Source organism: Erinaceus europaeus, chromosome 2, assembly GCF_950295315.1.
Source record: "Erinaceus europaeus chromosome 2, mEriEur2.1, whole genome shotgun sequence".
NCBI classification, from domain to species: domain Eukaryota; kingdom Metazoa; phylum Chordata; class Mammalia; order Eulipotyphla; family Erinaceidae; genus Erinaceus; species Erinaceus europaeus.
Window position 1 is genome coordinate 169,263,156 of NC_080163.1, and position 144,179 is coordinate 169,407,334.

Genomic DNA, 144,179 nt, shown 5'->3' on the forward strand with positions numbered 1-144,179 from the left:
CCACTGTGCAGGCCTCAGAATCCCTGAGACACCCACCGAAGGGCAGATGGGGTCTTTGAAACCAGCACCCCACAGGGACTGGGCTACTCGCTTCACATGGGAGTTTTGCTCTTTTGTTCTTTGCTTTCTTTCTCTCACTCTCTGTCTTTTTAAATATTGTCTTTATTTATTGGATAGAGACAGCCATAAATCGAGGGGGAAGAGGGTGACAGAGGGAGAGAGACAGAGCAGCCTTGCAGCCCTGCTTCACCTCTCATGAAGCTTTCCCCCTGCAGGTGGGGACTGGGGGCTTGAACCCGGGTCCTTGTAACATGTATGCACTCAACCAGGTACACCACTACCCTTCTCTCTTTCTCCTTTCCTCCCTTCCCTCCTTTTTCTTTCTTTTTTTTTATTTAAGAAAGGATAAATTAACAAAACCATAGGGTAGGAGGGGTGCAATTCCACACAATTCCCACCACCCAGTCTCCATATCCCACCCCCTGATAGCTTTCCCATCTTTGTTTTTTAAATTAAAATAAATTATTTTTTCTTGGCTCTAGAGTTATCGCTGGGCTCAGTGCCTGCACTAGGAGTCCACTGCTCCGGGAGGCCACTTTTCCCATTTTGTTGCCCTTGCTATTGTTGTTGTTGCTATTGCTGTTGTTGGATAGGACAGAGAGAAATGGAGAGAGGAGGGGAAGACAGGGAGGGGGAGAAAAAGACAGACACCTGCAGACCTGCTTCACCAACTGTGAAGCGACTCCCCTGCAGGTGGGGAGCCGGGAGCTCGAACCGGGATCCTCATGCCGGTCCTTGTGCTTTGCACCATGTGTGCTTAACCCATTGTGCTACTGCCCCACTCTGTTTAAATTTTTTAAAAATTATCTTTATTTATTGAACAGAGACAGCCAGAAATTGAGAGGAAAGGAGGTGACAGAGAGGGAGAGACAGACACTGGAGCGGGGGTAGATAGCATAATGGTTCTGCAAAGAGACTCTCATGCCTGGGCCTCCAAAGTCCCAGGTTCAATCCCATGCACCACCATAAACCAGAGCTGAGCAGTGCTCTGGTTAAAAAAAAGAGACACCTGCAGCTCTCCATCACTCACAAAGCTTTCCCCTTCAAGGTGGGGACTAGGGGCTCGAACCCGGGTCCTTATGCATTGTAACAGGCGCACCACCACCCAGCCCCCTTTATTTTTAGAAGATTTTATAAAAAAAAAAGAAGACTGGCTAAAGAAGTTATGGGATATATATTCAGAGGAATACTACTCGGCAATCAAAAAGATGATATTGTGTCTTTCAGGACAAAATGGATAGAACTGGAGATGATTTTGTTTCTAGATATAAATAAAGGCACTAAAGTCAACTCTCAGATGGTTTCACTCATGTGGAATATAGAGAACTGAAACATATGAACTTGAAAAAACAAAACAGAATCAAGCAAAGTGTAAGACTTGTGAGAACTCTAGTGGTCATCTTTGGGTAGTGAAGTGGTTGGGATTCAGGACTCTGGTGGTGGGTGTGACACAGCACTATACACTGGAATTTTACAATCTAATCATAAAATTTAAAAACACAAGAATCAGATAAAATGAAATAAAAAGTGAAGAAAGAGGACTGGAGATGTATTCCATCAGGCAGGACAAGAACCTTGCCACGCACGTGGTCCACATTCAAGTTCTAGTACCATAGTGAGGGACCACAGCACCAGAGCAAGTTTCAGAGAGTGGTCTTTCTTTCTTTCCCTCTTTCTTGCTTTCTCTTTCTTTATTCCTTGCTTCCTTTCTCCCACACTCCCTCTCTCTACCTCTCTCTTCCCTCTTTCTCTATTGTTATTGCTATTGTTGATGTTGGTAAAGTCAGAGAAAGATCCAGAGAAGAGGGGGAGACAGAGATGGAAGAGAAAGAAAGACACCTGTAGACCTAATTCACGACCTGTCAAGTGAACCCCCTGCAGGTGAGGAGCCAGGTGCTGGAACCTGGAGCCTTATGCCAGTCCTTGCGCTTCCTCCCTTGTGTGCTTAACCCGCTGCACCACCACCCAGGTCCCTCATTCTTCCTTTCTTTCATCTTTATTTGTTGGATAGAAATAGCCAGAAATTGAAAGGGGGAGATACAGAGGGAGAGAGACAGAGCGACACCTGCAGCCCTGCTTCACCACTGGTGATGCTTGTCCCCCACCCCTGCAGATGGGGCCTGGTGGCTTGACCCCAGGTCCTTGCACATTGTAACATGTGCCACCATCTGGCCCCAGCAGTGGTGTTTCAGTCTATCACTATATGAATGGGCAACGTCAGCCAGCATGAGGAGACACGCTAGAAACCTGAGGTCCTCCCCACACTGCCAAACAAAAGGTGAGGAAGAGGAAACTAAAATTCTTGGAGCAGCAAAACTTCCTGAAATGGGGACGAGGAACATTACCATTCAAACCAGGAGGTGCAGGAAGTTGTGGGAATTGAGCTGATGAAAAGGACTGTTGAAGAGGTCAGGCAACAGCACTGAGGCCTCCACCAGGAGGAAACAGTGCACAGCAGGAACATGTAAGGAGGCTGAACAGTCAGTCTTTAAGGCTTAGTTTATCAGATCAAAGCAGAAGGAAAACTCAGAAACTTCAAAGATGGTGTCCCAAAGAAGAAGCTGTTGAATAAAACACTTGAAGATCACCTGAAACTTAAATAAAAAAAAAAAACAAAAACAAACAGGGCACTGAGTCTATTCTGCAACACAGCCTGTAGTGAACATGGACATCCACATTAAAAGAGGTCTGAACAGCAGAAGCAGCAACAGGCGGGTGAAAAAACTCGCCAGCCAGGGAAGAGACCAGGGGGTGCTCCGTGAATGTCCTGGAGACAAGCAAGAGGACCGAGTTTAACTGAATTTGGAGTTGTTCCTATATGTGATTTGAAAGGGTCACCTGTCCCCTAGTTAATCCACACTTGGGTACATTAAGCATGAGTGTGACAGACACTCTTCCAAGACTTCATGCAAAGTCTCCGTACAGGTCCAGAGGTATGGTGTTCACATGAATCTTCACTGAGACTGGCCACCCAGCTGCTGAGTGAGTCAACCCTGGGGGCTTTTTGGAAGTTATTTATTGTTCCTCATTATCACTGTCCTTCACCCTTGGTTTTAATCAAGTATCAAAGAAACTAGATTTATTAACACTAGAATGTGTACAATGAGAGGAAATGCTATGTAACTAAAAAGACTACTAATCACATTCTAGAAACAATTTTATTTTTCATTATCTACTGCAATTCACGTCTAGACCATCCCCCAACAGCACTGTTGTTTTATCTGATGTCTGCACACTGCCTTCTATATAGTGTCTACAAGGATATGTGGGCTGACTTGTTACTGTTTACCTGTTTGCTTTAGATTTAAAGATTCTTTTAACTTCATTATCTCAACATCATTTTTGTTGTTGTTGTTGTTGTTGTTATTATTGTTTGTTTTTTTCATCACCAGGGTTATTGCTGGGGATTGGTGCCTGCACAAGGAATACATCATACTTTACATATTAATTTGCTTTTGTTGCTTAAGATAGAGTCTATAATAAATTTCCAAACCTACAAAATTATGCTACTACATTATTTTGATAATTGAATACAAAATTCTACCATTTTTAGATTTTCTTTTTCCACCAGGGTTATCATTTGGGGCTTGGTGCTTCCACAATGAATCCACTGACCCTAGTGACCATTCATTTTTCCTTCCTTTTTTTTTTGGTTTTTGTTTCCTTCATATTTGACAGGACAGAAAGAAACTGACAGGGGTTGGGGAGAAAGAAGGAGAGAGACAGAGACATGCCTGCATCCTGGCTTCACTGCTCATGAAGCTTCTCCCTGCAGATGGAGGCCAAGGGCTTGAACCTGGGTCCTTGCACATATCAATATGTGCACTCAACTGGGAGTGCCACTGCCTGAACACAGATGATTCAAGTTTTTAAAGGTTTTTATTAGTGACTTAATACTGATTTACAAAATTATGAGACAACAGAAGTACAATTCCATTCCTTTTCTGCCCCTTCACTGGGAACTGCAGTGGTTCTCCCAAGGTTAAAGATATGAGTTGACTTATTCCTTCTGTAAATAGTTATCTTCAAGTCACCTTCCCATAACATTTCTCCTCCCTCTGGGAGTATGGACCAGAATTCCTTTTGGGGCGCAGAAGGTAAGAATTCTGCCTTCTGTAACTGCTTCTCCTCTAAACATGGGAGTTGGCATGTTGATCCATACACCCAACCCATTTGTGTCTTTCCTTTGTGTCTTTCCTCAGTTTTTTAAAAAAATATATATACATATGTATGTATATATACATATATATTTTAAAAATTTATTATCTTAATTTATTGGACAGAGACATCCAGACATTGAGAGGAAAGGGAAGTTAGAGAGGAAGACAGAGAGACACTTGCAGCCCTGCTTCACCTTTTGCAAAGCTATCCCCCTGAAACTGGGGGTTAGGAGCCTCAACCCGGGTCCTTCAGCATTGTAACATGTGTGCTCAAACAGGTGTGCTACCACCCAGCTCCAGATACACTTATTTCTAACACAGACACACACACACACACACACACACACACACACACACACACCAGACTGAACCTGCGTTTTTATGCATCTATGTTCTGTGCTCTGCTTATGAGTTATCTTCCTGGAACTTAAAAATTTTTCTTTCAGCTTTTATTTATTGAGTAATGAGAAATTATAGGAGACAGAGCGAGAACCAGACATCACTCTGGTACATGTGCTGCCAGGGATTGAATTTAGGACCTCATGCTTGAGAGTCCAATGCCTTATCCACTGCACCACCTCCCAGTCCATAGAACTTAACATTTTTAAACCATTTCTTATTTGTCTATTTTTCTCTGAAGTACCAGGATCTGTGTAATGAATTTTGGAGCAAAGGCCCAGTGATTTCCTTGGGACAAGTTTTTTAAAGTATATTCTTATTCAAAGAGTCTATGTATTTTCTTTTTTTTTACAACTCTTTATTAATATTTTACTTCTTTGTTTAATAGATACAGAAAAATCAATATGGAAAGAGATATTGAGAGAGAACAGGAGATAGCAATAGAGATAGAGATAGATAGATAGATAGATAGATAGATAGAGATAGATAGATCTCCTTCCCTGCTTCACCACTTGTAAAGCTTTTTCCCACAGGTGGAGACTGGAGTCCTGACCAGGGGTCCTTGCAGATGTCATGTCTGCGCTCAACCAGGGATGCTACTGCCCGGCTCCCAAGCCCATGTGATTTTTTTCAGTTTAACAATCATTTGAGAAATTTTTCTCCTGAAAGTGTGCATCAATTTGCAACCAACTCAGCAATGCTGGTAAGAATGTCACTTCCTCAGCCTCACTGACACTGAATAGAATCACCGATTTCAAAAACTAACTAACCTGTGAGTCAAACAGTAATAAGTTGTAATTTTGTATAATGGACAGGCCAGAGCACCATTCACTCCAGGACAGGACATGCTGCGGTGGGTAGGAAGCTAAGTCGTCAAGCACACGCTATGCTGTGCTCCAACTCATCTGTGAACCTTCAGGTCCTACCAGTATGTTACACATCTGACTGACTGATCCAATGAGCCTCAGAATACAGGTGGCTTTACACTACTGAGAAAATATTAATAAGCCTATGAATCCCTACTTGGCACATAGCAGTCACCAGAGTTTTGATGTACCTTTCTAAGTCAGAATCTACAGAAAGTCTAAGAGGTGAGTGCAATCAACTTCAGTGTCAGCAAGAGCAGCTCTGCCAATTACATAAACACGATCTATAATTAGCTAGTGGTCACATTTCTTCGGTGTCTGATTAGTTAAAAACATATCTCTAGCTGCAAATTCAACTGTAAATTGGAATGATAGTGATAATAGCTGTATCACAAGATTAAAGTCAGGACCACCTTACTGATTGGACAGTGGCAATCATAACAAAAACCATACTTTAATTTTAGTTAAAGACAAAAGGCCAGGCCAGGTGGTGGTTCACCAGGTTAATAGCACATAGTACAAAGTGCAAGGACCTGTGCTAGGATCCCAGTTCAAGCCCCTGGCTCTCCTCCTGCAGAGGGGTTGCTTCACAAGCAGCAAAGCAGGTCTGCAGGTGTCTATCTTTCTCTCCTTCTCTCTATCTGCCCCTCCTCTCTCTCAATTTCTCTCTGCCCTGCCTAATAAAATAGAAAAAATGCCTGCAGGAGTAGTAGATTCCTGGTGCAGGCACTGAGCCCCAGAAATAACACTGGAGGCAAAAAAAAGAGGAAGAGCCAAATGAAACACAAGTGCAAATAGTATATAAATACAATTATTATTCATCTCCAGGCATGAGTTTTAATCATTTTAAATTCAGACATTTTGTATTTTTAAATTGAGCACTCATTATAAAAATAGCATGTAAGCATACCCATATCCATACCCATATGCAAGGAAGACCTTAAAACTAGAAAATAGAGGCTAGGCAGTAGCAGTGCAGTGGGTTAAGCACACATGGCATGAAACACAAGGACCTGCATAAGGATCCAAAAAAGTTCAAGCCCCTGGCTCCCCACCTCTAGGGGAGTCGCTTCACAGGCAGTGAAGCAGGTCTGCAGGTGTCATACTTTCTCTCCCCCTCTATGTCTTCTGCTTCTCTCTCGACTTCTCTCTGCCCTGTCCAGCAGCAACAACAACAGCAATGGCAACAATAAAAATAAAACAACAATGGCATCAACAAAGGCAGCAAAAATGTGGGGAATGGTCTCCAGAAGCAGTAGATTCGCAGTGCAGGCACAGATATATATATATATATATATCAGGGTTATTGAAATAGACAACTTTAGGATGAAATAGATAACTTTAGGATGAAATAGACAACTTTAGGATGCAGGAAAGATGAAAGATTTGGAGCAATCCAAAGAAGTCCTTGTGGGCAGTGAAAGAAATCTTGTTGTGTAAGCTCTCTAGAAAGAGTGTATCCCATTCATACAGGCACAAGGAAGCCTCTCAAAACCAGACTCACAGTAACACCTGAGGCATCATTCCTTTATTAATTATCTGAGTGCTGAAGACAAGGCAGTTTAAGTCACAAGCAGCAGATACAGAGACTCCGGTTTCCTAAATAACTCGTAGGTGAAATCACTGGGGTTCACGGGGGGGGGGGGTTAGAAGAGGTGAGTTCTATGGACTGCAAAGACTAGAGACAAACAAAACAGTGAAATAACCTCAGAGGTCAAACTCATGCAGTTGAATGAGAAGATAACTGTATCTGTGCTGTTGGATTTAAAATGTCTTCTCTCTGAAAGAAAGGCAAGGATACTAGGCATTGATTTTTTTTTAATTGTTTAACACTGCCCTCCAGCGGCAGCTCCTCTCTTAGCACTGGGGGGGAAAAAGTCCTAAATTGAACAACCTCACTCTTGGCCAATAGCCAAACAGCCAACAACCCCAATACCACAAATATTTTGGTTTTCCGTAAGGTACATCTTATAGGTCTATGGATTTTTGTGCATATGTGTATGTAACCTATAAGGCACAAGATAACCAAATCCAATAGCCCCAAATTCTAGAATTATTTTGGTTTTCTTGCCATGGAAAATTTACATACATCTTTGTGTGTGTGTGTGTGTGTGTGTGTGTGTGTGTGTGTAAAAGTCATTTTATTAAAACATGTCATACATTTAACAAATAAGGATGGATTTTTTTTCCCTCCAGGGTTATTGCTGGGCTCGGTGCCTGCACCATGAATCCACAGCTCCTGGAGGCCATTTTTTTCCCTTTTTGTTGCCCTAGTTGTTGCAGCCTCGTTTCGGTCATTATTGCCATTGTTGACGTTGCTTTGTTGTTGGATAGGACAGAGAGAAATGGAGAGAGGAGGGGAAGACACAGAGAGAGGGGAGAGAAAGATAGACACCTGCAGACCTGCTTCACCGCCCGTGAACCGACTCCCCTGTAGGTCGGGAGCCGGGGACTCGAACCGGGATCCTTACGCCGGTCCCTGCGCTTTGCGCCATGTGCACTTAACCCACTGCGCCACTGCCGGACTCCCAAGGATGGATTTTTTTAGAACAAAACTTTAGGTTACAAAGGGATAGAGCATTGGCAAACTGAAAGCTACCAATGCATCAGCAGACCCTGGTCTACTTACTGTGTCTTTGGTGCACATGCTTGATCTCAGCAAGACCTACTGACATCTATGGGGCCCCAGGGGGAAAACTAGCAGATGTGTTCTACTAATGAAAGCTAACAGCTGCTGAATCAGGCAGAATATCCCCAACAAGGAGAGTGGACCAGCAAGAGGATCCCCAAGGAGCAACTGACCATCAATAGAAGCCTAGAAGGCAGGATAGCAGTTGAAAATCATTGACTCCTGACCCAGCAAACTATGGAGGCTTTCAACTTTTTCTGGGTGTTTTCTGCTCTTAGTGAATTTGCACAATAAAGCCATCTCCAGACTGTACACAATTTAAACGGATATCACATATTTAGACAATTACAAGGTATTGAGAGACATATCTACACCATTGACCACTATATTTACATCTGTTTATAATATTTAAAGACCATTTGATGAATGTGTGTATGTGTGTGTATAAGTACCTAACTTACCTATAACCTTAGCCCGATAGATCAAAATCGATTGGCCCTGTCAGTATCTAAGATACTGTTATTAGCAGACAGCCTTAAACAGCAGAAAGCATAGTGAGGTCAAGTATATTATGGTAAATCCCAACCACTGGAATTTCAAAGAAAAACAAGCTCAGCTCAATCAACACTACCTGAGCCACCAGGCCACTATGTGCTGCTGCTGACTTGTTACCGTGAATTGTCTCCAGACACCAAGTCGGGGATGTCAACATCCCATCTCCTCTTATGGTGAGGTCTTTCCTCACACATGAGACCACCTAGTTCCATTTCAAGGGCACGTTTTCTAACAAAGTTACAGAGTAGACATAGGCTGGGGCCTAGGATGCTGGGCACAGGTGTACATGTCCCCCTAAGTAAGGGGCAATTACATGCCTCAGACAAGAGTCCTTCATAGTCCTTCCCGATTAGACTCAGACCTCACAAGCCTGGAATTCTAGTGGAAGGGTCTAAAGAAGGCATCACACGTACTCGAGGGTTCTTATTCATTAAATGTTTTGTCCTGATTCCCATCTTTCTGACTTTCAGTCACCAAGTTCCAGGTGCTACTGTCTTACCCTCCTGACTTTCCTGGGCAGACAACCTCACCAACATGACCCAGAATACAGCTCTCCAGAACCCTGCCCCACCAGGGAAACATAAATACAGACTAGGGGTATGGATCAACCTGCCAATATCTATGTCCAGTGGAGAAGCAATTACAGATGCCAGAACTCCCACCTTCTGCACCCCATAATGATCTTTGGTCCAGACTCCCAGAGGGATTTATGGGAGCGGAAGTGAACCAGAGGGCTCTGTACCACTATTCCACCAGGATCCAAACTTTTTGTCACCAGGAAGCTTGTTTTTATAGCATCAATGAAAGGGAAGCGAATTGAAAAACACCAGAGGAAGCTTTGCACAGTTTCACTTATCTGAGAAGGGTGGCGGAGAAAGACTCCTGGAAGTAGTAATAGATGCCAGGGGGTGAACTGGAAAGGGGGTAAAGGCAGGACCACTATAAAAACTTGGGACAGGGGTACACACACCCACACCCACACCCACACACACACACACACACAGATTAGTTATAGAATCAGCCTATATTGGTGATCTTGGGAGAACTTTTCTCTCAGATAAGTGAAACTGTGCATAGCTTCCTCTGGTGTTTTGCACATTAGCTTCCCTCTCATTGAAGCTATAAAAACAATATTCCTGGTGACAAACACTCCCAACATCACCCAGGTGAAATGGAGGAGTGAGGACACTGATTTCTGGTGGTGAGAACCGTGTGGAACTGTACCCTTTTACCTTACAGTTTTGTGAATGAATATTAACTCTCTAATGGCAAACGCTAGAAGAAGAACTCTCTAATAAAAAAAAGTAAAAATAAATTTAAAAGTAAATAAGAAAGAGATGAGAACTGTCTGGCAGTTAGTATGTTGAAGTGTTATTAAATGAGGTAAAAGCTAGAATAGGGGTAGGAAAGACCCTTCAGGACCAGCAAGATGGCTGAGCCAGACAGTTGTCCACTTTGCACTGTGCACCACCTGGGCTCAGGCCTGGGCCTCACCACACTGTAGAAGACGGCAGGCAGTGCTGAGAGCTTTCCTCTCTCTCTGTCCTTATCTGGGAAAAAAAAAAAAAACAGCTTTGGCGGAGTGAAACCCTAGGCATGAAAAAATAGAGATATTATGAAAGAAAGGAAGGAAAGAAGGAAGAAAGGAAAGAAACAAAGAAAGGAAGAAGGAAGGAAGGAAGGAAGGAAGGGAGGGAGGGAGCAAAGTACTTCCTTGAGTACCTTTGTATCCACAGGCCAACAACCTAGTTGGTGGAGGCAACAATTTCCTACACAGAGTTCATCCTAATATTTAGTTGTATTGATACCTCTTCAATATAACACATTTAGTTATCATATGAAGTCTGATTTTATAAAAATGTAAATGCATTTCTTCATTTTTGCTGCAGGGGTTTTCTACGGTGGTTGCTGTCTGTGTGATACATTTAATGCTCCCAGCGGCCAGCTTTCCTTTCATTGTTTGTTACTCATTATCTTTTTATGACAGAGACAGAGAGAAATAGGCTGAGAGAGGGCGAGATAGAAGGTACAGGGAAGGAGAAACAGAGCTCTCACTGCAGGCCTGAGAGTGAGGCAGCTTCCACTGGGGAGGACACGGGACGAGGCCTGCCAGCTGCCTGCCTGCTGTGTGTGTCTGTGCGTCTGTCTGTGTGTATCTCACACCCGGGCGGTCACCCACCACAGTGCACAAACTGCCCTTGGTGTGTGCAAACAGAGGGCTCAGTGGAAAGACCAGGCCCTAGGTGGTGGCTCAGCTGGAAGAGTGCACGTGTTACTACCACAGTGCAGCTGCGGTTCAAGTCCTGGGTCCGTGTGTGTGTGTGTGTGTGAGAGAGAGAGAGAGAGAGAGAGAGAGATATTTATGAGCTGATGAGCAGTGCTCCAAGGGTCTCTCCCCTTTGTCTTCTCTCCCTGTCTCTGTGTCACCATCAAAAGAAAAATGGAAAAAAAAAAGAAAGAGAATAAAAAAAATAAAAAGGTCTCCAGGAAAGGTGGAGTCCGGCAGGCAATGAGCCTCAGCGATAACTGTGGTATGGAAAGAGCAGGAAGAAAAGGCCACTTCATGCTAAACATCTAATGAAATTAAAGCTGTGCTGTGTTCACCTTGCTATTGCCTACCATGTGCTATTTTTTAATTAATTGATTCATTTTTTAATTTTACAAAATAGCCTGTCGACAGGGCTTTGAATTTACACCATTCCCAGCACTAGAGCTCTGACTCCTCAGTCTCCCCACTGCAAGCCACCTCAGTTCCCCTAAGGTTGTAGACATGGGCCAACCTCCATCTCTACAGGCTTTTTTTTTTCATTATCTTACAGGGGGCTTCATGGTTCACAGTTCATTCACTGACACACAGGCACAATCCCACCTGCCCTCCCTGTAAGCTATGGAGATTCCTGGGTCCCCGGTCCTCAGAAAGCAGAGGAGAAGCTCCTGTAAGCTACAAGGGGAGGCAGTGACATGGCCTTGTGGCTGAGGTTTCAGGACCCCACCACCTAGCACATCTGCACTCAGCTACCCTGCTACTCTGCTACCCTGGAGGGCAGCAGCTCCTGCAGGACCCGGGGTGCAGTGGCCCAACCCCAGGTCCCTGCACATCTTTTCAGGGCAGCAGTGCAAGAGCAGGAGGCCGAGGCTCAGTGAGAGCAGGGACAGAGTCCCCCTGGATATGCCACAGGGGTGAGGAGGAGGGGGGCTGTGAGTCTCAGTAGGAACAGGAAGGGGACAGAGCAGGGCCCGGCAAGGCCACTTTACTCAGGTGGCCTGGACTATGTCCTCCTGGTCATGGTCACAGGGAAGACTGAGGGGCTGCAGCAGCTAAAGCAAATCTCCCTGGACCTTTTAGAGGTGGTTTTCCAACGAGTCACTGGGAGATGGAAGCAGATGAAAAAAACCAGGGGCACCTGACTGTGCTTTACCCATTTCCCAGCAGCACGGGGGAAACCCATGATGTGTGCTTCAATTGCTCTTGTTCTTAATCTTTTTCTTAAGGACACAAAACATCTGTCTCATATTTCATGACTTGAGTGAGGAAAGCACTGTTCAAGCATCACATCGTATTTTCTTTCAAATAGTTTACAGGATACTAAGGAAAAGGTAAGAAAGAAAGAGAAGTCTGAGGAACCCCAGCCTGGTCAAGCACTCAGATGATGCAGCAGGGCAGTGAGAACAGGCTTCTCCCCACCTCTCCCCACACAAGCAGACACAGACACAAACACACCTGTCTGGGGCTCAGCACCCTGATTGTTCTGACCAGTGACTCTCTCACTGATGTTAATCTGTATGTTTCTTGTCTGTGATCAGATGGAGTGCATCTTACCAGAGCTGTTTAAGAAAGAAGTGCTGGAGGGGTGGAGGAGAGGGGCGCACCTGACTCAGAGCACTAGTTACAAGCTGCTGGGTTCAAGACACTGGTCCCCCTGAAGAGGAAGAGCTTCACAAGCAGGTGAAGCAGTGCAGCAGGTGTCTCTCCTTCTCCTTCTCTATCTCTCCATCTGCTCATTCACTCTCACTTTCTCTGTCCCTGTCCAGTGAACTATAATAAAATGATTATTAAAAAGAAAATGAAAAAGAGTGGAAGTCACCTAGATTTCCATCATCAGATGACTTGACTGAATAAGGAGTCATGGGATAGATGTTCCATGAAATACTACTCTGCAATCAAAAACAACAAAATGGATGGAACTGAAGTGATTATACTTACCAAAATAAGTGAAGATATGAAACACAACTACCAGATGGTTTCACTCATATGTGGAATCTGGAGATATGATTCACTGAACTTGTAAAAAAAAATCCAAACAAAACAGAAGCAAGGAAAATGTGAGACTTGTGAGAACTCTGGTGGTTGTCTTTGGGAGAGAGGGGATACAGAACTCTGGTGGTGTGAAACTGTACAATGTGATCACAATATTGTAACAAAATTAATAGCAAATTAAAAAGAAAATGAAAGACCTAATAATAAAAAAAAAGAGAAAAGATATAGCAAAAAGCTAAGGCATCTATTCTAGGCTAATTCAAGTCCTCTAGTGGTTACTCGGATGTGTATCTTTATACTAGAGTTGAAGGACATCATAGAATATGTGCAACTTGAACCTGAACTGGAATTGGTGTATTGCACCAAAGTAAAAGACTGGGGTGGGTGGAGGGGAGAATACAGGTCCAAAAAGGATAACAGAGGACCTAATGGGGGTTGTACTGTTATATGGAAAACTGGAAAATGTTATGCATGTACAAACTATTGCATTTACTGTAGAGTGTAAAACATTAATTCCCCAATAAAGAAATTTAGATAAATAATAAATAAACTAAAGAAAGGAATATCTACAACTCATTTGCTACTGGATTGTTTATTTTTAAAATGGGTTTATGGAGATAACAATGCCATTATGTACACACACACACACACACACACTACTTATGCTCCTGGAAATAGTGTGTCTCTGACAGCACCCATGTGAATATCTGGCTGTGATATTTACTGTTTAGAATTATATAATGATATAACTACTGTGTGAAATGGGACAAGGCTTGTGACATTTCTATTATTTCTAGTAAAAGCCTGAAAGTCTACAGTCATCTCAAAAGAAAACTATTTTAATAATGAAGAGTGGTGGTGTAACATGCTTCAGGGAGTCAGTCATGCTGTCAGCTGGTCAGTTATGACACTGACCTTTGACCGATGACATCACAGCCCAGGGGCCTTGGCTACAGCGGAATCTTCAGTCTTGAAGACTGAGCTGACAGTGCAAGCAGTTCTGTGTCCAGCTCTCTCTTTAGCATCAAGGAGTGAAGAATAGAGGATGTCTGAGTCTACCAGAAAGTCTTCGCGGCTTTCAGGGTGTCTGGGCTGTCTGTCCTGCTTCAGGTAGAGTCTGTTCACATGCCCTGTGTGACCGGCAGAGCAGGAGGAGGGCAGTCCCAGGATGTGCTCTGTGTCATTCCCACTTACAGAATCCTCAGCTTCAGCCCTGGTCTCATGAGATTCCCTCCTGCTGATGCCAGAGAGCAGACTTGACCTGCTAGGATCAGAGTCCTGTGGGCTTACTCAGGGCACAGCCACAAATAGCTTTGTACTTCCTTGAGTTGAGAAACATTTGGATGTTTGATTTATTATTTGATGATTGTGGGATTCCTGCCTCCCTCACCCCCAAAGTGAAGACTGACTTAAAGAAGATTAGAGTCAGTTTTCAATAATTCTGTTATCTAAGTGTGTATGTTAATGTGAGACCACAATGGAATGACCTCTTCACACTCTTGGAGTCCATGCAATCTGACCTCTGTAGGTCCCATGTATATCTGTTTAAAATTATTTTTATGACATAGGAAGAGAGAAGGAGAAGATAAGAGAAATGAAGCAAAGAGGAAAGAAAAGGGGGAGAGGAATGGGTGAAGAAAGCAGCAGAGTCACAGAGGCAAAAACTGCAGATGATACTTGGGGTTGATGATTTTCCCACAACACTCTAGACACTGTGCTGCCTTTAGGCCTTGGCCCTGAGCTGGTTCTTTGAAACATTTCTCATCCTCTCTCCTTTGATCTCTAGCATCCCCTTACTTTTTTTTTTAATTCTTATATTGGGGGTCAGTGATAATTCACTACAGTGCAGATTGTTGACACAGGTAAGATTTCTCATCTCCCCATGAGCGGGATCTGCAGAACACTTTCACCCCTCACTCAGCTCCTTCCCCAGCACCAAGCACCAGGACCCCAACCCTCACTTCCCCTCACTCCCTCTTAGTGTCTCCTTTCTCCCAGGTCCAGTGACTCTGCTGCTTCCTTGTCCCCTGACACTAACGTGACAGTCCCTGTGTCCTGTCCTTCAAGCTGCCCTCCATCTCCACTGGCTCTGAGTGACCTCAACTCTCATAGGAGCTCTTTGTAGCTCAGGACTCCTGAGTGGGGGTGCTGAGTCCTTCTGGGGGACTGAGATTCCTCTGTAATGCTGTGAGTGCTGGCATCAGCATGAGCCCCTGTGTCCTGAATGCCTGCTGACAAGCTGCCCTGTGGGTCTGCTGTGTTGCAGGACTTCTTTGGAGGAGAGTGGCCCGCAAGAGGAGAACATCCCAGTGATGCCTCGTGGCTGCATACTGCTCTTTGGCCCTGCCAAATTCCAGAAGGGGCGGAAGTGGCAGAAAAGACAAATGATCTTATATTCCAACATGCTGCTCATCTCCAACACGAAGTGCGTACCTGCTCCCCCTGCTCCTTACCCCACAGCTGCTGCTTCTCTGCTGCCCTGAGGACAGAAGAGGTGGTTTTTCTGCAAGGTTTCTGTCCAGCACTGGGAAGGCAGCAGAGGGGAAGAAGGGAGACTGGGCATGGCCCCAAGTTCTGGGGAAAGGCAGCCAGGGTGGAGAAGCTGAAGGAGGGATGCAGAGTCAGAGGCCAGCAGGGACCCAGCCTGGAGGACCCACCACTGGCCTGCTCTTCCAACTGGGCACGAGGGAGACAGGACAAGCTACAGCCAGACATGCTTCCCGGGACTCACAGACACTAACACTGAATTTCTGCAAAGTGTTTCCATTCACAGCCTGCACCTGGTGACGGGGACCTGGGAATGAGGGAATGAGTAATTCATTAACTGAATTTATTTTGTGTGACACATGGAAATGAATTCAGTCAGTGGACAACACTGTTGAGCAAAGTCCTCTTCAAATTTCTTTGAAAGTACCTGAGAAACAAGAGAAGGATATGGGGAAGGGAACAGAGATGAGAGACACCCAGTGACAGCTCCCACTATGCAGTTCCCTTTGCTCATGCACAAGGTCCTTTTCATGGCACATGAGCCTCTGCCTGGCTTTATGATGGGCACAGCATTTAGGCAGCTTTTTACGTTTGGCCAGACTTTAAGTGAAATGTTATGAATAAAACACTAAGAAAGCAAGTTTGAAATAACAACTTTTTATCTTTTAAACTAATATTATTGTAGGTTTACGGTTTTGTACAGTTCTTGACACAAAGGTAATCTTGACATTGCACCTTGATAGGTATCTGCAAAACACTCTCTTCACTGACTTTGGTCCTTTCCCATCATGCTCCAGACTCCACAATCATCCCCTGTCCCCCACACCCAACCTAGCCCTCTCCCTGCCCTCCCTCCCTAGAGTCCTTTCCTTTGGCTCAATACACCAAACCAGTCCATGTTCTGTTATGTGTTTCTCCTTTCTGTTGTTGAACCTTATGTTCTGCCTACAAGTGAGATCATCTCTACTCATCCTTCCCCTTTTAGCTTATCTCACATGATTCCTTTACGTTTCTAGGCTGCACTCATTTCAGGACCAGTCTTCCTCCAGTGGCAGAGTATGTTGACCCAGCCTCCCTTTGGAGAGTGGGGCAGTCCCTACCATTGCTGTCCCACATTGAGGGCAAGGTCCTGTAGAGGCCCACAAGAGGTTTATGGTGTTGCTCCTGATGGAGATGACCAGTGACAGTGCAGACAGGTCTCTGTCAGAGGTCTAGGCCCATCGTGTCTATGTGGGAATCCCAGGATTTCCTGACTTGGGCCCCAGATGATGGGGTGGCCTGGTGGTGACCGAGAGCCATCATTGAAGTCTGCTGGTCTCTTGCCCTTATTCAGTTTTTGTTGTCCTTACTTTGTCTGACAAGTTTAGCCTTAGTGTGATCGAGGAAGTGAAATAGGAAGTGGGTGAAGAGGTATCTAGGTCTAAGTATAAACTATTTGATTCAATATTTTATGGTGTCTTTACTTTTCTTTCTACTTGCTTGCTGCACTTAATGACTCATTGTAAACATGTGCACGCTTTCTTTGAGGTAAATATTTTCCCTCTAACTTATGGAAACGTATGCAAAGCCCTTAGAAACTGAGACTGGGTGGCTGGCTGGTGGCACACCTGGTTCAGTGTGCATACTTATTACCATGCCCAAGGTTCTAGGTTCAATCCCCACTCCTCATCTGCAGGGGAAGCTTCATAAGCAGTTAGCAGGGCTGCAGATTCATTCCTCTCTTCAACTCAGTTTCCCACCCTCTCATTTCTCTCGGTCCTCTCAAAAACAAACACACAGAAACTGGGGAATGATCAGTAACAACAGTGGATTCATCAGGCAGCCACTGTGATAACCCCAGTGGCTATTAAAACGAAGTGACATGGAAAATACATCTTAACTCTTTCAGTCTCATAGAAAATATATTTAACTGAACTTATAATGCATGACTTATTTCATTAGTATCCTCAAGCACAGCTCCACCTGTGGGTCTATTAGCCGAAAGTGCGCTGACCCCCTCAAAAACATCTGTGTGCTGTCAACTGCGGTTTGTGTGAATTTTATGCATTCTAACTTTCTTTCTCCTCTTGGATTTCAGATCAGCTGAGAGGATGGAGCAATGGTATAAGGAGCTTTGTAGGTATGCCATTAGTTCACATATTTCAAATCATTTCTTAAGAATATTCTGTTTATTTTATCAATGAGAAAGGAAGAGAGAGAGAGAGACAGAGAGAGAGACAGAGAGAAAGAACCAGGTATCAGTCTGGTACATGTGCTTCTGGGGATTGAACTCAGGACCTCATGCTTGAGAGTCTAATACTTTATCCATTGTGCCATCTCCCAGACCATGGTACTTCAAATCTTCAAGTTTTCAGAATGCAGAGTCCTAGCAGTCAGTGCTTCTCCCTCTTGTCCCCCTTCTCTCCATGCTGTGATGGGAGCTAACATCACCCCGGACCATGTATTAAACTGCCGTGTCTTAAGGGCAGGTTTGTCTGTGGGGTGGTTCTCAAAGCAAATGAATCTGCCAGCCCCACAAGCCAGGGAGGTTCTGGCCCGGACTCCAGGCAGAAAAGCTGTAAGGACGGGATCTGAAGCCCTGGTCTCAGTGACCTGACAAAATAGGTTTTTTTTTTCTTTTCCTGGTATCTGTCCATTCTCCAAAAATACATTTGCATATAGTTTCTCTCATTAGATCTTGCATATATCTTTAAAAAGTTGTTATCTTGAAAAAGTAGTAGAAAATACTGAAGTAATCAGCCAAAACATAAGTTGATTATGTTGTTTTCAAGAGACAGCTTTTCTATTCACATGGAGGTTTTCCCCAGTTGACTGTTGCGTATACAGAATTGTCTGTGTCGTTTCCAGTAGATTATTAACCCCTGGACAGGGTGACACTTTTAAGTGAAGAGAAAATATTGACCCCAGTTTTCTTTATTCAACTGGAAAAAGCAAGAAAGGGTGTGGAGTGAGAGAGTGGTGCACCTGGTAGAGTGCACGTCACCATGCAAGAGGACCTGGGTTCAAGTCCCTGGGTCCTACTTGCAGCAGGGGAGCTTCCTGTGAGGTGAAGCAGTACTGCAGGTGTCTGTCTAGTCCTCTGCCCCTTTCTCCCCCTTGTTTCCTCTATGAAATAAAATGAAAAAAGAAGACGACGATGGCAGCCAGGAGCAGTGGAGTCATGATGCAGCCACCAAGCCCTGGTGGCAATATAGTTCTTTGTGTATCATTTGATTTCTGGAATTGCAGTGCTGTATCCAAGACATTTATAATGAAGAACAAAGATTTTTTTTTTTTTTAGTCTCCAAGGTTATAGCTGGGACTAAGTACCAGCATTAAAATTCTACTGCTCCTGGAATTGGTATTTTTTTCTCCATTTTACTGGATAGGACAGACAGAAATTGAGAGTGGGGAGGAGAGAGACAACCGCAGACCTTCTTTGTTGCTAGTGAAGCAATCCACCTACAACTAGGGAGTCAGTGCCTTGAACCCGAGTCCTTGCGCTGGTCCTTGTGTTTAATACTACATGTGCTGAACCAGGTGTGCCACTGCCTGGCCCTCCAAAGACATTCTCTTGCCTACATTTTCACTAGTGACTGAATAATGGTTAATAAGCTCACATAAATATAGGGGTATATTTCCATGCTCACCCCACTCCAAAGCTTTGTGTCTCCCATAACAAATAACTCCATAGTTCTCATAAACATTGAGATAATTTGACACTTAAATTTGGGGGGTAGAATGAATGTGATTATGCTTAGTGAAGTGAGGAGGTGAAAGCTATTAGGTGGCTTCACACATTTATAGAATATAGAGAAATGAGTCATGTGAACTTGAGCATAGAAACTTTGAGTATCTGTCTCAAATGTGTTGATTGACTTCTCTCACTGAGTTAGGATCCTTAGTCATTATGAGCTCAGGTAGTTCTTCTTCCCTGTTTTCTGTATTGTTCTCATAAGATCTGCTTACAGATATATTAGACCCTTTGATAATGCATGCAGGTTCCTTGGGCACTGTGTGCTCTTTGTTCAATTCTCTATCGCCTTTATGGTGGAATGATTTATACTGATCTATTATAAAACCAATTCCTCCTTCCACTCTTGTCTCCACTAGCAACTTAGTGTGTCAAGAATATGCCTTCCACGCACCTGTTTGAGTTCACAGATTATAATGTGTAAGGACCTGGGTACCAGCCCTCTTCCCCACCTGCAGGGTAAAAGCTTTGTGAGTGGTGAAGCAGAGAGGCAATTCTCCCTCTCTTCCCCCCCTCTCCTCCCCCTCTCTTTTACCCCATACCTCTCTTATTTCTGGATGTCTCTAATAAACTAAATTAAATTAAATAAAATTAAATTAAATAAAGAATAAGCCTTTCCAGCTGGGCAGTTAACACAGTGGGTTGAACACACAAGTCCTCATCTACAGTGACCCAGAGGGGAGACATCACAAGCCTGGAAGCAGTCATGAAGGTGTCTCTCTCTGTCTCTCCTCTCTCTCTCAGTCCCCCTCCTCTCTCAATTTCTCTCTGTCCTATCAAATAAAATAGAAAGGAAAAATGGCCACTGGCAGTGGTGCCTGCCAAAGCTCCAGTAATAATGCTGGTGGGACTAAATAAGGACTGAATATATGTGACTTTCAGATATTTTTTAAGCTACTAAATGATTGGTTTTAAATTACTTCAATTTCTTCGCTAATTTTTATCCATCATGAACATATTTCTGTTTATATCATGTCAATAGGTGGAGTAGAAGTTTGTGGTTTTTTTCTTTTTTCTTTTGCATAATTTGGGCATCTGCATCATGTCAGGGTTGGCCTTCACTCTGCAGCATTGATGACACTTTCCTGCTTCTTCATATACCAGGCAATGCTTCTCATCACGTTGGGGGAATTGTGGGTTTTTTCTTTCCAATAATTTGATTAGATAGTTGACATTTTTTTAACAGTTTTTAAATTTTTAAAAATATTTATTTATTCCTTTTGTTGCTCTTGTTATATGTCTGTAGTTATGATTGATGTTGTCATCGTAATTGGATAGGACAGAGAGAAATGGGGAGAGGAGGGAAAGACAGAGAGGGGGAAAGAAAGATAGACACCTGCAGACCTGCTTCACTGCTTGTGAAGTGACTCCTCTCCAGGTGGGAGACCGAGACTTGAGTCGGGATCCTTACACCAGTCCTTGTGCTTTGTGCCATGTGTACTTAACCTGCGACGCTAAGGCCAGACTCCCAAGATAGTTGACACTTCAAATTACAAATTACTCACTCAATTGGGAGTTACCTGTGTGTATATCCTGAGACTAGAGAGCAAGCAGGAAGAAATCCACATATCCTTGTCAACACACTTCTGAACATGCACTGAAAACCCAAGGAATCACTAAACTCTAGTGTCGACTCTAAACCACAGTCACCCCCAGGGTTCAAGTCGCTTTGGTGCTGGACATAGGGCTCTCTCTCTCTCTCTGGGGAAACAGAGCAGCTGGGAAATGTGTTCTTCCAGAGCTCACTCCCAAGGTTTATTGTAACCCTGACTTCTTTCTCTTCCAGGACTCTGAGGAAGATGATCAGGGACCTGTGAGTTTCAGAATGGAAGAAACCACAGAGCCACCTGCAGGTGAGTGCCAGGGCAATCTGAGAAGAGGCTGATTGGAGTGAGACATTAACTGCAAAGACTCAGAGTAAATGGTTTCCAGCTTCGCTTCAATACCTTCTGACAGGGAAAAGCGCAGGCAACAGGCCTCCGTGCATTCAGTAGACAGCTCACTGCCTCTGTAACAGGCTCTAGGGGCAGTCCTTGCTTCTCTACTTCTTTCTCTGTGGCAGATTGGGCTGCTCTGTAGAGCTCTTCCTCATGAATTCATGAGGAATTCCTCATGAATTCATGAGGAATTCATGGCATTCCAGGCACAGGAATGTATAAGAGCATCTTCCTCTTTATTTTGTCAACACTTTTCTTGGGCACATGTGAGTGCCAGGTCTCCTGTCAGATTCAGGGATACAGAGACACAGAGACACAGCCTTCTTAGCAAAGAAGGTCCAGGAGAAGGTCCGTGTGTCATATTCTACATGACGTGAGTCTCTTCATGGTCAGCCTGGACCTAGACTGAGGTTTCTCTCCATCTAGATGGCAAACATCTGCAGGAGCATGAAATGGGCCAAATGCCGGCCACTGAGGAGTTTCCACTTGAAGTCGATGACTCCGCCAGCCTGCCATGTGGAGACCATCAGGGGAGAGGGGACACCCTGGGTTCCTGTAAATGCCTTCCTTAAACAAGCTCATGACCCTGAAAACCAATCCCATGGGGGGACACAGGATTGGCAGGAACCCAGTAGCCCCCAGAAACCATGCACGTCTCCCTGAAAAAACACAGCTCCCTTGCCATGCTGTGGGCACACTATGTGGTCATGATGGGCTCATCTCGGCACCTCAGCCTGAACCTATGCTTGGATTTCTCTCCTCACAGACTGTGACTACCACCGTGAAAATGGAATGGCACCACCGCCCGTGACTGAGGACCTGTCACAGGAACAGGAAGACTCCAGCTCGGCTTCCAGCCACCAGGAGTCCTTCCTTTTGGAGCAGCTACTAGAGAAGACCCCAGGTCAGCTCCTACTCAAGCCCAGGTCCCCAGTTCAGGTCAGCAGGGGAGAGGGGAACTGCACCCTTTTCTGCAAGTGCCACCTCTCTGGCCATCTATCCCCTCCTGAAAACAAGCTCAGGACACTGAAAACCAAACTCCCTGGGGAAATGGGACCAGAATATACACCAGAATTAACAATGACCAGCATGATACTTCCAGTGTCAAGTTTACAGAAACCTCTTAAGTTCTCAATTAAAAAGCCAACTCCAGTTCCACAACTTCAAACTCAGTAAAAATTAGGGAGTCCTGTTCTCCTGTCTCAACTCTCATTAAACATTTTCCTGCTGACATGCAGGACTCGTCTCCTAGATTTAAGCCTGGGTTTGCTCTCCCCATCAGTCCCTCTGCAATGGTGTCAGTGAGGTAGTGGACCCTTGGCCCCTTGGTTCTCTGAGTCCTTCATCCTCTCACTGCCTCTGCTCTGCTGCCTGGGGTGCCTCCTTTGTCCATTGCTAAACCCACTGCTATGTTCACAGGACTCTGTGCTGGAGGTGACTCTACCTGGACCCTGGGCAGCTCTGTTGGCAGAGGCCACCAGAAGAGCATCTTGGTGGCTGTGGACCAGAGGGGTAACACTGTCACCGCCCTCCATGATGTGGAAAGCATCTGGCAGAGCTCCGTGTCCACCGGTCTGCACGGGGCCCTCTCATGGCTGCCTCTGCTGGACCTCACCGCCTCTGAGCCCAGGGTTGACTATCTGATGGGCTATGGGGACAGGGCCACCCACAAGGTGTCACTCTACAACTATGCCCTGGGCAACCCCATCATCCCCGTGAACCTGGCAGTGGAGGATATCAGGGACTGTGTCCATCTGGTCCACCAGAAGGAGGAGGCTACCCGCACTCCGTTCTCCTGCCTCATGGCCGTGCTGTGCACCCACAACCATACAGAGCTTAACGAGGAGGAGAGCGAGGAGTGAGGCCCTCCATCCTGGTCCCTGTTCTGCTAGAGGTAGGCGCCTTCTTCCTTACTGATGCCAGTGGTACAAAGGTGACCAGGCTCCTGGACACTGCTCATCTACACCATGATTCTGGGTGTGCCTAGGCCATGTGAGATTAGTCTAGCAACCAGTCTGTGTGAGACGCATGGTGTTCTGGTTGTTTAAAACAGGACAAGAGAATCACATCCCAACAATGGCAGGACTTCATTCTTCTGTCAGCACAGTCTGGGTGGAGGCTGCAGAAATTTGCTGTATTGTGTTAAAAGGAAAGGTTTCTACTCTGTGCTGACTAGGTTTTAATATATTTAACTCTTTTGTTAATGGTTCAATTTACCTAATGGCTAGAGACAGTAATTAAAATGGGCGGGAGAGACAGAGAAGGAGAGAAGGAGAGACACCTACAGCTCTGCTTTCCAGCTCCTGAAGCTTTCCTTTTCGGCAGGTGGGTACAGGCATATTCACCCAGGACCTTACTCACTGTGGCATGTGTGCTCACCAGGTGTGCACCACACAGCCCCTTGATGCATTTATCTCCTTGGAGAAATTTTCTCCTGGGATAATACATTTCTTCAGGAATCAAGAAGAAACTACTATCTGAGAATGTGACTTATCTAAGACAGCTCTCTGTGTTTCATTTCAGGCATGACAGTAAGACAGCCTCCTAATTTCAAGCTGGGAGAGTGACACCTACAGAAAGGCGCAGTGATGGACCATCTCAGACCTCTCTGTGCGGGGTCCAGGTAGCTCCCTGTCTACACCGTGCTCAGCTGCTAAGGAGCTCAGGGCTCCTCTCAGCACCTTGCTGGGGGCTCCCCTGGCAGGTCTGCAATCAGTGACGCCACCTGGGTGTCTGCTGGAATGCCTACAGCCAGCCTTCCCCTTCCTAGAACTGACCCTTTCTTTTTCCTAGTAGTATGATATACAATATACAATTGAGAACAATTATATTCTAATACTTTGCAGGATTTTGAATTGTTCCTCAGTCCTGCCATCTATGTGTAAACTTCCTGGTGGAAGACATGAAGCCCTCTGACTAAGACAGTTCTTTTAAACTTTTTGTCTAGTGGGTGGTAAGGAGCAAAATCAAACCACCATCCACTGCAAGGAAGCAAAAGATCTTTATTCACGAACTCGAGTTCGGGCCAAGTGGCAGTTAGTAACAGCCTACCAGCTCGACCCCGAACAGGGCTCAAACCACACAATTTATAGGAATTCAAAATACACTCAGGGAGGGGGAACACACCATCTTAACAATCTATATCCAATTACATCATATGGAAAGCGCGGAATCCAATTATTTCAAACCAAGCAAAAAGCTGGATCCATTCAAAGCAAAGCGCGGGCAAATTTTAAACCTTGCAAAACCACACAACCAATGGGACTTAACCAGGGTCTAGGTCCCCACGTTCCCCTACCATGTGGCCATACCATCTGGAGACCAGTATACCTCTAATCTGTGCAAAGGTCCTCATAAGGCTAGCCCTCATGCAGAACTCTGCAAAAACACCCGATGGCCTCCACTGATTAGTCCTGTTTTTCAAAGGGAAAAGGGCAAGAGACTTTTCACTCCACTCAGCAAACAACTTAACTTCTAAGAGAAAAGTGGAACTTAAAACTTAAGACCTAAAACTAAAATGGGAACTTAAAATCTACTTAGATGCATCTCAGAGAGGGGTTTTTTATTGTAACCGCTTGTTACCGCCTGTCACATTCCCCACTAGTCTTAGCTGACAATCAAATCCTTGATTTTCCGGATCATAGAGACCAGAGTAATAATTGGTTTCAGAGGTCCGATAGGGTTCTAGGTACATGGTAGCACTTGCAACTGGATAGTAAAAAATGCACCGGGGTCCTTCCTGGTAAATATCAATCGGACACCCCACACCCTTCCCTTTACCCAAAGGTCAGTCTCATACCAAGTCTTAACTTTTACCTCCACAGGGTTACACTCCCATGTAGAGCTGCAGATGGGGGTGGTCGGATAGCTCGCCCTTGAGAATATTATGTGATTGTCATTGTTCATCTCAGAGGATATAGTCAAACATTCTCCCCACTGGCCACAAAAGAAGTGGGATTCTCCCTGGCATTTGGTGTCCTGAACCCATTCCTCTTTGGGGCAGACATAGAAGGGTAGCTTCTGAAGGCAGGTCTCTCAGTCAATGGTGTCACACTCTCCATTATTCATAATTCCCCATTGACTGGTCCAGTTCCTCCCTTTCCAGACAAGGGGCCATTTCTGCGCGTCCCAGTCTGCTCCAAACAGGTCACATAGGTCAAAAGTGAGTATCGGTTGTCCTGCAGTCGGCTGGAAGGCCACCACCTTTCCATTCTCATTCACCACCTTCCATACATACAGAGAGGACACTTGAGAACTCTAGCCAAAGCAAAGCAGGAGCACCAGGACTAGCCCGAGACCAGTCGGATCTTCATTTGGTCCGCAGTAGACACAGCTTGCCATCCTCTCCGGCCGTCTGCCTCTGGGGGGTCCACAGCAAACTTGTCCAAGCGTGTGTGGTGAATCCAACGTCACTTCCCAGCGACCTTTGCAGTGGTTGGTGTGCTTAGGACCACGGTGCACGGTCCTTCCCACCGGGCCTCAAGATGATCAGGATGCAACTTCTCCACCAACACGGAATCACCAGGCTCGAACAAGGGGGGCCGATCCGGTCCCGGCCTTCCTCCCTCTGGGTTCCAGGCTTCACGTTCCGGATGGCGAGGCTGGCCTTTCTTTGCTCCACCTGCAAAGCCTGTAGGGACTCTAGGAAATTACCTCGTGCCACCTCGGCCAATTTCTCGGCCCCTACCCTGGGCACAAGAGTAGGCAATTTGTCATACACAATTTCAAATGGGGTAAATCCAGAAACATATGGGGTATTTATACTTTTTAACAATGCAAAGGTTAAAAGGGAAACCCAGTTCCCGCCAGCCTCTATTTTTAATTTTGTTAAACTTTCCTTAAGTGTCCTATTCATCGTTTCTACTTGCCCTGAGCTCTGGGGGCGATAAATGCAATGCAGTTTCCATTTAATTTGCCAAGTTTCAGCCAATTGTTGGGTGACCTTGGCGATGAATGCCGGGCCACTGTCCGACCCCAGAGAATAAGGAAGTCCAAACCTTGGAATAATTTCAAAGACCAATTGCTTTACTACTACCTGGGAAGTCTCTTTCCTAGTGGGGAAGGCTTCAGCCCATCCTGAAAAAGTGTCTACCATGACTAAGAGATACTTAGAGCCTCCTGGAGCCGCAGGCATCTCAGTGAAGTCCAATTCCCAGTGCTCTCCGGGTTCCTCCCCTCGCCACCGGGTTCCAGATCCCTTAACCTGGACAGGGCTGGCATTGACCCTGGCGCATGTGGCACAGTGGCTTGCCACACTTCAGGAGATCCTATGTAAACCTACCATCAAATAAAATTTATTGATTAATTCAGCCAGTTTGTCTCCCCCGGTATGAGTGCTTCCATGTGCCAGCGTTACCACCTGTGTTCCCAATTGTTGGGGAAGCAGAATCCTCTCTTCAGGGAGGATGATCTATCCATCTTCACTCGGTTTTCCTCTGAGCCTTTTACCCAATTCTTCCTCTTGTCCTGAATATCCTGGTTTCTATTCTTTTAGTATCTCCTCTGGAGAGGACACCACTAGCTGAGCATGGGTCCCCACTAGTCTTTGGGCTGCCTCCCGAGCGGTTTTATCAGCAAACTGATTACCCCGCGCAACATCAGAGTCATCTTTTTTTGGTGCCCTTTGCAGTGAATCACAGCAACCTTCTCCGGTCCCCATATAGCCACCAGCAGGGCTAATATTTCTTGAGCATGCTTGATAGCTTTTCCCCCTGCAGTCAACAATCCCCTTTCTTGATATAGTGTCCTATGAACATGAACAGTGGCAAAGGCATACCTGCTGTCAGTGTACACATTTATCTTCTTCCCTGCTCCCCATTTGAGTGCTTTTGTGAGAGCTATCAGCTCTGCCTTTTGTGCTGAAGTCCCTTGTGGCAACGATGCAGCCCACAGGACCTTCTGGTTTGTGACTATGGCAGCCCCTGCATACCGTACACCGTCCTGTGCATCCAGCAGTGGAACCTCCGTCAGATCAGCTCTCAGCGAGGTCAGGGTTTCCAGGATCTCTCCACGGTCATGGGTGACTTCCTCCTCCGGGTTGGGGAGCAGGGTGGCAGGATTCAAAGCCTCAGTCTGCTTAAAAGTGGTACAGGGCGGATCCAGTAACAGCACCTGGTAATGGGTGACCTGAGAGTTAGTCATCCACCAGCCGGGGGGGAGAGTGAAGTAGGCTGGCCAGATTGTGGGTAGTTACAATCTCCAGAGTTTGTCCAAAAGTCAATTTAGTAGTCTTTTTCATCAGTAGGGCAGCGGCTGCTCTCCCGCTTCCGAGAGTTTTTCCCTGGGCTCCCAGGGGTTGAGGGAGCCCCGACCCTCCTAATCTAGGACCAGGAGGGGTGCTTCTTCTTCTCTGCTAGGCCCCTTCCCTTTTTCTCTGCTCTGGGCACTTATCCTTCCAGTGTCCTTCTTTCTTACAAAATGCACACTGATCTTTTCCTAGGAACTTGGCCCTTCCTGGTTTCCTTGTTAGTCCCCAACCTTTTTCTCCTCCTGTTTCCCTTGCCGACAGGACCCGGGTCATCTTCTTATGTAGTTACACCGTGGCCTTCGCCGGATCCTCCCTATTTTCAAAAACCTTCTGGGATATTGCCAATAATTCAGAGAGAGATGTCCCTTGAAAACCCTCTAACTTCTGCAGCTTCTTTCTAATATCTGTGGCGGATTCGGCTACGAAGTGGAGGATGACAGCCTGCACATTCTGGGTGGCTTTAGGATCTATGGGGGTCCAGGTTCGATACACCTGGTAAAGCCTCTCTAGGAAAGCAGTTGGGCTCTCATTCGCACCCTGTATACACTCGGTCACCTTAGACAAATTAGTAGGCTTTCGGCCTGCGGCCCGAATGCCTCTCAATACAGTCTGGCGGTACCTAGCAAGGGCTTCAGATCCGGCGCTTGTGTTGGGGTCCCACTTGGGGCGGGTCTGGGGGAACACCTCCTCCACCATGTCCTGGTTTGTAGGTGGTTCTCCTCGGTGGTCCCGGACCTGTTCCTTTCCCTCCTGCTTAATTCTTTCCCTTTCCTCCATGGTGAACAAAGTATTTAACAGCTGCTGACAATCGACCCAAGTGGGTTGATGAGTATAAAAGACGGACTCCAGCAGGGTAGCCACTCCCTCTGGATCCGCTGAAAAAGGAGGATTCTGGTTCTTCCAGTTACACAAGTCAGAGGTGGTGAAAGGGACACACACCCTCAGCAGCCTACCCCTGGCATCCGACTCCCCTGCCTCCCTTAAAGGAAAAGTTCCCGCTGGTGCTGTCCATAGGTCATTCCCGCTCTGGTGTGGGGCGGACTTAAGAGACGCGACGGGACCCCAGATGTAGAATCTGGCTCAGGAGCAGTGGCCCTAAGGGAACCAGAATATGGAGTGGGATTTCCATTCCTCCATCTTCTCAGTCTTGGGGGAGTTTCAGGGAGAACAGGACAGGTGGGTCTCCTAAGAGTCCCATTTCTCCTGTCCCCCCGGGCCATGTACACTCCTGGCTTGCTTTTCTCATTGGGGTTCCTCTGACATTCCTGTAAATACTTAGGCTGGTCATGGATAATACCCATCCAGACTTTGATATACGGCATCTGATCCGGGTGCCCAGGGTCCCCGAAAATCACATCTTGCACGGCCGCACATGTTTCTCAATCCAGGCTTCCTTCCTCTGGCCAACCTACTCCAAAGGTGGGCCATTCTCTTGCACGAAATTTCCTCAATGTGAAGGCATCTACCTGAACCCTGAATCCAGAGGCCCTTCTGGAGAAATCTGTGAAATTTTTAATCAGATATTCCAAAGGGGTGAAGTGAGCTGGTTTTGGACAGCCTGTCCCATTTCCTTGTCAAAATGGAAAAGTAAGAAAACAAACAAGGTAACACTGAACACGGCAGTCACGCCAAGGACCACCTTCACCCTTCCACTCACACGCTGGCCAGCACACAAAATGCTCTCATACGTTCTTTCACTCTCGGGAGTCGGGCGGTAGCACAGTGGGTTAAGCACAGGTGGTGCAAAGCGCAATGACCGGCATAAGGATCTGGGTTCCAGCCCCCGGCTCCCCACCAGCAGGGGAGTCGCTTCACAGGCGGTGAAGCAGGTCTGCAGGTGTCTATCTTTCTTTCCCCCCTCTGTCTTCTCCTCCTCTCTCAATTTCTCTCTGTCCTATCCAATAACAACCACATCAATAACAACAACAATAATAACCACAACAACAATAAAAAAGACAACAAGGACAACAAAAGGGAAAATAATAAAATTTAAAAAAAAGAAGTCACAGGTCAAAACTGGCATCCTGGGATAATGAAGGGCACTTTCCTAATTGTCCTTTCTCTCTTCTCATCATCTCCTGCTTCCCTCTCAATTTCTGTCTCTACCCAGGAAATAGATATATAAATAAAATATTAAAAATAAACATTTCCCTAAAGAAGACATTTAAAATTAAATATGGGTTTCTCTGTGTGTGTCTCTGCATCTCTTTGAAAAATACTATTAATTAAAAAAGTAAATTGAGAAATTTAAATAAATAAAATTTCCTCACACATAATCTCAGCAAAAAAAATGAAGAGAAAGCATGCTTTTCAGGGATTTTAAACACCTGCACACTGTCTCTGAAACGCGGAGGTGGAAATGAACATAAAAGGAAAGGAAATTTTCCATCATTTTCTGAAGCTGTCTCTAGATCTGATTTATCTGAGGCAACTCCCATTTTAAATACAGTGCTGTCAATAGAGCTTATGGTAATATTCCCAATGGATGTGACCAATGGTGTTAGAGAGAGGGAACTCCTAGAGGTCTTGCCCCACAACATCTGTGGGGGAGTCTTATGATCCTATGGATAGGACCCTAGGTGATAAGAGTGGCTTGAAACTGGCTAAAGAGACCATCATTGAGTGAGCCAGTCTCCTGCCCTTATCCAGATTTTGGAGTCCCTTCTTTATCAGACAAGCTTAGACTTTCTCCCAGTTATTAAAGTGTTGAGTGGCTTTTCTAGCCAGTATTAGGTTTGTGAGATCTGTCCTCAAGCTAAGAAGGAAATAGAGCTAGGATTTTAATAGAATTTTAGCATCCCTTTTTTCAGCATTTACTTATTTGATGATTCTAATAAAGGTTGTCATGAGGACAATAATTGTCCTTGAAAAAATACAGTATTTTACTGTCTCTATATAGATACATTTATTTACTTATTTATTATTTATTTATTTTACTAGAGCACTCATTAGCTCTGGTTTTTGTGGTATGGAGGATTGAACCTGGGACTTCGGGACCTCAGGCATGGGAGTCTCCCTGCATAACCATTATGTTATCTATCCTGGCCCTGATACTTTTATAATTGACACTTGTACTTCATGATTTGTTTCACAAAAATAATCAAATCTTTTTTTACCCCAATATCATGTTATTGAAGAAACATTGTTTACAGGGTTGTTAATTATGGGCCCCAGATCACATCAAATTGATGGGGTTTACAGTAATATTTATACCCCTTTCCCATATTAGGAAGCTACTCTCTTCCCTCATCCAGCTGTCTTTCCCTTTTCCAGACATGACATCGTCTCCCCAGACAATAATTAGGATCCACCTGCATATCAGATTTCAAGCTCATGCAAAACAAAAACAAAAACAAAAACAAAAAAACACTAGTATAACTACAGGGCCTTTGAAATATAATTAAAATATGCCTATTAGCTATCTACAAAATGGAGGACCCATCAACACTTCATCTGCACTATTACAGCCTTTAGGTCTATGATTGTTCAACAATTTGTTTGGCTTTGTATATTAACTCACTCTTTTCAGCCACCGGGTTCCAGATGCTAGCAGGATGTGACCAGACTTCTCTGGACAGACAACCCCACCAATGTGACTTGGAGCTCCTCTTCCCCAGAGCCCTTCCCCACTAGGGAAAGAGAGAGACAGGCTGGGAGTATGGATCAGCATCCATGTTCAGCAGGGAAGCAATTAGAGAAGCCAGAACTTCCAGTGGACTTCTGCATCCCACAATGATCTTGGATCCATACTCCCAGAGGGTTAAAGAATAGGAAAGCTATCAGGGGAGGGGATGGTATACGGAGGTCTGGTAGTGGTAAATGTGCAAAGCTGTACCTCTTTTATCCTATGGTTTAGTCAATGTTCCTTTTTATAAATATAAAATTTAAAAAAATAACACCAACAAAGGCAGCAAAAATGGGGAAAATGGCCTCCAGGAGCAGTGGATTTGTAGTGCAGGCACCAAGCCTCAGATATAACCCTGGATATATATATATATATTTCCAGCTGGGATAAATAGACAATTTTAGGATCCAGGAAAGATTTGGAAGCAATCCAAAGAAGTCCTTGTGGGCAGTGAAAGAAATCTTGTTGTGTATTCTCTCTAAAAAGAGTGTATCTCATTCATACAGTCACAAGGAAGCCTCTCAAAACCAGACTCACAGTAACACCTGAGGCAGCATTCCTCTATTAATTATCTGAGTGCTGAAGACAAGGCAGTTCAAGTCAGAAAGCAGCAGATACAGAGACTCGGGTTTCCTAAATAACCTGTAGGTGAAATCACTGGGGCTCATGGGGGGATTTCTTAGATCATCTGAGTTCTATGGACTACAAAGACTAGAGACAAAGAAAAGAGTTAAATACCCTCCCCGGGGAAACCCAGGCAGTTGAATGAGAAGATAACTGTCTCTGTACTGTTGGCAAAATGTCTTCTCTCTGAAATAAAGCCAAGGGTACTAGGCTCTGATTTTTTTTAATTGTCAAACACTACCCTCCAGCGGTAGCTCGTCTCTTAGCAGTGGAGAAAAAAATCCTAAACTTGGAGCAACTCTGGTCTCGTCTTTAACCCCAACCCAACAGCCCCAAGTTCTACAATTATTTTAATTTTTCTGAAGGTGGAAAATTTACACAGATATTATAGTTATCTGTGAGGTTTGTGCATGTGTGTATGTAACTTATAAGGCATAAGATACTTCATTCTGCTTCTGAGATATCTGGGGCAAATAATGAGAATTAAGGATGCCATAAATCAATCAAATAAGATTGCAACTACATCTCAATTTTTTTTAGGTTAAATGATATTTTTTATTTAAAATAATTAAGATCATCTAAGGAGATTTCTATGGATTCATTAATCTGACTCTTAATACATCTATAAAGTCAGAAATAGATCACTGCTTTTTCATTTAATCATTATTATTTTTAAAATTCTTGAATGGGGGAGATGGGATAATAGTTATAAAAAAGACTGACATGCTGAGGATTCAAGGTCTCAGGTAAACTTCCTTAGCACCTCCATAAGCCAGAGCCAAGGAGTCTTTCTCTTCATAGCTCTGACCCATCTTGGACAGAGCTAGAAGGAATTATCTTAAGTAAGCTAAGTCAGAAAGATAAAGATGAGTATGTATGGGATGATCCCACTCATCAACAGAAGTTAACTAAGAAGATCTGAAAGGGAAACTAAAAGCAGGACCTGACCAAATTGTAAGTAGGGCACCTGGTGAGGGGTAGACATGCAGCTTCCTGGGACAGTGGGGGGTGGGAGTGGGTGGGAGGGATGGGTCACAGTCTTTTGGTGGTGGGAATGGTGTTTATGTACACTCCTAGCAAAATGTAGACATATAAATCAGTAGTTAATTAATATGAGAGGGGGAAAATCAATTGTATGTCTCAAAGTTTTTCAAAACACAAACTGAATCTTTTTAATATACAGGCTGTGTATTTGATACACGGACTCTCTCAAAAGCCTAGACCAAGTAGATTAGAAGCATCCAATAGCACAGCTATATACAAGATACTGGATACTGTACAGCAAACCATAAAAAAAGGACTTTTCAAAGTTAACCCAATTACCAAATAATGTGATGATAGCATTAACTATCGATTGTCTTTTTGAACCCTAAGACAGCAGGAACCTCACATCTCCACTATAGAGCCTCTACTTCCCCCAGTCCTGGAACCCTTGGATAGGGCCCACTTTCCCGTATGCCTCTCCCAATCCATACCAAATAATATTGCATCTGCCGATCACAACCTAACCAATGCAACGATTGCCACCTTAACATGCTTCACCTCAGACTGTGTCCAGAGACTTCACGTGTGGAATGACAACCCTTCAGCTTCAGTACTCGGGTGAGACCTTTCCTTTTATAGTACACTCTAATTTAATCTCAGGTGGTTCACTTTCTAACAAAGTCCCATAACCTAGATATACACCAGTTTCTGTGAGAGAGAGCTTATGTTCACACGTATCCATAAACTACTGCAAAATATATACCTGAAAGCAGAAGTACACTAGAGTTTGCGGTGAGTACCTCCCTAACACTTCCTCTCCACTGTTCCAAGCTTTGGGTCCATGATTGCTCAACAATTTGTTTGGCTTCATATGTTAACTCTCTTTTCAATCACCAGGTTCCAGATGCCACCAGGATGCTGGCCAGGCTTCCCTGGATTGAAGACCCCACCAATGTGTCCTGGAGCTCAGCTTCCCCAGAGACACACCCTACTAGGGAAAGAGAGAGACAGTCTGGGTGTATGGACCAACCAGTCAACGCCCATGTTCAGCGGGGAAGCAATTACAGAAGCCAGACCTTCTACCTTCTGCAACCCTCAATGACCCTGGGTCCATGCTCCCAGAGAGATAGAGATTGGGAAAGCTATCAGGGAAGGGAATGGGTTATGGAGATTGGGTGGTGGGAATTGTGTGGAGTTGTACCCCTCCTACCCTATGGTTTTGTTAATTAATCCTTTCTTAAATAAAAAAAAGAAAAGAAAAAGACTGACATGCTGAGGATTCAAGGTTTCAGGTTCATTTCCTTAGCACCTCCATAAGCCAGAGCCAAGGAGTCTTTCTCTTCATAGCTCTACCCCCCACTCACTAAAATAAAATTAATAAATAAGTAAAATCACACTGCCAAATCCCCAGTATCAGAAACAGCAGTTGTTGGTGAGGGTATGAAATAAAAAAGGATCCTTGTACACTGTGCGGAGACATGTAAACTGGTCCAGGCTCTAGATAAAGCAAATGGAAGTTCCTCAAAGTATCAAAAATGAAAGGCAGGGTGGTGGCACAGCCAGTTGAGAGCACACATTACAGTGCACAAGGACCCAGGTTCAAGCCCCTGGCCACAACCTGCAGGGAGCAAGCTTCACATGTGGTGAAACAGAGCTGAGGGTGTCTTTCTGTCTCTCTCCCTCTCTACCTCTCCCACCCCTCTCAATTTTTCTGTCTCTATCCAGTAATAAAGATAATAAAAACTTTTAAAAATAAAAAATGTATATGGTTCTGGATAGCATATTCATTTTGATGATGTTAATTCTTTCAATTCTTTTTCTATTTCCTTGAATATTGACCCATAATTCCCAGTATACAAATCTTTCACTTCTTTTTTTAGGTTTATTCCTACATATTTTATTGTTTTCATTGCTACAGTAAAAGGGATTGATTTCTGGATTTCTTCTTCTGTTAATTCAGTGTTTCCATATAGGTATGCCACTGACTTATATATGTTAATTTTGTAGCCTGACACCTTAGTATATTGCTTGATAATTTCCAAGAGCTTACTGCTGGATTCTTTAAGCTTTTCTATGCATACTATCATATCATCTGCAAACAGTGAGAGTTGACTTCTCTTCCACCATGCTAGCTGTGAGCTTGCCATAAGTTGCCTTTATTATATTATCACTTCAATCTTTCAAGAAAAATCTTACTATCACAAGAGAAGACAACTGAGAGGCTTTATCCACACTGAGAGGTGACAGTCCTTACCTTTCAGAACATGACACATCTGGATGCAGCACTGCAAACACCTTAGTTCACTACAATGCCCAGGTGTCTAGGGGTAGACTTCCACCATGAAAAAGCATCCAGGAGGAAGATCCCCCCTAGAAGTAGCCTTTGACAAAAGCTTCTGTTCTGTCTCTAAGAAAACTCTAGAGGCAAGCTTAGAGGAATAGTTTATTTATTTATTTATTTATTTATTTATTTATTCCTTTTGTTGCCCTTTTTTTGTAGTTACTATTTTCATGGTTGTTGGATAGGACAAAGAGAAGTGGAGAGAGGAGGGGAAGACGGAGAGAAGGAGAGAAAGATAGACAACTGCAGACCTGCTTCACTGCCTGTGAAGCTACTCCACTACAGGTGGGGAGCCTGGGGCTTGACCAGGGTTCCTTACACTGGTCCTTGTGTTTTGTGCCACCTGTGCTTAACCCACTTTGCTAATGCCCAACTCCCAGGGGGATATTTTTAACAAGAAATGATCCAGATGTACTTTATCTTAGTAGTATCATTACCGACAAAGAAGTGACACAGTAAAACACTCCACATGTTCGAGTTACTTTATAACACCAGCTAGATGGATAGAGGGTTATTAAGCAAAGAAGTTAGGTTCTGTAGATAAAATAACTTTCAGACAAAGAAAGGCATTCTTATTATACTACAATGTGGCACTAATATGTAAAGAGGTTAATCCATGTGAAATACATTAAACCTGAACACACAGGGTAGGCTTGAGTAGGGTTTGGTGGTAATAGCAGCACAAACTTTCTAGTTCTTGTCCAGTTGTTTCCAGGAGTAAGGACACATTAAGATGCTGATGCAGATACTTAGTTTCACCATACTGCCTTTTTAACTCATGAAGACTGACCCCAATGACAGTAAGCTTATAAGGAAATTCTCACAAGTCAAGTTCTAGCTTAGTATGCAAAATAATAAATATCTGGTTTCTCATGGACTTTCTTAAATAAAGGAGCTTAAAATGGTTAGAGGAATATGATGTTTTAGCACTTTAGATCCCTATAGTTATTCCTACAACACATAAACTCAGTTTCTGATTAATAAATATATTTTTAATTTATTTAACAAAAGAGAACCAGTGCATTGATCTGATTGATATGGTGTTAGAATCAAATTTAGGACCTCATGCTTACAAGTCCTGCACTCTACCACTGCACAACACCCAGCCCACTAAACAAAATCAGACTGTTTTTAAAGTTAAACACTAGAGTGTTTCATTTTAAGTTTTTTAAGTTTAAACACTAGAGTGTTTCAGGATCCCTGAGGTGGATCAAGTCAATGTATCTGTTCTCTTAGAATATGAGCCTAAGGGAATCGGGCGTTAGCACAGCCAGTTATGCACAAGTGGCACAAAGCGCAAGAACCACCTTAATGATCCCTGGAGTCTCTTCACAAGTGGTAAAACAGGTCTGCAGGCTTTTCTTTCCCCTTCTCTGTCTTCCCCTCCTCTCTCCATTTCTCTCTGTCCTATCTAACAACAAACAACATCAATATCTACAACAATAAAACAAAAAGGGCAAAAAAATAAATATATATATATATATATATATATTTTTTTTTTTTAAAAGAATATGAGCGCAGGGAGTCGGGCGGTGGCGCAGTGGGTTAAGCTCATGTGGCAAAAAGCGCAGGGACCAGCGTAAGGATCCCGGTTCGAGCCCCCAGCTCCCCACCTGCAGGGGAGTCACTTCAGAGGCGGTGAAGCTGGTCTGCAGGGGTCTGTCTTTCTCTCCTCCTCTCTGTGTTCCCCTCCTCTCTCCATTTCTCTCTGTCCTATCCAACAACAAAGCAACGTCAACAATGGCAATAATACCACAATGAGGCTGCAACAACTAGGGCAACAAAAAGGGGAAAAAATGGTCTCCAGGAGCAGTGGATTCATGGTGCAGGCACCGAGCCCAGCAATAACCCTGGAGGAAGAAAAAAAAAAAGAATGTGAGCGTAAAATACCAGCAGAGAGAGCACCCTGTGCATCAGGGTAGTCAGTTGGCAATCCTTAGTGCTTGCGAGGTGCTAGTATTTCCTGACACCACTCCCTATTCCTCTGCACCAAAAATGCCATTGTGATTACTAAATGATTAGACTTCACATCTTATTTCTACTCTATGCAATTTAGATCACAGTTAAATTAAATGCACTGAAGACTGATGAAGGAAAACTCTACTTACATGTTTAAACTATCAGGCAGAGCTGAGCAATGTTTCTAAATAAGACCCAAGAAAAGTTATCAGTGAGCTTACAGGAAATTCTAATTCTCCTCTATTTTTCTCTATGACTGAATAGGGAGCTGCTACATGCTATAAAGCAAACTGTTGGAAGGAATTGTCTTTTTTATTTTTTAGTTAGTATCTATTTATTTACTGGATGTTGCTGAGGAGTTATTCTGATGCAGTCTCCGCCCCCAGGTTTTACTACGCCCCGCGAAATCCTAGCAGTGCCCCCTTCAACCAATCCTGGTGGTGTCAACCAGGGGTGACACCACCCAGCCCTGGTATTCTTTTGTTTTTCCATTAGGGAAGAACTGGAGATTGTATCAGAAATGTCAAGTAAACATCTTCCACATGCCATACTGGTCCAAAATCCCCCGTAAAACTTGGCAAAGCAGCATCAAGCAAATCATTTAGTCTGAAGTCTAACAACTCTCTGATTATGGAAAACCTGAGTTCACAACATTGTCACAATATGACACAACTCAAGTGTTCCATATGTGACTGTAAATGGGGTGAAAACTACAAGCTGTCTAATATATGTCACAAATTGAGCCTAAATGGTTTTATTTTATTTTTATTGTATTTTTTAAATTTTTTTTTGCTGCCATGATTATCAGTGGGGCTCCCTGCCAACACTACGAATCCATGGCTCCTGGCAACCATTTTTCTTATTTGACATGACAGAGAGAAATTGAAAGAGAAGGGTATATAGAAAGGGAGAGAGAAAGACATCTTCATCGCTCATGAAGCTTCCTCCCTCCAGGTAAGGAGTGGGGGCTTGAACCAGATTCTTACGCATGGTGATACATGTGCTTAACCCAGTGCTCCTTGGCCTGGCCTCTATTTTTAATTTTTTTAAAGCAATTTACTTTTTCCAGCCAGGATTATCACTGGGGCTTGCTGCATGGACTATGAACCCACCAATCCCTGAGGCCATTTTTTTTCTTTTTTTTTCCTTGTATTTTATAGGACAGAGAGAAGCTGAGAGGAGGTGGATAGAGAGAGGGAGAGTGCTGGGGAGACAGAAGAATGGTTCTGCAAAAAGCCTTTCAAGGCTGAGGCTCTTCATTCTATCTCTTTGACTAAAAAATAATTCAGAAAACTATGATTTTACCATTTAGCTTTCGTGGATGGAGGCCTACCGACCAGTTTGGAGAAGCAAATACATCAACAGCAAGCTGGGTATTTTGAAAGGAGGCGCTGCTGGTCTGCTTCTATATGCTCTGTGCAGCTCCACCTGCAGGTCAGTATCTGAAGAGAGAACATCACATCACCCAGGCAAAGAGTTGCAAGAAGGTGTCAGGTGCCGGCACTGCTAGTTACAGAGAACCATTAGCTCTACAAGATTTGATTTCAATTTGTTTAAAGCCCCCTCGTGGCTACCTCTACAGAATATTATTTAATTTAGTTTTGTTTGCTTGTTTGTTGTTGTTGTTGCTTTGTACACTACTGTTAAAATTCAGCGGCTCTAGCTTGCCAGGCTAGTTCATGGGCGGGTAACAGAGACAACCAGAGACATACGGCTGGGCAGGGAAGCTGTATTTCTGTATTCAGGTACAACGATTCATAAACTAAACCAAACTAATCACCAAACAGAACTCTGCTGTCTCTTTACCCCCGCGGCGGCGCCAAGCACTCTCGACTCTGGAACCCTGTTGGGGTCCCTAGGGGCAGGGCCAAGGGGGCTGCGAAACTAACAGGACTGATTCAATTTTCTTGGCGGGGGAGAGCTAGAACAAACCAATGTAAAGCATACAACAGTACAGAACACTGATCAGCCCTGTCTTGCCGTGATATTGGAAATTAAACCTGGGGCCTCATGTGTCTTAGGACTGAAAGTTTGGAGCTTTAATTCTAGTACCATCTACCCAGCCCAACACTCTCTACTCTTTTGAATTTACCTTCTGAATATTTCTCAAATAAATCCTGATATGGCAGGCATTTACACCGCAGCCTCTGTTTAGATGCTTAAAAGCTCTAGGTTCAACATTCAGTGACCTGATAACAGCTCTAAACCCATCCACACTGAGGTGTAAAGATACAACTCACCATCCACAGCCACTACTATATGTATCATTTCATTTAAAAAAAAACACACCTACCATGATGCCAACCTAACTTCCCTGGGCAGACAACCCACCAATATGTCCTGGAGCCCCACCTCCCCAGAACCCTACCCCACTGGGGAAAGAGAGAGACAGGCTCGGAGTATGGACAGACCTGCCAATGCCCATGTTTAGAAGGGAAACAATTACAGAAGCCAGACCTCCCACCTTCTGCACCTCCTAATGGCCCTGGGTCCATACTTCCAGAGGAATAAAGAATAGGAAAGCTTTCAATAGAGGGGGTAGGATGGAGAAATCTGGTGGTGGGAATTGTGTGTGAAATTGTACCCTTCTTATCCTATGGACTTGTCCTTCATAATTAAATTGATTTAAAAAGAAGAAAAATACACATCACATTGATACTCACGGCTACAACATCGTTCTTATCTTACACATCTTCCAATGGCCTCAGACTCCCTGAATTACAGTCCATGTGAAAACACTGGTTTTCAGTTTTAAGCACTTACTTAAGGAGAAAGACACCAGCAAAGCACCACTCATCTCTCACAGAAGCAGTGCTGGCACACAATCCAAGACCTTGCATGTCCAAGTTCAGTGTCACACAGGCAAGCCTGGGGCTCCTCCTGCTAAGCCACTGCCCAGGCACAAGGACAACCCCACCCAAACCCCCTTTCAGCTGGACCCCTTCACACTGCCCTGGGGATGTCAGTTGTTTCTTTTCACACCCTCCAGTTTCACATTGTGCTGCCTCTGCATCTGCTGCCTACGACTCTCAAAGACAGTTCTCGCCCAACTGCCCAAATCCACCTCAGTCCTCAACCATCCAGCTCAGTGCTCCTGCCACCAAAAAGGAACCCGATGCCAGCAGCTTTTTTCCTCAAGGACTAAGCTTTCTGCTTTCCACAACACCTCAGTGCCCATCTGCCACGTGGCCGAGCGGCTTCCTCCCCCAGCAGACTAAGACCCTGCCTTCCTGGGGTCACATCTGGGAAAACACCAGTCCCCAGAGGTTTCCGGCAGGTTCACTGGCCTTGCTGGTCTGTCACAGGCAGGATACTTAGGAGACAGCATTTCAAGCGGTGGGCTCTCCCGGGCAGGAGAAGCCTGTCTGCCTGTCTGAAGCCTCTTCTCTGGGCTCGCATCTCCCAGCACTGCGCTGGCCTGACTATGGATACACTTCTGTCCTGGGCCCTGCCGATGTGGTCACTGTGGGCTGTGGATGGAGAGAAAGGTTGTCACCAGGTGAGGATGAGCAAGAGTCGGGTGTGTGACCCCCACGAAGGGCAGTGGGTACTCTGCTCCGGGCCCAAGGGGCAGGTCAGGGGCAGGAGCTGCAGTCCACCATCACCCCCACAGGGAGAAGGCCCAGCTCCACCCAGTGCCCTGCATTTTATTAAGTGAGATCTTCCTGCATAGTAGGAATAATGACATTTTAGTGCAAAGTCTCCAGGATTTTCTCTAAAGGGATTTATTTCTTTATTGTCACCAGGATTACCACCAGGACTTGCTGTCAGCATGAATGATGAATCAATGGCTGCTAGTGGTCTTAAAAAAAAAGCAATCAAATATTTATTTATTTTCCCGTTGTTGCTCTACTAGTGGTCATTTTAATTTTAGTTTGGATCTATATAGAGAGAAATTGAAAAAGGTAGGATGAAACCTCAACAAAATGAACATAATAAAAAAGTGGTCAGGATACACGAGTAGGTGACTCTCTAAAGAAGAGATACACATGGACCACAGACACAAGGGGAAATGCTCCAGTTCACTCATCATCAGAGACATGCAAATCAAAACCATTTTGAGATTCCACCACATACCTGTGAGAACGGACTCCATCAGTCAAACAAGAGAAGATAACTAACTATTGGAGAGGATGTGGAGAGGGGAAGTTTACTGCACTGCCGGTGGGATGCAAAGGGGTAAACCCAGTCTGGAGAACACGATGGAGACTCCTTAAACAAATAAAAATGGAAATGCCACATGACCCAGCAATTCCACTCCTAGGCATATACTCAAAAGATATAAAAGCACTGACTCAGGGATGTGAGCCCCCGTGTTCATAGTGGTTTTAGTCACAATTGCAAAGACCTGGAAACAACCAAAATGCCTTTTACAGATGCCTAGATAAAAAGAGAGTATAGGAGGGGGAGAGGAAGATGGCAGACTGAGAAGTCACTAACAGCGAGCGCTCGGATCGCATCGTCGGCAACGGTAGGATTTTCTGCCTTTAGCAGGCCAGTTAATAAGGGGTGACACCAAAAAGTGAGTACAATTTAATTTGGGTTAAGAATTAGAGTAAAGGTGACACAGACTAGCAGGGTTCCAGAATTCCCAGGGCGCCGGGCAAGGCGAGTGCGCCGGGCATTGTCCTCCGCCCGCCCAGGAAGGCGGCTCCTCCGCCGGTTGCAGAGCGCGGCGGGCAGAGGACCCGGAGAGAGCACTTTAGCTCGGGGGCTTTCCCTTGGGAGTCTCCAGGGTCCACCGCGACCCTGAGGGCGGATCCAAAGACTTCTTGAGTATAGCTCTCATTGGATCAAAGGACTTGGAGCTAGTTTTCATTTTTGAGAAATCCTTTAAAAAAGTCTGGAGGGGGGGGTTTCCCGGAAGATGGCCGACTGAGAAGCGGCTAGCCTTTGAGCTCTGGACACATCTCGTGTAAACAATAGGATTTTCTGCCTTTAGCAGGCCAGCCAATAAGGGGCCATAGCAGTAACACCAAGGAGGTGTCTATAACTTAATTTGGGTTAAGAATTAGAATAGGGGAAAAAAATTCTTTTTTCTTCCTTTTAATTTTCAAGCATACATCCTTCCCGCCCCCCCCACCCCCCATAAGCAGTGCCTGGGACCAGCTACTAGCAGGATACCCCATACCACCAAACAGGTTTTTTTTTTTTTAACTCACTGATACACATTTGGGAAGTCCCTCGCACTGGTCTTTAATTACAACCCTTCTTCTTATCTTCTCCCTTTTCTCTCTCTTATCTCTCTCTATCTCTTTTTTAAATTTTTTTATCTTGTCATACACTTCTTTCTTCTTTGCCTTTCTGAATTTGTGAATTACTTTGGGGAAGAAATCTGACCCAGAGTGGACTCTCTATGTGTGTATCTCTGCTCTACTTCCCTTTACACTCTTGTTACCCCTAGAATATACACTGGATAGTAGATTTGCATAACTGTCTATTCTTGCTATCCTCTCTTTCTTTTCTCTTTCTTCACTGGGATTTGGTTACTATTTTTTCACGGACTGGAGAAATTTTTTGGCTAACTGGTAATGATTAAACTCCTTCAATACTTACCTCAGTTGCTACTGTAATTCCTGAGGTTGGTGAGTGCAATTGTCATAAAGGTATTTAGTACAGTGTTACTTGTGCTCAAAACACAATAACTGAGGAACAACAGAGCATTAAAAAAAAAGAGGGAGAAACACATAAATAAAAAAATGGGTAGATTAAAAACAAATAAAACTGCTACCCCAATGAATGAAGACAAGAGCCCAGAAGAAACCACTAATCAGTCAGAAGTAACCATAGATAAGAAAAGTATGCAAGCAATAATAAACTTATTAATCACAGAAATGAAAACAACATTGGAGGAAAGGAATGGCAGTATTAAGGAAACAACAGTTGAGACCCCCAAGGAAAATACTGATTATCTTGAGACAATTAGAGAACTGAAAGCTGAAATAGCTGTAATGAAGAAAGAAGCTGAGGCAAGGGAAAGCAGACTAACAGAAGCAGAAAACAGAATTAGTCAGACAGAGGATGAGTTAGAGAAAACTAAGAAAGAGGTGAAAGAGCTTAAAAAGAGATTGAGAGACACTGAAAACAACAACAGAGACATATGGGATGATCTCAAAAGAAGTAACATTCGTATAATTGGCCTGCCAGAGGAAGAAAGAGAGGAAGGGGAAGCAAACATTCTAGAGTAAATAATACAAGAAAATTTCCCAGACCTGAATAACAGAAAGGATATCAAGGTGCAAGAGGCCCAGAGAGTACCAAACAGAATCAACCCAGACCTGAAAACACCAAGACACATCATAGTCACAATGAGAAGAAGTAAGGATAAAGAAAGGATCCTAAAGGCTGCAAGAGAGAAACAAAAAGTCACATACAGGGGAAATGCCATAAGACTTTCTGCAGATTTCTCAACTCAAACTCTAAAAGCCAGAAGGGAGTGGCAAGATATCTATCGAGCCCTGAATGAAAAAGGGTTTCAACCAAGGATAATATATCCTGCTAGACTTTCATTCAAGCTAGATGGAGGGATCAAAACCTTCTTAGATAAACAACAGTTAAAGGAGGCAACTATCACCAAGCTGTCCCTGAAAGAGGCACTAAAAGACCTCTTATAAACAAGAACATCACTATAATACTTGTAATATATCAGAGTAAACAAAATGTTTTTTAGAACAATGGCACTACAATACATTAAATCCATAATATCAATAAATGTCAATGGCTTAAACTCACCCATCAAAAGGCACAGGGTGGGGGGATGGATCAGAAAACATAACCCAACCATATGCTGCTTGCAAGAATCCCATCTGTCACAACAAGATAAACACAGACTTAAAGTGAAAGGATGGAAAACTATCATACAGGCTAACGGTCCACAAAAAAGGGCAGGAACAGCCATTCTCATCTCAGACACAATAGATTTTAAATTAAATAAAGTAATAAAAGATAGGCAAGGACATTACATAATGATTAGAGGATCAATCAGCCAAGAAGACTTAACAATTATTAACATCTATGCACCCAATGAGGGACCATCTAAATACATTAAACACCTATTGAAAGAATTTCAAAAATACATCAATAGTAATACAATAATAGTGGGAGACTTCAATACCCCACTCTCACACTTAGACAGATCAACAAAGCAGAGAACCAATAAAGATACAAGAGAATTGAATGAAGAGATTGACAGACTAGACCTCTTGGACATTTTCAGACTCCTCCACCCCAAAAAACTGGAATACACCTTCTTTTCAAATTCACACAACACATACTCAAGGATAGACCACATGTTAGGCCACAAAGACAGCATCAATAAATTCAAGAGCATTGAAATCATCCCAAGTATCTTCTCAGACCACAGTGGAGTAAAACTAACTTTTAACAACAAACGGAAAATTATTAAAAGACATAGAATTTGGAAACTAAACAACATGCTCCTTAAGAACCACTGGGTCAGAGACTCACTCAAACAGGAAATTCAAATGTTCCTGGAAACTAATGAAAATGAAGACACAACCTATCAAAATATTTGGGACACAGCGAAAGCAGTACTGAGAGGGAAACTTATAGGCATACAATCACATATTAAACACCAAGAAGCCCAAATGAATGACCTTACTACACACCTCAAGGACTTAGAGGAAGAGGAACAAAGGAACCCTAAAGCAACCAGAAGGACAGAAATCACTAAAGTTAGAGCAGAAATAAACAACATCGAAAATAAAAGAACCATACAAAAGATCAATGAAGCCAAATGTTGGTTCTTTGAAAGATTAAACAAAATTGACAAACCCCTAGCCAGACTCACCAAACAAAAAAGAGAGAAGACTCAAATTAATAGAATTGTAAACGATGCAGGAGATATCACAACTGACACCACAGAAATCCAGAGAATTCTGCGAAACTTCTATAAAGAACTATATGCCACCAAGCTAGAGAATCTGGAAGAAATGGAACAATTCCTAGAAACCTATGCACTTCCAAAACTGAACCAAGAAGAACTACAAAATCTAAATGCACCAATCACAGACAAAGAAATTGAAACCGTTATTAAGAATCTCCCCAACAACAAAAGTCCTGGACCAGATGGCTTCACAAATGAATTCTACAAAACTTTCAGGAAACAGTTAATACCCATACTTCTTAAGCTATTCCATAAGATTGAAGAAACAGGAATACTCCCTTCCACCTTTTATGAAGCTAACATCACCCTGATACCAAAAGCTGATAGGGACAGAACAAAAAAGGAAAACTACAGACCAATATCTCTGATGAACATAGATGTCAAAATATTAAACAAGATCTTGGCCAACTGGATACAGCAACACATCAAAAAGATTGTTCATCATGACCAAGTGGGATTCATCCCAGGAATGCAAGGCTGGTTCAAAATCCGTAAATCAATCAATGTCATTCATCACATCAATAAAAGCAAAGCCAAAAACCACATGATTATCTCAATAGATGCAGAGAAAGCCTTTGACAAAATCCAACACCCATTCATGCTCAAAACTCTACAGAAAATGGGAATAGATGGGAAATTCCTCAAGATAGTGGAGTCTATATATAGCAAACCTACAGCCAACATCATACTCAATGGACAGAAGCTGAAAGCATTCCCCCTCAGATCGGGGACTAGACAGGGCTGTCCACTGTCACCGTTACTCTTCAACATAGTATTGGAAGTTCTTGCCATAGCAATCAGGCAAGAGAAAGAAATCAAAGGGATACAGATTGGAAGGGAACAAGTCAAGCTCTCACTATTTGCAGATGATATGATAGTATACATAGAAAGACCTAAAGAATCCAGTAGAAAATTACTGGAAGTTGTTAGGCAATATAGCAAGGTATCAGGCTACAAAATCAATGTACAAAAATCAGTGGCATTTCTTTATGCAAACACTAAATCTGAAGAAGAAGACATCCAGAAATCACTCCCATTTACTGTTTCAGCAAAATCAATCAAATACCTAGGAATAAAGTTGACCAAAGAAGTGAAAGACTTGTATACTGAAAACTATGAGTCGCTACTCAAAGAGATAGAAACTGATACCAAGAAATGGAAAGATATCCCATGCTCATGGATTGGAAGAATAAATATCATCAAAATGAATATTCTCCCCAGAGCCATATACAAATTTAATGCAATACCCATCAAAGTTCCACCAGGATTCTTTAAGAGAATAGAACAAATACTACAATCATTTATCTGGAACCTGAAAACACCTAGAATTGCCAAAACCATCTTAAGGAAAAGAAACAGAAATGGAGGCATCACACTCCCAGACCTTAAACTATATTATAAAGCCATCATCATCAAAACAGCATGGTACTGGCACAAAAATAGGCATACAGACCAGTGGAACAGAATTGAAAGCCCAGAAGTAAATCCCAACACCTATGGGCATCTAATCTTTGATAAGGGGGCCCAAAGGATTAAATGGAAAAAGGAGGCTCTCTTCAATAAATGGTGTTGGGAAAACTGGGTTGAAACATGCAGAAGAATGAAATTGAACCACTTTATCTCACCAGAAACAAAAATCAACTCCAAATGGATCAAAGACCTAGATGTTAGACCAGAAACAATCAAATACTTAGAGGAAAACATCGGTAAAACACTTTCCCACATACACCTCAAGGACATCTTTGATGAATCAAACCCAATTGCAAGGAAGACCAAAGCAGAAACAAACCAATGGGACTACATCAAATTGAAAAGCTTCTGCACATCCAAAGAAACTATTAAACAGAGAGACCCCTCACAGAATGGGAGAAGATCTTCACATCAGACAAGAAACTAATCACCAAAATATATAAAGAGCTCAGCAAACTTAGCCGCAAAAAACCAAATGACCCCATCCAAAAATGGGCAGAGGAAATGAACAAAACATTCACCACAGAGGAGATCCAAAAGGCTAACAAACATATGAAAAACTGCTCTAGGTCACTGATTATCACAGAAATGCAAATCAAGACAACACTAAGATACCACCTCCCTCCTGTAAGAATGGCATACATCAAAAAGGACAGCAGCAACAAATGCTGGAGAGGATGTGGGGACAGAGGAACCCTTTTACATTGCTGGTGGGAATGTAAATTGGTACAGCCTCTGTGGAGAGCAGTCTGGAAAACTCTCAGAAGGCTAGACATGAACCTTCCATATGACCCAATAATTCCTCTCCTGGGGTTATACCCCAAGGACTCCATAACACCCAACCAAAAAGAGGTGTGTACTCCTATGTTCATAGCAGCACAATTCATAATAGCTAAAACCTGGAAGCAACCCAGGTGCCCAACACCAGATGAGTGGCTGAGAAAGCTGTGGTATATATACACAATGGAATACTATGCAGCTATCAAGAACAATGAACCCACCTTCTCTGACCCATCTTGGACATAACTAGAAGGAATTATGTTAAGTGAACTAAGTCAGAAAGATAAAGATGAGTATGGGATGACCCCACTCATCAACAGAAGCTGACTAAGAAGATCTGAAAGGGAAACTAAAAGCATGACCTGATCAAATTGTAAGTAGGGCACCAAAGTAAAAACCCAGTGGTGAGGGGTAGGCATGTAGCTTCCTGGGCCAGTGGGGGGTGGGAGTGGGCGGGAGGGATGGGTCACAGTCCTTTGGTGGTGGGAATGGTGTTTATGTACACTCCTAGCAAAATGTAGACATATAAATCAGTAGCTAATTAATATGAGAGGGGGAAATCAATTGTATGTCAAAGTTTCTCAAAAGACAAACTGAATCTTTTTAATATATAGGCTATGTATTTGATATGCGGACTCTCTCAAAAGCCTAGACCAAGTAGATTAGAAGCTTCCAATAGCACAGCTATATACAAGATACTGGGTACTGTCCAGCAAACCATAACAAAGGGACTTTTCAAAGTTAACCCAATTAACAAATAATGTGATGATAATATTAACTATGGATTGTCTTTTTGAACCCTAAGACAGCAGGAACCTCACATCTTCACTATAGAGCCCCTACTTCCCCCAGTCCTGGAACCCTTGGATAGGGCCCGTATGCATCTCCCAATCCAAACCAAATAACATTGCATCTGCCGATCACAACCTAACCAAAGCAACGATTGCTACCTCAACATGCTTCACCTCAGAATGTATCCAGAAACTTCACTTGTGGAATGACAACCCTTCAGCTTCATTACTCGGGTGAGACCTTTCCTTTTATAGTACACTCTAATTTCATCTCAGGTAGTTCACTTTCTAACAAAGTCCCATAACCTAGATATACACCAGTTTTTATGAGAGAGAGCTTATGTGCACACGTATCCATAAACTACTGCAAAATATATACCTGAAAGCAGGACTACACTAGAGTTTGCAGTGAGTACCTGCCTAACACTTCCTCTCCACTATTCCAAGTTTGGGATCCATGATTGCTCAACAAATTGTTTGGCTTCATATGTTAAATCTATTTTCAATCACCAGGTTCCAGATGCCACCAGGATGCTGGCTAGGCTTCCCTGGATTGAAGACCCCACCAATGTGTCCTGGAGCTCAGCTTCCCCAGAGTCACACCCTACTAGGGAAAGAGAGAGGCAGACTGGGGGTATGGACCGACCAGACAACGCCCATGTTCAGCGGGGAAGCAATTACAGAAGCCAGACCTTCTACCTTCTGCAACCCTCAACGACCCTGGGTCCATGCTCCCAGAGGGATAGAGAATGGGAAGGCTACCACGGGAGGGGGTGGGTTATGGGGATTGGGTGTTGGGAATTGTGTGGAGTTGTACCCCTCCTACCTTATGCTTTTGTTCACTAATCCTTTCTTAAATAAAATTTTTTTTAAAAAAGAGAGTATAATGCAACAGTCAAAAGGGATGACCTTGTATAATTTGGGATAAAGTGGCTGAAACTGGAGAAAAAAAAAGAGAGGGGAAGGTGAGATAGAGAGAGACAGACACCTGCAACATTGCTTCATTACTCACGAAACTTTCTCCCTGCTGGTAGGGAGCAGAGGCTCGAACCCAGGCCCCTGCACACTTCCTCCCGCATAGTAATGACATTGACATTTTAGTTCTGAGTCTCCAGGGTGCTCTCTGAAGGCACGTGTGTATTTATGTATTTACTGAGGCTGAACCCCTCCCCACAGGAGGGGTCCTTGCTTGTGGTTCCCTGTGTGCTCAGCCAGGTGCTCCCAAGCGGGGCCCACCCGCGGCATTTCCTAAAGGTCACAGGCACACGGCCACCGCGCACAACCCGCTTCCTTGACAGGTGCCCTGCGGTCTCAGCCCTCAGGAAGCCCAGGAGCCTCGAACCTGCTGGAAGCCAGGAGGCACATGCTGATGTCACAGACCCCACCCCGTAGCACACCCCCCTCGTCCTCTGGTAGGAATGGGGCCCTCACTGTGCCCACCACCTCCTGTTGGACTCAGGCTGGTGGGTCCCTGAACTCCGGTCCTTGCACCTCCTGTCAGTGCGGAAGTGCAGGCCCGCGGGGTCACAGGGAATCTCGGGAGAGCTGCAGATGAAGGACAGGGTTGAACCATGCGGGGGGGGGGGGTAGAGTCCTCCGTGGGCGTGTGCAGGGGGCTGAGTCTCCCGGAAAGGAGCCGGAGCTGCAGCTGCAGGCTGGGCATGTTTGAATGCCTGGGGTCTGTCCTCAGCCAGATGCAGGTGTCCAGCACCTGCTGGGAGCCATCAGGATCTCAGAAGTTGGCAGCAGGGGCTGAGGTCGGCCTCGCACTCACCGATGGAGAATGTCCAGATTTTAGCCCCTGCACTGCTTATAAACACTGCTTGTGTTTATAATCTGCCTGTGGTGCACTTGTAAGTGGGCAGCGACACAGGACAGAAAGACTGAAAATATAGGGGCTGGGTGGTAGTGCAGCGGGATAAGCGCACATGGCACAAAGCTCAAGGATCTGGGTTTGAACCCCAGGCTCCCCACCTGCAGGCGAGTCGCTTCACAGGTCTGCATGTGTCTTTCTCTCCCCTTCTGTCTTCCTCTCCTCTCTCCATTTCCCTCTGTCCTATCCAACAAAGACATCAATAACAACAACAGTGGAACTGAGCCCCAGTGATAACCCTGGAGGCAAAAAAAAAAAAGTGAAACTGTGGTGGGAATGTAAATTGGCCCAACCTCTGTGGAGAGCAGTCTGGAGAACTCTCAGAAGGCTAGAAATGGACCTACCCTAGGACCCTGTAATTCCTCTCCTAGGGATGTATCCTAAGGAACCCAACACACCCATCCAAAAAGATCTGTGTACACATGTTCTTGGCAGCATAATTTGTAACAGCCAGAATCTGGAAGCAACCCAGGTGTCCAACAACAGATGAGTGGCTGAGCAAGTTGTGGTATATATACACAATGGAATATTACTCAGCTATAAAAAATGGTGACTTTACCGTTTTCAGCCGATCTTGATGGATCTTGAAAAATTCATGGTAAGTGAAATAAGTCAGAAACAGAAGGATAAATATGGGATGATCTCACTCTCAGACAGAAGTTGAAAAACAAGATCAGAAAAGAAAACACAAGTAGAACCTGAGCTGGAATTCGCATATTACACCAAAGTAAAGGACTCTGGGCTGGGTGGGTGGGGAGAATATAGATCCGAGAAGGATGACAGAGGACCTAGTGGGGGATGTATTGTTATATGGAAAACTGGGAAATGTTATGCATGTACGAACTATTGTATTTACCATGCAATGTAAAACATTAATTCCCCAATGAAGAAATTTAAAAAAAATTATCACCCTCTATACAGGTCCACAAAGGATGACAGAGGACCTAGTGGAGTTGTATTGATATGTGGAAAACTGAGAAATGTTGTGCATGTACAAATTATTGTATTTACTGTCAAATGTAAAACATTAATCCCCCAATAAGGAAATTAAAATAAATTAAAAAGTGAAACTGTAGTAAAGGGTCAGGAAGTGTAGAAGGTCTGAGGCAGTGTAGGTGTGTAGTGCAGGCTGGCCTTCACGGGGTGAGCAAGGGACGACAGGTGGAGGCGGTGAAGGCCGGTTGAATCTTTACTGAGATGGCACTTCTGTAACCCCACTAGCTCCTGCTTCCTAGAGGTCCCACCCCCCCAGTGGGGTCTCTTATGTGGAGGCTCAACTTTCCCAGACACTGCTCTGCAGGAAAGATAACAGTAACTAAGGCAACCAGACCCTGAGCATGGGGTCCAAGTCCCACCCCTTAACCTGCAGCCTCTGCTTCTGGGATGATGGTTTTTGCTCTCCAGCCTGCACCCCATATAATCCTGCGCTGCCCCCTCTGTCCTCTGCCAGCCTTATCAGAAAGATCTGAGCTCCTGGTCCAAGCAGGAATAAAAGGCTCCTTTCCTCCTCCACCCACCTGGGCTTCAGTCGTCTTGATTATTAACAGAGTTCCTCAGCATCATCTCCCTTGTTCAGTCCACAGACCTGCAGTGCAGCCCTGCTGTCATGAGGGACTTGGCGCAGGGAGAGGCTGGACCCCAGGATGGGTGGCTGTGATGGCTCTGATGGACCAGGGTTTGAGCCTCCGGTCCTCACCTGCAGGAGGAAGGTTTTACAAGTGGTGAAGCAGGGCTGCAGGTGTCTCTCCATCTCTCTAACTCTCTATTACCCCCTACCTTCAAGATTTCTGGCTGTCTCTATCCAATAAATAAAGATAACAATAGTAGTAATAATTTCTCATTTCAAAAGTGTCATGACTTTGTTTCATTTGTCCTGGTCTTGCCATATACTGTTCTGCATCATAAAACATGTTCAATGTATATTTTTGAATGAGTGGATATAAAGTAGGAGGATTTACTCAGTGGTGAAATTTAAGTGAACGAATACATTTTAAAATTCTGGTGGTGTCTACGGCCATCAAACCCAGAACACGGCCGATCTTGTCTGATCTCCGAAGCTAAAAATCTGGTGGTCCTGGAGATGGTGCAGTGGATAAAGCACTTGAATGTGAGGCATGAGGTCCTGAGTTCAGTCCCTGGCAGCACATGTACCAGAGTGATATCTGGTTCTTTCTCTTTCTCCTCCTATCTTTCTCATTAATTAATAAAAAATTTTTAAATCTGGAAACTGTTTTATACTAAACAGTGAGTATGTTGAAATGTTATAAAATGAGGTAAAAGCTAGAACAGAGTTAGGAAAGACCCTTCAGGACCAGCAAGATGGCCGAGCCAGACAGTTGCCCGCTTTGCCCTGTACACCACCTTGGCTCAGGCCTGGGCCTCACCACACTATAGAAGACGACAGTGCTGAGAGTTTTCCCCTCTCTGTGTCTCTGTGTAGAAGAAACTGGCATAGACAGTCAAGCCCCAGTGATGCCAAAAAGTACAGGAGAAAAAAAAAATTAAACAGCCTTAAGGTCTTTGATCCATAGGCCCAACGACCTAGTTGGTGGAAGAAATAATTTCCTACACAGACTTCATCCTACTATTTCATTGTATTGGTAGCACATCAATATAAAACATTTTATTTAATTGTCATGTGAAGTTTGATTTTATAAAATTTAAAAACATTTTTTAATATTTATTTATTTATTTTTAACCACAGGGGTTCTCTATGGGTCTGGATCTGTGCCAGCGTGATGAATTTATTCCACTCAGTGGCCAGATTCCCTTTCATTATCTTATCATTATTATTATTTATTATAGAGACAGACAGAAGAAGAGTGAGAGGAGGAGAGAGAGGGACTGAGAGAACCAGCACTGGCCCAAGTCAAGGGACAGAAGACACCAGAGGTCACGACCTCAGAGGTTACAGGGGCCTTAGATTTTTTTCTCAGCTGCTCACTGGATGCTCTGCTCTGGATGATTCTGGGGCTGAAACAGGACCAGGAAGCTCAGAGCCTCAGGCTTCTGAGTCATTGCCAGAACAATTCAGCTGACTCCCCAGCCCACTACAGGGACATTTGCAAATGCAGATTCAGACCACAGTGAGCCTCCAGCTCATATAGAGGTTATGGGGGCATATAGTCAATGGAACACTGCTCTGCTATCAACAAAGATGACAGTGTATCACTGGGAACAAGATGGTCGGCTCTGGAGGTAATTATGCTGAGTCACTTAAGTAAAGAGCTGAAAGACAACTACCAGATTATTTCACTCATATCTGGGATATGTTTGACTGAATTAACTTTTAAAACCTATAGTAACCCCTGGCTCCCCACCTGCAGGAGGACCACTTCACAGTGGTGAAGCAGGTCAGCAGATGTCTGTCTTTCTCCCTCTCTGTCGTATCCAAAAAAATGAAAAAATGTCTGCCAGGAGCAGAGGATACATAGTGCTGGCATGAGTCCCAGCGATAACCCTGGAGGCAAAGGAACAAACAAACTATAGTAACTAAATGCTCTCTTGGGCTTTATGACAAAAGTGCTTTTTTGGGGGTTGTCACAGAACTTTGATGGCAGTTGTGGTGATATACAGTTACCATGTATGAGCTGAAATTACACCCCTGAAACCTTGTGATTTTGTAAAGCTCTATTAAATCCCTGAAGAAGAGAGAGAGAGAATGAGAGAGAGAGAGAAGAAGAAAGACGAAGGAGAAGACAAAGAACAGGAGAAGAAGGAGGAGGAGGAGGAGGAGGAGGAGGAGGAGGAGGAGGAGGAGAGATGCACAGAGTTTTGCTGTGCTTGGGCAGATGACTTAGCACATAGACATAAAATTCAATCCTGAGGTCCCAGGTCTGGACCCTAGCGCAGCATATGTTGAGTAGATGCCCTGTATTTATCTCTCCTTAGAATTTTTTATTTTAACTTTATTTATTGCAGTTGATAGAACAGAGAGAAATTGAGGGGCTTGTACCCCAGTCCTTGGGCAGGAAAACATGTGCTCTCCTCAGGGTGAGCCACCACCCAGCGGCCCTGTGGAGTTTCTCTGTAGTTGGCTGTTAGGAGCTGACCACCCCCTGGGGCTCAATCTTGAAACTGAAGGCCAAACAATGCTGCCTTCTGCTGGATCCTTTCCCTCTCTCTCATCTGAAGAATTTCCTTTGCAGACAGAACTATTTTATGAAGAAATGTCTGTTTTATTCTTTGTCCAAAATGTATGAGCCACAGTTATTATTCAAATGATTTTGTTAATCACAAATAAATAAGTAAAAGATCACTTATTAATGTTTCCCTAGGACATTGGATAAAAAGCTGTCCATCTAGTAGATTCATTTTGGGGTGGGGAGTGGTACACCCAGTTAAGTGCATGTAGTACTATGTGCAAGAACTCAACACAAGGACTGAGGTCTGAACCACCACTACTCACCTACAACAGGACACTTCACAAGTGGCAAAGCAGGTCGGCAGGTGTCTGTCTTTCTCTCATTCTCTATATCCCCTCCCTTCTTAATTTCTTTCTGTCCTATCCAAAAAAAGGGGGGGGAGAGCTGATGGCTGCAGTGAAGTCCTATTGCCTATACTGAGCCCCAGCAGTTATAACCCTGGACACAAAGAAGAGAATTGATCCCAAATGTCCTCAGGAAAGTCAAACTATTGTGCTAGTTAATTTTGGAGACATAAAAAGGATGTGTAAATTTAGATTCAAATACATTGCTAAAGTATGGAATAGTTTCTAAATTATTCTAAAACATAAACCATGGAAAGAATCATCTTACAAAATGTTGCTGGGGGGCCGGGTGGTGGTGCACCTGGTTAAGCACACACACACACTACAGTGTGCAAGGACTGGGGTACAAGCCCCCGGTCCCCACCTACAGGGGGAAAGCTTCACAAGTGGTGAAGTAGAGCTACAGGTGTCTCTCTGTCTCTCTCGCTCTCTATCTCCTCCTCTTCTCTCAATTCCTCTCTGTCTCTATCCAATAACAAATAAAATAAAATGAAATAGAAAATTGCTAAATGCCTCTAGCTGACTGTTAATATCAATTTACATGTACTTTCAATTTCTGATTCTTATTCAACATTATGCACTGTCATAAGTTTGATCATTCACAATTAAAATATGTGACTGGTCTATTAGAAGAATCCAGTTTCTAAGTACTTGAAGAAAACTGAGTGATTTTTGTTCATTTTGTGGAGTTGTACCCCTCCTACCCTATGGTTTTGTTAATTTATCTTTTCTTAAATAAAAAAAAGAAAATTGCTGAATGCCTCTAGCTGACTGTTAATATCAATCTACATGTACTTTCAATTTCTGATTCTTATTCAACATTATGCACTGTCATAAGTTTGATCATTCACAATTAAAATATGTGACTGGTCTATTAGAAGAATCCAGTTTCTAAGTACTTGAAGAAAACTGAGTGATTTTTGTTCATTCTGTGGAGTTCTACCCCTCCTACCCTATGATTTTGTTAATTTATCCTTTCTTAAATAAAAAAAAAGAAAATTGCTGAATGCCTCTAGCTGACTCTTAATATCAATCTACATGTACTTTCAATTTCTGATTCTTATTCAGAATTATGCACTCTCATAAGTTTGATCATTCACAATTAAAATATGTGACTGGTCTATTAGAAGAATCCAGTTTCTAAGTACTTGAAGAAAACTGAGTGACCTTTGTTCACTTTGCTGCCATGTGTAGGGGATGAGTGCCCTCAGGTGGCTGAATCCCAAAACTGCAGCTAAAGCAAATCTGCTTGAACCTTTTGGAGGTGAAGTTCCATTGAGTCTCTGACAGCCCAGGGAACTGAATGAAATCACGGCCACCTGACTATGCCTGACCTGTGTGACAGCAGCATGAGGAAATCTAGGATATGTTATCCATTTCCTCCTTAATATTCTAATCATTCTTTATGGCATAAGACAAACATCTGTCTCGTTTTTCCTAGATGGAGTAAGCAAAAGCATTGTTCAAACATCGCATCATTAGTAAGAATGTCGTATTTTCTTTGAGTTTATAAGATACTAAGGAAAGCTAAGAAAGAAATAGAAGTCTGAGGAACCCCTCAGCCTGGTCCAGCACTCAGACGATGCAGCAGGACAGTGAGAACAGGCTTCTCCTCACCTCTCTCCCATACAAGCAGACACAGACACAAACACACCTGTCTGGGGCTCAGCACCCTGATTGATCTGACTAGTGATTCTCTCATTGATGTTAATCTGTATGTTTCTTGTCTGTGATCAGATGGAGTGCATCTTACCAGAGCTGTTTAAGACAAGAAGTAGTGGAGGAGGCTACTTGGTTGAGAGCACTAGCTATAAGCTGCTGGGTCCAAGCCAATGGTCTCCCGCCCACCCTGCTGGAAGGGGAAGAATTTTATGAGCAGTGAAACAGTGATGCAGGTGTCTCTCTGTCTTTCTCCATCTACTCCTTCCCTCTCATGTATCTGTCTCTATACAGTGAATTGTAAATAAGAATAATTACTAAAAAAGAAAATAAAAGACATAATAAAAAGGAAAAAAAGCATAAAGAAAAAGCAAAGAGATTGTGGTCCAGGAAGTGGCACAGTGGTTAATGCACTGGATTCTCAACCATGAGGCCCCGAGTTTAATCCAGGCAACCCATGTACCTGTGACTGTGATGGCTGGTTCTTTCTCTCTTTCCTCCTATCATTCTCATGAATAAAGAAATTCTTTAAAAAACAAAACTGGTAGTCAGGCAGTAGCGCAGCGGGTTAAGCACACATGTTCCGAAGCATAAGGATCCAGGCTCGAGGCCCCAGCTCCCCACCTGCAGGGGGGTCGCTTCACAGGCCAGGTGGCAAAGCAGGTTTACAGGTGTCTATCTTTCTCCCCCCGTGTCTGTCTTCCCCTCCTCTCCATTTCTTTCTGTCCTATCTAACAACAAGTACATCAATATCAACAATAATGTCTGTCTTCCCCTCCTCTCCATTTCTTTCTGTCCTATCTAACAACAAGTACATCAATATCAACAATAACTACATCAACAACAACAAAAAAACAAGGGCAACAAAAGGGAAAATAAATAAATTTTTAAAAAACCTAAGAGGTCTATTCTAGGCTACATCCAGTCCTCTAATGGTTACTTGGATGTATACTTTTTACACTACAGTTGAAGGTCATCAAAGAATGTCCACAACTCATTTGACATTTGATTTTCCAAGTGACATTCCCTTCACACACACACACACACACACACACACACACACACACTGATGCTCCTGGAAATAGTGTGTCTCTGACAGCATCCATGCGCATATCCTGCCATGATATTTACTCTGTTTAGGATTATATAATTATATCACCACTGTGTGAAATGGGGGCAAGGCTTGTGGCATCTCTATTGTTTCTAATCAATGCATGGGGATCTATAGTTATCAGAACAAAATTCCAAAGGACTAATGAAAAACTCAATGCTGAAGATACAAATTGCTTCAGGGAATCATGCTTTCAGCTGTGCAGTAATGATCTGACCTTTGACTAAAGACATCACAGCCCAGTGGCCCTGGCTACAGTGGAATCTTCAGTCTTGGAGACTGAGCTGAGAGTGCAAGTAGTGCTGTGTCCAGCTCTCTCTTTAGCGTCAAAGAGTGAAGAATAGAGGATGTCTGCATCTACCAGAAAATCTTCGCGGCTTTCAGAGTGTCTGGACTGTCTGTCCTGCTTCAGGTAGAGTCTGTACACATGCCCTGTGTGACCGGCAGAGCAGGAGGAGGGCAGTCCCAGGACGTGCTCTGTGTGATGCCCACTGACAGAATCCTCAGCTTCAGCCCTGGTCTCATGAACCTGTGCTCATGAGATTCCCTCCTGCTGATGCCAGAGAGCAGACTTGACCTGCTAGGATCAGAGTCCTGTGGGCTTACTCAGGGCACAGCCAAGAATAGCTTGGTACTTCCTTAAATTGAGAAACATTTGGATGTTGGATTTATTATCTGCTGATCTTGGGATTCCTGCCCCCCTCAACCCCCAAGTGATGACTGAGTTAAGATTAGAGTCAGTTTTCCAGAATCCTGTTATCTAAGGGTGTATGTTAACCTGAGACCACAGTGGAATGACACCTTCACACTCTTGGAAGTCATGTAATCTGTAATTTGACTTCTATAAGGTCATATATCTGTTTACATTTTATTATTATTATTGAGAGTGAGAGTCAGAAGCAGAAGTAAGAGAAAGTGAAGGGGTTAAGGAGATGGGGAAAGGAAGAGGAAGAGGAAGGAGAAGAGGGAGTGGAAGGAGACAGCCAGAGAGTCACTGGCATATGCAATACTGGGGGTGACACTTGGGGCTACATGATTTTCAGTTCATCTAGACACTGTACTGTGGACCTGAGTTGGTTGTTTGAAACATTTGTCATCTCTCCTTTGTCCTCTAACTGTTCCCTCACCCCTTTTATCATTTAGTGGAGGGACTAATTCACTACAGTGCAGTTTGTTGACATGGGGTAAGATTTCTCATCACTCAGTGAGAGGTGTCTGCAGAACACTCTCCTCCCCACTCAGCTCCACTCCCAGCACCAAGCACCAGGACCCCAATACCCTCGGTCACCCTCACTCCCTCTTAGAGTCCCCAGACTCTGCTGATTCCTTGTCCCCTGACACTAAAGTGACAGCCCCTGTGTCCTGTCCTTCAAGCTGCCCTCCATCTCCACTGGCCCTGAGTGACCTCAACTCTCACAGGAGCTCTGTGTAGCTCAGGACTCCTGAATCGGGGTGCTGAGTCCTTCTGGGGAACTGAGACTCCTCTGCAATGCTTGTGAGTGCTGGCATCAGCAGGAGTCCTTGTGTCCAGCCTCCCCAGTGACAGGCTTCCCTGTGGGTCTGCTGTGTTGCAGTTCTGCTGTGGAGGAGAGCGGCCCGGAAGAGGAGAACATCCCAGAGGTGCCTCGTGGCCACATCCAGTTCACAGGCCTTGGCAAATTCCAGAAGGGTCGGAGGTGGCAGAAAAGGCAACTGATCTTATATTCCAATGTGCTGCTCATCTCCAACACAAAGTGCGTACCTGTTCCCCCTGCTCCTGACTCCACAGCTGCCTCTTCTCTGCTGCCCTGAGGATAGAAGAGGTGGCTTTTCTGCAAGGTTTCTGTCCAGCACTGGGCAGGCAGCAGAGGGGAAGCAAGGAGACTGGGCAGGGCTCCGAGTTCTGGGGAAAGGCAGCCAGGGTGGAGAGGCTGAAGGAGAGATGCAGAGTCAGAGGCCAGGGGGCCCCCAGACTGGAGGACCCTCCCACAGCCTTCTCTTCCTTCACATGTCTGCCCTTCAGCTTGGCCCCAGGGAGACAGGACAAGCCATAGCCCATCCCTGCTTCCCATGACTCACAGACACTCACACTAAATTTCTGCAAAGTGTTTGCAATCACAGACTGCACATGGTGACAGGGACCAGGGACTGAGGGAATGAGTGGTTTATTAACTAAATTTATCCTGTGTGACACGAGGCAATGAATTCAGTGAGTGGACTACAATTGAAGTGAGTGGTCCTCCTCAATTTTTTTTAACCAGAGCACTGCTCAGCTCTGGCATTTGGGGTGCAGGGGATTGAACCTAGGACTTTGGAGCCTCAGGCATGAGAGTATCTTTTCATAACCATTATAGTGTCTATACACCACCCTCAAATTTCTTTTAAAGTACCTGAGAGACAAAGAAGGAGATGGGGAAGGGAACAGAGAGGAGAGACACCCAGTGACAGCTCCCACCATGCAGTTCCCTTTGCTCCTGTCCATGGTCCTTCTCATGGTACATGAGCCTCTGCCTGGTTTTAGGTGGGCACAGTACTTAAGCAGCTTTTTATGTTTTGCCAGAACATAAAAACATAACATAACATGTTGACAGATATGTATATGTATAATTATGAATACAAATTTATGAAAGCAAATTTTCAATAACTTAAGCTTTAAAGGCATGAAAAACCCTTAGAAACTGAGACTGGGTGGCTGGGTGGTGGTGGCACACCTGGTTGAGCATCCATGGCCTAAGACCCAGGTTCAATCCCCACTCCCCATCTGCAGAGGGAAAGATACATGAGCAGTTAGCAAGGCTGGAGGTTTCATTCCTCTCTTCCACTCAGTCACCTTACCATCCTATTTCTCGCAGTCCTATTGAAAAAACAAAACAAAACAAAAAACAGGAAAATGACCCACAAGAACAGTGGATTCATCATGTAGCCACTAAGCCACAGAATAACCCCAATGGCAACTAAAAAAAATAGATATTGAAAATTCAACTTGTTTGGGAATCATGGAAAATATGTTTAACTAACATTGTAATGCATGATTTATTTCATTAGTATCCACAAGTACTTTCAGGATGACAATAATTAACTAATAAGCTTATTGCAATTTCCATACAATTAATAAGGTAAATATGATCATGGATCATTATGGCAAACAAATAAGCAACAGGAAAGATGCTGAGTGAAAGGTTCTCTTAGGGAGCTCATAAATATGGGGGTGGTATCTAATTGTTCTGCAATGTTCAGGAAAATGGCTGCTTTCCTCCCACTGGTAAGGAGTGTTCAGGGACATCCTGGGCCTCGCTCCAGTCAGCACACAGCACTCAGGCCCCAGCCCTCCCTCTGCTGTGCTCTCAAGGCTCAGCTCAGAGGGGAAGGTGCCACAGAAACACACCCACCATCTCCCCAGGAGAAACCCAGCTGCTCCCAGAATGCTGGAGATGCCAGCTAACTGCTCTGTGCTCTGTTCCCTCTCCAGGTTGAAGAGTGACTGCAGAATCAAGTACACGTTGACCCTGCGGGACACGTGGGTGACATTCAACAAGAGGAAAGAAAGCCCGAACATCGCTGGTCTTGGGCTGGAGAGACCGCATCTTCGTGGTCTGTTTTCAGTAAGACTGCAGCCTGACCCTGTCTCCTCATGACTCTCGGGGGGAGCACAGCTCCATCTGGGGGTCTATTAGCCACACATGCTCTGACCCCCACAAGGACAGCTGTGTGCTCTCAACTGCCCCCCAATGGCTCTGATTCAAGCAAACACATGCAGCTTCTAAGCCCTCTGCAGGTGGGGACCAGGGGCTTGAACCTGGGTCCTTGTGCATGGTAACATGTGCAGTTAACCACTGGCACCACCACCTGACCCCCAACCCAATTTCCTCTCCATCTAGAAGATTTCTTTGCCAACTCAGCAAACTATCTGTCAGAGAGCTGGGCCTCTCACCACCCAGTGAGCAGGACAGGCCTCCTGACTCACACAGTCCCACCAATAACAACCTGATGTTGATGTTTCCATGTTGAAGATTTTTTTTTGTTTCCTGTAGATAATTTACCCCTGGAAGGGATAACTTTATTTTACTTTTTGTTAACTTTTTATTGGTGGGGGAAGTACTCACAATATGTTTGTGTGAATTTTGTGCATTTTATCTTCTTTTCTCCCCTTCTCTTGGATTTCAGTTCAGTTACGAAAATGGAGCAATGGTACAATGAGCTTCATAGGTATGTCCTTAGTTCAGGTATTTCAAATCTTTTTTTAAAAGACTTTATTTTATTAATTAGAAAGACAGGGGAAGAGAGAGAAAGAAACAGACATCACTCTGGTACATGTGGTTCCAGGGATTGAACTAGGATCTCATGCTTGCATCCTTTTTCCTTTGTGACACCTCCCAGGCCATGGTATTTCAAATCTTCAAGTTCTCAGAATGCAGAGTCCTGGCAGTCAGGGCCCCTCCCTCTCCTCCCCCTTCTCTCCATGCTGTGATGGGAGCTAACATCACCATGGACCATGTATTTACCTGCCCAGACTTAAGGGCAGGTTTCTCTGAGGGGTGGTTCTCAAAGCAAATGCACCTGCCAGCCCTACAGCCCAGGGAGGTTCTGGCCTGGACTCCAGGCAGGAAAGCTGTGAAGTCAGGATCTGTAGGCCTGATTTCAGAGAGCTGACAACATAGGTATGTTTTCTAGGATTGCTCTCATTTTCCAGAAATACATTTGCATATATCTTCATTAGATCTTGCTGAGTATGTTAATGTTTTGAAAATGTAGTGAAAAAGACTGAAGTGACTAGTCAAAATGTAAGTTGACTTGAAAATAATCTAACAGATATTCTTCTGTTTTGGGTCACTGTGGACTTGATTAGCAAAATTCAGAGTGAGATTCTGGGCATCCAGAACACCTCCCGAAAGCAGGTGGAAGACATCACTGTAAGTATTTCTAAGACTAGAACTTACAATTCAAGCTCCTGCCTAGGACAGAAAGAGGTCTAGATATGAGGGGAGAACCCAGAATGTACCAGTCAGAAAAGTGTATTTTTCTACAGACACACAGGTCTGTGTATACACAGAAAAGGAAGCTGTGACTATATGCAACAATCCTTGGTGGTCACATGACAAACTTGGAAAGAACACTGCATCTGAAAAGTTACCGTTTTTTTCAGATTTCCCCTAATATCCATCCTTGATGTCTCTTGCACCAAATAATTTTCATGAGGCAGCTTTTCTATTAGCATGGATTTCTTTTTCCAATTAACTCTTCCATATACAAAGTGGTTTGCATTCTTTTCTGTAGATAATTTATCCCTGGAAAGGATTTTTGTTTACTTTTTATTCAAGGGGGTATTACTGGTTTACAGTAAACAGTAAACAGTTGTTGGCACATATGTATATTTTCTCAGTTTTATGCAAAACACTCTCACCCCCAGCCCAGCTCCTCCTCCCCCATCATGCACCAGGACCTGAAAGACCACTCACCCTAGTCCTTTACTTTGGTGCAGTACACCAACCCAATTTAGGGATGGCCCTTTCAAGTCAAGAGAAAATACTGACCTCAATTTTCTTTTCCTTTCCTTTTTTTTTTTTTTAGTAATTTATTTCTTTATTGGGGAATGAATGTTTTACATTCCACAGTAAATACAATAGTTTGTACATGCATAACATTCCCCAGTTTCCCATTTAACAATACAACGCCCACTATGTCATTTATCATCCTTCATGGACCTGTATTCTCCCCACCCACCCACCCCAGAGTATTTTACTTTGGTGCGATATGCCAATTACATTTTGGGTTCTACTTGTGTTTTCATTTCTGATCTTGTTTTTCAACTTCTGCCTGAGAGTGAGATCATCCCATATTCATCCTTCTGCTTCTGACTTATTTCCCATAACATGAATTTTTCAAGGTCCATCCAAGATCGGCTGAAAACTGTGAAGTCACCATTTTTTACAGCTGAGTAGTATTCCATTGTGTATATATAGTATAGCACAACTTGCTCAGCCACTCATCTGTTGTTGGACATCTGGGTTGCTTCCAGGTTTTGGCTATTACAAATTGTGCTGCCAAGAACATATGTGTACACAGATCTTTTTTGATGGATGTGTTGGGTTCCTTAGGATATATCCCCAGGAGAGGAATTGCAGGGTAGGTCCATTTCTAGACTTCGGAGAGTTCTCCAGACTGTTCTCCATAGAGGGTGGACCAATTGACATTCCCACCAGCAGTGTAAGAGGGTTCCTTTGACCCCACACCCTCTCCAGCATTTGCTACTGTTACCTTTTCTGATGTATGACATTCTCACAGGAGTGAAGTGATACCTCATTGTTGTCTTGATTTGCAATTCTCTGACAATCAGAGACTTGGAGCATTTTTCCATGTGGTTCTCGGCCTTTTGGATCTCTTCTGTGGTGAATATTCTGTCCAAGTCCTCCCCCATTTTTGGATGGGGTTATTTGTTGTCTTGTTGTTGAGTCTGGCAAGCTCTTTATATATGCTGGTTATTAAACTCTTATCTGATGTATGGCATGTAAAGATCTTCTCCCATTCTGTGAGACATCTCTTGGTTTGGGTAGTGGTTTCTTTTGCTGTGAAGAAGCTTTTTAATTTGATGTAGTCCCATAGGTTTATACTTGCCTTAGTCTTCTTTGTAATTGGATTCGTTTCATTGAAAATATCTTTAAAATTTATGCGGAAAAGAGTTCTGCCAATATTTTCCTCTAAGTATCTGATAGTTTGTGGTCTATCCTCCAAGTCCTTGATCCACTTGGAATTTACTTTTGTATTTGGTGAAATACAACGATTCAGTTTCACTCTTCTGCATGTTTCAACCCATTGTTTCCAACACCATTTGTTGAAGAGACTCTGCTTTCCCCAATTAATAGTCTGGGCACCTTTGTCAAAGATTAGATGTCCATAGGTGTGGGGCCTCATTTCTGGGCTCTCAATTCTATTTCACTGTCCAGTGTGTCTGTTCATGTTCCAGTACCAAGCAGTTTTGATGACAATGGCCCTGTAATACAGTTTGAAATCTGGATGTGTGGTCACTCCGGTTCTGTTCTTTTTTCTCAAGATTGTTTTGGCAATTCTAGGTCTTTTCTGATTCCAGATAAACATTTGTAGCATTTTTTTCTATTCTCCTAAAAATGTGCTTGGGATCTTGATAGGGATAGCATTAAATTTGTAGATGGCTCTGGGTAATATATTCATTTTGATGATGTTAATTCTTCCAACCCATGAACATGGAATATCTTTCCACTTCTTTGTGTCTTTTTCAATTTCTTTGAGTAGTGACTCATAATTTTCAGTATACAAGTCTTTCACTTCTTTGGGTAGATTTACTCCTAGATATTTTATTGTTTTTGTTGCTATAGGAAAAGGAATTGATTTCTGGATTTAAATTTCTTCTAACTTAGTGTTTGCATAGAGGAATGCCACTGACTTTTGAATGTTAATTTTATAGCCTGACACCTTACTGTATTGCCTGATGATTTCCAAAAGCTTCTTGCTGGAATCCTTAGGTTTTTCCATGTTAATTATTATGTCATCTGCAAATAAGCAGAGTTTGACTTCTTCTCTTCCAATCTTTATCCCTTTAATTCCTTGCTCCTGCCTGATTGCCTGATTGCTATGGCAAGAACTACAACACTATGTTGACTAGTAATGGTGATAGTGGGCATCCCTGTCTAGTGCCTGATCTGAGTGGAAATGCTTCCAGTTTTACACCATTGAGTATGATGTTGGCTGTAGGTTTGCTATATATAGACTCCACTATCTTCGTAATTTTCCATCTATTCCCATTTTTGTAGTGTTTTTATCACAAAGGGATGTTGTATTTTTTCAAAGGCTTTCTCTGCATCTATTGATATGACCATGTGTTTTTTGGTCTTGCTTTTGTTGATGTGGTGGATCACATTGTTTGATTTACATATATTAAACCAACCTTGCATGCCTGGGATAAACCCCACTTGGTCATGATGAACAATCTTTTTGATATACTGTTGTATCCGGTTGGGTAGAATTTTGGTGAATATTTTCGCATCTATGTTCATCAGAGATATTGGTCTGTAGTTTCCTTTTTTGGTTGTGTCCCTGTCTGCTTTTGGTATCAGAGAGATGTGGGCTTCATAGAAGCTAGCAGGGAGTATTCCAGTGTCTTCAATCTTCTGGAAGACTTTTAAAAGTAGAGGTATTAGTTCTTCTTTGAAGGTTTTGTAGAATTCATTTGTAAAGCCATCTGGTCCAGGACTTGTATTTTTGGGGAGATTTTTGATAACTGTTTCAATTTCATTAGCTGTGATGGGCCTGTTCATGTTATCCACTTCCTCTTTACTTAGTTTTGGAAGTTGGTAGGTATGTAGGAAATCATCCATTTCTTCCAGGTTCTCTAGCTTGGTGGCATATAGTTGTTCATAGAAGTCTCGCATGACATGTTGAATTTCTGCAGTGTCTGCTGTGATATCTCCTCTTTCATTTATTATCCAATTTACTTGGGTCTTCTCCCTTTTTTGTTTTGTGAGTCTGGCTAAAGGTTTGTAGATTTTGTTCACTCTTTTGAAGAGCCAACATTTACTTTCGTTGATCTTTTGTATGGTTTTCTTATTCTCAATGTTATTTATTTCAGCCCTAACTTTAGTGATTTATGTCCTTCTGGTTGCTTTAGGGTTCCTTTGTTCTTATTCTTCTAGGTCTTTAAGATGTGCAATCAGGCTGTTTATTTGAGCTTTCCTAATGTGTGCTTGTATAGCTAGGAACTTCCCTCTTAGGACTGCTTTAGCTGTGTCCCAAATATTTTGATAGCTTGTGTCTTCATTTTCATTGAACTCTCGAAACATTTTGATTTCTTCCTTGATTTCCTCTTTGACCCAGAAGTTGTTAAGAAGTGTACTGTTGAGCTTCCACATTTTGGCACTGTTACTAATCTTTTGTTGATTGTTAAGTGTTAGTTAACTCCACTGTGGTCTGAGAAGATGCTTAGGATGATTTCAATGCTCTTGAATTGGCTGATGCTGTCTTTGTGGCCTAATGTACGGTCTATCCTTGACAATGACCCATGTGGATTTGAGTAAAATATGTATTCCAGTTTCTTGGGATGAATGACTCTTCAAATGTCCAATAGTTCTAGTTTATCTATCTCTTCATTTAGCTCCCTTATGTCTTTATTGATTTTCTGCCTGGATGATCTGTCAAGTTGAGAGAATGGAGTGTTGAAGTCCCCTACTATGATTTTGTTGCTGTTAATATATTGCTGTAGCTCTTTCAGTAGAAGTTTGATGTATTTAGATGGCTTATCATTGGGTGCATAGATGTTAATAATTGTTCAGTCCTCTTGATTGATCCTCTGAGCATTAAGTAGTGTCCATTCCTATCTTTTTTAATCTTATCTATTTTAAAGTCTATCGTATCAGATATGAGTATAGCTGTTCCTGCACTTTTTTTCTGGGCCATTGGCTTGTATGATAGTTTTCCATCCTTTCAATTTAAGTCTATGTTTGTCTTGTTGAGTTCGGTGGGCTTCCTGTAGACAGCATATTGTTGGGTTGTGTTTTATGATCCATCTTCCTACTCTGTGTCTTTTAATAGGTGAATTCAGGCTATTGACATTAATTGATATCAAATATTGAAGATATTTTAACGCCACTCTTGTAGAGTTTTAGAGTGTTTTGATATATGTCCTATTTGTGGTGGTCTGATTGTTTATAGGAGAACTTCTTTCAGGGCAGGCTTGTTGATAGTTGATTCCTTCAACTATTGCTTGTCTGAGAAGGTTTTGATGCCTCCATCTAGTCTGAATGACATTTTAGCAGGATATAGTATTCTTGGTTGAAAGCCTTTCTCATTGAGCACTCGATAGATATCTTGCCATTCTCTTCTGGCCTGTAGTGTTTGTGTGGAGAAGTCTGCTGCTAATCTTATGGGTTTTCCTTTGTAGGTGACTCTTTGTATTTCCCTTGCAGCCTTCAGGATCCTTTCTTTATCCTTACTCCTTTCCATTCTAAGTATGATATGTCTTGGTGTCTTTAGGTCTGGGTTAATTCTGTTTGGGACCCTCTGGGCTTCTTGAATCTTTATGTCTTTGATGTTGTCTAGACTAGAGAAGTTTTCAACTATTATGGCCTGGAAAATGCTTTCTTCCTCTCCTGCTCTTTCTTCCTCTGGTATGCCAATAATGCATATATTGTTTCTTTTGAAGTCATGCCATAGGACTCTGTTGTTTTCAGCATCTATTTATCTCTTTTTGAGATCTCTTACTTCTTTGTTAATTGTCTCTAATTCATCCTCAATCTTGCTAATTCTGTCTTCAGCCTCGTAGATTCTATTCTCTCTGGCCTCTACTGTTTTCTGGAGTTCATCTATTTTGTTGCCCTGTTCTGATACTGTTTTAGCTTGTTCAGCTAGTTGCGTTCTTAGCTCAGCAATTTCAGCTTTCAGCGCTCTAATAACCATGAGATAATTAGTATTTTCTTCCATAGTCCCATTTGTTGTTCCTGTATTTCTGATTACAATTTTTTCAAATTCTTTACTCACTCCTGTTATTATTTCCTTAGCTAATGTTTGGATGTTGAACTCATTATTTTGTGCTTCACCCTCTGGAGGACATTTAGCTGGACTCCTGTCCTGGTTCGATTCTCCAGTATTTCTTCTTGTTGTTTTAACCATTTTATATATTATGTTATGAATTCCCTTTATCAGTACTTTTCAAATTACTGATCACTATTGCCTGGATTGACCTGTGTCTAAGTAAGTTAATTAAAGGGTTCACAGTGGTGGAAGTTACCAGTTGTTTCAATAGTTTTTTAATCAATCCCTGAGTTGGAGCTCAGTGGTTTAAAAGCCTCTTTTTTTCCTTCCCTGTAGGCTATGGGAGCCTGAGGGCTTTTAAAATATCAGTAGGCTTCTTAGCTTAATCACTGACTCCTGACCAAGAGATAAAGCAGGGCGTGGCATAGGTAATCCAGTGGTTATGCAAAGAGATTTTCACAGCCCCTCAGCTATGCCATGGAGGTATAGGTCTTCTTCTGAGTTTCCTGGTTAGATCTCTGTCCCCTGGTGTCCCTCCCTGTCGCTGCTCCAGATGCTGAGGGCAGTAGCAATGGAGACTCAGAGTTGTACTTGGTGAGTCTCTGGGGAGTCCTCTCCTCCCTTCAGCTGTCCCCTTGTTCATGGAGCAGACTGGAGGTGGTGTCTCAACTGATAAACTGCTGGACTGTTAGCAGTCACTTCATCTCTCCTTTTGCTCCTCTCTCCTCTCTGTCACCAGCCACACGTGTTTGTACTCACCGGTGATTTAGTGGGTTCCTGTGGTCATTCTAGTCCTGTCTTGTTCAGTCCCGGGAGGTCTCCTTTGGTATTCCTAGTTGATCTGGGAGAGGAGAGGAGAGGAGAGAAAGTGATATGCTGCTGCTCGTAGCTCTGATCCGGAAGTCTCCTTTCCTTTCTTTTTCTCCTCTCTCTCTGGGGCTCTTGCTGCACTACAAATCAACTGCTCCTATGGCTATTTATTTGATTTTTTTTTATAGGAAAGAGAGAAATTGAGAGAGGAGGGGAAGATACTTGAAAGAGAAAGAGAAACTGAAGATCTGCTTCACCACTTGTGAAGTGACCCCCATGCAGATCAGGAGCAGGGGCTTGAACCAGGATCCTTATGTAGATCCTTGCACTTTGTACTATATACGCTTAACCTGTTGCACCATAACCCACCTCTCCCCCCTCAAGAGAGATAGACACCTGCAGACCTGTTTCACCTCTCAGGAATCCTCCCCACTACAGGTAGGGAGTGAGGGTTCAGACCTGGGTTCTTGCACTTGGTAAGGTGTGTGCCTAACCAGCTGCACCACCACCTAGCCTGCTTTCCTTTTTTTAAATTCCTTCTTTCACATAATTTGAGCTTATGCATCATGTCAGGGTTGGCCTTCATTCTGCAGCATTGATGACACTTTCCTGCTTCTTCATACACCAGGCAATGCTTCTCCTCAAGTAGGGGAAAATGTGCATTCTTTCTTTCAAACCATTTGATTAGATAGTTGATATTTTTAATTACAAATTAATCAACTAGGAATTACCTGTGTGTATATCCTGAGACTAGAGAGCAAGCAAGAAGAAATCCATATATCCTTGTCAACACACTTCTGAACATGCACTGAAAACCCAAGGATTCACTTAAATCTACAGTGTAGACTCTAAACCACAGTCACCCCCAGGGGTGAAATAGCTTTGATCCTGGACACAGGGCTCTCTCTCTCTCTCTCTCTGAGGAAACAAAACTGCTGGAAAATGTTTTCTTCCACTGCACACTGCAAAGGCTTGTTGTGACCCTGCTTTCCTTCTCTTCCAGGATGCGAATTCCAGTCTGGAAGAAACCACAGAGCCACCTGCAGGTGAGTGTCAGGATAATCTGAGAAGAGGCTGATTGGAGTGAGACATTAACTGCAAAGACTCAAAGTAAATGGTTTCCGGCTTTGCTTCAATACCTTCTGACAGGGAAAAGCACAGGCAACAGGCCTCCGTGCCTTCAATAGACACTGACCAACTCACTGCTCTGTAACAGGCTCCATTGACAGTCCTTGCTTCTCTACTTCTTTCTCTGTGGCAGATTTGCTCTGTAGCGCTCTTCCTCATGAGGAATTCATGGCATTCCATGCACAGGAATGTATAAGAGCATCTTCCTCTTTATGTTGTCAACTCTTTTCTTGGGCACATGCGAGGGAAGGGTCTCCTGTCAGGTTCAGAGACACAGAGACACGGCCTTCTTTGCACAGAAGGTCCAGGAGAAGGCCCGTGTGTCACACTTACAGTGAGGTGAGTCTCTTCATGGTCAGCCTGGACCTAGACTGAGGTTCTCTCCATCTAGGTGGCAAATATCAGCAGGAGCATGAAGTGGGCCAAATGCCAGCCACTGAGGAGCTTCCACAGGAAGCACAGGAGTCCCCCAGCCTCGCATGTGAAGACCAGCAGGGGAGAGGGGACCCCCTGGGTGCCTGTGTATGCCTTGAGCCAGGTCAGATCTTCCTTCCTGAAACAAGCTCATGACACTGAAAACCAATCCCATTGGAGGGAGGGCAGGATTGGCAGGGACCTAGAAGCCCCCAGAAACCATACGCATCTCCACTGACTCTGGTAGAGGTGGAGCTGCAGTGCAGCTCAGAGTTGCAAGGATGGACTGGACTCTATTCTGAGCTTGTATTGGAGAAGCCTTGGTGTTCCTGTTACAGTGAAACTCTCAATTCCACTCCCAGAGCAGACTCATTTCCCAAGTCGTCTTCAGGCCCAGATGAGCAAGAAACTAGACTGAAAGTCTATGTGTTATCAGGTGTCTTTAAAATGGTCGTTCTAGCCAGTCCCTCCCCCTTCCCCAATATAATGCTAAAACTCTCCCACCAATCTTTGTGCCTTGTAAGAAAAGGCCTAGCTGGCATTTTTTTGGATCAGAATAGAATGGATTAAAATATTTTTAATATGATAATGCGAATCCAGAAGAACTGACTCACACTTTCAAGGTTGTATTCATACCCCATCAACCGTGAGGTATTCATAAAACAAATCTTGCCTAAACTCTGAAGACAGATCATTTTAATAAGCTAGCCTGTTTAGTCATCCCACTCAGCCCCCATGGATAGAGCATCTCTCTTGTTTGGTCACTGAGGGAACATGAACTCTTCCTCTAAATAATGCCCAGCACAGAAGGACCAGGCCTGACAGGGTGACACAGGACTCTGTTTCTCTGCTGCTGCTTGTGCTCAGCCTCAGAGGACTCTCTGGGTGTAGAGTGAGTGTAAGGAGATGTGGCATTCTTCCTCAAGGCGTTCTCTCTGCTGAGACTCCATATTGAATTTATCTGGATTCCAGTTACAAATATTAAGTTCAGTAAAACATACGGTCACATACCTCAACTCCTCATTAAACATTTTCGTGCTAATATGCTGGGATCGTGTCTCCTAGACTTAAGACTGGGTTTGCTCTCCCCTTCTGTCCCTCTACAATGGTTTCAGTGAGGAAGTGGACCCTCGGCCCCTTGGTTATCCAAGCCCTTCATCCTCTCACTGCCTCTGCTCTGCTCCCTAAGGCTCCTCCTTTGTCCATTGCTAAACCCACTGCTATGTTCATAGGTCTCTGTGCTGGGGGTGACTCTACCTGGACCCTGGGCAGCTCTATTGACAGAGACAAGAACAAGAGTCTGTCAGTGGCTGTGGAGCAGAGGAGTGAGGACAACACTGCCTTCCGTGACATGGAAAGCACCAGGCAGTGCTCCATGTTCATTCATTGGCACAGGGCTGCGACATGGCCACCTGTATTGACCCAGACTGCCCCGGAGCCTAACACTGAGTTTCTGATGGGCTCTGGGGACAGGGCCACCCACAACACACCAGTCACCAACACTGCTCTGGCCCTCTACAGGCCCTGTTATCCCATTAATAGTGTCATATATTGGTATATAGTCATTTGTTGTATTTTTCTGTTTATTGATATAATAAAATTTATCCTATAATTCTGTACTTATATGATCTCTATTTTTTGTTCAAGGCTCACATTAGCTCCTTGCTGAGGCCTCACCTGGGCAGTTCTGGAATTAGCCAAGGTCATGTGTGTCTCTGCTTAAATTTTATGAACTTCAGTGTAAATTTGGTTGTGTTCTCAGTCTGTCTTGTACATGCCTGTTAGCAAGCATCTCTTTCCTTACGATGTCAGAATTTTTGGAAACCTGTTCCATACATACCCAATTTCACATTTCTGAATCATAGGCTCATGTCTTTTAAAGCTTACTAATGCCTGGGATGGGTGCTGTCTTTGTTGATCTCACAGCAGCCTATGACAGGTTTTGGCACCGTGGTCTCCTAGTCAAGATATCAAGATGCCTGCCTCCATGGGTGGCCAACACTATATCGTTTCTTCTCCAAAACAGAAGATTCCGGGTGCATCTGGGTGACAAGTCTAGCAGATGGAGACTTGTCTCAAGTGGCCTCCCCCAGGGCTCTGTTCTGGCTCCTACACTATTTAATATTTACATCAATGACCTCCCAGAAACTTCTTCAAGGAAGTTCATCTATGCCGATGACATCTGCTGTGCAACCCAGGCATCCAAGTTCGACATCCTTGAGGAAACACTCACGAAAGACATGTCTCTGATATCTGATTACTGTAAAAAATGGCGACTAATCCCTAGCACTGCAAAAACGGTATCATCTGTTTTCCATCTACACCATGCCTCAGCCTCGCGTGAGCTTAATGTGCAGCTTGGCAATACGAGAATCCGACATGAAGCCCAGCCAGTATATCTTGGCGTTACTCTCGATCGCACTCTGTCATTTCACAAACATCTCATAAAAACGGCAGCAAAGGTGGGCGCGAGGAATAACATCATTGCAAGACTGGCCAGCTCCTCATGGGGCGCGAGCGCTTCCACACTACGATCATCATCTCTGGCATTATGCTATTCCACTGCAGAATACTGTGCCCCAGTATGGTTCTGTAGCCCCCATGTCCACCTGGTCGATTCCAAATTATATTCCTCCATGGTATAATTTCTGGAACCATCCGTTCCACCCCGGTTCCATGGCTGCCAGTTCTTAGCAACATCGCCCCGCCAGATATTCGTCGGGATGTGGCATCATCTAAGTTCATTTTCCATGTCTACGCTCGACCGGACCTGACAATATACGCAGATATCTTCGCCCACCCTGTCCAACGCTTGATGTCTCGTCACCCAATCTGGTCCCCTACGCCTACAGTGAACTTCTCTGTTCAAGACTCTTGGAAAAAGAGTTGGCAGTCAGCTGAGGTAAAGAACAAACACCTTATCACAGACTGCTGCAAGCGTCAACCTGGCTTTGACCTAGCACGTTATGATTGGGCCCCTTTAATTGCTATCGAACAGGCCATGGCCGGTGTGCCGCTATGTTCCATCCCTGGGGAGCCAGAGACGACCCAAACTGCCCCTGCAAATACAGAAAGACTATGACCCACATAGTCAACGACTGCCACCTCTACAGATTCAAAGGAGGTCTCGAAACTTTACATCAGGCTCAACCTGACGCTGTTGACTGGCTACGAAAGAAGGGCAAACGCTAGAAGAAGAAGAAATGCCTGGGATTATTATTATTATTATTGTTGTTGAAGTTACTGTTGTTGATATCATCATTGTCATTGGATAGGACAGAGAGAAATGGAGAGAGGATGCAGGGGGGTCACTTCACAGGTGGTGAAGCAGGCCTGCAGGTGTCTATCTTTCTCTCCGTCTCTCTCTTCCCTTCCTCTCTCCATTTCTCTCTGTCCTATCTAACAATGATGACATCAATAACAACAACAATAATAACTATAACAATAAAAAGCAAGGGCATTAAGGGAAAATAAACCCACTTGTGCATACATAATAAAGGACTAAAACCTTTTCAGTAAGGGGGAAAGAAGTCCTGTTCAATAGCTAAGGCTGGGTAGTCAATTGGAGAAAAATGAAACTGCACCAGCAATTAACACCATATGCCAAATTAACTCAAAATGGGTCAAAGATCTGGTTATTGGAACTGAGAACAAAAAATATAGAGAAAACATTGGTGAAAAACATCCACAATTTAACATCAGGCTCTATTTGGAGACCCATTGCTATGAGTAACCAAAACTAAAACAAGGATAAATTACTGGGACTACATCAAACATATAAGGGAGGCGGGCTGTAGCTCAACGGGTTAAGCACAGGTGGCACAAAGCACAAGGTCGGCATAAGGATCCTGGTTCGAGCCCCCAGCTCCCCACCTGCTGGGGAGTTGCTTCACAAGCGGTGAAGCAGGTCGGCAGGTGTCTATCTTTCTCTGTCCCTCTCTGTCTTCCCCTCCTCTCTCCATTTCTCTCTGTCCTATCTAACAACAACAACATCAATAACAATAATAACTACAACAACAACAAAAAACAACAAGGACAACAAAAGAGAAAATAAATAAATAAAATATTTTTTTAAAAAAATTACTGGGATTACATCAAATATATCAGTTTCTATGAATTTAACAGCTTCTTCTAAAATAAACAGACACACACACAAACACACACACACTCACACACAAAGGTAACCCAGAATTTGGCAGAAGATACCTGGATGTCACACAACTGACAAGAAACGGATAACAAATGATAATAAACAAATCATATGACTCAACGATAACAACAGAACAGACTCATTATTAAATCACTAATAAAAATAGAAAAAAACAATGTTCCTCCCTCCAAGTGTATAGAGAACATGTTTTCTTTAGTATTTGTGTTAAGCTAGCTAGGCTAAATAAACTCTTTTCTAAATATTCTACAGAATGGATGTAGAGCCTCAGAAAGTTACTAAGAAGGCACATAGCAGATAGTGTGCTTCTTTGTTTTTATAGATTTTTTTTCTCTTGCTTTCTTTAAATTAGTGATTCAATAATGATTAAGAAGATTGTGGGATAAGAGAAATACAATCCCATACAATTCCAGTCACCGGAGTTCCCTATACCCTCCCCTCCACTGGAAGGTTACCTAATCTTTATCCCTCTGCGAGAATGGACAAAAGATTCCTTTTTTTTTCCTCCAGGGTTATAGCTGTGGCTTGGTGCCTGCACTACAGTCCACTGCTTCTGGAGGTCATTATTTTCCATTCTTTTGTCTTTGTTGTTACTGCTGTGGTTATTGTTGCCATTGCTATTGTTGTTGGATAAGACAGAGAGAAATCCAGACAGGATGGGAAGACAGAGGTGGGGAGATAAAGACAGATACCTGCATACCTGCTTCACCACTTATGAAGTGCCCACTCAGCAGTTGCGGAACTGGGGGCTCGAGGTGGGATCCTTACTCAAATCCTGGAGCTTTGTGCCATGTGCGCTTAACCCACTGCCCTAACACCCAGCCCCTGGACCAAAGACTTTATGGGGTGCAGAAAGTAGAGTTGTGACTTCTTTAATTCCTTCTCCACTGGACATGGTCATGGACAGGTAAGTCCATACCCCCAACCTGTTTCTTTCTTTCCCTAGTGAGGCAGCAGGGCTTTGGGGAGGTAAGAGTTATATCTTTTTTTCAGTCTCCTATGATTTCACATGAAAAATGTTGATTTTCTTAAACCTCTGGGGTTATTGCTGGGGCTCAGTGCCTGCACTATAATCCACTGCTCCTGGAGGCTATTTTCCCTTTTGTTGCTAATCATTGTTGTTATTAACACTGTTGTCACTGTTGTTGGATAGGACAGAGAGAATCTGAAAGAGGACAGGAAGACAGAGATGGGGAAAGAGAGAGAGACACGACAGTCCTGCTTTACCTCTTGTGAAGTGACCCCCCTGCAGGTGGGGAGCAAGGGTCTCCAACTGGGACTCTTAGGCAGTCTTTGAAATTTGCACCATGTGTGCTTAAACCACTGCACTGCCGCCTGGTCCTCGATTTTTTTCTTTTATAATATACTTGTTAATTTTTTTACAAGATGCTTTCAAATTCTTTTTAAATTTTATTTATTTATTTTCCCTTTTGCTGCCCTTGTTGTTTCAAATTCTTCATAACAGCTGACTCTATCTTTTCAAATAGTCTCTGAGTAAAGAATATTTCATGCTCCTAAGGGAGGCTGGACAACATACCCTATGTTCCACCTGAGGATGATGGATGCTAAATTGGGGCAGCTTGGAACATTCGTACTCATGACCACAGAATGTGAACTCAGATCTATAGGGATGCAGAGGTCATATAGGCTCCTAAGATGAATATGGGCATCAAATCAGATCAAATTTATGGGGCTTACAGTCATCAATATTTATACACCTTTCCCACATTGGGGAGCTACTCTCTTCCCTGATTCAGCTTTCTGGTCCTTTTTCCAGTCATGATATCATCTTCAGGATCTTCCCCCATAATCTACCTCTTGAATTACCGACTTTTATAATCAATCCGAAATTTAATTTTAGATCTACTAGTGGGTGGCATTTCTTTTTAGAAAACTTAATTGAAGAGTTAGATGAGAATACAGAAACGACTCTTTATATTCATTAAAATTAGGCACCAAGAATGATCACGGGAATGTAGGGCTCAAAGACATCTCATTAACTCATAAACTAATCATATCTCTGCACATATTTGCAGGGATTTTTACATGAACTGTCTGTCACAAGGTGATAGTTAAATCTCTGATTTGTGCAGAATGTAGGGAAGAGATGATCTGGCAAGAGGAAGATGACACACCCCATATTGTTAAAGAGATTACCAAAAATTAACAAAAACCATGCACTCGAATTAAGTGAGGAAGAAAAGAAGCAACAATCTACACGAGAGACAAATACTTAAAAGCCCTCAAAGATCTACTGTTTAACATTATGTTTTAAAGCACTGACATGATGGAGAAAAGGAATCATTTAGGTTTTTCAATCAATTTGTATTTTTTCAGGTAAATAAAGTGTTTTTATTTCTAGGGAGGTGCTAAAATCAGTGAGAAAACAACATAAAATTGAAACCAATAATCAATGCTATAGTCTATAGAATTCTTAGTGAGATGCTTTTTCAGCTGTATTAACTAATTCATTCTTATTCTTTGAGTTCATCTGGAAGTATTATTACTATTTATTAGTATTCTGGCCATTTCTCATAGATGTCCCAGTTTTGTCCTTCTGACCAAGTAGTTATGATCTCACAGAAAACATGTTTACTTATGGCAGCTGCAGTTGATCTCGACCAAGGGAGAAAAGCTTCAACTAAGTATGAACAGGTGATGTGCAACTTAAAAGGAAATGCATGAATTTGATGTGTTACTCGGTGTTTTTGCCTTTTCTGGTGCAGTTCTTTTTTATACTCCTTAGAGAATCATTTCCTCCATTCCATAAATATACAAGTGTTTGTAAAAGGTTTCCATTTTTTAAATAAATACATTAAAATAATAATGAAAAAGAAATTGCAATTTGTTTTTTAAAAAACACAGAAAACGAGTCTAACATATCAAGAAAATAATTCACCAAGTAAAACGGGATTTATCCCTGAGAAACAGGAATGGATCAATATGTGAAGTCCAATCAATAAAATCTATCATGCCAGAAAAGGGAGAGACAGAGAGAGAGAGAGAGAGAGAGAGAGAGAGAAGGAAAAGAAAAAATCACAACCTAGTAAACACCATTAAGACAAACCCACAGCTAACATCATTCTCAATGGGGAAAACCAAACAAGGATGTCCACTACCTCCACTGTTATTCAATATAGTCACTGAGGTCATCACCACTGCAACCAGACAAGAAAGAGATATCAAATATATGCAAATTAGAAAGAAAAATTAAACTAGCACTATTTGCTACTGACTGATAACATATCTGGAGAACCTCAAGGCTCTACGGACAAACTACTGAAGTATTTAATAAATTTCATAAAGTAACAGGATATAAAGTCATACTCATAAGTCTGTGGCATTTCTGTATACAAAAAAAGTTAGAAGAGAGTAAAATAAAAGACTAAAGTACTTTTACAATCAAAACCAAAAATATAAAATACCTTGGGATGATCTCACAAAGGAGGTTAAAAAAATAAACTACACAAACACATAAAGGAAAACTATTGGGCACTGTTAAAAGAAATAGAGAACGTCTTTTCACACAAGAAATGAAGAACATTCCTCGTCCCTGGATTGGAAGAATAAACAATATTAAATGGTCTTTCTACCAAAACTAATGTACAATTACAATGCAACCTGTATCCAGACTCAGTGGCATATTTCAAGGAAATTGAACAACTTGTCTAAAAGTTTTGTACGTAATCATATTTTTCTGAATGCACAGTAATATTCCCATATATATAATATGTATAATATATAACCCATAACTCCATACAGGCATTTATCCAAAGTACACTCAAATGTGAAGGGACATAGACACTCTTATGTTTATAGCTGCTTATTCACAATAGTCAAAGAGTGGAAGCAGCCTAAATGCCATCATCAGAAGACTGGCTAAAGAAGTTATGGGATATATATTCAGTGGAGATGCTATTGTGTCTTTCAGGACAAAATGGATAGAACTGGAGATGATTTTGTTTCTAGATATAAATAAAGGCATTAAAGACAATTCTCAGATGGTTTCACTCATGTGGAATATAGAGAACTGAAACATATGAACTTGAAAAAACATAACAGAATCAAGCAAAGTGTAAGACTTGTGAGAACTCTAGCGGTCATCTCTGGGTAGTGGAGTGGTTGGGATTCAGGACTCTGGTGGTGGGTGTGAGATGACAGTATACACTGGAATTTTACAATCTAATCATAAAATTTAAAAACACAAGAATCAGATAAAAATGAAATAAAAAGTGAAGAAAGAGGACTGGAGGTGTATTCCATCAGGCAGGACAAGAATCTTGCCACGCACGTGGTCCAGTTCAGGTTCTAGTACCATAGTGAGGTACCACAGGACCAGAGCAAGTTTCAGAGAGTGGTCTTTCTTCCTTCCTTCCTCCTTCCTTCCTTCCTTCCTTCCTTCCTTCCTTTTATTTCTTTCTCTTTCTTTATTCCTTGCTTCCTTTCTCCCTCACTCCCTCTACCTCTCTCTTACCTCTCTATTATTATTCCTATTGTCGATGTTGGTAAAGTCAGAGAGAGATCCAGAGAAGAGGGGGAGACAGAGATGGAAGAGAAAGAAAGACACCTGTAGACCTAATTCACCACCTACCAAGTGAACCCCCTGCAGGTGAGGAGCCAGGTGCTGGAACCTGGAGCCTTATGCCAGTCCTTGCGCTTCATCCCTTTTGCGCTTAACCCGCTGCACCACTAGCCAGGTCCCTCATTCTTCCTTTCTTTCATCTTTATATGTTGGATAGAAATAGCCAGAAATTGAAAGGGGGAGATACAGAGGGAGAGAAACAGAGAGACACCTGCAGCCCTGATTCACCACTGGTGAAGCTTCTCCCCCACCCCTGCAGATGGGGCTGGTGGCTTGACCCTGTGTCCTTGCACATTGTAACATGTGCCACCATCTGGCCCCAGCAGTGTTGTTTCAGTCTATCACTATATGAATGAGCAACGTCAGCCAGAGTGACGAGACATGCTAGAAGCCTGAGGTCCTCCCCACCCAGCCAAACAAAAGGAGAGGAAGAGGAACTAAAACTCTTGGAGCAGCAAAACTTCCTGGAAAATAGATGGGGACGACGGACGTTCCCATTCAAAACAGGAGGTGCAGCAAGTTCTGGGAGTTGAGCTGAAGAAAAGGACTGTTGAAGAGGTCAGGCAACAGCACCAAGGCCTCCACTGGCAGGAAACAGTGCACAGCAGGAACATGTAAGGAGGCTGAGCAGTCAGTCTTCAAGGCCTAGTTTATCAGATCAAAGCACAAGGAAAACTCAGAAACTTAAAAGACGGTGTCCCAAAGAAGAAGCTGTTGAATAAAACCCTTGAATATCACCTGAAATTTAAATAAAAAAACAAAACAAAACAGGGCACTGAGTCTATTCTGCAACACAGCCTGTAGTGAACATGGACATCCACATTAAAAGAGGTCTGAACAGCAGAAGCAGCAACAGGCGGGTGGAAAAACTCGCCAGCCAGGGAAGAGACCAGGGGGTGCTCCGTGGATGTCTAGGAGACAAGCAAGAGGACCGAGTTTAACTGAATTTGGAGCTGTTCCTACATGGGATTTGAAAGGGTCACCTGTCCCCTAGTTAATCCACACTTGGGTACATTAAGCATGAGTGTGACAGACACTCTTCCAAGACTTCATGGAAAGTCTCCGTACAGGTCCAGAGGTATGGCGTTCTCATGAATCTTCACTGAGACTGGCCGCCCAGCTGGTGAGTGAGTCAACCCTGGGGGCTTTTTTGAAGTTATTTATTGCTCCTCATCATCACTGTACTTCGCTCTTGGTTTTAATCAAGTATCAAAGAAATTAGATTCGTTAACATTTCAAATGTGTACAGTGAGAGGAAATGCTATGTAACTAAAAAGACTACTAATCACATTCTAGAAACAATTTTATTTTTCATTATCTACTGCAATTCACGTCTAGACCATCCCCCAACAGCACTGTTGTTTTATCTGATGTCTGCACACTGTCTTCTATATAGTGTCTACAAGGATATGTGGGCTGACTTGTTACTGTTTACCTGTTTGCTTTAGATTTTAAGATTCTTTTAACTTCTTTATCTCAACATCATTTTTTTCAGTTTTGTTGTTGTTGTTGTTATTGTTTACTTTCGTCATCAGGGTTATTGCTGGGGATTGGTGCCTGCACAAGGAATCCATCATACTTTATATATTAATTTGCTTTTGTTGCTTAAGATGGCATCTTTAATCTATTTCCAAACTTACAAAATTATGCTACTACATTATTATGATAACTGAATACAAAATTCTACCATTTTTAGATTTTCTTTTTCCACCAGGGTTATCATTTGGGGCTTGGTGCTTCCACAATGAATCCACTGACCCTAGTGACCATTCATTTTTCCTTCCCTTTTTTTTTGGTTTTTGTTTCCTTCATATTTGACAGGACAGAAAGAAACTGACAGGGGTTGGGGAGAAAGAAGGAGAGAGACAGAGACATGCCTGCATTCTGGCTTCACTGCTCATGAAGCTTTTTCCCTGCAGATGGAGGCCAAGGGCTTGAACCTAGGTCCTTGCTCCTGTCAATATGTGCACTCAACTGGGAGTGCCACTGCCTGAACACAGATGATTCAAGTTTTTAAAGGTTTTTATTAGTGGCTTAATATTGATTTACAAAATTATGAGACAACAGAAGTACAATTCCATTCCTTTTCTGCCCCTTCATTGGAAACTGCAGTGGTTCTCCCAAGGTTAAAGATTTGAGTTGACCTATTCCTTCTGTAAATAGTCATCTTCGAGTCACCTTCCCATAACATTTCTCCTCCCACTGGGAGTATGGACCAGAATTCCTTTTGCGGTGCAGAAGTTGAGAGTTCTGCGTTCCGTAACTGCTTCTCCTCTAAACATGGGAGTTGGCATGTTGATCCAAACAACCAGCCCATTTGTGTCTTTCATTTGTGGTGCTCAGTTTTTTTAAAATATATATATATAACTGGGCTTTGGAATCTCTGAATGTGCCACAGGGACACTCTCTGATTGTGCTGAGAAGAGTCTTCAAGTCTTAGGAGACTAAAGTCCCTGAGTGTCAATCAGAGGCACACGCCTCCCCGCCCCCAAATTGATGAATGGGTGAGAACAGGTAAGTCCCCCCCCTGCCAGTAACCCCTCCCACCGCCAGTCCAGTGGCAGGTGAGGTGGCCTCCCCCTGCGCACTCCAGCCAAAGGTGATGGAGAGGAGACAGTGCTTCAATCTCCCTAACTCAGCCCAGGCAGAATCTATCAACACTGAAGATGGTTCTCCTGGCAATACAAGACTGCCACCACTGATAAATCATGGATTCCGAATCCCAAGACCTTCACCTAGAGCGACAGGCTGGTGGGGTTCCCTAGCCAGGACAAGCCCAGAGTTTCCTGGGCCACTGCAGGCAGGTCCCCTCTCCTTGCCACCTCGCCCGAGCTCGCCATCCCCTCCCCACCTCTTGCAACTCTTCTCTCCTTTAGGCTCCCCAAGTCTAATTTGTCCCGACACCCCTGGTGCTGCGCTGGTGGGTGGGGCGAGGCGGTGGACAGTGGCCCCCCTACACACACACCCCAGCCAGCCCACCTGGGCCCACCTGCCGCCCCCTGGCCGCGGCGCGCAGGGCTGTTCTCATCAGATCATTATTTCTCCAGCAAGAGAGCAAAGGGTGCGAGCGGCGACAGCAGCTGCCAGGGGAGGCTTGGTTACAAAATCCTGCACAAGGTAGTGCCTGGATTAGCAACCAACCCTAAAAAAGCCTGGCAAGCTTGCTAGCACTTGGAGAGCTAGGAGTTGGCCACCCCCTGCCGGCGCACGCCTTCCCCCCACCCCAGTCGCCACAGCCAAGGCCACCCCGCACCAGCGACCCCACACCTCTCCTTTCCCGTGGGTCCCAGAGAGCGTCACCACAAGGAACTGACCAAGGAGGTTGGGGGGGGGGTGCGATGTGCTGCCTGCCCCACCACCAGTAAGGCGACTGCCCCTCCAGCGCTGGAACCTGAGTCCCAGTCAGCATGTAGCCCTCTTGCTGGTCAGCCCCTCCATGGGTCTCCTGGCTACTGGGCTCACAGGGCCGAGGAGGGACCTTCGCACCTCCGCGGCGCCCCACTCGGCGCCCGCCGTGCACCCCAGAGCCCGGGACCCAGGGCCCCGCCATGGTGCCGGACTCGCGCTGGCTCCGGGCACTCAGTGCTGCTGGGGCGCGGGGCCACACGCTGCCAACTCGCGGTCCCACGCACAGGTGCCGGAGGACCTGCTCTGGCTCCGGAGCAGCAACCTACGCGCTCCCGCCCCCACGCAGTCTCGCGCAGGGTCCCCCGCCCACTCCCGCGCGCTCCGCGGGGACCCTACCCCGCCACCCGCCACCCCCTCCCCCGACAGCGCCCTCGCCCAGACCCGACCTGGCCCCGCAGTCGCACCGCACCTTCCTCAGTGCGGACATCCTCCAGTGTTCCAGGCTCAGCAGGTGCTGGGCCACATTGCAAGCGGGCCCCTAGGCGGACTTCGTAGTCCCGTTGCCTCTGAGACTCGAGGCTCCGTTGGTCAGTCAGTCAGGGTTCGAGTGGGTACAGGGCTGCTTCCGCCACTGCCGCCTCGCACTCTGACCGGGCTCTAGGCCGGTTTCCGTCCTGCCAGCAGTTGGCGCCTGCGCACTCAGTGCCCAGGGAGGCACCTGCGCACTGGGGGGCGGCTGGTGCGCGCTCCACCCAGAGGGGCCAGCCCCCTGCACGCCTAGGGGGGCGCTCAGCCCAAGTTGCCTCGCACCGCGGGCCCCAGCCCAGGCCCCTGGCCCGCCCGCCCTCCTTCACCCCACCCCAAACAGACAAGTGCTGTGAGGGGACCAGCAGGGAAAGCTGGGACATGGGGACCAGGGAGGGTCCCTGGGAACATGTCCCTCGGGGGCTGCGGCCTCCACCACAGTGCGCTGGAGCCCAGCCCCTGGAAAAAATCCATCAAGAAGGGCATCTTGTGGGCCCTCCTATGACCTTGTCTTCACCATAAAGCAGTGACTTTGGGATAGCCCCAATCTCTGAAGGGAGGCTGGGGTATCCTGCCCTGCCACTCAAAAAACACTGTGTCCTGAAATGAGTGCAGCCTGCAATGTTCCCAGCTGTGACCATGAGCTGTGAGCTCAGACCAATAGGGACTTAGAGGTTACACAGGTTCTGGTGCTAAATATAAATATAAGTATATTATAAATATAAGTATAAATGTAAATATAAAGTATAAGTACAAATATATATGGGCCCTCGGTCAGATGGATGGAGATAGTTCATTTTTGCCATATAATTTAATTATATAGAGATGAATTAATTTAAAAATCTACTTTAATATTTATTAAATATGCTAAGTATAGAAACTAACAATCATGTATTAATAATCACACTATGAATGCCAATGTATGCGTTTTCACATTTATTGAAAATATTTTATTAAAGATGTCCAGAGGGGAGTCAGCACCATAGCAGTCTAGCAAAAACCAAACAATGCATACATAACATTCCTGACTTCCATTGATGCTACAAAGCAATAGTAATTAATGTTACATACTGTAATGGAACAAAACCAATTTATAGACCAACAAAAGGAAATTGAAATTTCATAAACAAACCCATATGAGTGTACATAATAAAGGGAAAAAACCTTTTCAGTGGGGGGTGGGAGGGAAAAAGACCTCTTCAATAGCTGATGCTGAGTAGTGAATGAAAAATGAAACTGCACCAGCCCTTAACACCATATGCCAAATAACTCAAGATGGATCAAAGATCTGGTTATTGGAACTGAGACTAAAATTTATAGAGAAGAAAACATTGGTGAAACACGTCCACAATTTAACATCAGGCTCTATTTGGAGACTCGTCACACTATGGGTAAGCAAAACTAAAACAAGGTTAAATTACTGGGACTACATCAAATTTAACAGCTTCTTCACATTAAAAGAAAATTTCATACACACACACACACACACACAGGTAATGTGGAAATTGGGAGAAGATACCTGATGTCACAAAACTGACAAGAGACTGACCACAAATGACAATAATTAAATCATATGACTCAACAATGACAACAATTAAACCCATTATTAAATCACTAATAAAAATAGGGAAAAAAACCAAGCAATGTTCCTTCAGCAACAAGTGTATAAAGAACATGTTTTCTTTAGTATTTCTGTTAAGCTAGCTAGACTAAACTCTTTTCTAAATATACTACAGAATGGATGTAAAGCTTCAGAAGGTTACTAAGAAGGTAGCTAGCAGCTAGTGTGCTTCTGTGTTTTTATAGATTTTTTATCTTTTTTTTAAATTAGTGATTTAATAATGATTAACAAGATTGTGGGATAAGAGAAGCACAATCCCATACAACTCCAGTCACCAGAGTTCCCTATACCCTCCCCTCCACTGGAAGGTTCCCTAATCTTTATCCCTCTGTGAGAATTGACCAATGATTTCCTCCTTTTTTTTTTTTTTTTCCTCCAGGGTTACAGCTGTGGCTTGGTGCCTGCACTACAGTCCACTGCTCCTGGAGGTCATTATTTTCCATTCTTTTGTCCTAGTTGTTACTGCTGTGGTTATTGTAGCCATTGCTATTGTTGTTGGATAGGACAAAGAGAAATCCAGAGAGGATGGGAAGACAGAGGTGGGGAGAGAAAAACAGACACCTGCAGACCTGCCTCACTACATGTTAAGTGGCCACCCTACAGTTGGGAGCTGCGGGCTCGAACTGGGATCCTTACTCCAATCCTGGAGCTTTGCACCACGTGCAATTAACGCACTGTGCTACTGCCCAACCACTGGAGCAAAGATTTTATGGGGTGCAGAAGGAGGAGTTCTGAATTCTGTAATTGCTTCTCCACTGGACATGGGCATTGACAGGTGGGTCCATACCCCCATCCTGTTTCCGTCTTTCCCAAGTGAGGCAGCAGGGCTCTGGGGATTTAAAAGCCATATCTTTTTTTAGTCTCCTATGATTTCACATGAAAAATGTTGATTTTTTTTTTACCTCTGGGGTTATTGCTGGAACTCAGTGCCTGCACTATAATCCACTGCTACTGGAGGCTATTTTCCCTTATCATCACTGTTATTAACAATGTTGTTATTGTTGTTGGATAGGACAGAGAGAAACTGAGAGAGGACAGGAAGACAGAGATGGAGAAAGAGAGAGAGACTCCTCCAGTCCATCTTTACCACTTGTGAAGTGACCCCCCCCCCGCAGGTCAGGAGCTAGGAGTTCAAATCAGGATCCTTAGGCCAGGCTTTGAGCCTTGTACCATGTACACTTAATCCACTGCACTACCGCCAGGCCCCCAATTTTATATTTTTATATATATCTTGTTAATTTTTAAAAAGATGCCTTCAAATTCTTTTTTTTTGTTTATTTATCCTTTTGTTGCCCTTGTTTCAAATTATTAATAATAGCTGACTCTATCTTTTCAAATAGTCTCTGAGTAGAGAATGTTTCTCTATTTTCCACCTGAGGAAGTTGGAAACTGAAATTGGGGCAGCTTGGACCATTCCTACTCATGACCACAGAATGTGAACTCAGGTCTATAGGGATGCAGCAGTCATATAGGCTCCAAAGCTTAATATGGTCACCAGATCAGATCAAATTGATGTGGTTTACAGTCAACAATATTTATACACCTATCCCATACTTGGGAGCTACTCTTTTCGCTGATCCAGATTTCTGGTCCTTTCTCCAGCCATGATATTATCTCCACAGACAATAAATTAGATCCACCTGCATATTAGATGTTAGGCTCAGGAAAAAAAGAGTAGTATAGTCATAGGCTCTTTGGAATACACCTAAAATAGAACTATAACTAACTCTAAAATGGATACCCCCCAACTCTTCATATGAACTTTTACAGCATTTAGGATAATGATTAGTCAACTTTTGTTTGTTTGTTTTATATGTTAACTCTTTTTTTAGACAACAGGTTCCAGATGCTAACATGATGCCAACTGGACTTCTGTGGGCAGAAAACCCCACACCAATGTGTCTTTGAGCTCTGCTTCCCTGAACCCCGCCCCACTAGGGAAAGAGAGACAGGCTGGTAGTATGGATCGACCTACCAACACCCATGTTCAGTGGGGAAGCAATTACAGAAGCCAAACATTCCACCTTCTGTACCCCATAGTGACCCTGGGTCCATACTCCCAGAGGGAGGAAGTATAGGAAAGCTATCAGGGGAGGGGTGGGATATGGCATTCTGGTGGCAGGAATTGTGTGGAATTGTACCCATCGTATCCTGTGGTTTTTGTCAGGGTTTCCTTTTTATAAATAAAAATTTTAAATACTGTCTCTGAAACATGGATGTGGAAATGAACATAAAAGGAAAGGAAAGTTTCCATCATTTTCTGAAGCTGTCTCTAGATCTGATTTATCTGAGGCAACTCCCATTTTAAACACAGAGCTTTGAATGGAGTTTATGGTAATATTCCCAATGGATGTGACCAGTGGTGTTAGAGGGAACTCCTAGAGGTCTTGCCCCACATCATCTATGGGGGAATCCTATGATCCTCTGGATAGGACCCTAGGTGATAAGAGTGGCTTGACACTGGCTAAAGAGACCATCATTGTGTGAGCCAGTCTCCTGCCCTTATCTAGCTTTTGGAGTCCCTTCTTTATCAGACAAGCTTAGACTTTCTCCCAGTTTTTAAAGTGTTAAGTGACTTTTCAAACCAATATTAGGTTTGTGAGATACAGGTTACAATCCTCTGGAAAACCTCAGGAGGTCTCTATTCTGTGAAAAGGAACACGGCAGGTTTCCTAGTTCCATGAAACAGTCAAAGATTCACATCCATCACACACACACACACACACACACACACACACAAACACACAGACACACACACACACCCCCATTATTCTTCCTGGGCCCTAAGGGTCTTTTATCCCCCACCCATGAGTGTGGCATGTGAGGAGGCAACAGAACAGAATGAAGTGGCATATGCACTTCGGACCACAGTAACACACTCTCCCACATGGTCTTCCAATCTGGTTAGATAAGGACAAACTCAGTCAGATGGGTTGACATAGATTGGTGTCAGGATTGAAAAGGATGACAGGTATTTGGGGTACAAGGGCCTGCTTTTCTTCACTGAGCACAGTATTTTGTATTAAACTTTCATCCTTTTAATGCATACATATAGTTTTCTTTCCCTTTTCTCTTCTTTTACTTTTCACACTGGCTTTATCCAATGGTTAATGCTATTTTCCAACTTCTTACAATGAACAAAGCTGAAGAGAACATCTGTTCAGCTAATTTCCTATAAATTCATGATAATTTTCTTAGGATATGTTCCCAGAAATGAAACTGCTGGAAGCAGAAAGAATGGTGGTGGTATTCTTGCCGCCAATGGAATATGGTACCTACACTACTTCCCCATTACAGGCAGACATTTCTTTAGAGAGTAAGAGACATAGAGAAAGAAGAATAGAGAGACACAGAGAAGGAGAGATGTCTGCAACACTGCTTCACAGCCCATGAAGGTCCCTGAAGGTAGACACCAAGGACCTAAACTTGGGTCCTTGTGCTTGGTAGCGTGTGCTACCAATTCTGCCAGTTGAGCCACCACCAGGCCCTGGAATAGTAGTGCTTTTTAAATGTGTGCTATGACCCTTAGTACAATATCATTATAGAAACAAGGAAATATAAACAAATAGATAAACTGAAGAGTAAGAAATAATGTTCAGACTTCAAAGAGCAATGTAACTTGCCTTACAAAAAATTAAAATCTGGTACTAATGATGGTTGATGACATCAACAGCATAGTATAGACTTGGGAATATGTAGTTATCATGATGAAAGACTGAAAAGACAACATCAACAGTTTGTGAAAAATTCTAAATTGCTGGGGGGCAGATAACATAGCAGGTTAAGCACACATGGTACAAAGCACAAGAACAGGCATAAGGATCCAGGTTCGAGACTCCAGCTCCCCACCTGCACGAGATCAATTCACAAGCGGTGAAGCAGGTCTTCAGGTCCCTATCCTTCTCTCCCTCTCTGTCTTCTCCTCCTCTCTCTCATGATTTCTCTCTGTCCTATACAACAACAATGACAGCAATAACAGTAAACAATAAGGGCAACAAAAGGAAAAAAACAGCCTCCAGGATCAATGGATTTGCAGGGCAGGCACCGTGCACCAGATTAAGCCTGGAGGCAAAAAAAAAAAAAATTTAAATTGCCTATAGTATAGATTTCAGTACTACATTTTTAATAGAACCAGAAAACAAATGTTGGAAAACTTGTCAAAATATTACAAAAGATTGAAGTTATTTTTAAAGAGTCAAAGGTATCCTATTACAAGCAAATAAAAAGTATTCATACCCACTAACATGCTCATGAGGTCCTCTAGCTCCATCTGTCTCTCTCACACAATTTATAGAAGAAATGTGAAAACATGCCAGTAGGACACTTTTTAGTAGTGGACTATGGATTTAGTTGGTTGTGGATTTATTTATTCATTCAAAAACTATGTGGAAACTAGGAGACTGCCAAACTTGCCCATTCACTGAATCTCAACCCCTAAAGACAGTGCCATACTCTAGCTGGGCAGCCTAGAGAACAAATATTCCATAGAATGTTCCCTGTGACAGGCAGAGACCCAGGGCCACACAGATAGATTGACTTTTGGCAGTTAAGACCTGAGACACAGGCACAGCAGAAGCAGCTATTCAGTGAGATCATAAAGAACAAATGAGAAGAAAAAACGGAAAAGGCTAAATAAATTAATTCATTAAATTAAAAATCAGGGAATCTTGTCCTTGTATAGGTGAATCAGAAACTGGTACGGGGTAACAGGACCCAAGAGCAGAGTACTGAGCCCACAGGAAGTGGCAGTGTTAACAAGACAAGGTTAGACAGATCTGGAGAATCTGTAATGTGTCCCACAGTCTCACTCACTCATCCACAGAATAGTATGACCTCTTCGGTCAGATCTTAGCTAAATAAGACCAGGCACTGGTGTTTTTGTTTTGTTTTGTTTTTTAAATTTATTTATTTTCCCTTTTGTTGCTCTTGTGGTTTAACGTTGTTGTGGTTACTGATGTTGTTGTTGTTGGATAGGATAGAGAGAAATGGAGAGAGGAGGGGAAGACAGAGAGGTGGAGAGAAAGACAGACACCTGCAGACCTCCTTCAACACCTGTGAAGTGACTCCCCTGCAAGTGGAGAGCTGGGGGCTCAAACAGGGATCCTTATGCCTGTCCTTGTGCTTTGTGCCACGTGCACTTAAACCACTGCGCCACCGCCCAACTCCCCAGGCACTGTTTTTTAAGAGCTGTCTCTCCAGAAAAAAGGTGGCAGGGCCAGGGTGTCTGAGGGAATGGGGAGATTTTGATGGTGAGATGCTATTCCATAGAAGGTGCAGAGTGTTACTTGGCCCACCCTGTGGATCAGAAAGTGGTACTGATATCACATCTAAGTTCTCATTGGGACACTCACCCTGCTTCCCAAGTGTTGGGGGGGCACAGAAAAGTAGTTTGGATTTAGAGACAAAATCTTAAGACTTCACCCACATGGTTTCACATTCAGAACCACAGCCATATTTCTCTGGGAAAATAGCTCAACAACAGACCATGCTAAATGCCCAACAACAGACAGGTGGTTAAGAAAGTTAGCGTCTAGGCGTAGGCAGTGGTGCATCCAATTAAACACACATATTACCATGTTTAAAGACCTGGATTTAAGCCCCTGTTCTGAGAGAGGGAGGGAGAGTGAGAGGAGGTGAGGTGAGGTGAGGTGAGGTGAGGTGAGGTGAGGTGAGGTGAGGTGAGGTGAGGTGAAAAGAGAAGAGAAGAGAAGGATGAGGAGGAGGATGGAGAAGGGAATAGAAGAGAAAGGTAGTTGTGGTCTATATTCATAATGGAATACTATACAGCTATTTAAAATGATGTAATAATCTCTTTTTCCCCATCTTGAATGGAACTTGAAGAAATCATGTTAAGTGAGATCAATCAAAAGGAGAAGAATGAACACTATATGATCTCACTTATAAGTGGAACTTAAGAAATATAAAACACAGGGAGTCGGGCGGTAGCACAGTGGGTTAAGTGCACGTGGCACAAAGCGCAAGGACTGGTTTAAGGATCCCTGTTTGAACCCTCACCTCCCCACCTGCAGGGGAGTCGCTTCACAGGCAGTGAAGCAGGTCTGCAGGTGTCTTTCTCTCCCACCTCTCTGTCTTCCCCTCCTTTTTCCATTTCTCTCTGCGCTATAGAACAACAACAGTAGTAACTACAACAATAAAAAGAGCAACAAAAGGGAATAAATAAATTTTTTTTTAAAAAAGAAAGAAAGATACAACACTGGGTGAAAACCAGACTAAATGTTCTCTATTGCAGAAAGTCCAAGGAAGGGAGTTGAGTGGCTATCAGGGACCCAATGCACAGTGGTGGAGCAAAATTGATGGTGGGAATGGTGTGTAGATACCTATCATGGAAGGATGAACAAGTAACCCATGTAAGAACTGTCCTGTAAATCATTATTTTCTGGGTGGATGGTAATATGAAGATGGCCTGGTCACAACCTATGCAAGATGGCTGCAACTGGGTCCCAATGAACCAGCTTCATTGAGCATGACTGTGAACACTGCGCTAAATGCTTTATTTTTAAAATATGGAGACTGGGCAGTGGTGCACCCAGTTGAGCACACATGTTGTAGTGGCACTGGTGTTCAAGTCCCAAGTCCCCATCTGCAGAAGGAGTGCTTCATGTGCAGTGACACAGCAGTGCAAGTGTTTCCTCTTTCTCTTTGGCTGTCTCCTCACCCTCCTCTCAATTTCTCTCTGTCCTATCAAATAAAAAGGGGGGAAAGTTCATTGTGTATGTATGTACTTATTTAGGAGAAAGAGAGAGAATCAGTAACAACTCTAGCATGTGCATACCAGGGATTGAACTTGGGACTCTCACACACACAGTTTCTGTGTTCTACCTGTTGAGTCATCTCCGGAGCTTCTCTAAATGCTGTATGCTGTACAGCCACAGTTTCACTTCATCCTTGTGACAATCCTATCAAATCAGCATTGATTCTGTCCCCTTTTGAGTATTAGGATCAGAACTCAGTGATACCACTTGAACTGTCACCTCATGGGGGCTCCAATTCATCCTCATGCCGGAGAGCAGGACAACTTTTCATGACAGACAAGGGGATAATGACATCTTGGCTGGCTTAACATATATACTTACAGGTTCTGGTGGATTAGTTCAGTACTTTTTTTCTTTTGTGCAGAGTATAGTACATCATTTTAAAGGTAATGCCTACCTATACTTACAAAGTTACTGTTAACATATTTTCTATGATATTTAGGAAAGGCTGGTTGCAAATATTCCTTTTTAGCAATGACTCATTAAAAGTTTTCTTTTTTGTTATTCTATGACTACACCAGATGTGAATATCAGATGAAGACTGAAAATCTTGCTCTTCAGTAGTTTTCATGTAATTATTATTATTTTTTAAGAAAAACTCATACTTCACTTTGGTTGCCATGGAGAGACAACCAGATTCTTGCCTGAATTCACATTAAAGTGGCCATGTTGCTCTGTGTACAGACAGTCACCACCTAAGCTGTTGGCACCCAGCAACAATTCTAGGCCCCACTCCCTTTCAGCCTTTCTCCCGAGGGTTCCCTCTGCTCAAAAGGCATGTTTCTGTCTCAGCTCAAAAATAAATAAATAAATGTCATGTTATCTTATCCCTGGATACCAAAATTCTCAAACAGGAAGGGTTCTCATTAGACAAAGCAGAACCCATTTTGAAAACAGCAAGACTCTCAGAAAGGCAAATATGTTAGTCCATGGAAATTTACATGCAAATGTCTATGGAGGGCCAATCACAAGGGCAAGAGTGCAGGACAACTTCTTCTAGCCAGAAAGAGAGTTTAAGAATAAAAGCTGGAGGCATCCATCATGGAAAAATGACTGGGAATAATTCAGGAGAGGCAAATTTTCTCAAGAGTGAGCCCTATAATGTTCTCTCTGAGAAATGACAGATCAGCCCAAGAGGACTGTCACTCCAAGGGACTGAATGTGAGGACCAGGAGCTGCTGACTGAGAAGCATCTCCACAGCATAGGGGCAGAAAGTAATGGCTGAAAAAGCAGAGCAGTGGTTACTGAACTCCAGCTGCTATGGACAGCTCAGCCCATTCCTTGTCACTACTGTTCAGGCTAGAAGGCAGGGTAAGTGCTTCTATCTGTGTCTGGCACACAACAGGACAGAGCTGAGACTTGGCCTTTCAAAAGGGGAGCCTTGACACCACACACACACACACACCATCTTACACACTCCAGAGCCCAGACAAAGAAAATGTCAGTCTTCTGGGAATGGACTGTTTGATAAAAACAGCATTAAGTAAAACTATGGTGGATGAAGAATGACTTTTCTTTTTAATGGGCCGAAGTAGAAAGAGTGAGAGAGACCGGAGCACTGAGGCTTTCTTCAATGCTATGGGGGCCCGGGCTCAAACTTGGGTCACACACGTGGCAAAGCTCTGCATTATCCAAGTGAGCAACTTTGTCAGTCCTTACAAGTGATTTAACTGCACAAGAACACTCTGCTTGCTGACTTCCTGCTTATTTGTTTTAATGTAGTGCCAGAAATGAGCTCTGAGCCTTGTACATATGCAACATCAATTTATGGCTCCATGCGTGGCAGATAACACTACTGAGAGACCTCTTTGGCCCTTTTTCTTTCTTCACTATCTGGGGGACAGGAGAGAAGAGGAGTATCACATCATCAAACTACCTCATCAGGGGAGCTACCACTGTGCTATCCATGCGACTCCCATGTGGTGCCCAGAATCAAACTCATGGTAAGGTATATGTGCTGCTCACTGACTCATCTTGTCCTTATGACTGACTTCCTGAACACAACTCTTCATAACCAATGTACTGGCAGTGCTGACACAGGACTCCCTTCTGCCCAGGGCACAAAGGCATAGTAATTTTTATTGTGTCCAGTGAAAGACCAGGGCAAATCTATTCTGTGTGTCAATAAAATATATCTAATTAACACTCCTTTAAAATCTGTAGTCAAAGTGCCTATTATTCAATAACTTGGGCAACTGAGAAACTATGACTTCCATGTTTTCTTAAATCAATATTATATACTTACTTTTTTGCCACCAGTGTCTGCAACAATCAACCACTCCAAGTAGACTATTTTCTCTCTCTTTTTTTTCATACAGAGGATGGAATATAGAAAGGCGGAGAGAGAGAGAGAGAGAGAGAGAGAGAGAGAAAGAGAGAGGGGGAGAGAGTGAGAAACACCACAGCACTACTTTACCACTCATGGAGTTCCCCTCTGCATGGTGCTCCTATGAATACTTAGCATGGCAAAGTGTGTACTCTACTAAGTGAGCTATCTCCTAGTTGTCACCTCAATATGTTTTTTTAAATAACAAAAGCATCAAGGCATCTCTGCTCCCTATGTGCATTTCATGAAAGATACTCTGTTAAGAGCAATAACAGATCCTCTAACAATAAAAAGAAAAGCCCCATTATAATCCTTTACTTTCAAAACTGGTCAGGTTCTAGGTACCTGGAATACAATGTATTTAAATTCTGCAAAGCACTTTTTTTATAGGATACGACAGAGTGAATTTTTTTCTTTTTTTAATATTTATTTTTCCTTTTTGTGGCCCTTGTTGGTTTTTATTATTGTTGTTATTGATGTCATCGTTGTTAGATAGGACAGACAGAAATGGAGAGAGAAGGGGAAGACAGAGAAGGGGAAGAGAAAAAGAGACACCTGAAGACCTGTTTCACCACTTGTGAAGCGACTCCTCTCCAGGTGGGGAGCCAGGGGCTCAAACAGGGATTCTTATGCCAGTCCTTGCCCTTTGCGCCACATGTGCTTAACATGCTGCGCTACCACCCAACTCTCTTTTTTATCTTTATTAATTTATTGGATAGAGACAGCCAGAAATCAAGAGGGAAGAGGGTGATAGAGAGGTAGAGAAACAGAGAGATACCTGCAGCCCTGCTTCACAACTTGTGAAGCTTTCCCCCTGCAGGTGGGGACCGGGCTCGAACCTGGGTCCTTGCACATTGTGACATGTGCACTCAACCAGGTGTGCCACCGTCTGGTTCCAGGACAGAGTGAAATTGAGAGAGGAAGGGAAGATAGGGGAAGAGAAAGAGATGACTGCAGACCTGGTTCACTACCTGTGAAGCAACTCCCCTGTAGGTAGGGAGCTGGGGCTTGAACTGGGATACTTTCACAGGTCCTTGCACTTCGTACTATGTATGCATAACCTGAAGCACTACTGCCGGCCCCCCAAAGGACTTTTTCTATTGAGTATTATTATTAAGTGCCATTATTTATTTTGTAACTTATACCATTTTTAAAAACCTAACAACAGAGAGCTACAGGATATATATGTCAAAGGGGAGAAATACCAAAGTAATCCGAATTCTATAGAAGGGTTTTACATGTTAAATTTCATTTCCACCACAAGTAACCTATAACATTCAGAAATATTGGAAAGTAGAATACATGTTTGTTTTTGTCTTAAACAGTACCACTTAGGATAATTATACTATAAGTGCAAAGTTCTTTCGAAGAAGGAGGAATAAATGATTAAGAGTTTGAAACAATGACTTAGAATGCTGAACTGAGAACCTTTATTTCATCTGCTTGGTTACTGGACATAGTACTCATTTTGCTCACTCAAGTTACCTTTTAGTCTCAAGTGCAATACACAAGTTTGACATGACAAGTGACATAGATGACATCTGTGGCTTATATGAACTCTTAACCAAGAACAGAGAAACCTGGAGGAAAGAGTTACTAAAGGGAACTGAGTGATTTGCATGTATAAAGTCCAGTTCTCTTGAACAACTTTTAGTGAGAAGAACCCTCAGGTCTGCTGAACTACTGACAGAGGATAAATCGACTCTAAATGTTGGTGGAGAAGATAGTGTCTTTGGTGCTTGTAGTTCCTGTTCCTGTCCCTGCAGGCCTGCAAGGCCCTACCTCTCAGTCCAAATGTACCCAGGTACACCATACACCCTGAATCCCACTAGCCATAATGCCAGATGTGGGGTACAAAATAATTCTCATTTGTTCTCTTGCAGGCAATGAAAAAGTCATCCCATCTAAAGAAAATGGTGTACACTCTACAATTACTATTAGAGCCAAAATCTCTGAGTCACAGCTGCCTGCACAAGGCAATTTGGCTACTGGAAAATTCTGATTAATGAAATTTTTGGAAAACCCAGAGTAACAACTTGACCTGCCAAAAATTAGCATGTTTTTATCATTTTACCTTTTTTTTTTTTGCCTTGGTTAACTATTACCTTTCTTTCACCAGCGAAATAAAGCAGGTAAACTGAAAATTGTGCTGTAATGCAACTCAACCTCAAATCTAAACGAGTCACTCCCAGGGGTGAAAGTGGAGCTAAAAGGGGGTCTGTTGCTAACTGGGCTTTAGAATATCTGAATGTGCCACAGGGACACTCTCTGATTGTCTCCTTGCTGAGAAGTCTTCAAGTCTTAGGAGACTAAAGTCCCTGAGTGTCAATCAGAAGCACAGGCCTACCTGCCCCCAAATTGATGACTGGGTGAGAACAGAGACATCCCCTGCTGGCAACCCCTTCCACCCCCAGTTCAGAGGCAGGTGAGGTGCCCCCCCACCGCACCCCACCCCCGCGCACTCCAGCCAAAGGTGATGGAGAGGCAAGAGCACTTCAATCTCCCTAATGGAACCCCTGCAGAATCAATCAACACTGAAGACTGTTCTGCTGGCAATGGCCTTATAGTTAATCCACACAAGATTGCCACCGCTGATAAATCATGGATTCAGAATCCCAAGACCTTCACCTAGAGCGACAGGCTGGTGGGGTCCCCCAGCCAGGAGGAGCCCAGAGTTTCCTGGGCCGGTGCAGGCAGGTCCCCTCTGCTAGCCACCTTGCCCAAGCTCGCCATCCCCTCCCCACCTCTTGCAACTCTTCTCTCCTTTAGGCTCCTCAAGTCTAATTTGTCCAGACACCCCTGGCGCATCGCGGGGGATAGGTGGTGGGGGTGGGCGGGGCGGTGGGCAGCGGCCCCCCTACACACACACCCCAGCCAGCCCACCTGGCCGCACCCGCCGCCCCCTGGCCTAGGCGCGCAGGGCTCTGCTCATCACATCATTATTTCTCCCACAAGAGAGGGAAGGGGCATGAGCAGTGACAGCAGCTGCCAGGGGAGGCTTGGTTACAAAATCCTACTCCAGGTAGAGCCTTGCTTAGCAACCACCCCTAAAAAAGCCGGTGCACTTGCTAGCACTTGGAGAGAGGGGCATCAGCCACCCCCTGCCAGCGCACACCTTCCCCCCACCCCAGTCGCCTCAGCGAAGGCCACCCAGCACCAGCGACCCCACACCTCTCCTTTCCCGCGGGTCCCAGAGAGCGTCACCACATGGAATTGACCAAGGAGGTTGAGGGGGTGCAATGTGCCGCCTGCCCCCCCCACCACCACCATGACGGCTGCCCCTCCAGCGCAGGAACCCGAGTCCCACTCAGCATGTAGCCCTCTCGCTGGTCAGCCCCTCCATGGGTCTCCAGGCTACTGGGATCACAGGGCCGAGGAGGGACCGTTGCATCTCGGAGGCGCCCCACTTGGCGCCTGTTGTGCACCCCAGAGCCCGGGACCCAGGGACCCGCCAGGGTGCAGGACGCGCGCACTGGTTCCGAGCACTCAGTGCCACCGGGGCGCGGGGCCACTCTGCCAACTCGGGGTCCCACGCACAGGTGCCGGGGGACCTCGCTCTGGCTCGGGAGCAGTGACCTATGCGCTCCCGCCCCCACGCAGTCTCGCGCAGGGCCCCCCGCCCACACCCGCGCGCTGGGACCCTACCCCGCCACCCGCCACCCCCCTGCCCCTGATGGCGCCAGACCAGACCTGGCCCCGCAGTCTCACCTTCCTCAGCGCTGACATCCTCCAGTGCTCCAGGCTCAGCAGGTGCTGGGCCACATGGCTAGTGAGTCCCTAGGCGGGCATCGTAGTCCCGTTGCCTCCGAGACTCGAGGCTCCGTTGGTCAGTTAGTCAGGGTTCCTGTTGGTCCAGCGCTGCCGCCGCAGCTGCCTCGCGCTCTGACCTTGCTCCAGCCCGCTTTTGGTATGTTCCAGAGGTTGGCGCCTGCGCACTCAGCGCCCAGGGAGGCACCTGCGCACTGGGGGGCGGCTGGTGCGTGCTCCACCCGAGGGGCCAGCCCCCTGCATACCTAGGGGGGCGCTCAGGCCCTGGTGCCTAGCACCATGCGCGCCCCAGCCCAGGCCCCTGGCCCGCCCTCCTTCACCCCACCCCCCTAGTCTCTCCAAACAGACAACTGTTGAGCAGGGACCCGTGGGTCTAGCAGGGACATGGGGACCACGGAAGGCCCGGGGCGCATGTCCCGTGGGGGCTGCGGCCTCCGCCTTGGTGCGCTCTAGCCCAACCCAGGGCGCTGCAAAATTCCCTGCAGGACCGCGCAGCCCAGTGCCGGAAGGCCCACTGGGGACCCAAAGCTCCAGCGCGCGGAGCTCCTGTGCCCACAGAAGTCTTCACAGTGGCTGCTCTGCTCAGTGCTCCAGAGAGAGAGAGAAAGAAAGAAAGGACAGAGGGAGTAAGGAAGGGAGGGAAGGCATGAGAGTGAGATTGTGTGTATGCACGCTGGGAGAGTACAGTGATCAAATTGGAGTTGGTGACTCATAGTTGAACTCAACATCTGAAAGTATCTCTTTGAGATACAAGATAAAGCCATTCTCATTACTTCCTAGACATGTTCTATGCCCTCAATTTCAAACATGGGCATTTCAACAGGCCAATAAAAATAAAATACCATGATGTGGAGTGTGGTTCAAAAAGAGGAGAGATATAGACAGACATACAGATAGAGAGACACAGAAAGAGGAAGGAAACCTGGAGAAATATGAAAGTCTTCTATAAATTTCCAAAAAAGATGATGCTAAGCAACTGCTCTCAACCCCTGTCCCCTAAACCTGTAGCCTGGAAGGCCCTGTCCAGTACAGCTTTGGGGGTGTAAGGGGGCTATGCTCACAGAGGAATGAGTGCACTTTCCATGTAAACATGTTGAGCTCCTCTTATGAGCTGAACAAGAAAAAGGAGGAGACACAGCATAACAGAAGGAAAATGAGGAGGCACCACCCTGCACTTGTGAAGTCTCATTTACCTTCCAAGTTCAAATATCTAGAAAACGATTAAATCATAAAACCTAACAAGAAACACTAAAATGCTATTCAACATCATACAACATGTTGCTTTCAAAGAAGGTCCAGAAATCACCCCTTTCCCCATTCAATTACCAACCACCTGGCTAAGTGCACACATTACAGTGCTCAAAGATCTGGGTTCAAGCCCCCGGTCCCCACCTGCAGAAAGGAAGCTGCATGAGTAGTGAAGTAGAACTGCAGTTGTCTCAACTGGTAGAGCACCAGACCTGCATGCCTAAGATTCCTGGCTTGACTCCTGGCAGCATATGTGCCAAAGTGGTGCTCTGGTGTTTCTCCACCCCATCTCATATGAAACTCTCAAGTATAATAAATAAAAAATGAACCTTGAAAAATGGTTTAAGGATCTGGGGATATAATTCACCAGGTAAAGCGTGTGCCTTGTTATGTGTGCATAGTTCAGGTTTGAGTCCTGGCACTGCCTGGGAGATGCTACAGCACTAGAGGAAGACCTGGTGCTGTGGTGTTTCTCTATCTGAAAGAAAAAGGGGGTTGGGTGGTGGTACAGCAGGTTAAGTGCAGGTGGCTCCAAGTGCAAGGACCTGCGTTAAGGATCCCAGTTTGAGCCGTCAGCTCTCCACTTGCAGGGGAGTCTCTTCACAGGTGAAGCAGGTCTGCAGGTGTCTGTCTTTATCTCCTCCTGTCTTCCCCTCTTCTCTCCATTCCTCTCTGTCCTGTCCAACAACGATGACATCAATAACAACAACAGTAATAACTACAACAATAAAACAAGGGCAACAAAAAGGAAAATAAATAAATATATTTTTAAAATTTTTTTTATTTATTATTTATTCCCTTTTGTTGCCCTCGTTGTTTTATTGTTGTAGTTATGATTGATGTCATTGTTGTTGGATAGGACAGAGAGAAATGGAGAGAGGAGGGGAAGACAAAGAGGAGGAGAGAAAGATAGACACGTGCAGACCTGTTTCACCGCTTGTAAAGCGACTCCCCTGCAGGTGGGGAGCCGGGGGCTCGAACCGGGATCCTTCAGCCAGTCCTTGTGCTTTGCGCCACCTGCGCCCAACCCACTGCGCTAACACGGACTCCCAATAAATAAATATTTTTTAAAAAGAAAGAAAAAGGAGCCCAGTTTGGTGAAATCATGCATGTAGAAGGCCCTGTCTCCTCAAAAAGAAATTGTGCAAAATATCATATGCTTGGAATTTCACAAATAGCAGCAGGGCATAGTAATCAGGAAAAGATGCAAGAGGAAAGCATGCTCGTGCTCACAACTTCTGCTTTTTGCAGACTGGATTTTAAAGTTTCTGAATATTGAAAATAGAACATATTTTGACTTTATTATTATTTTACTATTATTTTTTCCCGTTAGGGGGAATGGGAATGGGAGACAAGAGATCATTTCCAATTGGAAATACTGGATTTTGAGAGGTTGTTTTTCACTGCTAATGAACACTCATGCTGATGGTTTTCCAGTTGATGTATGGTTGTGTCTGTGCAGCTGTTTGTTCCAGGATCAAATTTCTGCTGTAAATAGGAGATTCTGGGATGAACAGACATAGGACATGTTTTGTGGCTCTGCAAATTGGGAGGGAGTTAAGACACAGCTGTATGGTCAGGGCCACATGTGCTCGTAGGACCTTTCTTTGTTGGGGCTGTTTGAAATCAGATGTCTGCTCATCTCTATTTCTGATATACAAAGGCTGGGTCTGAGGGATGGACAGTAGCACAGCAGGTTAAAAATAACAATAACAACAAAAAAGAGGGAGAAATGGCCTCCAGGAGCAGTGGATTTGTAGTGCAGGCACCCAGCCCCAGAGATAACCCTGGAGACAAAAAGAAAAAATAAAGAAAGGTTGGGTACTACTATGCAATTCCTGCAAACTCCTGCTTAGAGATGCCTGTCAAGCCCTGTGTGTCATCATATATATATATATATATATATATATATATATATATATATATATATATATATATATATCTCCAGGGTTATTTCTGGGGCTCAGTGCCTGACCTACGAATCCACTGCTCCTGGAGGCCATTTTCCCCATTTGTTGCCTTTATTGTTGTTATTGTTGTTGTTATTGTTGCCATTGCTATTGTTGTTGTTGAATAGGACAGAGAGAAATGGAGAGAGAAGGGGAAGAAAGAGAAGCGGAGAGAAAGATAGAAACCTGCAGACCTGCTTTACCATCTGTGAAGGGACCTCCACACAGATGGGGAGCCAGGGGCTCAAACTGGGATCCTTAGGCCTGTCCTTGTGCTTCGTGCCATGTGCGCTTAACCCAGTGCACTATCCCCGGCCCTTGTGTCTTCTTATATACTTATGTGCATTACATCACAGTATGTGCTTTACATGTGCTGGACACTGCACAGTGCAGTAAATGTACTCACAGCGCACTGTGTGCTGTACGAGGTGTAGCAAATGTGTGTGATGCACTAGTAGTCTGCACCACACCGAGCATATATGTATATGGTTCACACAGGAGTGCAGGCTGCATGTACAGTTCATACTGCATAGATAATAAAATATAAGGCCTTGCCTCTTCATGCTGCAGATGAATAATCTGAGCTCAGAAAGGAAGCATCCAAGCAGGTAAAGTGGAGGTGCCTGGTTCCATCACATGTTCAATTCCATCCTGGCTCCCAAGATATCACAGAGCATCTTCCTTACTGCATAAAGTGTTCTACATGCATCTCCCAAGCACATCACCCTACCTTCTTGTGATGCTGCCATTACTGTGATCCCAATTTTAAAGGTGAAATGGAAACTCAGAGAATTTAAGTAAATGTCTGTTGGGTAGTATGCCACCTCCCCCTGGCTTCTGCTTAACCATATGCCTATATAGGGATTTACTGATCCAAAGCTTTGGTCTATTTACATAAATCACTTTTACATAAAGCACTCCAGGGCATTGGTGGTTCAGTGATAGGATTCTCGCCTGTTCCGCCCCCTCCTTGTCACACTCTTGATTTTCACCAGTCACTTTTCTCTCCACCCTCTCTATATCACATCCTGTTTCCACCCTACTTGGAGAGTATAAAAACAGCTGCTCTTCTGATTAAAGACACTTGGAAATTGCTTTCCAGCTCCGAGAGTTCCAGAGTGTATCTCCTGCGGAAGTTAGTGCGGCACGAGTTCCTGATCCCTCTCCCACACAGCAGACTAGATCGGCTCCAGTTGAGTTCTCTCCAAGCCAGAGAGCACTAGCTCGGGAAGAAGTACACCCAGGCTATCCCGGCAAATGTCAAGAGTCATAAAATATGTAGCAATACTCAGACACCGAGCCAAGTCCTTTAGCTCCAAGCCCCGTGGTTTTTCCAGGCTCCTGCAGATTCATTGACATTCCGTGTGTTCTGCAGCTTTAATGCCAACCATGGCACTTTGATTTGAAGGATGATGATTCCTTTACAGTCCTGGAATTCTTTGTTGCTGGTGGTAGGGCTGCATGTGGGGGTCAGAGCACTCACATGCAGCCATGTAGCCACGACGACCTCATGTCCCATCACATAAGCCCCCAGTCCAGCTCATGGAAGCAGCCCCCAGCCCATCATAGCCCCTGCCAATATTAACCTAGTCAACCATGGTCACCAGGATGTCTGTATCTTGCTTTCTGACAATGGCTGTTTCATTGCTTTATCACAGGCTAACTTCAGAAGTCCTGAATATACAGATTTTATTTTCATAGGACAGGTGCCCTTTGCTTGGTCCAGGTATCACTGTCATGGCCTCTGTGGGATGAGTGCAAGGCTCAGAGCTTCCTTAGCCTCTGACACACAGAGGACACAGAGGGCTCTCTCATCTGAAAGCCCCACGGGCTACGCAAATGACACCAAACTACCCATTATACATGTCTTCAGATTTGAAGGCCCTCTTCTGTCCTTGTGTCCACACACTGCCTTCTTCCCTATCAGTTCACCCTTTTACCCACACTTGAAAATGCCCCTCCCCCCTCAGGAAAACTTGCTGGACTAATGTGAGCAGAATTAATTGTTTATCTTTCTAGTTGCTACCCTCACAATCTCAGACACTGTATAAAGCTCACGTCTAATGCTTCCTAGCCCCATGGGCTCATGTTTCTGACAGCAGGATTCTGTGCATGTTCTCAGCACCCAGATAGCACTGACACATACTCAGAACGAAACATAATATGTGTCAACATGACAAAGTGCCACATTTAGATGTCGGTCCCTTCTCTTTGTCTACAGGGTGGTCTCACCTCTGGGTGAAGGCACTCCTTATCTGCTCCTCTCAGAGGAGGTTTTTTTTATATTTATTTAATTTATTTATTCCCTTTTGTTGCCCTTGTTGTTTTATTGTTGTAGTTATTATTGTTGTCATTGTTGGATAGGACAGAGAGAAATGGAGAGAGGAGGGGAAGACAGAGAGGAGGAGAGAAAGATAGACACCTGCAGACCTGCTTCACCGCCTGTGAAGCGACTCCCCTGCAGGTGGGGAGCCGGGGTTTGAACCGGGATCCTTATGCAGGTCTTTGTGCTTTGCGCCACCTGTGCTTAACCCGCTGAGCTACAGCCTGACTCCCTCAGAGGAGGTTTTAACAGACACATCTCAGGCTTTCTTAGAGAAAAGATCTAATCACAACTAGTTACTGCACTTCAACATCCTCTGAGAGAAGTGATGTAGCAGATGAATGTACTAAGGACAGACTGAACTAGTTAACATGAAAAGTCACCACCACCCTATAGCCTGAGACAGGCCTCAACTGGGAATACTGCACTGTGTGTATCTGGCAGAGAGATAGAGAGACAGACACAGAAAAAGAGAGAGAGAGAGAGATGGAGGGAGCAGGCACAGCAATAGTGCTTATCTAGTATGCAAAGGATGGGAGAATATATGAGAGTGGAAAACATGAACATGATCTCGACTCCCCTTGAATGATCACTGGAGTACAGAAGGGTCTGAACATCTGGTCCCTCACAACCCAAATACCTGTGACCTGATCTGGGAATCACAGGGAAACAGAATACAGGACTTGAAAGAGCCCTGATGGTCATCTGGTTGAACACCTATGAGCCTCAAAAGTGAGAGATGCTGAGATATCGCTCAGCTGAGGACCAGATAGGAAGAGAGGTCCTTTACTGAGGGATACACAAGGGTCACCCCTGAGCCCAGGCCCTTTGGAAATGAGTGAGCCACAGAAACAGGAAGAGAGCCCACCAACTCTCTCACAGGGATGGATGTGATCCTGAGCCTTCTGCCTACCACGTGCCTCACTCAGGCCTTGTAGGGACGTATCCTCCACAGGGCAGGTATCCTGTTATTCCAGAAACCTTCTATCCAGTGTGGAGGGTTTGCTTTATGATGCAGGTGACATTCAAATAAATACACATTAACTGACATCTTTTCAAAGTGGCTTCCCTGGGGAACACGTCATTTCTGAAGAAAAGAATGATCATTAGACCCAGTCTCTAAAGAGTGGAATTGTTGGGAAACTTGAAGCATCAGCTTTGTTGGATGTGACAGGTGCACATTTGATGTCCATTGACGGGTAATGACTGCACAAGATAAGTGGCACAACTGACGGCTGCTGCTGGAAGCAGGGATATAAAATGTACCTCTGTACCTCGCTCATGTCTGCCCCTGGAGAGCTCCCCGTAGGCTGGGGAGCCCCTGAGTTGTTATGGGCTTTGGGACAAAGCACTGCTGCTATTCAGGCAGAAGAGCTTCCTGGGAGTGTTGCTACCCAGGCTCTGACATTCAGAAACCTTCCAGAGAAGGTCAGCTCACTTGAAGGCCTGACCACCAGCTCTGTGGCATGCAGAGAATTTTAAAGTAAGTGTAGATTTAGAAAGGGCGGAATTGATTGCACAGTGGCCTCGCATTGAAATGTTAAAAGACCCAAGCTACTAGTGGTGACTGGAGGGAAGCCCCTCTATGTTCCCCCTGGGAGAGGTTTTATTTGGTGGAGAACCAGTGGAAAAGTTGATTTAGAAATTAGAAAAATACTCATTTCAGCATGACACCCGTGCTCCTCCACCCCCCAGTGTTTGTGGAGCTGTTTCAAAAACACTGCTTGCAGCTCCTCTCCCACCTGAGACAGCTATGTCCCAGGCACTTTCTTCTGGAAGCCCTTCCACCCACCAGCCTCCTCTTGAAAGAGCCTTCCTAAACCCTGGCTCTCAAGCAGCCAGAACACTTCCTCTTTTCACAGTAGCTACTTCCTCCTGCAGACAACTCTCTCATGTGCTGTGGTTGCCTTCTATTTATGTATCTAGTAGAGACATGAGCACTGCACACATTCAGTGAATGCTGGATCTATAGAAGCAGATGGATTCTGCTGCCTTCATTCTTTTAGAAGGTGAGGGGCCGTGTGGCTTTGCTTTCAACCCTCTCTGATTCTATCAGTGTAAAAATAAGATACCAGGATTGTTGTGTATGGGATCAGGACTCTTTCTGCAACTCATGTAAATACATCAGTATCCTGAACTGAAATGCACAATAAAGTCAGGACTCAGAGTGAATCCATTCTTCTAGAAACACAATGTAGAAACTGGAATAAAAAGTAAGGGAAATATAACACACTTCTGAGGGAAGAAAAAAAGTACCAAAAAGACAAAGGTAATTTCATGGAGTTCCATGCACTGCAGTTGTGCTGTTCACTTAGGTGTACATTGGAGGTCATTCAAATTAGGGTTAAATGATGTGTGGAACGAATCTCGGTGTGAGATGGTCATCTTCTTCTCAGTACCACTAGGTGGGAGCCTCCTAGCTGCCCCATGGTCCCAATGCAGCAAAACTAATGCTGATTTGCCCTTATGGGTTTCTTTTTTCAAGAGAAAAGGTTCTTCTCCTTTCAGACACATTCTTGAAGGATAAAGCAAAGGAGTATGACCAGGGTTTCAGATCCACCCGCCCTGCCCTGTGGAATAACACAACTGGCAGAAAAGCTTCAGGGCCTAAGTTCCTCAAGGCACTAGGCTCTGGGACAGGTGGCCAGCAGGTTCTTACCTCTCTCCCTTCTGCAATTTCCCTGTTTCATTTACACCACAGCAAGGAGTATTCTCTTCCACAAAGACAAAAAAAAAAAATCAAAGGTGTGCTTCTCCAATCAGTCAACAACACTTTCCTTTTACCATATAGTTGTTTTTCAGAGCCTAGAAGTATATTGCTGTTTTATTTAGCTCATCTACTTGATTTTTTATGCTTATCAATGATTTAGTAGTGATTTACAAAATTAAAAGATAATAGAGGTAAAATTCCACACTGTTCCTACCTACCACCAGAGTTCTGGGTCCCCACAGCCCTCCTGTGGAAATTATAATAGTTCTCCCAAAGTCACAGATATGGATTGACTATATATTTTTATGTTTTTTTAAGTGATTAATATTGATTTACTAGATTGTAAAAGGTATAATTGTAATAGGAGAATAATTCCATACAGCTTCCATCAATAGAGTTCTGTGCCCCATCTCCTCTATTGGAAACTTTCCTATTGTCTCTCCATCTGGGAGTATGGACAAAAATTCTTTTTTGGGGTGCAGAATGTGGACAGTCTGTCTTCTGTAATTGTTTCTCTGCTGGCCATGGACTCTGGCTTCTGTAATTGTTCTCTGCTGGACATGGACACTGACGTGTTGATCCATACTCCCAACCTGTTTCTGTCTTTCCCTAGTGGGTTAGGGCTCAGGAGAGATGAGGTTACAGGATACATTTATGAGGTCATCTGCCCAGGGAAGGACTGACTATTATCTATCATCCAATCTATCTATCTATCTATCTATCTATCTATCTATCTACCTATCTCTATATATTTTTTCCATTTATATTCACTTATATGACCCTGTCTTCTCTTCCTTTCTAAGTCACACTTACACCCATTTCTATTACCATTTCTATGTCACACCTACACCCATTACGACTTCCAAATTTTCATTTTCTTCTTCCCTCTCAGATAAGCAAAACACTGCCTGACTTCCTCTGGTGATTTCCAGATTTTTTTCCCCTTCAGTGATGGGGAAAAAACAAAGATTCCTGGTGACAAACATTTCCTGGCCTGATGGAATTGGGTTTCAAAGTTCTCTGGTCATCTTCCCTTCACATCCCCCCACTGCTGGAAGTATGAACCTCAAATTATTTTTGAGGTGCAGAAGGAAGGAGCTCTGGCTTCCATGATTGCTTCTCTACTGGCCAGGGATGTTAGCTAGTTGATCCATATCCCCAGCCTGTCTCTATCTATCCCTAGTGAGGTAAGACTACGGAGAGGTGTAACTCATCCATTTGTTTTCTCTATCTATCACAAATGAGTGAAATCACAAGGCATTTGTCTTTCTCCACCTAAACATAATATCTACAAAGTCTATCCAGGCTACTGCAAACAGCAAGCCTTCTTTTCCTTTGATCTGAATATATATTGTGTATGCAGACTACATTTTCATTATCCACTCCCCTCTCTATAGGTAATAGGTTGTTTTCAGTTCTCACATATTGTAAATAGTACTGAAATGAACATGGAGATGTAGGTGGCTCTTGAATTACTGTTTATGCTTTTTTTTCAGGTAAGAAACCTGAAGGAGGATAACTGGACCATATACAACATATATTTTTAATTTTTTGAGGATTACACACATCTTTCCACATGTTTTGATGGAACGGGAGCTGGGTTAGACAGAAAGACAGCTCAACAGATTGGGCACATACCTTCCCATACTTTCAGCCTGGGTTCAAGCTTGAACACCACATGGTAACAGTATGGCCCCAGGGAAAGCTCTGGTTCTGTGGTAAGTCTCTCTCTCTCTCTCTTCCTCTCCCTCTCTCTCTCCCTCTATTTCTTTGTGTGTCTCTCTAACTGGATTAAAAGCTATTGGAAACTGAACTTGTATCTGTATGAGATTCTGAGTATAAAGAAAAAAAGTGGAGCATGGGGGTATTACCATGAATTGACTTGCTGGAGTTTCAGAAATGACTAACCTCACCATCTTCTTTCTCTTACAATCTAGGAGACCTTGGCATCAACAGCCTGACTAGATATGTTACCATCCTCTGAACAAAAATAGTCACTGACAGATGCCCGTAAATCATCTGGACTGATCCCAAGTGAAATACTCCAACAACTCACCATAAATTGAAATTGTTTCATGGTCATTAATTTCAAATGCACACATTCTCCTCTTCTGATCTATAGTCATCCACAACACACTGGTGACAAGCCAAAACAGTTTTAATAGACACTAATATTTTAATAAATGAACTAGTGGTCTCTCTAGAAGAGAAGGTTCATTTGAACTAATCCTATGTCATGGCCTTGTCACTAGGTAGCTGCAATTACATGAGTATTTGTGTAATACACTACAGCAGAGGATATGAACAAAACATTCATCTCAGGAGATCTAAAAGGCTAACAAACATATGAAAAACTGCTCTAGGTCACTGATTGTCAGAGAAATGCAAATCAAGACAACACTAAGATATCACCTCACTCCTGTAAGAATGGCATACATCAAAAAGGACAGTAGCAACAAATGCTGGAGAGGTTGTGGGGACAGAGGAACCCTTTTGCATTGCTGGTGGAAATGTAAACTAGTACAGCCTCTATGGAGAGCAGTCTGGAAAACTCTCACAAGGCTAGACATGGACCTTCCATATGATCCAGTAATTCCTCTCCTGGGATTATACCCCAAGAACTCCATAACACCCAACCAAAAAGAGGTGTGTACTCCTATGTTCATAGCAGCACAATTCATAATAGCTAAAACCTGGAAGCAACCCAGGTGCCCAAAAACAGATGAGTGGCTGAGAAAGCTATGGTATATATACACAATGGAATACTATGCAGCTATCAAGTACAATGAACCCACCTTCTCTGACCCATCTTGGACAGACCTAGAAGGAATTATGTTAAGTGAGCTAAGTCAGAAAGATAAAGACGAGTATGGGATGATCCCACTCATCAACAGAAGTTGAGGAAGAAGATCTGAAAGGGAAACTAAAAGCAGGACCTGACCAAATTGTAAGTAGGGCACCAAAGTAAAAACCCTGTGGTGAGGGGTAGACATGCAGCTTCCTGGGCCAGTGGGGGGTGGGAGTGGGTGGGAGGAATGGGTCACAGTCTTCTGGTGGTGGGAATGGTGTTTATGTACACTCCTAGTAAAATGTAGTCATATAAATCACTAGTTAATTAATATGAGAGGGGGAAAATTAATTGTATGTCTCGAAGTTTTTTAAAAGACAGACTGAATCTTTTTAATATATAGTCTGTGTATTTGATAGGTGGACTCTCTCAGAAGCCTAGACCAAATAGATCAGAAGCAACCAATAGCACAGCTATATACAAGATACTGGGTACTGTACAGCAAACCGTAACAAAAGGCCTTTTAAAAGTTAACCCAATTACCAAATAATGTGATGATAACATTAACTATCGATTGTCTTTTTGAACCCTAAGACAGCAGGAACCTCACATCTCCACTATAGAGCCTCTACTTCCCCCAGTCCTGGAACACTTGGATAGGGCCCACTTTCCCGTATGCCTCTCCCAATCCGTATACAATAATATTGCATCTGCCAATCATTACCTAATCAACACAGTGATGCTTCACTTCAGACTGTGTCCAGAGACTTCACGTGTGGAATGACAACCCTTCAGCTTCATTACTCAGGTGAGACCTTTCCTTTCATAGTGTATCTAATCCATCTCAGGTGGTTCACTTTCCAACAGAGTCCCAAAACCTAGATATACACCACTTTCTGTGAGAGAAAGCATATGTTCACACGTATCCATAAACTACTGCAAAATATATACCAGATAGAAGAAGTACACTAGAGTTTGCAGTGAGTATCCCCCTAACACTTCCTCTCCACTATTCCAAGCTTTGGGTCCATGATTGCTCAACAATTTGTTTGGCTTTGTATGTTTGGCTTTGTATGGGGAAGGCAGAGAGGGGGTGAGAAAGATAGACAACTGCTTCACCACTTGCAAAGTGACCCCCCTTTAGGTGGGGAGCTGGGGACTCAAACCTGTATCCTTACCCTGGTCCTTGTGCTTTGTGCCCTTTGCGCTTAACCTGCTGCACTACTGCCCAGCGCACTCACTATAAATGTTTTTAGCACATGTCTAAGTTGCACAGTGAACATTTAAAAGTGATTTCACAATAATCCTGTGCGTATTTTGAGGCAAATCCATGGCAGGCACCCACACACACAGTGTTTTGCATTCAAGCACTTTCGAGAGCCCGCTGCCTAGACAGTCAAGTTGAAGCACTCTTTCCCAGCAAAAGTGAAAATCTTCCTGAGGGCAAGTGGAAATATGCTCCTTGTGTAGGAGTTACTGACACGTTGCCTTGCAGGGAATGAGACCCACTGTCTCAAAGACTAGCTGAGGGGAGCGATGGAGCACAGCCATCTCAGCTTTCTCTCATCTGTCAGTGAGCACTAGGAAGACAATCAGCATCTGCCAGTAGAACTGGGGGAGCAGCTTCGTGGGCCTTTGCATTATAAAGGACAAGAAACTGGATTTAAGCCCCATTGTCTGCACAGTGATGTGGCCCTGAGAGCAGGAGAGCCTATCATTCTTTCCATTCACATGATAGTGCCCTAAGAGATAGATGACCTTGGCAGAGCTCTCAAAATCAATATGACAGTAGAGAAACTCTCAAATTTTATCATGACTACTGGCTCTTATCCACTGAGCTGAAATCCTCAAGAACCAATTTATTTATATATTTTATAACCTCAGGTGCTATCGCAAAGGCAAACAAATTTAGACTTCTGAGTTACAAAAAATAAAAACACACAAAACAAACAAACAAACAAAACAAAAAGCAAACCCACACGGTACTCACACACCAAATTCCTTATAAATGAGGAAATGTGCACAGGGTCTGGGTGGTGGCGCACCTGCTTAAGCGGACATGCTACTGTGCACAAGAACTCAGGCTCAGGCCCTGGTCCCCATCTGCAGGGGAAAAGCTTCCCTAGTGGCGAAGCAGGGCTGCAGCTGTCTGCCTCCCTCTCTATCTCCTCATTCCCCCTTGATCTCTCTCTGTCTCTATCCAGTAAATAAATAAAGATAATTTACAAAAAATTTTTTAAAAATGTGTACAGAGCCAGAGGACACTCTATTAAACAAATAAGAAAGTACAACTGGGAGTGTGGATCGACCTGCCAACCCCATGTCTCGCGGAGAAGCAATTACAGAAGCCAGAACGTCCACCTTCTGCACCCCACAGTGATCCTGGGTCCATACTCCCAGAGGGATAAAGACTAGGGAAGCTTCCAATGGAGGGGATGGGATATGGAACTCTGGTGGTGGGAATTGTGTGGCATTGTACCCCTCTTCAATAAGGTCTTGTTGATCATTATTAAATCAATAAAGTACAGAAAAAAGAAATGAGGTTGGAGAAGGTATCAGTGATTTAACAGTTGTTACCATCTAATCTCACTTAAGACACTGAGAAAAAAATGACACAGTTTCTGCTCAACAGAAGTTTACAATTCATATGTAATAAATTATAATTTATTTAACATCCAAGCAGCAATGATTATAAAGAATTAGTATTGGGCTACCAACCAATGAAATTCAGGATGCTGACAATACAATGGGCAAAAAAAAAAATTCTAATGCGTCTGAAAAGAGAAGAGTACCAAGCCTCCTTTAAAAAAAAATTAAAATTTCCTCAAAGAATAATAAAAGTAAGAAAAGCACACGTCATAATGAGTTCCAGGAAACTGCATACGGTAACCTGACCTCCAAACCCAGCATCACCTCAGACACCTGCATAGCAGCACTCAGGGCTCCTCCTGTCTCCTTCAGGTCCCTGCTCAACAGTTCAGATGCTTTTTGCCTATTTTGTACTTTGTGCAAATAGAAATGTTTGATGGGATCCTCATTCTCTTAAAGGATGTTGTGACATCCATCCAATGTTTGCCATGCACATGTACATTTGTCTTTCCATCACTGTAGATTATTCCACTGTGGAATTATCCCATCATCCACAATGATCCGGATGACAGTAGAGCTGACACAGTTTCTAGTTCTGGCCGCTTTGCAAAGATGCCACTAACTCGATGTCTGGGGATGGGGTGTGAGGGCGGGGGAGGAAGCCTGTTCGCCTACCTTTCTGCAGCCTCTTCTCTGGGTTTGCGTCTCCCAGCGCGGTGCCGGCCTGGTGCAGCCGCACTTCTGTCCCAGGCCCAGCTGGCGTGGTCACTGCGGGCTGTGGACAGAGAGAGGTTGTCAGCGGGTGAGGGTGAGCAAGAGCCGCGTGTGTGACCACACGAAGGGCAGCGGCAACTCTGCTCCAGGCCGAAGGGCAGGTGGGAGGGGAGGGGCTGCAGCTCTCCATCACCCTCACAAGGAGAAGGGCCCAGCTCCACCCAGCGCCCTGCAGTATTACAAAAAATATTGGGTGCCGGGCAGTAGCACAGCGGGTTAAGCGCACGTGCAGCAGAGCACAAGGACTGACATAAGGACCCTGGTTCGAGACACTGGCTCCCCACCTGCAGGTGGGTCGCTTCACAGGCGGTGGAGCAGGTCTTCGGGTGTCTTTTTCTTTTTACTTTTTTAATTATCTTTATTTACTGAATAGAGACAGTCAGAAATCGAGCACTGCTTCACCACTTCCCCTGCAGGTGGGGAGTGGGGGCTTGAACCCAGGACTTTGTGCATTGTAACATGTGCGCTCAACCAGGTGCGCCACCACCCGCCCCCGGTGTGCAGGGATCTCTCTCTTTCTCTCCCCCTCTCTGTCTTCCCCTCCTCTCTCCATTTCTCTCTGTCCTATCCAACAATGATGACATCAATAACAACAATAATAACTATCAAAATAAAAAACAAGGGTAACAAAAGGGAAAAATAAATCAATATTTAAAAAAAGAGGAAGGGAGGCAGACACCTGCCACATTGCTTCATCACTTGCAAGTGGGGAGCAGGTGGGGAGCAGGGGCTCGAACAAGGGTCCCTGCAAACTGTAACATGTGCGCTCAGCGTCCTGATTTTATTAAGCGAGTTCCCCCCACACAGTGGAAGCAGTGACATTTTAGTTCAGAGTCTCCAGGGTGTTCTCTGAAGGCACTTGTGTATTTATGTATTTACTGAAGCTGAGCCCCCCCAACCCGCAGTGGGGACGGTGCTCGAACCTGGGTCCTTGCTCGTGGTTCCACGTGCGCTTAGCCAGGTGCAGCAGTGTGCAGCCGCCCAACGGCATTTCCTGAAGGTCACAGGCACAGGGCACACATGGCCGCTTCCCTGACACGTGCCCTGCGGTCTCCGCCCTCAGGAAGCCCAGGCAGGGGTTGTGGGGCTTCTTGCCAGAGCTCCCAGCAAAGGCGTGGGCTTTGCGGTGAGGGCGGGGGCAGAGCTCTCGCTGTGAGCATTCTGGGGGCTGTCTCCTGGAAGGGGCCCAAGCAGGAGCCGCAGACCAGGCGTGTGTGAAAGTCACGGGTCTGTCCTCAGCTGCACACACGTGTCCAGCACCTGCTGGGAGCCATTGGGGCTTGGAAGTTGGCCTCAGGGGCTGAGGTGGGACTCACACTCACCGATGAGGAATGCCCAGATTTTGCCCCTGGCCTGCTTGTACTTTGTGTTTATAATCTGCCTGTGATGCATTTGTAAGTGGGCAGCAATACAGGACAGAAAGACTGAAAATATAGGGGGCCAGGGGTTGGTGCAGCAGGATAAACCCACTTGGCACCAAGCGCAAAGATCCTGGTTCAAGCCCCCAGCTCCCCACCTGCAGGGGAGTCGCTTCACAGGCGGTGAAGCAGGTCTGCAGGTGTCTTTCTCTCCCCCTCTCTGTCTTCCCCTCCTCTCTTCATTTCTGTCTGTCCTATCCAATGACAGCAATAACAACAATAATGGATTGAAGCCCCAGTGATAACCCTGAAGGCAAAACAGCAACAACCACAACAAACCTGAGACTGTAATAAAGGATTAGGAAGTGTAGAAGGTCTGAAGCAGTGCAGGTGTGTAGTGCAGGCTGGCCTTCCCAGCCTTGGTGAGCAAGGGACGACAGGTGGAGCCGGTGAAGGCCGGGCTGAACCTTTACTGAGAAGGCACTTCTGTAACCTCACTAGCTCCTGTCTCCTAGAGGACCCCCACACCCCCAGTGGGGTCTCTTATGTGGAGGCTCAACTTTCCCAGGCACAGCTCTGCAGGAAAGATAACAGTAACCAGATAAGGCAACCAGACACTGAGCAGTGGGTCCAAGTCCCACCCCTTAACCTGCAGCCTCTGCTTCTGGGATGATGCTTTTTGCTCTCCATCCTGCGCCCCATATAAGCCTGTGCTTCCCCTCCATCCTGTGCCAGACTTATCAGAAAGATCTGAGCCCCTGGCCCAAGCAGGAATAAAAGGCTCCTTTCCTCCTACACCCACCTGGGCTTCGGTCGTCTTGATTATTAACAGAGTTCCTCAGCATCCTCTCCCTTGTTCAGTCCACAGACCTGCAGTACAGCCCTGCTGTCATGGGGCACATGGCCCAGGGAGGGGCTGGGCTCCGGGCTGGGTGGCCGTGATGGCTCTGATGGAGCAGGGTTCAAGCCTCCATTCCTCACCTGCAGGAGGAAAGTTTTGCAAGTGGTGAAGCAGGTCTGCAGGTGTCTCTCTGTCTCTCTCCCTCTCTCTCTCCTCCTCTTCTCTCAATTTCTCTCTGTCTCTATCCAATAACAAATCAACGGAATTAAAAATTGCTGAATGCCTCTAGCTGAGCCGTAATATCAATCTACATGTACTTTCAATCTCTGATTCTTATTTAACATTATGCACTGTCATAAGTTGGTCATTCACAATTAAAATATGTGAATGGACCTATTAGTAGAATCTGGTTTCTAGGTACTGAAGAACACTGAGTGATTTTTGTTTATTTTGCTGCTATGTGTAGGGGATGAGTGCCCTCAGGTGGCTGAATCCCAAAACTGCAGCTAAAGCAAATCTGCCTGAACCTTTTGGAGGTGAAGTTCCAGAGTTCAATCCTGGTTGCCCCTGTGATGACTGGTTGTTTCTCTGTCTCCTCCTATCTTTCTCATGAATAAAGAAATTCTTTAAAAAAACAAAACTGGGAGTCAGGCGGTAGCGCAGCAGGTTAAGCGCAGTTGTTGTGAGGCGTAAAGAGCCAGACTCGAGCCTCTGGCTACCCACCTGCAGGGGGGTCACTTCACAGGCCAGGTGGTGAAGCAGTTCTGCAGGTGTCTATCTTTCTCTCCCCCTGTCTTCCCCTCCTCTCTGTTTCTCTCTGTCCTATCTAACAACAACAACATCAATAACAACAACAAGGGCAACAAAAGGGAAAGTAAATAAATATAAAAAATAAAAAAACAAAACAAAACGAAGGGATCTATTCTAGGCTACATCAAGTTCTCTAATGGTTAATTGAATGTACACTTTTTACACTACAGTTGAAGGTCATCAAAGAATATCAACTCTTTTGCCATTCCACTTGCCAAGTGACATTCCCTTTGTACATACATACACATACACACACACACACACACACACACACACACACACACACACTTATGCTCCTGGAAATAGTGTGTCTCTGACAGCATCCATGTAAATATCCTACTGTGATACTTACTCTTTAGGATTATATGACCACTGCTTGAAATGGGGGCAAGGCTTGTCGCATCTCTATTATTTCTAATAAATGCATGGCAGTTGGGTGGAGGGTAGATAGCACAATGTTTATGCAAACAGACTCTTGTGCCTGAGGCTCTAAAGTCCCAGGTTCAATTCCCCACACCACTGTAAGCCAGAGCTGAACACTGTACTGGTTTAAAAAAAATGCATGGGAGTCTATGGTTATCAGAACAAAATTTCAAAGGACTAATTAAAAAACTCAAAGCTGAAGATGCAAATTGCTTCAGGGACTCAGTCTGTCAGCTGGACAGTTATGACACTGACCTTTGACCTCTGACATCACAGACCAGTGGCCTTGGCTACAGTGGAATCTTCAGTCTTAGAGACTGAGTTGACAGTGCACACAATGCTATGTTCAGCTCTCTCTTTAGCGTCGAGTGAAGAGTAGAGGATGTTTGTGTCTACCAGAAAGTCTTCGTGGCTTTCAGAGTGTCTGGGCTGGCTGCCCTGCCTAAGGTAGAGTCTGTTCACATGCCCTGTGTGACCGGCAGAGCAGGAGGAGGGCAGTTCCAGGACGTGCTCTGTGTGATGCCCACGGACAGAATCCTCAGCTTCAGCCCTGGTCTCATGAACGGTTACTTGTGCTCATGAGATTCTCTCCTGCTGATGCCAGAGAGCAGACTTGACCTGCTAGGATCAGAGTCCTGTGGGCTTACTCAGGGCACAGCCAAGGAATAGCTTAGTACTTCCTTGAGTTGAGAAACATTTGGATGTTTGATTTATTATCTGTTGATCTTGGGATTCCTAACTCCCTCAAGCCCAAAGTGATGACTGAGTTAAGATTAGAGTCAGTTTTCCAGAATTCTGTTATCTAAGGGTGTATGTTAACCTGAGACCACAGTGAAATGACCTCTTCACACTCTTGGATGTCTTATAATCTGAAATTTGACCTCTATAAGGTCATATATCTGTTTACGTTATTTTTTTATTATTATTGCGAGAGAGAGAGAGACAGAAGCAGAAGAAAGAGAAAGTGAAGGGGTGAAGGAGATGGGGAAAGGAAGAGGAAGAGGAAGGAGGGGAAGGAGACAGCCAGAGAGTCACTGGCATATGCAAAACTTGGGATGACACTTGGGGATACATGATTTTCAGTTCAACTAGACACTGTGCTGTGGACCTGAGTTGCTTGTTTGAAACATTTGTCATTTCTCCTTTGTCCTCTAACTGTTCCTTCATTTAGTGGAGGGGCAGTTTGTTGACACGGGGTAAGATTTTTCATCGCCCAGTGAGAAGTGTCTGCAGAACACTCTCCTCCCCACTCATCTCCTCTCCCAGCATCAAGCACCAGGACCCCAATAACCTCACTCCCCCTCACTCCCTCTTAGTGTCTCCTTTCTACCAGATCCTGCTGAGACTCTGCTGCTTCCTTGTCCCCTGACACTAAAGTGACAGCCCCTGTGCCCTGTCCTTCAAGCTTCCCTCCATCTCTGTTGGTATGCATGAGACCCCTTCTGTTTCATTTGGTTTAAATCCCCCCTGCTTAACACTATTCTATTTACATAACCACTTCATTCTATTTATATAACCGCTGTTAACAAGCACCTCCCTCCAGGGCATTGGTTCAATCCCCACTGTTTCATGATATGTTTTTGCTCCACCCCCCCTCCTTGTCACACCCTGATCCTCTCCTTGTCACACTCTGATTGTCACCAGTCACTTTTCTCTCCACTCTATGTCACACCCTGTTTCCACCCTACTTGGCAAGTATATATAAAGACAGCATTGTGAGTTTTAGAGTACTTTACCTTGAGTTTAGCTTAGCTCGTCTTAGATTGTGCTGCGTCCTGCATGAATAAAGAGATACTGCCTACAGCTCAACTATGAGTCCCTGGTCGTCTGTTACCTTCCCGTGAAGCCAGCCCGGCGAAAACAACCTAACCCGTCGAAAACGACACATCTCCACTGGCCCTGAGTGACCTCAACTCTCACAGGACCTCTGTGTAGCTCAGGACTCCTGAATTGGGGTGCTGAGTCCTTCTGGGGGACCGAGACTCCTCTGTAATGCTTGTGAGTGTTGACATTAGCACGAGTCCCTGTGTCCCACTTGCCCATTGACAAGCTGCCCTGGGGGTCTGCTGTGTTACAGGTCTTCTGTGGAGGAGAGCGGCCTAAAAGAGAGTATCATCCCAGTATTGCCTCATGGCCGCACCCTGCTCAGTGGCCCTGGCAAATACCTGAAGAGGCGGAGGTGGCAGAAAAGACAACTGATCTTATATTCCAACGTGCTGCTCATCTCCAACACAAAGTATTTACCTGCTCCCGCTGCTCCTGACCCCACAGCTGCCTCTTCTCTGCTGCCCTGAGGACAGAAGGGGTGGCTTTTCTGCGAGGTTTCTGTCCAGCACTGGGTGGGCGTCTGAGGGGAAGCAGGGAGACTGGGCAGGGCCAGAGTCCTGGGGAAGGGCAACCAGGGTGGAGAGGCTAAAGGAGAGATGCAGAGACAGAGGCCAGGGGGCCACCAGCCTGGAGGACCCTCCCCTGGCCTGCTCTTCCTTCAGGTGTCTGCCCTTCCAGCTCTGCCCGAGGGAGGCAGGACAAGGCACAGCCAGTCCGTGCTTCCCAGGACTCACAGACACTCACACTGAATTTCTGCAAAGTGTTTGCATTCACAGCCTGTTGTTTTCAACGGGTTATGTTGTTTTTGCCGGGCTAGCTTCACGGGCAGGTAACAGATGACCAGGGACTCATGGTTGAGCTGTAGGCAGTATCTCTTTATTCATGCAGGACACAGCACAATCTAAGATGAGCTAAGCTAAACTCAAGGTACTGTAAAATGCTGTCTTTATATATACTTGCCAAGTAGGGTGGAAACAGGATGTGACATAGAGAGGGTGGAGAGAAAAGTGACTGGTGAAAATCAGAGTGTGACAATGAGGTGGCAGAGCAGGCGAGAATCCCATCACTGAACCACCAATGCCCTGGAGGGAGGGTGCTACTTGTTAACAGTGGTTATGTAAATAGAATGAAGTGGTTATGTAAATAGAATAGTGTTAAGCAGGGGGGATTTAAACCAAATGAAACAGAAGGGGTCTCCTGCATACCAACAATAGCCTGCACATGGAGACAGGGACCTGGGACTGAGGGAATGAATGATTCATTCACTGACTGAATTTATTCTTTTGTGACAAGAGGCAGTGAATTCAGTGAGTGGAAAACACTGTTGAGCAAAGTCCTCCTCATGGCTGATGGGATGTGGGGGTGAACCTGGCACTTTGGAGCCTCAGGCTTGAGAGTATCTTTGCATAACCATTATAGTATCTACCCACCACCCTCAAATTTCTTTTTAAGTACCTGAGAGACAGAGAAGGAGATTGGGAAGGGAACAGAGAGGAGAGACACCCAGTGACAGCTCCCACCGTGCAGTTCCCTTTGCTCCTGTCCATGGTCCTTCTCATGGTACATGAGCCTCTGCCTGGTTTTAGGTGGGCACAGTACTAAAGCAGCTTTTCATGTTTTGCCAGACTCTAAGTGGGATAATTATGAATACAAATTCATGAAAGCAAATTTTCAGTAACTTAAGCTTTAAAGGCATGAAAAACCCTTAGAAACTGAGACTGGGTGGCTGCGTGGTGGTGGCACACCTGGTTGAGCATCCATGGCCTAAGACCCAGGTTCAATCCCCACTCCCCATCTGCAGAGGGAAAGATGCATGAGCAGTTAGCAAGGCTGTAGGTTTCATTCCTGTCTTCCACTCAGTCATCTTACCATCTTAATTCTCTCAGTCCTTTAAAACAAAACAAAACAGGGAGTCGGGCAGTAGCACAGCAGGTTAAGCACAGGTGGCACAAAGTGCAAGGACCAACATTAGGATCCTGGTTCAAGCCCCTGGCTCCCCACCTGCAGGAGAGTCGCTTCACAAGCGGTGAAGCAGGTCTGCAGGTATCTATCTTTCTCTTCCCTCTATCTTCCCCTCCTCTCTCCATTTCTCTCTGTCCTATCCAACAACAATATCATCATCAACAACAACAATAATAACCACAACAATAAAAAAACAAGGACAAGAAAAGGGAAGAAATACATAAATAAGTATATATTAAAACAAACAAACAAAAACCAGGAAAATGGCCCACAAAAACAGTGGATTCATCATGTAGCCACCAAGCCACAGTGATAACCTCAGTGGCAATTAAAAATAATAGACATGGAAAATTCAACTTAATTGTTTAGGACTCATAGAAAATATTCTTTTAAACTTTTTAAAAAATTATCTTTATTTACTTATTGGATAGAGACAGCCAGAAATCGAGAAGGAAGAGGGTGATAGGGAGAAGGAGAAAAACAGAGAGTCACCTACAGCCCTGCTTCACTACTTGCGAAGCTTTCCCTCTGCAGGTGGGGACGGGGCTTGAACCCGGGTCCTTGCGCACTACCGCCCAGCCCAGAAAATATTCTTTAAAAAAATTTTTTTTATTTAAAGAAAGGATAAGTTAACAAAAACATAGGGAGGAGGGGTATGATCCCACTCATCAACAGAAGTTGAGTAAGAAGATCTGAAAGGGAAACTAAAAGCAGGACCTGACCAAATTGTAAGTAGGGCACCAAAGTAAAAACTCTGTGGTGAGGGGTAGACATCCAGAAAATATTCTTAACTAACATTGTAATGCATGATTTATTTTATTAGTATCCTCAAGCACTTTCAGGATGACAATAATGAACTAATATATTAATTGCAATTTCCATACAATTAATAAGGGAAATATGATCATGGACCATTATGGCTAACAAGCAAGCAACAGGAAAGATGCTAACTGAGTGAAAGTTTCTCATAAAAAGCGAGCTCATAAATATGGGGGAGTATCTAACTGTTCTGCAATGTTCAGGAAAATGGCTGGTTTCCTCCCACTGGTAAGGAGTGTTCAGGGACATCCTGGGCCTCGCTCCAGTCAGCACACAGCACTCAGGCCCCAGCCCTCCCTCTGCTGTGCTCTCAAGGCTCAGCTCAGAGGGGAAGGAGCCACAGAAACACACCCACCATCTCCCCAGGAGAAACCCAGCTGCTCCCAGAATGCTGGAGATGCAAGCTAACTGCTCTGTGCTGTTCCCTCTCCAGGTTCAAGAGTGACTGCAGAATCAAGTACTGGGTGCCCCTGCTGGACATGTGGGTGGCACACAACTCAAGGAATGGAGCGAGAGCCCGCACATCGCTGGTCTTGGGCTGGGATGACCGCAGCTTTGTGGTCTCTTTTCAGTAAGACTGCAGCCCGGCCCTGTCTCCATATGATTCACCTGGGCGGGGGGCACAGCTCCATCTGGGGGTCTATTTGCCACATGTGCTCTGACCCCTACAAGGATAGCTATATGCTCTCGACTGTCCCCCAATGGTTGTGATTCAAGCAAACACATGCAGCTTCTAAGCCCTCTGCAGGTGGGGACCAGGCGTTTGAACCTGGGTCCTTGTGCATGGTAACATGTGCAATTAACCACTGGCACCACCACCTGAGCCTCAACCCAATTTCTCCTTCAGCTGGAAGATTTCCTTGCCAACACGCAGCAAACTATCTGTCAGAGAGCTGGGCCTCTCACCACCCAATGAGCAGGACAGGCCTCCTGACTCACACAGTCCCACCAATAACAACCTGATGTTGATGTTTACATGTTGATTTTGTTGTTGTTGTTGTTTCCTGTAGGTAATTTCCCCCTGGAAGGGATAACTTTATTTTATTTTATTTATTATTTGTTTTTACTTTTTATTGGTGGGGGAAATACAATATGTTTGTGTGAATTTTGTGCATTTTAACTTCTTTTCTGCCCGTCTCTTGGATTTCAGTTCAGTCGACAAAATGGAGCAATGGTACATGAGCTTCATAGGTAGGTCCTTAGTTCAGGTATTTCAAATCTTTTTTATAAGACATTATTTTATTAATGAGAAAGATAGGAGGAGAGAGAGTAAGAACCAGACATCACTCTGGTACATGTGCTTCCAAGAATTGAACTAGGATCTCATGCTTGAGACCTTTTTCCTTTGTGTTACCTCCCAGGCCATGGTATTTCAAATCTTCAAGTTCTCAGAATGCAGAGTCCTAGCAGTCAATGCTTCTCCCTCTTGTCCCCCTTCTCTCCACTCTGTGATGGGAGCTAACATCACCCTGGACCATGTATTCACCTGCCCAGACTTAAGGGCAGGTTTCTCTGAGGGGTGGTTCTCAAAGCAAATGCACCTGCCAGCCCTACAGCCCAGGGAGGTTCTGGCCTGGACTCCAGGCAGGAAAGCTGTGAAGACACGATCTGGAGCCCTGCTCTCAGATACCTGACAATATATGTTTTCTAGGATTTGGTCTCATTTTCCAGAAATACATTTGTATATCTCTTCATTAGATCTTGCTGAGTATGTTGATATCTTGAAAACGGTGTGCAAAATACTGAAGTGACTAGTCAAAACTTAAGTTGACTTGCACATAATCTAACAGATATTATTCTGTTTTGCGTCACTATGGACTTGATTAGGAACATTCAGAATGAGATTTTGGACTTCCAGAACACCCTCCGAAAGCAGGTGGAAGACATCATTGTAAGTGTTTCTAAGACTAGAACTTACACTCCAAGCTTCTGCCTTGGACAGAAAGAGGTCTAGAGATGAGGGAAGAATCCAGAATGTACCAGATAGAAAAGTGTATTGTTCTACAGACACACAGGTCTGTGTATACACAGAAAAGAAAGCTGGGACTATATTCAACAGTCCTTAGTGGTCACATGACTTAAACTTGGAAAGAAGATTGCATCTGAAAAGTTAACATTTTTTTTCAGAATGCCCTAATATCAATCCTTGATGTCTCTTGCAACAAATGATTTTCACAGGACAGCTTTTCTATTAGCTAGGATTGTTTTCCCAATTAACTCTTGCATGTACAATGTGGTTTGCATTGTTTCCTGTAGATAATTTATCCCTGGCCAGGATTTTTTTGTTTTTTACTTTTTATTAATGGGGAGATTAATGGTTTACAGTAAACAGTAAACAGTTTTTGGCACATATGTATATCGGTTTTCTGCAAAACACTTCACTCCCAGCCCAGCTCCTCCTCTCCCATCATGCACCAGGATTGGAACAACCATTCGCCCTAGTCTTTTACTTTGGTGCAGTACACCAAACCCAATTCAAGGATGGCTCTTCAAGTGAAGAGAAAATACTGACCTCAATTTTCCTTTCCTTTCCTTTCCTTTCCTTTCTTTTTCTTTTTTCCTTTCCTTTTGTTCCCCCCCCCCCCTCTAGCTCTCTCTCTCCCTCCCTCCAGGGTTATTGCTGGGGCTCATTGCTGCACTATAGATCCAGTGCTTTTATGGATATTTTTTTGACTTTTCCTTTTTTTTTTTTTGATAGTACAAAGAGAAATTGAGAGGGGAGGGGAAGATAGAGGAGAGAGAAAGAGACACTGCAGACCTGCTTCACCACTTGTGAAGTGACCCCCATGCAGATCAGGAGCAGGGGCTCGAACTGAACCAGGATCCTTATGTAGGTCCTTGCAGTTTGTACTATGTACGCTTAACCTTGTGCACCATAACCCACCTCTCCCCACTCAAGAGAGATAGAACCTGCAGACCTGCTTCACCTCTCAGGAAGCCTCCCCACTACAGGTAGGGAGTGAGGGTTGAGACCTGGGTTCTTGACTTGGTAAGGTGTGTGCCTAACCAGCTGCACCACCTCCTAGCCCGCTTTCTTTTCATTATTTCTTTTTTATTTTTTTTTGCATAATTTGAACAGCTGCATCATGTCAGGGTTGGCCTTCACTCTGCAGCATTGATGACATTTTCCTGCTTCTTCATACACCAGGCAATGCTTCTCTTCAAGGGGGGTGGGGGAGGAGCTGCTTTTTTTTCAAAGCATTTGAGTAGATAGTTGATATATTTGACATTTTAAATTATGAATTACTCACTCAACTGGGAGTTACCTGTGTGTATAACCTGAGACTAGAGAGCAAGCAAGAAGAAATCCACATATCCTTGTCAACACACTTCTGAACATGCACTGAAAACCCAAGGAGTCACTCAAATCTACAGTGTCGACTCAACCACAGTCACTGCAAGGGTCAAGTAGCTTTGATCCTGGACACAGGGCTCTCTCTCCGGGGAAACAGAGTTGCTGGGAAATGTGTTCTTCCACTGCACACTGCAAAAGCTTGTTGTGACCCTGCCTTCCTTCTCTTCCAGGATGCGAATTCCAGGCTGGAAGTAAACAGAAAGCCACCTGCAGGTGAGTGTCAGGGCAATCTGAGAAGAAGCTGACTGGAGTGAGACATTAACTGTAAAGACTCAGAGTAAATGGTTTCCAGCTTTGCTTCAATACCTTCTGACAGGGAAAAGTGCAGGCAACAGGCCTCCATGCATTCAGTAGACAGTGACCAACTCACTGCTCTGTAACAGGCTCTAGGGATAGTCCTTGCTTCTCTACTTCTTTCTCTGTGGCAGATTGGGCTGCTCTCATGAGGAATTCATGGCATTCCAGGCACAGGAATGAATAAGAGCATATTTCTGTTTATTTTGTCAACTCTTTTCTTGGGCACAAGTGAGGGCAAGATCTCCTGTCAGATTCAGGGACACAGAGACACAGAAACACAGTGACACAGAGACACAGAGACACCTCCTTCTTTGCACAGAAGGTCCAGGAGAAGGCCCCTGTGTCACACTTACAGTGAGGTGAGTCTCTTCATGGTCAGCCTGGACCTAGACTGAGGTTTCTCTCCATGTAGGTGGCAAACATCTGCAGGAGCATGAAGTGGGCCAAATGCTGGCCACTGAGGAGCTTCCACAGGAAGCACAGGAGTCCCCCAGCCTTGCATGTGAAGACCAGCAGGGGAGAGGGGACCCCCTGGGTGCCTGTGTATGCCTTGATCCAGGTCAGATCTTCCTTCCTGAAACAAGCTCATGACACTGAAAACCAATCCCATGGGAGGGAGGGCAGGATTGGCAGGGACCTAGAAGCCCCCAGAAACCATGCACGTCTCCACTGACTCTGGTAGAGGTGGAGCAACTCAGAGTTGCAGGAATGGACTGGACTCTATTCTGAGCTTGTATTGGAGAAGCCTTGGGATTCCTGTTACAGTGAAACTCTCAATTCCACCCCCAAAGCAGTCTCATTTCCCAAGTTGTCTTCAGGCCCAGATCAGCATGACAGTAGACTGAAAGTCTATGTGTTATCAGGTGTCTTTAAAATGGTCCTTCTATCCAGTCCCTCCCCTTTCCCCAATATAATGCTAAAACTCTCCCACCAATCTTTGTCCCTTAAAGAAAAGTGCTAGTTGGTATTTATTTGGATCAGAATAGAATGGGTTAAGATATTTTTATTATGATAATTCTAATCCAGAAGTACTGACTTACACTTTCAAGGTTGTATTCATACCCCATCAACCCTGAGGTATTCATAAAACAAATCTTGCCTAAATATTGAAGACAGAACATTGAAAGAAATTTTAATATTTATTTCCTTTTGTTGTCTTTGTTTTATTGTTGTAGTTATTATATATGTTGTTGTTGCATAGTACAGAGAGAAATGGAAGGAGGACAGGAAGACAGAGGGGGGAGAGAAAGATAGACACCTGCAGACCTGCTTCACCAACTGTAAAGCGACTCCACTGCAGGTTGGGAGCTGGGGGCTCAAATTGAGATCCTTAATCTGGTTCTTGTGTTTTGCAACATGTGTGTTTAACCCACTGTGCTACCGCCCAACTCCCGAAGACAGATCAATTTAATAAGCTAGCCTGTTTATTCATCCCACTCAGCCCCCACAGATAGAGCATCTCTCTTGTTTGGTCACTGAGGGATCATGAGCTCTTCCTCCAAATAATGTCCAGCACAGGAGGACCAAGCCTGACAGGGTGACACAGGACTCTGACAGGGTGACACAGGACTCTGGCTCTCTGCTTCTGCCTGTGCTCAGCCTCAGAGGACTCTCTGGGTGTAGAGTGAGTGTAAGGAGATGTGGCATTCTTCCTCAAGGTGTTCTTTCTGCTGAGACTCCATATTGAATTTATCTGGATTCCAGTTACAAATATTAAGTTCAGTAAAGCATAAGGTCACATACCTCAACTCCTCATTAAACATTTCCCTGCTGATATGCAGGAATCGTCTCCTCGACTTAAGACTGGGTTTGCTCTCCCATCTCTCCCTCTACCATGGTTTCAGTGAGGTAGTGGACCCTCGGCCCCTTGGTTCTCCAAGCCCTTCATCCTCTCACTGCCTCTGCTCTGCTCCCTGGGGCTCCTCCTTTGTCCATTGCTAAACCCACTGCTTTGTTCACAGGTCTCTGCACTGGGGGTGATTCTACCTGGACCTTAGGCAGCTCTGTTGACAGAGACAAGAACAAGAGTATGTCGGTGGCTGTGGAGCAGAGGAGTGAGGACAACACTGCCTACCGTGACATGGAAAGCACTAGGCAGTGCTCCATGTTCATTCATCGGCACAGGGCTCCGACACGGCCACCTGTATTGACACAGACTGCCCTGGAGCCTAACACTGAGTTTCTGATGGGCTGTGGGGACAGGGCCGCCCACAATACACCAGTCTACAACACTGCTCTGGCCCTTTCCAGGACCCATTATCCCATTAATAATGTCATATATTGGTATATAGTCATTTGTTGTATTTTTCTATTTATTGATATAATAAAATTTATCCTATAATTCTGTACTTATATGACCTCTATTTTTTGTTCAAGGCTCACATAAATCCCTTATTGAGGCCTCACCTGGGCAGTTCTGGAATCAGCCAAGGTCATGCGTGTCTCTGCTTAAATTTTATGAACTTCAGGGTAAATTTGGTTGTGTTCTCAGTCTGTCTTGTACATGCGTGTTAGCAAGCATCTCTTTCCTTATGATGTCAGAATTTTTGGAAGCCTGTTCCATACATACCAAATTTCACATTTCTGAATGATAGGCTCATGTCTTTTAGAGCTTACTAATGCCTGGGATTATTATTATTATTTTTATTGTTGTAGTTTCTGTTGTTGATATCATCGTTGTCATTGGATAGGACAGAGAGAAATGGAGAGAGGCTGCAGGGGGGTTCACTTCACAGGTGGTGAAGCAGGTCTGCAGGTGTCTATCTTTCTCTCTCCCTCTGTCTTCCCCTCCTCTCTCCATTTCTCTCTGTCCTATCTAACAATGATTACATCAATAACAACAACAATAATAACTATAACAATAAAAAGGGCAGAAAGGGAAAATAAACCCACATGTGCATACATTATAAAGGACTAAAACCTTTTCAGTGAGTGGAAAGAAGGCCTCTTCAATAGCTGACACTGGGTAGTCAATTGCAGAAAAATGAAACTTCACCACCCCTTAATACCATATGCCAAATTAACTCAAAATGGGTCAAAGATCTGGCTATTGGAACTGAGAATAAAAAATATAAAGAAAACATTGGTGGAAAACATCCACAGTTTAACATCAGGCTCTATTTGGAGACTCATTGCTATGAGTAAGCAAAACTAAAACAAGGTTAAATTACTGGGACTACAACAAATTTTACAGCTTCTACAAACTTAACAGCTTCTTCTAAATAAACACACACACACACACACACACACACACACACACACACACACACAAGGTATCCCAGAATTTGGCAGAAGATACCTGGATGTCACACAACTGATGAGACGGATAACAAATGATAATAAATAAATCATATGACTCAACAATAACAACAGAACAAACTCATTATTAAATCACTAATAAAAATAGAAAAAAACAATCAATATTCCTCCCTCAACAAGTGTACAGAGAACATGTTTTCTTTAGTATTTGTCTTAAGCTAGCTAGACTAAACTCTTTTCTAAATATACACAGATTGGATGTGGAGCTTCAGAAAGTTACTAAGAAGGCACCTAGCAGATAGTGTGCTACTTTGTTTTTACAGATTTTTTTTACAGATAGATAGAGATAGATAGATCTCCTGCCCTGCTTTACCACTGTAAAGCTTTTTCCTACAGGTGGAGACTGGAGTCCTGGCCAGGGGTCCTTGCACATGTCATGTCTGTGCTCAATCAGGGGTGCCACTGTCCGGCTCCCAAGCCCATGTGATTTTTTTCAGTTTAACAATAATTTGAGAACATTTTCTCCTGAAAGTGTGCATCAATTTGCAACCAACTCAGCAATGCTGGTAAGAATGTAACTTCCCCAGCCTCACTGACACTGAATAGAATCACTGATTTCAAAAACTAACCAACCTGTGAGTCAAACAGTATTAAGTTGTAATTTTGTATAAGGGACAGGCCAGAGCACCATTCACTCCAGGACAGGACATGCTGCAGTGGGTAGGAAGCTAAGTCATCAAGCAGACGCTGTGCTGTGCTCCTACTCATTTGTGAACCTTCAGGTCCTACCAGTATGGTACACATCTGACTGAGTGATCCAATGAGCCTTAGAATACAGGTGGCTTTACACTACTGAGAAAATATTAATAAGCCTATGAATACATATTTGGCACATACCAGTCACCAGAGTATTGATGTACCTTTCTAAGTCAGAATATACAGAAAGTCTAAGAGGTGAGTGCAATCAACTTCAGTGTCAGCAAGAGCAGCTCTGCCAATTACATAAACACAATCTGTAATTAGCTAGTGGTCACATTTCTTTGGTGTCTGATTAGTTAAAAACATATCTCTAGCTGCAAATTCAACTGTAAATTTGAATGATAGTGATAATAGCTGTATCACAAGATTAAAGTCAGGACCACCTTACTGATTGGACAGTGGCAATCATAACAAAGACCATACTTTAATTTTAGTTAAAGAGTAAAGGCCAGGCCAGGTGATGGTTCACCAGGTTAATCACACAAAGCACAAAGTGCAAGGACCTGCGCTAGGATCCCAGTTCAAGCCACTGGCTCCCCTCCTGCAGAGGGGTTGCTTCACAGCAGCAAAGCAGGTCTGCAGGTATCTATCTTTCTCTCCTTATCTCTAACTCCCCCTCCTCTCTCAATTTCTCTCTGCCCTGCCTAATAAAATAGAAAAAATGCCTGCAGGAGCAGTATATTCATGGTGCAGGCACTGAGCCCCAGAAACAACACTGAAGGAAAAAAAAAAGAGTAAGAGCCAAATGAAACACAAGTGCAAATAGTATATAAATACAATTATTATTCATCTCCATGGATGAGTTTTAAATTGAAAATTCATTTTAAATTCAGACATTTTATATTTTTAAATTGAGCACTAATTGTAAAAACAGCATGTAAGCATACCCATATCCTTGCAAGGAAGACCTTAAAACTAGAAAATAGAGAGCTAGGCTGTAGCATTGCAGTGGGTTAAGCACACATGGTATGAAACATAAGGACTTGCGTAAGGACCCCAGTTCAAGCCCTCAGCTCCCCACTTATAGGGGAGTTGCTTCACAGTCAGGGAAGTAGGTCTTCAGGTATCTGTCTTTCTCTCCCCCTCTCTATCTTCCCCTCCTTTCTTGATTTCTCTCTGTCCTGTGCAGCAGCAACAACAATAGCAATGGCAACAATAAAAATACCAACAATAAGGGCATCAACAAAGGCAGCAAAAATGTGGGGAATGGTCTCCAGATGCAGTGGATTCATAGCGCAGGCACCAAGCCCCAGCAATAACCCTGGATATATCTATATCTATATATATATCTATATCTATATCTATATCTATCCACATATATTCAAGGTGGGAGAAATAGAAAATTTTAGGATACAGGAAAGATTTGGGATCAATCCAAAAATGTCATCGTAGGCAGTGAAAGAAATCTTGTTGTGTAAGCTCTCTAGAAAGAGTATCTCATTCATACGGGCACAAGGAAGCCTCTCAAAACCAGACTCACAGTAACACCTGAGGCAGCATTCCTTTATTAATTATCTGAGTGCTGAAGACAAGTCAGTTCAAGTCAGAAAGCAGCAGATACATAGACTCCGGTTTCCTAAATAACCTGTAGGTGAAATCACTGGGACTCCCAGGGGGGGGTGTTTAGAAGAGCTGAGTCCTATGGACTGCAAAGACTAGAGACAAAAGTGGTAAATAACCTGAGGTCAAAATCATGCAGTTGAATGAGAAGATAACTGTATCTGTACTGTTGGTAAAATGTCTTCTCTCTGGGGGTCGGGTGGTGGTGCAGTGGGTTAAGCACAGGTGGCGCAAAGTGCAAGGACCAGCATAAAGATCCCAGTTCAAGCCCCCGGCTCCCCACCGGCAGGGGAGTTGCTTCACAGGCAGTGAGGCAGGTGTCTATCTTTCTCTCCCCCTTTTTGTCTTCCCCTCCTCTCTCCATTTCTCTCTTTCCTGTCCAACAATGAACAACATCAACAATGGTAATAATAATAACCACAATGAGGCTACAACAACAAGGACAACAAAAAAGTGGGAAAAAAATGGCCTCCAGGAGTGGTGGATTCATGGTGCAGGCACCAAGCCCAGCAATAACTCTGGAGGAGGGGGAAAAAATGTCTTCTCTTTAAAAGAAAGGCAAAGAAACTAGACTCTGATATTTTTTTAATTGTCAAACAATAAAAAAAAAGTGCTAAGTGCCCTCCAGCGGCAGCTCCTCTCTTAGCACTGGGGGAAAAAATTTCCTAAACTGAACAACTTTAGTCTTGGCCAACAGCCAAATAGCCAACAGCCCCAAATTCCACAATTATTTTGATTTTTCATAAGGTGATAAATTCACATACATCTTATAGCTATCTATGGATTTTTGTGCATGTGTGTATGTAACTTATAAGGCAGAACATAACCCAACCCATCAGCTCCAAACTCCACAATTATTTTGATTTTTTGTAAAGTGGTAATTTCACATACATCTTATAGGTATCTATGGATTCTTGTGCATGTGTGTATGTAACTTATAAGGCAGAAGATAACCCAACCCAACAGCCCCAAACTCCACAATTATTTTGATTTTTCTTATGGTAGAAAATTTACATACATCTTATAGGTAACTGTGGGTTTTTGTGCATGTCTTTATGTAACTTATAAGGCATAAGATACTTCATTTTGAATCTGAGCTATCTCGGGCAAATAATGAGAATGAAGGGTACTATAAATCAAACAAAGTAAGACTACAACTACATCTCGATTATTTTTTAGGTCAAATGATATTGTTCATTTAAAGTAATTAAGATCACCTAAGGAAATTTCTATAGCTTCATTATTCTGATCCTTAACACATGTAAAATAAAATCAGAAATAGATCACTTTTTTCATTTAATTACTATTTTTAAAAATCTTGAATAGGGGAGAGGGCATAATGGTTATAAAAAAGACTGATATTTGATATTTTGAGGATTCAAGGTCTAAGTTTCATGTCCTTATCACCTTCATAAGCCAGACCTGAGCAGTCTTTCTCTCTTCATATCTTTCTCTTCATATCTCCACTTATTTATTAAAATAAATTTAATAAATAAGTAAAATCACACTACCAAATCCCCAACATCAAAAAGACTAGAAACAGCAGTTATTGGTGAGGGTATGAAAAAAAAGGTTCCCTTATGCAGAGATATGTAAACTGGTCCAGGCTCTAGATAAAGCAAATGGAAGTTCCTCAAAGTATTAAAAATGAACGGCAGGGTGATGGCACAGCCAGTTGAGAGCACACATTACAGTGCACAAGGACACAGGTTCAAGCTCCTGGCCCCCACCTGCAGGGAGCAAGCTTCACAGGTGGTAAAACATGGCTGAGGGTGTCTCTCTGTCTCTGTCTCCCTCTCTACATCCCCCTCCCCTCTCAATTTCTCTCTGTCTCTATGCAGTAATAAAGATTATAAAAAACTTTTAAAAATAAAAATAAATTGTACTTGGTCCTGGATAACATATTCATTTTGATGATGCTAATTCTTCCTATTATTTTTCTACTTCCTTGAATAGTGACTCATAATTTTAAGTATACAAATCTTTCACTTCCTTTGTTAGGTTTATTCCTACATATTTTATTGTTCTTACTGCTATAGTAAAAGGGATTGATTTCTTCTTCTGTTAATTTAGTGTTTCCATAGAGGTATGCCACTGACTTTTACATGTTAATTTTGTAGCCTGACATCTTACTATATTACTTGATAATTTCCAAGAGCTTACTGCTGGATTCTTTAGGTTTTTCTATGAATACTATCATACTATCTGCAAATGGTGAGTGTGTGACTTCTCTTTCACCATACTAACTGTGGGTTTGTCATAGGTTGGTTTTATTATGTTTTCACCTCAATATTTCCAAAAAAAATCTTACTATCACAATAGAAGAAAACTGAGAGGATTTATCCACACTGAGAGATGACAGTCCTTCCCTTTCAGAACATGACACACCTGGACACAGCAATTCAAACAGCTTAGTCCACTATAATGCCCAGGTGTCTAGGAGTAGACCTCCGCCCAGGAAGATCCTACCTAGAAGTAGCCTTTGGCAAAAGCTTCTGTTCTGTCTCTAAGCAACCTCTATAGGAAAGCTCAGAGGGATATTTTATTTATTTATTTACTTATTTATTTATTCCTTTGTTGCCCTAGATGTTTTTTTTAATAGTTATTGTTGTAGTCATTGCTGGATAGAAATGGAGATAGGAGGGGAAGACAGAGAGAAGGAGAGAGAAAGAGACACCTGCAAACCTGCTTCACCGCCTGTGAAGCTACTCCCCTGCAGGTGGGAAGCCCAGGGCTTGAACCAGGATCCTTACACTGGTATTTGTGCCTTGCGCCACCTGAGCTTAACCCTCTGTGCTACTGCCTAACTTCCAGGGGGATATTTTTAACAAGTGATCCACACTTACTTTGTCTTAGTAGTAGCATTACTGATAAAGAAGTGACATAATAAAACACTCCACATGTTCAAGTTACTTTATAAAACCAGCTAGATGGATAGACAGTTATTAAGCAAAGAAGTAAGATTTTGTAGATAAAATAACTTTCAGACAAAGAAAGGGGTTGTTGGGAGTCGGCCAGTAGCGCAGCAGGTTAAGCGCACTTAGCACAAAGCGCAAGGACCTGTGTAAGGATCCTGGCTCGAGCCCCCAGCTCCCCACCTGCAGAGGAATAGCTTCACAAGTGGTGAAGCAGGTATGCAGTGAATACCTTTCTCTCCTTCTCTCTCCATTTCTCTCTTTCCCATCCAACTACAACAACATCAATAATAACTATAACAATAAAACAAAAAGGGCAACAAAAGGGAATAATAAAAATAAATATTAAAAAAAGAAACAAACAAAAAAAGAAAGGGGTTGTTACTATACTACAATGTGGCACTAATATGTAAAGAGGTTAATGCATGTGAAATACATTAAACCTGAACACACACAAAGGGCAGGGTTGAGTAGGTTTGGTGGTGAAAGCAGCACAAACTTTCTAGTTCTCTAGCTGTTTCCAGGAGTAAGAACACATTAAGATGCTGATGCAGATACCTAGTTTCACCATACTGCCTTTTTAATCCATGAATACTGAACCCAATGCCATTAAGCTTATAGGGAAATTCTCACAAGTCAATTTCTAGCTTAGGCATGCAATTTAATAAATATCTGATTTTTCATGTACTGTCATAAATAAGGGAGCTTAAAACAGAGGAATATGACAATTTAGCACTTTTGATGGGTATAATTATTCCTACAAACAGATAAAGTCAATTTCTAATTAATAATTGTATTTTTAATTTATTTAAGAAAAGAGGATCAGTGCATTAATCTGATTCATATCGTGTTAGAATCTAATTTAGAATCTCATGCTCACAAGTCCTGTACTCTACTACTGCACAACACCCAGCCCACAAAACAAAATTGGACTCTTTTTAAAGTTGACTAGAGTGTTTCAGGATCCCTGAGGTGGATCAAGTCAGTGTACCTGTTCTCCTAGAATATGAGCCTAAGGGAACTGGGCAGTGTCACAGCAGGTTAAGCACACATGGCGCAAAGCACAAGAACCAGTGTAAGGATCCTTGGAGTCGCTTCAAAAGAGGTGAAGCAGGTCTGCAGGTGTCTATCTTTCTCTCCCCCTCTCTGTCTTCTGCTTCTGTCTCCATTTCACTCTGTCCTATTCAACAACAAACGGCATCAATAAGGACAACAATAAAACAAAAAGGGCAACAAAAGGGAACAAATTAATATTTATTTAAAATATAAAATAAAAAGAAGTATATGAGCTTAAAAGACCAGGAGAGAGCACCCTGTGTATCAGGGTAGTCAGTTGGCAATCCTTAGTGCTTGTGTGGTGCTAGTATTTCCTGACACCACTCCTTATTCCTCTGCACCAAAAATGCCACTGTGATTACTAAATGATTAGACTTCACATCTTCTTATTTCTACTCTATGCAATTTAGATCAGAGTTAAATTATATGCACTGAAGACTGATGAAGGAAAACTCTACTTACATGTTTAAACTATCAGGCAGAGCTAAGCAATGTTTCTAAGTAAGACCCAAGAAAAGTTATCAGTGAGCTTACAGGAATTTCTAATTCTCCTCTATTTTTCTCTATGACTGATAGGGAGCTGCTACATGCTATAAAGCAAACTGTTGGAAGGAATTGTCTTTTTTAATTTTTTAATTATTATCTTTATTTAATGGATAGAAAGAGCCAGAAATTGAGAGTGAAGTGTGATAGGAAGAGAGACACCTGCCATACTGCTTCACCACTCACAAAGCTTTCCCTCTGCAGGTGGAGACTGGAGTCTTGAACCTGGATCCTTCCACATCATAACATGTGCACTCAATCAGGAACACCACTACCTGGCCCCAGAATTCTTTTGTTTTTCATTAGGAAAGAACTAGAGATTATATCAGCAACGTCAAGTAAACATTTTCTATATGTCATAATGTTCCAAAATCCCCCATAAATCTTGGCAAAGCAGCATCAAGCAAATCATCTAGTCTGACGTCTATCAACTCTCTCATTACAGAAAACCTGAGGTCACAACATCGTCACAATATGACAGAACTGAAGTGTTCCACATGTGACTGTAAATGTGGTGAAAACTACAAGATGTCTAATATATATGCCACAAATTGAGCCTAAACATTTTTATTTTATTTTTAATTTATTCTTTTTATTTATTTTTTTGCTACCAGGGTTATCGCTGGGCTCCCTGCCAACACTAGGAATCCATGGCTCCTTGCAACTAATTTTTTCTGTTTTTTGTTTATTTGAGAGGACAGATTGAAATTCAAAGAGAAGGGTAGATAGAAAGGGAGAGAGAAAAATATCTTCATCGCTCATGAAACTTTCTCTATCCAGGTGAGGAGTGGGGCTCAAACCCAGATCCTTACACATGGTTATATGTGTGCTTAACCCAGTGCACCACTGCCTGTACCCTATTTTTAATTTTTTAAGCAAGTTATTTTTTCTAACCAGGATTATCGCTGGGGCTTGGTGCCTGGACTATGAACCCACCATTCCCAGATGCCATTTCTCCCCCCCCCCTTGTATTTTATAGGACAGGGAGAGAGCACCACTCATCTCTCACACCAGCAGTGCTGGCACAGAAACCAAGACCTCATGCACTCAAGTTCAGTGTCACAAAGGCAAGCCCATGGCCATTACCGCTGAGCCACTGCCCAGGCACAAGGACAACCCCACCAAAACACCCTTTCAGCCCACCCCTTCACACTGCCCTGGGGACTTCAGTTGTCTCTTCTCACACCCTCCAGTTTCCTGCTCTGCAGCCTCTGCATCTGCTGCCTCCGACTCTCAAAGGCCGTTCTCGCCCAACTGCCCAAATTCACCTCAGTCCTCAACCATCCAGCTCAGTGCTCCTGCCACCAAAAAGGAACCCGCTGCCAGCAGCTTCTTTCCTCAAGGACTAAGCTTTCTGCTTTCCACAACATCTCAGTGCCCATCTGCCACATGGCCGAGCGGCTTCCTCCCCCAGCAGACTGAGGCCCTGCCTTCCTGGAGTCACTTCAGGGAAAACAGCAGTCCCCGCAGGGTTCCTCCGGCAGGTTCACTGACCTCACTGGTCTGGTTGTTCACAGGCAGGATACTAAGGAGACAGCAGTTCAAGCACATGAATTAGCACCGCCACATCTGCAAACTGGACAGAGCCAGGTGGGCTCTCCTGGGCAGGAGAAGCCTGTCTGCCTACCTGTCTGAAGCCTCTTCTCTGGGCTCAAGTCTCCCAGCACTGCGCATGCCTGGCTATGGATACACTTCTGTCCTGGGCCCTGCTGGTGTGGTCACTGCAGGCTGTGGATGGAGGGAAAGGTTGTCACCGGGTGAGGATGACCAAGAGTCAGGTGTGTGACCCACACGAAGGGCATTGGGGACTCTGCTCTGGGCCCAAGGGGCAGGCCAGGGGCGGGGACTGCAGCCCACCATCACCCTCACACGGAGAAGGGCTCAGACCCACCCAGCATCCTGCATTTTATTAAGTGAGATCTTCCTGCATAGTAGGAATAATGATATTTTAGTGCAAAGTCTCCAGGATTTTCTCTGAAGGCATTTATTTCTTTATTTTGCATTAACTGATGACTGGCTGTGCTCTCAATCTTGGAAGGAACATGCATTGTTGTTGTTGTTGTTGCCCTTATTGTTTTTATGTTTGTGTTTTTATTGTTGAATTAGGTGCGATTCCTGCAGAAAGCATATGGTTGGGTTATATTTACTAGTCTATCCTGTTATTCTGTTAAAGGGTAAATGTAAGCCATTGACATGTATTGATATTATGGGTTTAAGTGCCATTATTCAACACTTTTAAAAAATGTTTTGGGGAGTCGGGCTGTAGCACAGCGGGTTAAGTGCAGGTGGCGCAAAGCACAAGGACCGGCATAAGGATCCCGGTTCGAACCCTGGGTCCCCACCTGCAGGGGAGTCGCTTCACTGGCGGTGAAGCAGGTCTGCAGGTGTCTATCTTTCTCTCCTCCTCTCTGTCTTCCCCTCCTCTCTCCATTTCTCTCTGTCCTATCCAACAACGATGACAACAACAATAATAACTACAACAATAAAACAACAAGGGCAACAAAAGGGAATAAATAAATAAAATATTTTAAAAAATGTTTTTATTTATGTTTAATATTTATTCCCTTTTGTTGCCCTTGTTGTTGTTTTTTATTGTTGTAGTTATTATTGTTGTCGTCATTGTTGGATAGGACAGAGAGAAATGGAGAGAGGAGGGGAAGGCAGAGAAGAGAAGAGAAAGACACCTGCAGACCTGCTTCACCACTTGTGAAGCGACTCCTCCGCAGATGGGGAGCCGGGCTCGAACTGGGATCCTTATGCTGGTTATTGTGCTTTGTGCCACCTGCGCTTAACCTGCTGCACTACAGCCCAACTACCTATTCAACACTTTTTTGCGTGTTCTGATATTTGGCAAGTTTTTTTTTTTTTTTTGAGAGATGTTGCTGTTAATGTGTATTGGAGAGCTTTTACAACCTCTTTCTGGGTAGGTTTGATGATAGTTGCCTCCTTTAACTGCTGATTGCCTGAGAAGGTTTTTATCCCTCTGTCTACTCTGCATGACAGTCTAACAGGTTATACTATTCTTGGTTGAAACTCTCTTTCATTGAGAGTTCAGTAGATATCTTGCCATTCTCTTCTGGCTTTTAGAATCTGAGAGAAGTCTCCTGATAACTAAAGGGTTTTCCTCTGTATTTGAATTTTTGTTTTTCTCTTACAACCTTCAGGATCCTTTTTTTTTTTTACCCTTATTTCTTCCAATTGTAACTATGATGTATCTTGGTGCCTTCAGGTCTGGGTTCATTCTGTTAGGACTCTCTGAGATTCTTGTATCTTAATGTCCTTTTTGTTGTTTAGTATGGGGAAGTTTTCTTCTATTGTTTCTTCTTGGATGCTATCTTCCCCTTACTTTCTTTCTTTCTTTCTTGCTCTGGTAGGCCAATTATGTGTGTGTTGCCTCTTTTAAGGTTGCCCAATATGTGTCTGTTGTTGTTTTCGGTGTTTCCCTTTCTCTTTTAGCTCTTTGAATTCTTTCTTATTTTTCAGTTTTCTCTAACTCATCCTTGGTCTGGCTAATTCTGTTTTCTGCTACTATTATTTTGCTTTCCCTTCCCTCAGCTTCTTTCTTCAGTTAACCCTGTTTTTTTTAAAAAACCTCATTCTGTTACAGTATTAGCTTGTTCTGCTAGCCGGACTTCTACCTCAGGTATTTCAGCTTTCAGTTCTCTAATTACCTTGAGATAGTTCATGTTTTCTTTCAGGGTCTCAATGATTATTCCCCTATTTCTGTATAAGTACCGCACGCTAACCCATTGCTAACCCACTGGAACTCCAATTTCCCTATTACTGATGGTATTTTCCTCAAAAGCTTTTCTCATTCATGTGTTTAATGCATCATTTAATGTTTGGAAATTTTCTTCTATTTTGGTTGCTTCTAGCTTACTTGGAATTTGTTCTGGGCTCCTGTCCTTATTTATTGTTGTAGCTGATTTATCTGTTTTTGATTTAGCCATTTTGGGGGGGGGGTGTTTTGTGTCCTGGCTATTCAGTTACTCTATTTTGTGAGAAAAAGCCACAAAAAACCAAAGTCCTCTCACAAATGAAATCACAAACCTCAGCAAATACAACAGCAACAGAAGTATATATTAGTGCTATTCAAACAAAATCAGTTAGCCAAGCAAAATTCTTCCTCCAAAGACAAAAAAAAGAATAGACAATCACAAATATCAGCTATCAAGTATACATTTAAGAGAGAGTGGGAAAGAAGAGGAAAAAAAATACAGGGGCGGGCAGTAGTGCAGCGGGTTAAACACATATGGCGCAAAGCACAAGGACAGCGGAAGGATCCTGGTTAGAGCCCTTGGCTGCCTACCTGCAAGGGGAGTCACTTCACAGGTGGTGAAGCAGGTCTGCAGGTGTCTATCTTTCTTTGCCCCTCTCTGTATTCCCCTCCTCTCTCAATTTCTCTCTGTCCTATCCAACAACAAAGACAACAATAATAGTAACTACAACACCAATAAAAACAACAAGGGCAACAAAAGGGAAAAAATGGCCATCAAGAGCAGTGGATTCATAGTGCAGGCACCAAACCCCAATGAGGATCCATTTAAATACATCAAACGCATCGAAAGAACTACAAAGAAAACATCTATAGTAACACAGTGGTAGTAGGAGACTTCAACACACCAGTCTCACACTTAAAAGATCATCTAGGCAGAGAATGAACAAAGAAACAGAATTAATTGAAGAGATAGACAGACTAGACCTTCTGGATATTTTTAGAGTTCTTCACTCCAAAAAACTGGAATATACTTTCTTTCTGAACCCACACAGGAAATCAAGGACAGACCATATCCTTAGGACACAAAGATAGTATCAGCAAAGTCTAGAGCACTGAAATCATCCAAGCACCTTCCCAGACCACAGTGAAATTAAATTAACACTTAACAACAAACGGAAAATCAGTAAAAGTCACAAAATATGGACACTAAACAACACACTGCTTAACACATTGAGGAACTCAAGAAAGAAATTCAAAGGTTCCTAGAAACAAATGAAAATGAAGACACAATCTATCAAAATTTTAGGACACAGGGGGTCGGGCAGTAGTACAGCAGGTTAAGCTCAAGTGGCACAAAGTACAAGGACCAGCATAGGTATCCCGGTTCGGGCCCCCTGCTCCACACCTGCAGGGGAGTCGTTTCACAGGCAGTGAAGCAGGTATGCAGGTGTCTTTCTCTCCTTCTCTCTGTCTTCCCCTTCTCTCTCCATTTCTCTCTGTCCTATACAACAAATAACTAAAACAAGGGTAATAACCACAACAAGGGGGCAACAAAGGGGGGCAGATGGCCTCCAGGAGCAGTGAATTCATGGTGCACGCACTGACCCCAGCAATAACCCTGGAGGCCAAAAAATTTAGGCACTACTTTTATATTTTAAAGCACTACTTTGAGGGAAATTCATAGGCATACAAGCACACATCAGGGGACCAAAAAATAAATAAATAAAATAAGCTCCAGTAAACAACCTGACAACAAGATTTAAAGACTGAGAAAAAGGGAAACAAAGAAACACTAAAGCAACCAGAAACAGCAAAACTTAAGGCAGAAATAAGTAGTGTCAAAAATAAGAGAACCATACAAAAGATTAATGAAGCCAAATGTTGGTTCTTTGAAAAATTAAACAGCCTGACTCACAAAAAAAAAGACTCAAATAAATAGAATTGTAAATGACAGGGAAGACATCATAACAACCGCCACAGATATTCATAAATTCATTTGAAGCTAAATGACAGATTTCAGAAAAAAGCAACCAGTCTGTGGGTATGGAAGGAACAGAAGACTTCAAGATGGAGGCTTTGCATGCCTGAGGTTGAGGTTCAAAGCACTGTCCCAAACGAAGCCAGAGGTAGGCAACTCTGGTAAAAAAAACAAAAGAAAACAACCTTTTAGAGATAATCTGTTGTGGGACTGTGGATTGGTAGAGCTTAGGGAAAACTCCTCCCATTGTTGGTATGCTTCTGGATTCTGCTTGTGAAGCCTTCTGTTTTTATCATCACATTGGGTTCCCTTGTGTTGCTTCCTATGTGTTCTGTTTGCACGTCCACTGTTGACTGGGCACACCCCTGCCTCCGGGATATTGGTTTGGTCTTCCCCTCCTGCCTCTGGGACATTTGGTTTAGTCTTTGCTGGTTTGCGCTTCTTCCTTCTCCCTGCCTCCATCATACGTATTTCCTTTGTTTCTGACTCTTCAGCTGGAGGAGAGAGATGCAGGACAGAATTGGGTTGTGATTAGATTAGATTAGTTTGTTGAACTGCATCCCTGCTCGTGAATAAACATTGAACTGCGTTCTCAGCTCAGCCATAAGTCTCTGGTCGTCTCTGTCTCCTGCCCACGATGCCAGCCCAGCAAAAATGACAAAATGGCGCCCGAAGAACAGGGACAAGAATCTTGGCTTCACACACATGAAGGAGACCAGATAAGTAAAGCTGCCATGGCCTGCCTTTCTACTTATGGAGAGGTTTCCAAAAGCCTTTACTCTTTCTTCATGAGACAGTTTCTCTGTCTCTGGAACATTTCGTTCTGGGCCACACTTTGGTTTCTGCCTGCCACCCCCCACCCCGCCAGAGCCTGCATGCCACTGTGGGACGCGGGACGCTGGGCGTGGGCTCCCTCTGTGCTGCTTGGCTTCTGGGAGCAGGGCTGCAACCCATCACCCGCCCTGGGTGCCTTGGCCCATGCCTTCTACACAGCTCCCTCTCCCACCCTCCTGCTATGAAGCTTGGGCAGATCCCGAACCCCGCGGTGACCACAGGCTCCCTGCCAGGACTGGACCCTCTGGCCGAGATCCCCAGCTTGGCTCTGATGGCAGAGGTGCTAGAATACACAGACTTCCATGCAGTGATCGCACCTCTGCACTTCCTAGAGGTGAAGTTGGGCAAGAGGCCACCGCTGGACAACGCACCCCCCCAAAACCAATGATGTGACTTGGCACGACCTGAAGAAAAGGATTCATAGATTCCAAAGCTCACTCTCTACAGAAAAGCGAAATTCCAGTGGGTCACCTTCCCCATGGAGATAGACACGAAACATTTCATCCCCTGGCAGTTCTTCCCCTAGCCATCTACTTTGGACTGGCACTTCTATCGGACTGACTGGGACACAACTCTACAGCAGCTCCCTTTACGCTGCTGGGTGTCTCAAAGACTGACTGCATCCAGCTGCCTTGGGACTCTATAGGACAGACACACACCCCTCCTTGGTAGGTAATGCCCACAGAGGTAGGAAACGCCTGTTGAGGCATTTTACGCCCCCAGAGGCAAGAGAAGCCCACAGAGGTAAGAAACGCCCATTGAGGCATTTTACGCCCCTAGAGGCAAAAGAAGCCCACAGAGGCAGGAAATGCCTGTTGAGGCATGAAGCGCCCCCAGAGGCAAGAGATGCCCACAGAGGCAGGAAATGTTCTTTAGCCTGATAGGCCTTGCCCACACAGGCAAGAAACGCCCCCTCAGGCCTTCCCTTGGCATCACACTGGTTCTTGCTGCTCTCTTACTTGTTCCTCCATGTCTTGTGCCAGTTTTTTTTTTGAAAATGCCTGTACAGGTTTCTGTTCCCCCCACATTCCTGATACTATGGTCATTAGTTAAAAAGAAAAGGGGGAATTGTTGGTATGCTTCTGGATACTGCTTGTGAAGCCTTCTCTTTTTATTAACACATTGCGTTCCCTTGTGCTGCTTGCTATGTGTTCTTTTTGCATGTCCACTGTTGGCTGGGCACACCCCTGCCTCCAGGATATTGGTTTGGTCTTCCCCCCTTTTCTCTGTGACATCTGGTTTAGTCATCACTGGTGTGCGCTTCTTCCTTCTCCCTACCCCCTATCGTATGTATTTCCTTTCTTTTGCCTCTTGCTACAAACCAAATGTTTGCCTGCTTTAAATTTCACTTAAAGTTCACGATCACTTCACCATCTTTGATCACATACAAATCGGAGTCCATCACCCTGCCTTGTCAGTAACATAACAGTTAAGACCCACACACTATTTCCTCATTCTGTGATCACTGTTCCTTACATCAATATTCTGCCCTTTACCTCACCATGCTGGTTTAACTACCATGTTTTTCTTAATACCTTTAGTTAATTAGCATTCTTGCCTCAAAGTAACAAATCACAATGACCTTTCAACTACCCCTATCAATTCTCATCATTCCTTAGATTCCCCCACCAAAAGGGTACTGACCTTTTGGAAACCCATCATCATTGACATATGTGAAAAATGTTCTTTCTTCCACTCTGCTATATAAACCCTGCCTTTTTCTTAATAAAGCGGATTGTTCATACCTTAATTTTCCCCTGGCGGTTCCCTCTGTTTGCGCAGTCTCTTGAGCTGGCATGGGGAAACCAGTGACTTACCTCTGGTTGCAAGGCCACCCACATGAGTGCCAGCAATATACACTATTATATATTATCAGGTATGTATTAAATATTGTCTATATATTATATTAACTATTATAAACTGTACTTTGGGTAACTGTATGTATATTATTATGTAATTTATATTATTATTATGTAATATGTAGTACCTTGTATGTTAGGATATTATCACATTAATATAAGCTTTTAAATTGTAGTTTACACATTATAAACATACAATTATTAAGCATTTTTTACAATTTTACCTTATACACTTTCCACTGTAATATATAATACACAAAATATGTTAAAATATCTGTTATAAGGAGTTGGGCAGTAGCACAGCACGTTAAGCACACTTGGTACAAAGAACAAGGACCAGCCTAAGGATCTCCGTTTGAGCCCTCGGCTCCACATCTGCAGGGGAGTAGCTTCACAGGTGATGAAGTACATCTGCATGTGTTTATCTTTCTCTTCCCATCTGTCTTCCCCTCTACTCTCTATTTCTCTTGTGTCCTATCCAACAATGACAATGTCAATAACAACAATAAGTACAACAACAATGAAAACCAACAAGGGCAACAAAATGTATATATATTAAAATAAAACATCATCTAGTATACTGCATAAGATACTATATATTGACATTTTGCTATCTCCAGTGTTTAAAATCCACATCTAGTGACTTAGTTTTGGTCTGATTCCCCTGGCTAGCTCCCAAATATTTGAAAATTATATAAATACCACTAAATGTAAACCCAAAAATCTGACCTAGGGCCCATATATATTCATATTTAGCACAGGAGCCTGTGTAACCTCTGAATCTCTGTCATTGTGAGCTCTCAGTTGATGGCTACAGCTAGGAACATTCTAGACTGCACCCATTTTAGGACCAGTCTTCCTTGACTGCCACAGTAGGTTGATCCAGTCTCCCTTCAATAAATGGGGCAGTTTCTACCATTGCTATTCTACACTGAGGGCAAGGTACTGTAGAGGCTAACAAGAGGGCTTATGACAATGTTCCTGATGAAGATGACTAGTGGTGGTATAGAGATGGGGCCTATTAGAGGTCTAGGCCCATCATTATCTATGTGGTAATTCAAGGATTCCCTGACTAGATTCCCAGATGATGGATATTCCTGGTAGGGACCAAAAAGGCCATCATTAAAGTGTGCCAGTCTCTTGTCCCTAAACAGCGTTTGAAGTCCTTGCCTCTTTGTATTTGTTACTGGATAGAGACAGAGAAATTGAGTGAGAAGGGGGAGATAGAGAGGAAGAGAGACACCTGTAGACCTGCTTCATCACCTGTGAAGTGACTCCCTTGCAGGTGGGGAGCCGGGGGCTAAAACTTGGATCCTAACAGGTCCTTGCACTTTGTGCCATGTGCTATTAACCCGCTGCACTACCACCCGACTCCCCTGAAGTCCTTACTGTATCTGACAAGATTAGATATAAAGTGGTTGAGGGAAGTGAAGTATGGGGTAGGAAAGAAGGGAATTTAGACCTAAGCAGTAAATATTTGATTAGGTACTTTATGGTGTCTTTAGGCATTTATACTAGCTTGCTGCACATATAGAATCTAAATCTAATCACAGCAGCCTATTGAGTACTTTAACTTTGAGGTATATATTTTCCCCTAACTGATGTGCACATATAACCTATCACTTAGGCCCTAGTCTATATCTAGGTTCTGTCACGTTGTTAGAGAATGTGCCCTTTGAAAAGGAACTGTAACATAATCTTAACTCACTTAAGTCAAAAACCACTTGAAATTCAAATAACATGGGAGTCGGGCGACAGCACAGAAGGTTAAGCACAGGTAGTGTGAACCAGAAGGACTGGCATAAGGATCCCGGTTCCATCCCCTGGTTCCCCACCTGCAGCGGAGTTGCTTCACAGGCAGTGAAGCAGGTCTCCAGTTGTCTGTCATTCTCTACCTCTCTCTGTCTTTCCCTTCTCTCCATATATATTCCATTTCTCTCCATATATATTCTGTTGGCTCTGTTCTTCTAGAGAAGCCTGACAAGTGCCATGGAGAAACAGGGCAAATACAACTTGAGCTAGGGGACTGCGGTCATTGTCAGCAGTGATGTCATACTGATAATATGTACTTTTGAATGACCTGGTAAAAATAGCATTTTTTTTTTCTGTGCTCTACTTTCCAGGAACACACAACCCTGGTCCAATTAGGAGAAAAGCATCATATGCATCCCAACATAAAGACAATACAAAATACTCAGCCAGCACTCTTCAAAGCTGTCAAGGTCCTGAGATGCAAGGGGAGGCAAGAGGTTGCTGAAAGTGAAGCAGGTTAAAGAGACAGGCCAGAGCATGCTAGAGCAGATCCTGCAAGGATCCTGCATGACAATGAAGTTTGCACCCCTGAGAAAAAAGTTAAAGCAACAATAATCACCTAAAATAATAATAATAAAAAACCCGCAACTGGGAATTCTTCAGAATCTTACTAAGCCACAGGTAGGTGAAGACACATGTGGTCAAAGAGTAGAAAAAGGGTGAAGGAGAGATTCTCAGGACATAAGAAGCTATGCTTAGTGACTGCTGGCACCATTTTAGGAATTACAAGGCAGAGTACACTGTTAGTGGCATGAAAGTAGATCTTGAGGCTTAAGCTAGGAACTCAATAACAACAGTATATTGGACTCCCCAGAAGGATTCACCAGTATTAATGGAAAAATTAAGATGAGAACTAAAGCCCTGTGGTTGGCTCAGGCTTCCAAAAGCAGCTAGGCAAATAAATCCTGGCCCACTTCCAAATGCATACTAA